The following is a 144,179-nucleotide window of genomic DNA, read 5'->3' as shown; positions in this document are numbered from 1 at the left end:
TCGAATATATGGACATAGGTGATATGACAGAAGTATATAGATATTGTTCAGCTTTAGACTTTAAGTCGGAGACTTGTAGATCGTCTAATTCGTATTGCCATCAGGAAAAAGTAGTGTTTCTTCCCAATGAAGAGGCCAATCCATAACAATTAAAAGATTTTTTGCTTAGTAAAAGTGAAATCTACATACGCGAGCGGCAGAGATCAAAGTGGCTAGCGTGTAGTATAGACCCGGGGGTTGGTGAGCGAAGCGAGCAGGGGGTGAAGCCCCCTAGTATAATGTCAATAATAAATAAAAATAATATTAAACCAAAAGAATGAAACATGAACAAAAATTACATAACAAAGGAATCTGAACCCTGGCTCAAACATTACAATCTGCAGCATGCACTAAACAGTGGCCAGATGTGTTATGGTTTAGCCAGAGTTGTAGCCCTAGCTGACCTTTATTCTTTGTTTTAATGGTTTTGTTGTTTATAAAATATTATTTGCATTTCAATATTTATGTAATTTCATGATTTTATTTGTGTTATTAATTATTCAGTATATAAATACTATGCTAGCTCTTTCATTCTATGTTTTCTGTTGGTGGAACCCCAAGAGGCGGGGCCACCCTGATGTCACTCATAAAGGACCACCATCAGTCTTTATTTCTTTAGTAGTTCCTTTAGTAGTTCTTTAACCGTTGAAGAGGGCATTTTGAGTATTGCTATTACTGGTTTATAGATTTCTGCCTTTGTTGTTTAATTTTTGATGTACAGATTTGAACAAAAGTGTCATGGGTAGCCTCTTTTGGGCAAACCTTGTTGCTTTTTTGTTTTTTGTTCTTCTTTTATTAAATTCAAATTACTTCTGTTATAAAATTCTGGTATTTGACCTTTTTCTCAAGCGAGGGGTTTTATGATTTTCCTTTCCTTTGAAAGACATTCTGGTTAAAATTTAAGGACATTTAAAGTATCTTGGAGCTTTTAAAGACCCCATTTTAGGCATGTGCCTATGGAGTTTGGGGTCAGGTTGCCTGGGGGAGAAGCCTGGTTTTGTAGGTCTTCTTTTTTGTTATCTTGTGTGCCCTTGATTAGAAGAAGAAGTGAGTTCATAGGACAAAGGCTTAATCCTGTTCTGACATAAAAGATGAAAGACTGAGCCATTAAGAAAGGATAGGCAGCAGGTCCCAGCTTATTTCTGATAGTCTCTGCCTGTATGCGTTTTATTTCATACTTTGATTAACACATTTTATAGAGATAATATGCAGTGAAGCCTCAACCTGTTACATTTTCTGTATCCAATTCCATAACAATGAAAGACCAGCAGGGATTCTACAGCCCTTTTAGAATCACAAAGTGCTACCAATATATCATCCCTGAAAACAAACAATGGAGTATTAAAGGCAAATTTTCAACTAAAATGATTCATACTACTCCTTTTGAATGTGTGTTCACTTTGATTTGTTTGTAGCACTCCTCCAGTTGAGTGTTGCCTGCTAACCCCCTTCATGTTGGACCTGGGTGTTTCTGGTGCCACATCATATCCTCTAAGAATAGTAAGGAGTCCCCCTGTTGATACTTAGGGATCCCAACAGAGCTGCATTTCCACACTCCAATTCCCAAGCATCCCTGTGGGTGTCCTGACTGGGATCCCATGTGAGGACCACTGCCACCTAATACAAGGGGGATGGAACAACTCCCAATTCCAAGCTTTTGCTGGTCCGTCCATCATTTCCTACCAACTGGACACAAAGTTATTTCTATGCTTTGTCGTCACTCTCGCCTCATGTCTGGGTAATGTATAGTTCCCCGACTCACCTGGGATTCACCAGGGATTCCCAGTCTTTTCCTACACAAATTAGGATGCAAGTTGTAATCCATATTGGTAACATGTTCCACCAAAAGTACCATGGCCTTGTCTTACTCTCCTTAAAGTTGGAAGAGGGAGATAGAAACCAGAAACAAACAGAATACACAGCCAACTGACACCAATAACAGTAATGACAAGCCCTACCAGAATGGTAGTTGGGTGCTCTAGACCAAGAACAAACAAAATGTTGTCTTCTGAGACACCTCTCGCTCGTAACTCTAGAAAAAGAAAAATCCCACATCCAGGAGGTGGCTCCCGTTATATATTTTCTGTATTAGTGTGCCGTTCCTCCTTTCTTCACCTCTCAATGTCGCCCTCTCCCCTCTCCTTTTCTGGGTTAAATCCTCTTTAGGCCAACTCTCCTGTCTTTGCTGTATCTTCTCCTCAAACACTCAGATTCCCTTTATGAGGCAAATCCACATCTACCCAATTTTCAGGCATGCATTTAAGGAGAAGCAAACTAACAAAAGGAAAATACAGCGATGCCTCGTACTTCAAACTTAATTCATTTCAGGAGCTGTTTGAACTGTGAAGCGTTCAAGTTCAAATCAATTTTCCCCATTAGAAATAGTGGAAAGTGAATTAATCCATTCCCAGACCCAAATAATACCCATTTTGATAATGTTAAACAGAAAATACACATAATTTAAGGTAAAAATAAAACACTTAATACCCAAAATAATAAATTAAAGCATTTAAACAATACATAAAATATGTAAATACTGAAGATAACAAGAGAGACAAAAAAGGTTTGGGGTTTTCCGGTTCCGTATACTGTACACTCCTCAAAACAAGGTACAAGTAGGTCCAGGGAATCATAAGACATTCAACACAAGAAAAAGAAAAATGGCAAAATGGGGGTATTTATAGAGGGGCCGGAAGTACCAGAGGGATGCTGGGAATTGTCGGTGAACTGGATGCTGGGAACCGTGATGTCATCAGAGGGAAGGACTAGGAGTAAGTGAGAAGACGTGGTCATTGACTTGATTCAGGGTGGCGACGCTTCCTTCTTTCTGGGAAAACAAAGAGAGAGGTTAGTGCTCCGCCATTCCCGTTTGGCATGAGGTTGCACGTTACGTCTTGGGTCCTTCCGCGACTCCCTAAGCACATGTGCGTGACACATGGTAAGTTAATTTTTCACCTCAATCGTCAATACTACAATTTTCCTCTTAGGGCTCGTTTATACTTCACGCTCAGAACGCGTACGCGCCTGCATCATGGCTGCCACGTGTTCCCAGCGTTCATTTGACGCGTCCCCTGAGCAGATCCTCAGAAATGAACACAACACGTATTCGAGTTGCAGTACCAGCAAAAAGTAGGGGGGCGCAGTGTGCTAAAAGTCGGAACGTGACGTCAGAGTCTCTGTTTACTATCTACATGTGACAGAAAGCCTACTGGATCGATGTGCGCGCTTCGATGTTTGATGAATGGTTCAATGTGGTGAAGCAAAATGCCGATATACAGATGCATGCGTGGTGCTTTTATATTCAAGCGTCGCATATTCCCAATCGTAATGACACGATACATTTTAAGTCTCACATACCATCTTTTGTGCCGTTTTAATTTTTTTATGCAACGTCACATCAGCCACATAACGTACAGCGCTGTATTTGAGCCACTGAGAAAAAAAATTAAGGACTCAGTGAAAACGTGTATTTTGTGATTAAAGTGGAAATTTCGGCTTTAATCTTGAAATGTCCACTTTAACCTCATAGTTTACTTTATCATTAAAGCAGACTGTTGTAAACGTCATCCAAGTTTTTAATCGCTACGGCAAGCAGTAATAGATCACCACACAGAACACATTAAATGTAGGCTATAATATTCCAACTCTCTGCAAATTTAGAATCTTTAGATTTATACTTGATATCATTTTTATGATGTAATGCATTGAGGTATGTTTGTTACATTTTACAGATAAATCGTTAATTTTGTTTAAATAATGAATACTGTTAATAATTACACACATGGGGGTGACACAGTGGCAGAGCGGTAGCACTGCTGTATCACAGGGAGTCAAGTCGCTGGTATTCCCTCCCTGGAGTTTACATGTTTTCCTGGTGGGTTTCCACAGTGTGCTCCGGTTTCCTTCCAAAGATATGCATATTTGGAAACGCTTAAATGACACTAGTGTGTGTGTGCTGGTATTCACCTTGCGATGGGATTGTTTCTGCCTCATGCCCAATGTTAGCTGGAATGGACACATCCCTGGATTGATGGATTTAATCATTAAACATCCTTTTCAGAGATATTGCGGTAAGGTGTCATCGGCACTTAATGGGTGTTCCAGGCAATTCACAACACAGCGAAGCCGAACCTGTTCTCACTATGATGATATCTCGCATTGCTACCTGGTGGATTCCTCCAGATTTACATAAAGTACGCGCGCAAGTATAAACAGTACAACGCTTGCGCAGCAGGAGCATCCGCTGCATCATGCATCGCGTGACATGAAGTATAACCCCTGCCTTAGACTTTGTTGCTTCCACACATTGCTTGGATGCCATGGTTAATAGATAGGAGTTTTATGTGTAAAACGAAACACACCAAAAATAAAGTGAAAAAAAGCACTGAAAACACACAAGCGTAACACAAGAGACGTTTTCACAGAAAAGCAAGAGAAGACTTGGGCACATAATAGACAACGTTTACGCTCGCTGAGTAAGCGGCATCTGTTGCTGTATTTTTTTCACTGTGTGCACAATTTGAAGTTAGAAGCATCATTCGAACTCTCGCTCATATTTCTCTTGAATTTAGCGTTCAATGGAATATTCGAAGTTAGAATCTTTCGAAGTGCGAGGCGCCTCTGTAGTACTTGTGGCACTCGCTACAAACATTCCCTCTGTTGAGAAGCCTGTCGTAAAGACTGTTTCTCAGACTATGTCATTTTGAGGCACTTTGCTCAGCCTACTGTTAACTTTTATACTTTGCGTTTTGGAAGGTGACTCTCAATGTGTCTCCTATGCCTTTACTCCTTCTTATGTGTCTCACACGTCCTTTTTCGTTTGCCTCACCAAAGCCAAACTGACCAATCAGATTGCTTGGTGAAACCAGACAACACACACACACACACACCCACACACACACAGACCTTAGCGTTTTATTGAATAGTAGATACTAGCACAGTGTTCAGTCATCAACCACCAAGTTCTCATGACAAATGTGCCATGAGATGAGTGCCGGAGCTAAAATAATTTACTAAGCACCAACATTTTATTCTCTATGGTAATGGAAAATAAACCTGAAATGTGCACAGCTCTCTGTAGTTCCATGCTCAAGAGTGAAATAATCAGAATTGATATTATGAACATAAGCTTTTGGGCTGGAATGTAATCTTTATATCTGTATTCATATATTTGGCCCATATCTACTGTAAATTAGCATCACAGAGCAAAGGAATAACCTCATTCAACTCCATCAAAGGCATTTCTTCTGTGTCCTGTGTCATAGTAAACCTCATTCTAATTTGACTTTCATCATTTTTGGTTGAGATGTTCCCTTGACGTTCTGTGTAATCCCATTATCTAACTGATGAAAAAGAAAAAAAAAACTTTAAACACACAACAATTTCTTGCTACTTAAGCATTATAATGAAACAAACAAATGTCCAACCTGTGGATAAATTAAACATTTTTGCTTCTTCATGGTCAGTGAGCAAATTAATGAAATGAAAGAGGGAGAGAAATTTAAGAATCTGTAACTCCACTAATGGCATTTCATTACCCGACCACCAAAATAGCTTCGAGAGCGAGGGTCAAAGGTGACGGATTACAATGAATTCACGCATATTTGCCAAAAATAAAAAAGAATATTATTACTTTACTCTGCAAATTTATACTTTTTAAATGAAAGCCATCATCTGCACCCAAAGGTGCACACATGAATCATAAATTAACAAGATTTTTTTTCTTTAACTGAGGAAAAAAATTCAGATTAAAAGGTTAGTGGAAAATAATTTACTATTTTGCTTAAACACACAAAAATTGTCAGGTCTGAAGTATCTGGACTGTGAAAGGTAAATTATATTAGATCAGTTTACATTAAAGAATAAAACAAATGAAAATGATCTCTATTTCAGCTTAATCTCACTGGAGAGAAGGATAATGATTCATTATAAGGTTCTAATTATGTCACCAATTTTAGATACATGCATTTTTAGAGCACAAAAAACAGAAACATTACTGCATAATGGAAGCCGATCTAAACAGTTTTCAGAGGGCATCAGTTTAAATTTAAGTTGTACATTACTTTGGATGTCTTATTTATTATGACATTTAAAACTGAAGTCATTAGATGAACCAACCAGGATCTGCTACAGCTTAATGACCATCTTCATTTGAACATTCGGAGAGCCCACCACTCCATGACCAGAGGTTTAAGAGCTCTAGTTTGTGGATGGGAAGAGATTGTCGATTTTTTGGGTGGATCTCCTCTCCCAACCTTCCACCATTCAGGTCGGGTGACGTTTACAGATTGCCTTGTCTTTATCCACCTAGAGTACCTTCATGATGTATTCAGACCCCTTTACTTTTTCCACATTTTGCTGTGTTGCAGCTGTTGTGAGTCCCAAACATAGCAATAAGGCAGTGAGGCTTCCTAAAATGACCATAAAGGCACCGGCGAGATTCACCCCAAATTCAGTTGTCCTCATAGCTCCTAACTGCAGGCTTCTGGCCTAGCAGACTCCAAAAATGGAAGGTGGATTAAAATAACTTAAAATAATTCCAAAATCAAACCAGAAACCTTCAACTTACATGAAAAGGTTTGGGGATCCACCCTGTATACTTGAAACTAGCAACTGCAAAAAATTCTTTACAGACCTGAGCTCAAGACAGAAGTGAATGTGGTGTCAAAATGACTGACAGCAGACAGGAAGTGATGTAATAGACAGGTGGCTTCTTGGGGACCAGAAATGACATGAGGGTAAGGTGGGATCTTGAATATCGGAAAAGGAAGTGACAGAGGATGGCTTCTGAGGACCAGAAAAGGGTTTATGAGGTGGGTCTGCAGAGGAAAAGGAGAAAGAATTAGAAGACAGTGGCCAACCCCTGGTCCAGCGGGGAAAATACAAGTATTTGAACCCGCAAACTGTCTCCTATGTGCACGTATGTGACAAGGGCAAACAAAGAATCTTTAAAAAGACAGGATTTATTATTAGAAAGAATAGAAAAATTTTAAAAAATTTTCAAAAGACCAAAAATATGTGAAAAGGGGTTGCCTAAAAGGCAATCCTACAACAAACCAAGTCCCAGTACTAAATCCAGAAATCGCAATCCTAAAACAAGTGCAAAGAAGGTCAAGAAAAACAGAAACTTCCAAATCTCTACCACAAAAACACCAGCACGATGATCTCCTGATCTGAACCACTCAGCTGGGGCCTCAGATGGCGTGATGTCAGCGTGGCTCCGCCTCTTGGGGGTTCACCCACAAAGCACAAGGTATCGCAGTCAAGGTAATGTGAAAGTACATAATAAACAAATGATAAATGTATCTAATAGAAAAACATAAAAATATGGATAAAAGCAATTTTTTTCCCTCATCAAGCAACACTCAATGTCAACGTGAAAACAGAACTTGGAAGATGACGTTCTGACACGCATGTATGACAGGCTGCACACTAAAAAGAATTTGCACCAATAAGAGAAGATACATGTTTTCCCTTTCCACGATCCTGGTGTTTCTTTATCTACCAAGCCTTTCTTTAATGTCCATACCCCCTTTATAGCAATTGCCCTGGTTCTGTATCCACCTTCAAGATGTCTTTCCTATAGTATCCTGGGGAAACCTGACTCTACCTCCCCCATGCAAGATGTTCTTCTTTTCCTTTGGTGGTGATGCCCATGCTCGAATTATTTCAGGGTTTTCACACGCTTACAAGACCTACCACCCCTCAGCCACATCCATTCTATTACACAGCAACTGGGGCATGCGTTATGAGCTTTATATCGTCCTGTCCGTGTCTCATACCACCTCCAGCTTACCCCGTAATCTCTGACCTCGGAGCCCCCTACTATAATAAGATAAATATTCACATATATATATATACTGTACAGGTGCTGGTCATAAAATTAGAATATCATGACAAAGTTGATTTATTTCAGTAATTCCATTCAAAAAGTGAAACTTGTATATTAGATTCATTCATTACACACAGACTGATGTATTTCAAATGTTTATTTCTTTTAATGTTGATGATTATAACTGACAACTAATGAAAGTCCCAAATTCAGTATCTCAGAAAATTAGAATATTGTGAAAAGGTTCAATATTGAAGACACCTGGTGCCACACTCTAATCAGCTAATTAACTCCAAACACCTGCAAAAGCCTTTAAATGGTCTCTCAGTCTAGTTCTGTAGGCTACACAATCATGGGGAAGACTGCTGACTTGACAGTTGTCCAAAAGACGACCATTGACACCTTGCACAAGGAGGGCAAGACACAAAAGGTCATTGCTAAAGAGGCTGGCTGTTCACAGAGCTCTGTGTCCAAGCACATTAATAGAGAGGCGAAGGGAAGGACAAGATGTGGTAGAAAAAAGTGTACAAGCAATAGGGATAACCGCACCCTGGAGAGGATTGTGAAACAAAACCCATTCAAAAATGTGGGGGAGATTCACAAAGAGTGGACTGCAGCTGGAGTCAGTGCTTCAAGAACCACCACACACAGACGTATGCAAGACATGGGTTTCAGCTGTCGCATTCCTTGTGTCAAACCACTCTTGAACAAGAGACAGTGTCAGAAGCGTCTCACCTTTGGACTGCTGCTGAGTGGTCCAAAGTTCTGTTCTCTGATGAAAGTAAATTTTGCATTTCCTTTGGAAATCAAGGTCCCAGAGTCTGGAGGAAGAGAGGAGAGGCAAAGAATCCACGTTGCGTGAGGTCCAGTGTAAAGTTTCCACAGTCAGTGATGGTTTGGGGTGCCATGTCATCTGCTGGTGTTGGTCCATTGTGTTTTCTGAGGTCCAAGGTCAACGCAGCCGTCTACCAGGAAGTTTTAGAGCACTTCATGCTTCCTGCTGCTGATGAACTTTATGGAGATGCAGATTTCATTTCCCAACAGGACCTGGCACCTGCACACAGTGCCAAAGTTACCAGTACCTGGTTTAAGGACCATGGTATCCCTGTTCTTGATTGGCCAGCAAACTCGCCTGACCTTAACCCCATAGAAAATCTATGGGGTATTGTGAAGAGGAAGATGCAATACGCCAGACCCAACAATTCAGAAGAGCTGAAGGCCACTATCAGAGCAACATGGGCTCTCATAACACCTGAGCAGTGCCACAGACTGATCGACTCCATGCCATGCCGCATTGCTGCAGTAATCCAGGCCAAAGGAGTCCCAACTAAATATTGAGTGCTGTACATGCTCATACTTTTCATGTTCATACCTTTCAGTTGGCCAACATTTCTAAAAATCCTTTTTATGCATTGGTCTTAATTGATATTCTAATTTTCCGAGATACTGAATTCGGGACTTTCATTAGTTGTCAGTTATAATCATCAACATTAAAAGAAATAAACATTTGAAATACATCAGTCTGTGTGTAATGAATGAATCTAATATACAAGTTTCACTTTTTGAATGGAATTACTGAAATAAATCAACTTTGTCATGATATTCTAATTTTATGACCAGCACCTATATACATATATATATATATATATATATATATATATATATATATATATATATATATATATATATATATCATTCCATTTATCTCGGACGTGGGTTTATTTATTTCTTTCTGGACAGTCAAGAAGTGACTGCTGACAGGCACCGTTAAGATGTGTTACTAGCTGGCCTCATTCCACTGCACAACGGAGATGTTGCCATGGCAATGGGGTAGCTATCGCCGCTGCATTGATAAATATCTGGCAATAGGAAGCGAGCAGAGGATTTGAATATCATTCTGAGCTTTAGAAAGTAAATAAGTAAGGGTTATGCCAGGATACATTTTGTTTTACTTTCTTGTAGGTAGTTTATCTAAACAATGACCTGCAGATAAGTCAAGTGAAGACCACCTCTGATATTGTAAAGTTCTTTAAAGTGATCAGGGAATATTTTGCAGAAATTTGCTTTGCTGAACCTTCCTTCCAGATGTTTTTGTAACTCCCATCTGGATTGTTCACGAGACGTCTACGGGACTCCTTATCCACCAGGAATCTGCTAGCAACCTGGAATTCTCACTGCCGATGGGTGGAAAAAGTGTTCCAGCGGCAGTGTGTGGTGAGTTAATTTAGCACAGTGCCTCTTCGTTTTGCGTGAGGGCCGTGCTGGGCTGGGGACTGAGGTGAGTAGCACTTGTTCAAGATAATAGAAATCTTGAGTTAAATGAAAAGGAAATCAATACACAGCTGCATTCTCATTTTCTGCAGATCAGCAGCGTGAAATGACTGCCTGCCAGAAAGAGAGTGCGTAGAGTTGGCTGAAGATCCCCATATGTTTAAATTATGAGACAGCAGAGTTGTCAAACGGGCACTGGCATTAACCCCTGCTGTGCTGCCTTGTAATAATCCAAACAAATTTAGGAGATCTTACACAAGTGGCCATCCTTTACTGCCGGCTTAGTTAAGCCTGGCCTTGTCGGTCTTCAACAGAGTTCTTCTGTTATCAAACTTCTCAAATTTCTGCAAGGAAAAGGAGGATTTGGGCAGAAATTCACTTTATTTGATCCTAATAATTGTCACATTTGTTTAAATGCAGTCTGATCAAGCCATCTTCTAAAAATAATTATATTTTAGAATCCACCACAGTCCAGTTTTAAGTAATTTTAACTCATAGTTTTAAGATTCAACTTTAACATTATTGTCATACTAGCTGCCCGCGTAGTAGTGAAACAGGAGAAAATTTAAAGATCAATTTAAAAAAAGTAATAATTTTTGTATTGAGAAGAATTTATTTTGATATCTTTCTTATCCAAGGGCCTCTAGGTAGAGTGCCTTGAACTGAGGGTGGCACATGAGTGAGGATGGTCCCGCCCCACTCCCCTCGGCCCACAGCCGGTCTCTCTCAGATTCGGTGCCACAACTGAACTATAATACTTTCCGCAATGAGAGAAGTCACAAAATCAACTGGAATATTCAAGCAAATTATAGAAAGAAACCCAATCTAAATCCGTTAAGAAGTTCACTCGTGAAAAGTGGAAATGTCAAACATTACTCTTTAACAATCTCTAGATGATAATGTCTGTTGAAAAAACAGGTATCGCTAGCTAAGTGGAGGCAAGGTACGCTCCAACACGTGGCAAGAGATACAGTGATTCAAACGGAGGCTGGCGCGTGAGTGAGGATGGCCCCTGCCCAGCTCCCTACTCCTGAGGTCTCGCCTTCCCCTCCTCTCAGCCCGCTGCATGTCTCTCAGATTTGCGCAAATAAATCAGTGCCGCAACCAAACTGTAATACTTAGTACAATGAGAGAAGTTTCAAAATCAACCGGAATGTTCAAGCAAATTCCAGAAAAAAACCTAATCTAAATCTGTTAAGAAGTTCTCTCATGAAAAGCGAAAATATCAAACATTACTATTTAACACTCTCTAGATGATAATGTCTGCTGACAAACAGATAGTGCTAGCTAAATCGAGGCAAGGTATGCTCAAACACATGGAGAGAGATAGAGCGACTCGAATTGAGGCTGGCGCATGAGTGAGGAGGGCCCTGCCCAGCTCCCTACTCCTGAGGTCTCGCCTTCCCCTCCTCTCAGTCCGCTGCATGTTTCTCAGATTTGCGCAAATAAATCGGTGCCGCAACCAAACTATAATACTTAGTATGATGAGAAAAGTTGCAAAATCAATCGGAATGTTCAAGCAAATTACAGAAAAAAACCCAATCTAAATCTGTTAAGAAGTTCTCTCATGAAAAGCGAAAATATCAAACGTTACTATTTAAAAATCTCTAGATGATAATGTCTGCTGAACAAACAGGTAGTGCTAGCTAAATCAAGGCAAGGTACACTCAAACACGTGGAGAGAGATAGAGTGACTCGAACGGAGGCTGGCGCATGAGTGAGGGGGGCGCTGCCCAGCTCCCTACTCCTGAGGTCTCGCCTCCCCCTCTCTCTCGGATTTGCACAAATAAATCGGTGCTGCAAATTAACTATAATACTTAGTGCAATGAGAGAAGTTGCAAAATCAACTGGAATGTTCAAGCAAATTATAGAAAAAAACCTGATCTAAAACCGTTAAGTAGTTCTCTCGTGAAAAGTGGACAGACATTGAATTTTATATATAGAGAGAAATACTCAGTACAATGAAAATCATATTCTATGAGTCCTCCAGCAATAAACAAGAATATACAGCAACAGACAAGAATACACAACAATAAATGAAAACACTCAGGTGTGAAAGAAATGCAAAAACAAGCAGAAGTAAAAGTGCGCGTGCAAATAAATAAATGATTCAGTGTAAGCTCTGCAGGTATTTGGTCTCAAGATGGCCTTCCATTCTCAAGACACATGCTGGCCTGCAGTGCTGACGGGAGAGGCAGCGGATGGGTTTTGTTTACAAGCCTGATGGCATAAATGAGAAAACTGCTGTGCTCTTGTGGTGTCTCCCTGATGGCAGCAGTATGAACAGTTTATGTTGTGGGTGGGTTGTGTCCTTAATAATGTTATGGGCCCTCCTAAGAATTCTGGTGTTATGGATGTCCCCTAGGGCTGGGAGGGTTGTTCCAATGATATTTTGTGTCCATTTTACCACCCACTGTAGAGCCTTGTGGCCCTGTGCTGTTCTATTCCCAAACCAGACTGGGATGGAGTAGGTGAGGATACATCTGTAGAAGTTGCTGAGGGTAGTGCTTGGCATGCCAAACTTCCTCAGCCTTCTCAGAAAATACAAACGCTGCCTGTGGTCTGTGTGACATAGCAGGTCCCAGTTAGATGTTCAGAGATGTTAATGCTAAGAAATTTAAACATGGCCACTCTCTCCACCCCAGTCTCTCCAATGTACAGTGGTGGGCTCTGACCTCTCTTCGTCCGTGTGTCAATAATCATCTCTTTCATTTTGCTGGTGTTAAGAAAGAGATTACTGTCCTGACACCACTTCACAAGGCCAGCCATCTCCCTCCTGTACGCTGGCTCGTCAGTCAAATGACGGTGGTATCATCCGCAAACATAATAATGCTGGTGTTATACTGGGAAGCGACACAGTCATGAGTGAAGAGTGTGTACAGCCAGGGCCAAGTAGAGCACTGGGGCCCCTGTTTTGGTAGGAAAACAGACATACATAGACATCAGTAAAAAGGTAGGCCCTTATGCCCAGCGTGTCCATTCGTTAAGACGGCCCTGTGTACAGCATGGGACTCATCTTTGTGGGGTCTGCCTGTTAAAAAGTCCAGGATCCAGTTGCAGAAAGTAGGTGGCACACCTAGAGTGGAGAGCTTAGCTGGCATCACAGTATTAAAAGTCGAGCAATAATCAATAAACAGCAATCAGGCATACTGTAGTAGTCCTTGTTCTACAGGTGTAAGAACTGAATGCAATGTTGTGCTAACTGTGTCCTCCATTGACCTGCTTGCTCTAAATGCAAACTGTAGGGAGTCCATTATGATGGGTATGTATGTCTGAATGTGACTCATGATGATTCCCTCAAAGCATTTCATCACTATAGGAGCAATGAGAAGTTAAGCCAGGTGACACCTTTTATTGGCTAACTGAACAGATTACAACATTCAAGCTTTCAAGGCAACTCAGGCCCCTTCTTCAGGCAGTTTGTCACTATAGGGGTCAATGCAACAGGCCTGTAGTCATTCAGACAGTTAGCTTTAGCTCTTTTTTGGCAGAGTGGAATAATAGTGGTTGTTTTGTAGCAGGTGGGGATTGTGTCTCGCATAAGAGAGACGTTAAATATGTCAGCCAGGGTTGAAGCACAAGCTTTGAGTGCCTGGCCAGCGATGTTATCAGTGCCAGTTATCCTCCTCTGAGACTTTTCCAAATCTGTATCTTTGACCACTCAGACTCTGAAACTTTTAGGCCACTCGAAAAAAATTTTAACTATCCTTGAGTGCTATTTATGACTGAATTTATAAAAATGACATTATCATTATCACCCGTTTCATATTGATTGCTGCTTTACAATAAAAGCTACCAGGAAAAGCCCCCAGCGCCATGCAACAGCTACTGAGTTTAACTGAAGGGGACTTATTTTCAAGTAGTTTGATTCCGCTTTGTATTTTCAATTTATCATTCTAACGATTAAGAAATGTAAATGTTTTACCTAAAGTCACCTTGAGTCTTGGGTGATATAAGAGTGTGTCACAAGGGCGGCAGAGTGTGGCATTGAAAATCTATTAAACCTCAGCCTTTGTCATGGTGAAATGTTTAACAACAACAACAACATTTATTCCTTTTCCACATTTTCATACAAACAATGTAGCTCAAAGTGCTTTACAAGATGAATTAAAAATGAAGATAATATAAAACATAAACAATCAAGATTAGGCAATAATATCATACAGTATGTGACAAAGAAAAATGTAAGGTCAGATAGCCAGGAGGACAGAAAAAAAAAAAGAATAATTCCAGTTAGGCTGGAGAAAAAAACAAAATCTGCAGGGGTTCCAAGGCCAAAAGACCACCCAGACCCCATTGGGCATTCTAACTAACATAGATGGTCTAATTCAGTCCTTATGGTTATCAGGGTTTACATGGAAGAAGTTCATGATGGTGATCATGTGGATATCTGGGACACCTGCCATTCAATCCATAAACACAGGGGGCAGCGTGGTGCCTTGATCAGGAGGTGGTGGCGCAGATTGCCATCACAGAAGAAGTGGAAAAGACAGCAGAGAATAGTAGAGATGAGTATGAAATTGCAGAACCCAGAGGGAAATGATAATTCAGTGCCCATATAGTCTAATAGGGGAAAAAACTAAAATGTAGCTACGAGAAAGTGATTTTAAAATAATGGTTTTTAGCAGTTTTTTAAAATTGTTTTACAGTGTTAGCCTGGCGAATTTCTATTGGTAAGGTATTCCAAATTTTAGGTGCAAAAAGCCACCTCGCCACTTCTTTTCAAGTTGGCTCCTAGAGTTATAAGCAGACACTTATTTGAAGATCTGAGGTTACGAACTGGAGTGTACAGGGACAGACATTCCAAAATATATAACAGGGTGAGATTATTTAAAGCTTTGTAAATCAAAGTTATTCTTTCTCATGGCTACTCCTAACACCTCCATGCTGATGATGCACAGATCTTAATCTCATTTCCCTCTTTTAACCCGCATGTTTCAGCCCAGCTGCCTTTCTGCCATCTCATCATGGATGAATGATCATCACTTTAAACCCAACCTTCCAATTTTAGGTATCCTATACTTGCCTCCTGATTCTTCTTCCTCAGATTTGTCTCTAAGCATTGCCCTCTAAGATGTCAACTTTTCACCATTGGTCAAAGTAAGGAATCTTGGTGAGACTCTGGACTCCTCATTTTCATTCATTAAATGTGCTCCTTGTGTTGTTTCTTTCTTCACAATATTTAGAGGAATTGACTCTTCCTCATTAATTATGCCACACAACTCTTCATTCAGGCACTGGTTCTCTCTCAGGTGATGTACTGTAACTCTGTAGCTGCTCGACTGGTGAGGCCTCATCTGGAGTACCATGTGTAGTATTGGTCTACAGGCTACAAAAAGGACATAACGGTGCTAGAAAAGGTCCAGAGAAGAGCAACTAGGCTGATTCAGGGCTACAGGGGTTGAGTTATGAGGAAAGATTAAAAGAGCTGAGCCTTTACAGTTTAAGATAAAGGAGATTAAGAGGAGACATGAGTGAAGGGAATTAGTCCAGTGGATCAAGACTGTGACTTTAAAATTAATTTATCGAGAACACAATGACACTCTTGAGAACTTGTTAAGGTAAATGTCGCACAGACATTAGGAAGTTTTTCTTTACACAGAGAATCACAAGCTCTTGGAATATGCGACCAAGAAGTGTGGCTGACAGTAAGACTTTAGGGACTTTCAAAAGGAGACTTGATGTTATTTTAGAAGAAGTAACTGGATAGGACTGACGAGCTTTGCTGGGCTGAATGGACTGATCTCATCTGGATTGTTCTAATGTTCTAATGGTGCTCTCTGTTCTTCTTTTCATTTGATAGATTAGATTAGATTAGACTAGCTATTCCCTGCAGCTCCACCCACGTAGTAGTGAAACAGGACAAACTTTAAAAATCAATTAATAAATAAAAAAAATTTAATTCTGGCCAAACGGAGGGTAGGTATGACAAAGACTGTAGGATGCTGAGTTTTGTTTTCAGTGTAGCTGCAGGCATACTACTCACTCTTCCCTGTTGCTTTTAATGCCTGCACCTTCAAATCATTCTTGTATTTAACATTATAAATTCTGTTGCACGTTACCTTGTACAAAGGCATCTTCTAAGTAAATAATAATAATAATGTAAATATTTATTAGACTGACTACTTCACATTCCTGAAGGATGTCATGGCAGTCATGGAAAATAACAAAAATGGATTTTCAAGAACATGATAGGGCCCAACATCAAACATTGGCACTGTATCTGATCGTGTTCAGCTCTGATGGGAGAGCAGCCCCCGGCGTGGGGAGAAAAGCACGTGGCCGTGATATTTCTGGCAATCAGCAGGTATCCTCTAAAACACATGTAGTTCTGATCTGTCTCTCAAAAGCATCAAACGTTACTCCATAACATTCTGTAGATAGTGTCTGCTGAACAAACAGGTATCGCTATCGATGTGGTGGCAAGGTACGCTTTAACATGTGGCGAGGGGTATAATGACTCGAATGGAGGGTGGCGCGTGAGTGAGGATGGCCCCACCCCCTTCCCCTCTGCCCGCAGCCTCTCTCTCGGATTCATGCAAATAAATTGGTACCGCAAGTGAACTATGATACTTAGTGCGATGAGAGACGTCGCCAAATCAACTCGAATGTTCAAACAAACTTATAGAAAAAAAATTGATCTAAATCCATTAAGTAGTTCTCTCGTGAAAAGCAGACAGACATACAGACAGACGGATGTTGGATTATATATTTATATATATATATCAACTCTATATATATAAAACCCCAAGCCTAAAAGTGCAACAATTTTGTGTAACGTTTTCATGTCACTTTTTTGTTACGCTTTAAATCGGGCTTATTTTAAAACCTACATATATATGTTTGGTATCATTCTTTTCAGATTTTATCAAACTTTAATGTGATGCTGTTAGATTTTCAGATCCTTATTCCATTTTTAAATTATAAACTAAAAAAACATCAAGAACTCACGTCCCATGAGACGAGACTTTGTGCCAAAAGATTTAACCATGCCCGGGGCCGGAAATAAAAGACAAAGAGTAGGACAGCTGCCATACTTGCTTTTAATTGTTCGAAGTGCTGCACAAGATACAGATCATACATCACGGCAGCAGCAGCAGCAATCCAGCAGCTGATCGAGCAAAGAGGAGGTAAATAAAAAACTTTTGTTTCCCATTGTATCACCGTTTAAGATGGGGTTTTGGCGGAGCGACCGCATCTCCTTGGGATGTGTTCAGCCCCACTCTTCACAATGCGAGTGGCAGACTGGCCGTAATTGGGTGTTGGGCGCCGAATGCGCCTGGGGGTCTTGCCCCCCAGTGTATATATATATATATATATATATATATATATATATATATATATATATATATATATATATATATATATATATATATATATATATTAGATTAGATAAAACTTTATAAATCCCATGGGTAAATTCAAATGCATACACCATCAAAAACATAAAAAACAAAAATATAGACTCACAGGACAGATATTACAGCCAATCAATCAATCAATCAATTAATCAATAAATAAATAAATTTAATAAGGATATCAGGCTGAAGCACTGAATTGCCTGATAGCAGTGGGCAGAAAAAACCCCAGAAGCGCTTCTTAGCACACCATGGTGGAATGGGCCTGTGGCTAAAAGTGCTCAAGGTGAGTGCCATCTGAAGAGGATGGATGGGATTTTTCATGATGGCATTCAATTTTCACACCATCTTCTTTTCCACTACAGCTTCCAGTGTGTCCAGGGTTCACCCTGTGATGGAGCAGGCTCTCCTGATAAGTCTTTTTAGGCATTGCACTTCTTTTGTGCTCAGGTTGCTTCCCCAGGAGACTTCAGCATAGTACACCACACTGGATACTATGGACTGGTAGAACATTTCAAGCAGCTTGCTGCATACGTCAAAAGACCTGAGTCTCCTTAGCAAGTCCCGTCTGCTGTGGTCCTTCTTATACAGTGCCATTGTGTTGTCAGACCAGTCCAGTTTGTTGTTTATGTGAACCCCCAGGTACTTCCACGTCCTCTCCCTGAGTGGTGACTGGTCTCAGTGGCTTCTCAGCATGTCAGATGTCCACCACCAGCTCTTTTGAATTGCTGCTGTTGGGTTGCAGGTTATTGTCCCTGCACCATAGTACAAAATCCTCCATGAATTTCCTGTACTTTGATGCGTCTCCATTATTAATGCAACCTGTGATGGACAAGGCGTCTGAAAATTTCCGTAGGTGGCAAGCGCTGGTATTGTGCTGGAAGTCTGTTGTGTAGAAGGTAAACAGGAAGGGAGATAGGACAGTTCCCTGAGGTGCTCCAGTGGTTCACACCTCCATTTCTGACACACAGCCATGCTGTCTTCTGGTCAGGTAGTGCATCATCTAGTTTTATTATCAGCTTTTATTGCTCAGGTTATTTAGCTGTACTCTTCAAAGACACATAATGTAAACTTGTGCTGAAACACAACTTTTACTGATATGGAACATATTTTGTAATCCAGCTGATCAAAGTGTACTATTGATGTTTTGCCTAAAGGTTCTATATGCCAGACATGTCTGTGTTATCAAAAGCATCCTGTGTCATTCACAAAATGAGATTCATTCGTTCTTGTGAATCTCCCAGCAGTTCTATCTACTTACTATCTTTAATAAAGAGGCTAAAGTAAGAGTGAAGCTCATTTCTTCTACATACGCTGGCTTCCTGTTGCTGCAAGGATCCAATTCAAAACTCTTGTCTTGACCTATAATTCTCTTAGTGGTTCTGCTTATCAATATCTCCAGTCTTTGGTCTTTCCATGCATCACTTCAAGAAGCCTCCATTCTGTCTCTGCCTGTCCGCTGACCGTTCCTCTCTGTGCCACATGTGCCAAGACTGGACAGTGCACCTCCATTCTCTGGTCTTCCTCTTTGTAGTTAAACTGCACCCTTTACTCACGTTTAGACATCTTTTAAAATGCACCTTTTCATTAAATATGCTTACTTTCTTCTCTACAGGATAGCTGCTATTGTTCTGACAAAGAGTGTAGGATGCTGAGTTTTGTTTTTAGTGTAGCTGCAGGCATACTACTCACTCTTCCCTGTTGCTTTTAATGCCTGCACCTTCAAGTCATTCTTGTATTTAACATTATAAATTCTGTTGCACGTTACCTTGTATAAAGGCATCTTCTAAATAAATAATAATAATAATGTAAATATTTATTAGACTGACTACTTGACATTCCTAAAGGATGTCATGACAGTCGTGGAAAATAACAAAAATGGATTTTCAAGAACACGATAGAGCCCAACCTCACTGATCGATGAAATTACGACATCAATATTCAACAAACGTATGGGTCGGCATCCTTAAAAGAGCTTGAAATCTGCCTATGCTTGCCTTCCAGCCCCGTCTGGCTGGATCTTTAATGTGAAAGAACCTGATTCTGCCAGATCTTTTAAAGTCAATAAACATTTGCCTCAAAGGAGCATCCAATCGCTGATTCTTTCAAAGTAATTGCATCCTTACCAAAGAACATGATCTTACAAAAAAAATAAGAGAATGCTTCAACAGGGGTCTAGTTCTGAGTAAACGGTAAAAAATAACAATATGATAGCCTAGGGGTCTGATCCTGTGAGTCTTCTGAAAATAGCAACATCCTTCCCGGTATGGCTAATCCCATCAAGTCTTTGATTACAGCAGTTTTGTTACATTAGCATCTAATTCCTTCAGAATTCTAAAAGCTGCCATAAAGAAGGCTTCTTCCTAATCGTTGAGTACCTTTGTGCTGAATTTCTTCTATTTCAATGTTTTCATTCTGTAGCCATCCCCCCCACCGCCCCCAAATCCAGGGAACTGTATTTGACGCTTTTTCCTTTTTTCTGCTGAAAATATGCTGAAAACAAAACGCAAATAAGAATGAAAATGGAATCTGGAAATTTTACAAGCAGCTGTGTGGGACTAAAATGACAGGCAGGCAGAAAATCTTCACTTTAGATGCTCAATCTTAGTTCATCCCTCTTGATGCCTCCTCCGAGCAGCCGCAATCCTTCCATGCCACTCAGGGAGAAAGTGGGCTTCTGTGATCTGAAGCACAGCTCTGACCCGGTGGGAAGAGGGGCTGAGCACTCAGAGAAATTGAGGATTAACTGGAACGCCAAGTTATTGGATTGAAGGGCTTCCCCATGGCAATGCGGAGCTGCTGTTTATGTCTTCTGTGTGCGTCCCACATCTGGTTGGAGGCCTGTGAGCCCACCAGGTAATGAGTCTGAAGCATGTCTGGATCCTCTCCGCTATGTGATATACCCATCACTCTATGGAGTTTGACAGGACTCAGACCAGACCTAAAAGCCTTTTAGTCCTATTTTATAGAGATTGTCAAATCTCTTTATTCACTTGCTGCGGTATTTTGGCAGGTCTCACATGTATACATTACTCCATAATATTATTATCAGTGTTTTCAAGACTCACACGACATTACTTCACTACACAAGTGTTTACTTTCCAGCTGGATATTGATAAATCCTGTTACATAAAACGCTTGTTTGCTATAACCTGATTTGCATTAATCCCATGTAATCCTCAGGGTTTCAGATGTTCACAGTGACAGGCCCATCCCATGCGGTATGTGTCCATTTAGTACAGATCAGGCACCATCTTTTAAAGACAGCAGACATCTGGCTTGACAAGTCAATTACTCAGCATATTTTTGGATTTTGTCAGTTGTCTGCTGCATCTTGTAATACCCAAATTCAGACGTGTAATTTAAATTTTTGTAACCCTGCATTTGATTTATGTTATTTTACAGTGAACAAATGTTTATGAATACAATGCTTATATAAAGTATTCACCCCTTGCAAGTTTTCAGATTTTAATGTTACACAATATTGAATCACAATGGATTTAATTTGGCTGATCAACAGAAAATGACTCTTTAATGTCAAGGTAAAAGTCAAACCAACATGTTTGGTAGAGAACTCCCTTACAGGCTCTGTCATATATATGCTGTATGGACACTATCCAGTGGCCAGAGATGAAGACTCGATTCCTTCAGTACTGTGTCTCTTTAGAGAACCCTTGGGTACCGCTGATTTGACTTTGTGTTGCTCATGGAGTCCCGAATGAGGCTGTGACAATGCGGGTTCTGCTCCACGCTCCCATCGGCTGTTAGGGAGCCCTTGAACCCAACACCGTCGGTAATGTCACCGATGAGCTAGACAGTGAGGCAATAACAATGAGCAAGGGGATAATGTAACAAATGTGCAAACAGTGCTTTTATTAAAATAGAACAAAACCAAAGTGCAACAGTGCAGTGTTCAAAGTTAAAGTTCTATGCAGTTCTTTCATAAACTTCATTAAATAAATAATCCATAAAAACCATTGTGAAGTGGAGGTTAAAACCAATAAAAAAACTCTTCTAAAAACCACAAGGTAAAATAAGACAGGAAGCAACATGTTAAAACCAAAAATCCCGGTGTCTTCTGTTACTCTGGTGGCTCCCCTGCTACTCCCATTTGGGCTGCTCAACAAGAGAGACACTTTCATTGCAGCTGACCTTCTGACTACTACTACTGCAACTGTCAGTCGCCTTTCCGATCCTTGGCTCCGGTCGGCTCCCCCTGACAGTGACCTGAGAAATCCTTCATACGGCCAAGGCTCTCACGTTGAGGACACTATGTTCCCAAGTCCTAATTCCCGTGGTCTTCCGTGGAGAATCATCCACCTTCCAGTCACTCCCATCCTTCATAAAACTCTGCGGGAGCGACAACAACTACTACGCCTGGGATGTCGGCCTCACACCCAGGTTGCCTATTCAGCTGCTGCGAGCTTGTTCACTCACTCACTTGAACCGGCGCGCTCGCCCTCTCTCCCTTCCATGCATGCTTCCTTCCTTCTGTAACCTTTGTCTTTCTTTCCTTCTTCGTCTCTCTTTAACTTCTTTTTCTTTTAATCTGCTCGTGCTTCTCTATATATGCGGAGAGGACATGGCAGCTGCAGCCCATTAGCCACAGGAACGATCACGGATGTGGGCAGTCTCTCACCTGTGCACTTAGGTGAGAAACGCCCACACCGCAGATCGCCCTGCGGCTCGCTACAGTCACCACGCCCCCTCGCTAAGCCGCAATGATTATTTATTTAACTGGCCTTTGCTGGGAGAGCTGTGGACCCATAACACCACAGAGGCACATGACCTGCATTGTGAGGGAGCATCAGTTACAGCATTCCGGCCATGTGGCGCGATTCCCCGAGGGTGATCTGGCTCACAGGATCCTCATTGTTGAGTACCTGAGCAGCTGGACCAGGCCAGGGAGACACCCATGTAATACCTGGCTGTGGCAGATAGAAAGATCATTTCAGGTGGGTGGTACTGGACCACGTTTTTGCCTGGGGGGTTGTCAACCAGGATCCCAAGCTGTCGTGTGGTGGGTGTGACAACGTGCTGTACCGTGCATGCTCCCCTACCTGACCTGACCTGATGTGTAACCACCAGTGGTTGCCCCTGAGCCCTAAACCACAGACACAGTAATGCCCAACATGATTTTGGGATCAAATAAAAGATGTTATTTTCCTAAGTCACCTATAAACTATCACTTGTGTTAAACTCAGTGAATTAAGCACAATACAAACAAGTTCTTCCTCCTTTCGTCCACCAGTGAGTGTTGCCTGCTGCCATTCCAACTCATCCCGAGCTTCTTTTGCAAATGCTTTCGTGGTCACACTGTGTCTTCCTGGAAGAACTTCTGGGCTATATAGAAAGTAGGGAGGTCCTCCCCTGACAGCATCCTCTACTGGCACCTTCCGGACCTCAACACCGAAGCACCCCTATGGGTGTCCCAACTGGGCTATCATACAAGAAACACTGCCACCTGCTGTATGGCGGATAGAATTGCTCCCACTCCCATCTCCTAACAACATATTAGTCCGGCCAGGCAAAAAGTTATTTCCTCATCCAGCCAGCCTGTCCAGGTAAGAAACTGCTCTAATCCTGTTCTCCTCCTACACATGAAACATTTCTCTTACTTTGTACTGGGTCTTAGGGGTATAAAAATATAAACTTGGGCGGCTTCAGACTTTTGAGCAGTACTCCATATAAGTACCTACACCATATACTTTATACTTTAAATCATGGAGTTTTTTTTTTTTTTAATTCCTTAAGGGTTTAAATGCCTACACGCTCCATCTCATAAAACCTCTACTTCAGGACGGCCTTTTGTAATTCATCCTTCATATGAATTTTTAAGTCATGACTTTCTTCACAAATTAATTCTTTCAGAGGCTGTTTCTTTTTTTTCTTCATAATTCATATTCTAATCAAAAAGGGTAACCTGCGGTGCACAGCAAGCTTCCAGTGTGTCACTTTTCTTGCTTTCTTGTGTCAAAGTCGACCAAATCAAATATTTGCATCAGAGATATCCACAAGAGACCCTCGCTCACTTCATCTTGAAGAGCTCTTTGACCCTCGGACTTTTTTGACTTTAAGCATAAAGCCAAGCAGCTGGAGAATCATTACTGCCATGTCCCTTATATGCATTATATAGGAATATTTTAATAGTGGAACACCCGAAATTCACAGTCCTAAAAGAAAATGCAAATAAAAAACAAGGTAAGGGTAAGGGAGCTATTGATGCTTTTTATGTTTTCTAGTTACTTCTTTCAGTTCTTCTACAAGCTATAATGTATACTTCTGATGGGTCATACAGAGCAAGTGGAACTTTTCTTTTTTTTTGGCAACACATTCTTTTGTTCTCAATGTTAACAAATTCAGCTTGACACTGATCACTGGAGGGCGGCACCAGAGATGCTAGACATGTTCTCCATTCTGGACAACAAAAGACCATGCTTGACGGAATCAAATGCTACATTAAGGTCTAAAAGAATGAATATGCTGGATTGCCCAGAGTCTGCTGCCATAAGCAAATCACATGAAGCAGAACAGTTTCTCAGCTGTAGTCTCTTCCTGATAATGTTTTTACTCACCAATGGTCAACTTTTAATTTTTAGTTGTCCTCATATGTCACTGCGCTCTTTCTGTTGATATCATATGGACCACCATTTCATACACTGTGTCACACACATGAGCCTTGGGGACAGCTTAAAGACTCTGCTGGAGGTAATTCCACACCCATCCACAGGGTGGCACTGTACACTAATGCCTCTTCTCTTCCTCCCTTTACAGACTGGATGATTGACAACCTCACCACCTCTGATGTCATTTCCGGTGTCTGTCCATCTGGACCCGCCTCTTCACACACGGCCCATATTTAACCGGAAGTGTCACCATATTTAATTTTGCTGAAAACCACTTCATTATTTTCTTATTTACAATATACGGGGTTGTGGTGTTACCCCAAACCTTTTACAGCTGTTACTGGGTGAGACTGCTGACCAATGAATGAGCCGGGAAGGCGGGTCTTCAATTCAAATCCTTATTTATGTCTGATCACATTCCATTCTCATTCTTGTGAGTGTTTTCCAGGAGGAGTTTATCTAACAATATTTTAGATAAAATTCATGTGTTTGGGATATTTTTAAAATACACTGCATGACTTAACACATGGACTATAAGCCCGGAGTAGCGCAAGATTTTTTTCATGGACTTTTTGATTTTTAAATTATTTTAAGTATCCACAGTATTTAACATTTCCATGTGTTTTGCACATTTTGAGCATATGACTGGATAACCAGCTTGTGGATTATGCGACACAAGTAAAGTGAGATGTTTTAATTGTTTTCCCGTGGATGATTTTCACATGTTTTGCTGTTGTACTCTATTACCGTATATACTCACGTATAAGTCGGGTCTTGAAACCCGAAAAATCGATCATAAAATCAGACCCCGACTTATACGCCTGTACAAAAATACAATACTTAAATTATTTTTTCTTACATCTTCTTGCCTCCTCCAATCTCACACCAGTTTCTCAGACACATCGAATTTTGTTGCAGCAGCGCCGTTACCAATTTCTTTCGCAACTTCAATGACTTTTATTTTAAAACCAACTTCATATTTTCTTCTGATCGAATGCTCCATCGTAGATAAGAGATGCTCTTACGATAAAGGTGTATGAGGGTGTGAGACACCAAAAAACACAAAACAGTGCAAACGTTGCTTCAGAATAGTTTGGGTATTACTGTGAGGTCACGTAGGCACAATACATAGAAAAAAAAGGCAGTGTGCTTCGTGGTTACTCTCTCAGGTGGGCGTTAACATATCAGAATCTCTTGGACCAATAGCGTTAGTTTTCTCCATTCGACTTATATGACCGACATTATAAAAAACAGAAATTATATGGTAAAATCAAACCCCGACTTATCCGTGGGAGAACTTCAACGTGAATATACAGTATATGGTATATCAAACTTTTCCACTCACCGTTCTGCACGAAAACATGAAATTAAATATTTTTCTTAGTTGTCACCACAAACTATGCAAGGTAAGTAACATACGGTATAAAAGATATGTGTTTTGTGTCAAGTATTCTTTTGAATCAAAGAAATAGGAGCTAAATAAAAGGAAATATTTAACTTGCTTTTGTAGCTAGAAATCCACAAAGGGAGAAAATGAATGACATATCTTCAAATAATCTTTAATTCCCAAGCTTTCAACACCTTTCAGGTGTCATCATCAGAGGAAAATGATTAGACTTACAGGAATCAAAGGCAAAAGATAGCAGGTAGGTGGGGGTAAGAGGGGTGGATTAGTAAGGTGGGGTATGGAGGGTCTTGGTCTTGAAGTCTTTTTTATTATTTGGATGTTCTTCTTTTTAAGCCTGCGTCGTTGCTTACACACAAGATATGAAAACAAGTGAAGAAAGTCCCCAGGATAGCACAATATCTTAAGATGCCTCTGACAGCGATGTGACCTTTCCATGGAAGCGGGAGGCACTGTCCTGGGCATGAGCAGCAGAGAAATGACATTGTCCTTCCATTGCATTGCTCGGCTGACTTCACTACGTTGGTGATAAACTGGCATCCGTTCGAGGCTTGTATTCTGCCTTTTGCCCAATTGAGTCGGCCTTCTGCGACTCTCAAATTGGATTAAGCAAATTGATTAAATGGAGTAGTAGATGGATGGCTAAAATTAAGGGAAAGTAATTCTTTCTGGTCTCTGTGGCCAGCAGGAATGTCTCTTCATTAAAAGTGAGAATCTCTGATGTGATTCTTTCTTTTTTTTTTTTGCACTGATTAGGACACGCTAAACAAAAATTGTAATACAAGTTGGGCAGTAGATCACTCAGGCAATTTAGAAAATCGTAGTGTAAAATGATTAACTGATAAATTCTTAACAAAAGCAATTTTTGTGGAAGCTTAGTGTTGTGAGTATTTCCTTTATGGGGAAGACAACTGGTGTGCCACATAGAGACAGAGGGGACACATACACACACGTAGTGGCTGAGCAGGGACTGTGCCACCCTGTTTCAACTGTGTGATGCTTCCTTTGTCTCCATCTAATTATCTTCCAGTCTTTTTATTATATAGAACATTTCACTACAATATCATCAAACAGTCAAGGCAAAAACAGAAATACAATACAATTCAAATGATTTCAAATATAACATATATTATAATTACATCTCTAAGGACACGGTGTATACTATACATTTATTGTGATGTGTATTCTGCTGCTTTCTGTGGCCCCCCTAAACTGTTTGTGACTGAAGTACAGGCAGCCAGGACTCTTCAGGAGTGACATTATAAGCAGGCAGTGGTTTATTAAAACCCTCAATGCTGTGAATGAATGAATCAATGAGTCTGGTGACTCTGTCACTGCTGAACTTCCATCGTCTTGTCTATCATATTTTCTGCCTTGGCATTTTTCTCTGTCTCTTTGCAGCAGTCGGGCAACTGCATCATTCAGGCACAGCACTGATATTTTGTGATTCTGGCAATTCCTATTTTATTAATATAAATGACGGGCACAGAGTCATCCACCTCACAGTAAATCAAAGAGGTGACCTCTCCATGCCCAGCCTTGCTTCTAATTTATTTCAACTACAGCTCATTTATCCAGATGATTACATCGAAAACATTTTATTAATGCAGCATCAACACACCGCGGGGTGCTATCACCAGTTCTTATCTCTTACCCATTGGTCCTGTGTTAAGGAAAAAAAATATACACATATATATATATATATATATATATATATATATATATATATATATATATATATATATATATATGGTTGAAATAGTTTACTGTCAAATAAATGCAAAGAGTACGCGACACGTGTTTCGCCCTCATTCTGGGCTCATCAGGCGTACACACTCCACTGCACTCCCTCTCAGGAATCGAACCTCGGACTTCAGCGCCAGAGGCGATGCCCCTAACGTTGCGCCACGGCGTGTGGTTCGTTTATTTGACAGCATGTAGATCGGGGTAATTACATTCACGCCATTCGAAGTCTGTGTCACAATCTGATTGTATGGGTGGTTACCTACCAGGTAACTCTTGTGGTTGGCCAGCAATCTGCTAACATCCGCCACGGTGCCCTCAGTTTGTGAGGAGCAGATCATAAAATGGTTGAAATAGTTTACTGTCAAATAAATGCAAAGAGTACGCGACACGTGTTTCGCCCTCATTCTGGGCTCATCAGGCGTACACACTCCACTGCACTCCGTGGCGCAACGTTAGGGGCATCGCCTCTGGCGCTGACGTCCGAGGTTCGATTCCCGAGAGGGAGTGCAGTAGAGTGTGTACGCCTGATGAGCCCAGAATGAGGGCGAAACACGTGTCGCGTACTCTTTACCTGGTAGGTAACCACCCATACAATCAGATTGTGGCACAGACTTCGAATGCCGTGAATATATATATATATATATATGAGGGGGGAGTCAAACTAGAAGTTAGAAAATGGGATTTATTAGAAAATGGACCAAACCTTAAGAAAACTGATAATGTCATTTCTCAATGGAATCTCCACCCTTCTCAATACACTTGCCTGGATTCCAGCAGAATGAAAGGAATAAAAAAGGGGGGGGGGGGTCATGCTCCTAATGAGACTACGGACGGTGTCCTGGGGAATCTCCTCCCAGATCTGGACCAGGGCATCACTGAGCTCCTGGACAGTCTGAGGCATCGGATGGACTGAAACATAATGTCCTACAGGTGTTCTATTGGATTGAGGTCAGGCGAGTGAGCGTGGGGGCCAGTCAATGGTATCAATTCCTTCATCCTCCAGGAACTGTCTGCATACTCTAGCCATGCACGAGGAGAAACCCAGGACCCACTGCACCAGCATAGAATCTTACAATGGCTCCAAGGATTTCATCCTGATACCTAATGGCAGTCAAGGTGCCATTGTCCAACCTGTAGAGGTCTGTGCGTCCCGACATGGATATGCCTCCCCAGATATACCATCACTGACCCACCGCCAAACCGGTCACGCTGAATGATGTTACAGGCAGCATAACATTCTCCATGACTTCTCCAGACTCTTTCACGTCTGTCACTTGTGGTCAGGGTGAACCTGCTCTCATCTGTGAAAAGCACAGGGCGTCATCGGTGGACTTGCCAATTCTGGTATTCTATGAAAAATGCCAATCTAGTCCCACAGTGCTGGGCAGTGAACACAGAGCCCATTAGAGGACATCAGGCCCTCAAGCCTCCCTCATGAAGTCTGTTTCTGATTGTTTGGTCAGAGATATTCACACCAGTGGCCTGCCTGCTGGAGGTCATTTTGTAGGCTCTGGCAGTGCTCATTCTGTTCCTGTTTGCCCATAGGAGCAGATCCCGGTTGGTCCTGCTGATGGGCTAAGGACCTTCTATGAGGGGCCCTGTCCAGCTCTCCTAGAGTAACTGCCCGTCTCCTGAAATCTCCTCCATGCCCTTGAGACTGTGCTGGGAGACACAGCAAACCTTCTGGCAATGGCATGCATTGATGTGCCTGCCATCCTGGAGAAGTTGGACTACCTGTGCAGCCTCTGTAGGGTTCAGGTATCACCTCATGCTACCAGTAGTGACACTGACCGTAACCAAATGCAAAACGAGTGACAAAACAGATGAGGAGGGAAAAATGTCAGTGACCCCCACCTGTTAAACTATTCATTCCTGTTTTGGGGGTCGTCTCATTGTTGCCCCTCTAGTGCACGAAAGCAGCCCCTCTGTTACTTAACTGACCAGATCAATAGCCCAGAAGTTTCATTGACTTGATGCTATACTCTGATTAAAATTAAAGGAACACTTTTTAATCAGAGTATAGATAAACATTTATAGGAGACATTTTTTTAGAACATGAGATTTGGGTTGTGACCTGTAGGTGGCACCAAACCCCCCAGACCCAATCGCATCCCAACAGTCTCAGTTCAACTACAGTGCGTTTAATTTGATCAGCACCTTCATACAGGCTTCTTTTGTTCATAAGACTGCGCAACACATTTCTCTTCTTTTCTTCCACCTCCACTCCGTCCTTCACACTTGACTCCAACTCTGAGTTGAGTGGAGGGCTCTCTTATAATTTCAGACCCCGGATGTACTTCTTGTGATGAATCTATTACCCCACATAAGGCAGGACCACCATGATCCTTGTTACATCACTATCCAAGAGCCCCCCATGGTGGTACCCAGAGAACCCAACAGGGCAGGCCCCTGGGACCACAACTCCCATGCTGCCCTATGGGCATCCATATTGGGCCTTGCCACAAGGGATGCTTCCACCCAGTGTATTGGGGGGGGGGGGGGGGGATGCTCTGCCCATAGCAGACAGCTGGCCACTGTGCTGTCCTTCCAGGTTCATGAGTTCATCTCAAGTGAAGTTCAGTGGTTGTTAAGATGTCCTTCTTGATGTAACATCCTTCTGCCTCTGAGTTCTAACATGGAAAGGAGATATCACAACCTCCCTGGCCTTTTGTTATCAAGGCCTCCTCGCCAGGTAAGGGAGTGGTGCCCATACCAACTGGGATGCCATGACAGGGTGCTACAGGATTTCATGTGATTGCCATTCCAAGCAGTATCTACCAGTACGAGAATTCTGCCATATAGTTTTGCTGAGTTGTGAAATAAATTACTGCATAAACAAACAAGCAGATTAGACACCAAAGAAACATGAATTTTTTTTTGAGCATTTTCAAAAAATGGTTTTGTTCCGCTACGCTGGATCTCGTACAAAAAAAAAAAAAATGAAATTAAAAATCTCAGCAAGAAATTGCCTTTTGTGGTTGCCTCATATTTGAAGCCATGCAGTATTCACAAGCAAATCTTTGATTGCTTTCTGTACAGTGCAAACAGCAATCAAAACAGAACAATTTTGGCGTACTCTGACATGTTTTTTTTGCTGAAGCCTCCAAGTGGAAATGCGTATGGAGAAAATGAAGCAGGGAAACTCCTATAACAGGTGAACGCAGCATTATACATGGAAGAAGATACAGCAGAGCTTTTCAAAGAAGGAGGCTCTCATAACGCATGTGTAGATTTTAGACAGTCTAATAAGACACAAGAAGACGTCAAAAAGATCTGGGGTTACCTTGGTGTAGGCATCTGTGATCTGTTACACAGAATTTTATTTACAATGAGAATCTAAATGACAGGGTGAATATGACAGGGAGACAAGATGAGTCAAGTATTACACGCCGCTTATGTGCCCTGTTTGGTAATGATCAATACTGTGAGCAATGTCACCAGAGTCACTATCAGCAATTTCAGGGCTTCCCAAATTAAAATTGCCGAACAAGCTGGCTGATGAAGTAGAGACAGATTCCTGACAAGCAACAAGCAATTGAAGCAGGTTGTTCAGGGAAAGAAGGAGTGTGCAGGGACCCAAAAGTTCACTTTCTGGTAATTGTTCTATTGTCTGTAAGTGGTGAATCAGCAGACCAGAATGTACCCATTTTTGGGACTTGCATGACTATGGGATTGGTATAAATGCTTAGACATGGCCCAGAACAGCAGAATTTACCAACAGAAGGATGGAGGCAGTCGTTCCTACCCGTGCCCAGGACACAATGCTTTCCCATGCTCTCTCTTTCTCTTTCTGGAGCCACCTACAGGCTACAACCCACATCTCATGTTGTAAAAAACAGTCTCCACCGCGTTATTCTGTCAAATTGCATTCAAGAACATAGTGGAACTACTGCACCTTGATTTTCAGCCATTCCTCTATTACAACCTCTTTTGTCTAATACAAGATTACGGAGAGGCAGAGATTATTTCAGAAGTAATCAAGTTGAAGTGATAAGATCTATAAACTCTATTGCAGTGGCACGTGTATTAACATCCATGTTTGTTCATATTGGGCCAGGTTCAGTACCTCGTTGGAAGGAGGCATGAGAGGCTTTGTCCTAACAACTGAACTGATCCCCTGTCTCAGTTTTGGACAAAAGGAGTTTTTAACACTTTTGAGCACTCACCTTACTTCCTAAAACACAGCTGCACTTTGTCAGAGTTCAGATGCTATTCTCTGACTGCTAATTCACACCAAAAGTGACACGTCAGCACTCATCCATCCAGTTCATACTGACTCCATTTTGGATTGAAATGATACAAGAGATACAAAGTAATAAACGACATTCAGAGGCTGACCTTGGTGTTAGACATCTACAAGCCAGAAGGATGTGATCAGGAGGCCAGAAACCAAAAGTGACGTCAGGGCTGTAGGAACAATCAGTTATCTATTCTTCAGAGGGAATAAAACGAAAGAAGGAATTAGGCAACAGCACCACCCCCTGCTTCCGAGTGCAATAAGAGCCCTGAGGTTGCTTCCTAGATGCACATGTGTGACAACGCACACACACATAAACTCCATAACAATCATAGTAGACAGGAATGAAATAATGAACACCTAGGAGTCAGGTTATGGCTGGAATGGTGTCACAGTGAGGAGCTTTTTCATTTGTTGCTCCTACGCTTTGGAATGACTTGCCTCTGCACATCAGGTCTTCATCCTCTATCAAGGTTTTTAAAAATCGTCTTAAGACCTGCTTGTGCTTGTTTTCTTCTGTCTTTCATTGTGTATGATGGGATTGTGGTGGATGTTATAATTGGTTGTTTTATTAATCTGCTTTTGCATTATTGTTTGTATTGTGTTTATTTGTTGTGTTACCTACAACCACACGCTCATTCAGGAAGTGGTCCCCTCAGGTAGAGCAGGCTCTGAGAGACTGGAACTATGGACTGGGATATCCTGCAGGGATCTCATAGTGAGAACATTGAAGAGGTTGTTGACTGCACTACTGACTATATCAACTTCTGCATGGACATTGTAGTTCCAGTAAGAACAGTACGCTGCTATGCTAACAACAAGCCATGGATTGATTACAAGTGACATCAAGGGCCTTTTGAACCAGAAGAAAAGGGCTTTTAAAGGCAGTGATCAGCATGAGCTCAAGCGCGTGCAGAAGGAACTCCGAGTCCAACTCAGGGCGGTGAAGGAGAAGTACAGGAGAAAGCTGGAGCAGAAGTTGCAGAATAACAGCATGAAGGAAGTGTGGGATGGGATGAAGATCATCACTGGCTGCAGCTTGAAGCGGGGTGCCACCATCGAGAGAGACGTGGAGAGAGTAAACCAGATGAACAACTTTTTCAATAGGTTTGACCACCCTAACCCACTCTCACCTCGGAGTACTGCACCCTTCATCCATCCTTCTGCTGATACCAGCATAGGTGAGAATTAACCGCAACCCACAATTACAGTAGCCCAGGTAAGCAGAGAGCTGAGGAGACTTTGTGCCAGCAAAGCAGCGGGTCTAGATGGAGTATTGTCATGACTACTGAAGGCCTGTGTGTTGGAGCTGGGGAGTCCTCTACAGCACATCTTCAACCTGAGCCTGGAACAGGAGAGAGTCCCGAGGCTTTGGAAAACATCTTGCATCACCCCAGTCCCAAAGGTATCACGTCCAGGTGAGCTGAATGACTTCCAGCCTGTCACTCTGATGTCACACGTGATGAAGACCATGGAGTGGCTGCTGCTTCACCACCTGAGGCCACAGGTCCACCACGCCCTCGACCCTCTGCAGTTTGCATACCAGGAGAAGGTGGGAGCGGAGGATGCCATCATCTATATGCTACACTGATCCCTCTCCCACTTGGGCAGAGGCAGTGGTGTTGTAAGAATTATGTTAGTGACTGGGGTCCTTTATGATTCATTTTGTCTTTCCCAAATAAGTCCTGCAGAAATGGTATCTGTGCCTCAATGATGATCTGCACTATTTTCATTACCCTCTGCAAACCATTGCAATCCTTAGCTAAACTGCAGCCATACCAGCACGTCATGCAGCTTGTCAGCACAGAATCTACAGTGCATTTAGAAAAGTTGATGAGGGCTTCTGGAGACATTCATGCTTTCCTCAGACTTCTGAGAAAGTAAAGTCGCTGATGGGCCTTTGTGGTCTATTCTGTCCACCTGAGACCACTGGTGATGGTAACCCCCAGGAATTTAAAACTCTTGACACTTTGCTGTACCTGCTGCTTTCTGAAAGCAATGATCATCTCCTCAGTCTTGCTGATATTCAGAGAGAGGTTATTGTCCTGACACCACACTAACAGGAATCTAATCTCCTATCTACAGGCTGTCACATCATTATCTGTGATCAAGTCGATGATGGGGGAATTGTCAGCAGACTCTTTGATGGTATTGGAGCTTTTTGGCCATACAGTCATAGATTAAATGAGAGTACAGCATGAGATCTGATAACATAATGAAACACTTGGTATGGTGGTGGCTAAGTGAGAGAGAAAGCTGAGTGAGCATTGTCTGTTTTGCATTGCTCCCAGTGGTGTAGCTAGGGGGGGGCAAGGGGGGACATCTGTCCCCAGGCACAGCATCCAGGGGGCGCCAAAATTGATGTTCCCTATTGCATTTTGGCAAACAGGAGGGGGTGCGAAATCTTCAGTTGTCCCCGGGCTCTGAAAACCCTAGCTATGCCTCTGATTGCTCCCAGCCTGAACAAAGAGGTATCAGAGTTCTCCTACAGCTCAAGCTGATAAAAAGCCATTGTAACCCAGTCATCATGGGTTTAAAGTTGACTGCCTGCAGTTACTACAGTGCAGCTCAGTGAACTGAGATGGCTCATGGTATGAGGAGGAGGAGAGGTTGGGAGCATGCACTGATACGACGAACCACCTCAGGATCCCAAAGTAGGACCAGAGCGGAGCCATGCAACAGGTGACCACATTAGTTCGGATACAAGGGAACAATGTGGGTTTTTTTTTTTTTTTTACAGTGGCTGGAATGTCAATCCTGCCACCAACCCCCAAGTTCTCTCTGCAAGTTGGAGGACCTGCTTGGAGGACAAAGCAATTGGCTTGGTCCAGGGCTCAACATAGTGGATTTACTTCTGACATTTACAGCAGTGGTTCCCAAAGTGTGCGCCTCACAGGGGCACCATGAAATATTACAAAATTTGCATAATTTCATTTCCATTTTCATTTCAATGTTACAGGACGCGACATCTGGTGGACCTGGTGCAAACCAGAAAGTCACTTAGTAATAACTGTTTGTGGAAGCCTCTACAGATAGTTACTAGATGGCCCTCTACAATAATTAAGTTTCTTGATTGTGTTAGTAGTTTGTCGAACTTTCACAGTACTTTGTGTTCGTCGGCTGGTTGGCTCATCCTCTTTCTTTCACCCCAATGCCACACTCTCGCTCTCCTAGCCTTTATCCTTTCCTTTTCGTCTCCTTTTTTTCCCTCTCCTTCTGTGCTGGCCCGTTCTTATATGGCTCTGTGGACACAGTGTCTGAATTGCACATCGCAGGAAGCCAATTAAGCAATTGAGAATGATCTCACCTTCACATGCAGGTGTAACTCGCCCCAATTACCCCATCAACTTCCCGCGGCTGCACGATTGCGCCAATGGAGACTGACACGGCGAATGAATTATTTAAAAGCCATCAAACTTTGTAGCCACGGACCTGCTACATCACAGTCCCACTAATTATAATTAGTTGAATTTATTCAATTACATTTTTTTGTTGATCTTAAATAGTGCTTTATTTATTTTTACTTAACCCTTTAATTAAAAAATTATTGTCTATTTCTCCAATTAGAATTTGCACCTTGGGAAAACCTGGATTCAGCAAGGGTGCCTAGAATCGAAAAAGTTTGGGAACCACTGATTTACAGAATTCGAACTGGCAATCCTCCGATTACCAGCTCAGATCCCAAACTTGAGAACCACCGCTCCACCTATGGCATGAGTCCATGGCAAAACAACGCATGTGAGTGAGTTTGCCTTGCAATCCTCTTTTGTGGTTGGTTTGTACCTTGCACTTGATGCTTCAGCAACTGTAAACTGAACAAAATTGGGACAGCAAATGGGTAGATGGAATGACAGATGGAAGGTCTTAATTGGAAGTCAGCTAAGAGACTGCTCACTTTATCAGCTACAAAAGAAAAAAAGAAAGAAAGTTAAAGAAAGAGAAAGAATAAAAATTGTTGATTCACGTGAAACTGTGTGATCCTTCAAGTGAACTATCTTGGAACTTCAAAAGGCAAGTCCTAAGTTGAAACCCCCTTAAGTCCTTTACTTGTATATGCTGCAAAGTTGCTAATCATTTATTATCTGTCAACTCAGGGCATTATCTTATTCAGTATGAAAAAATTCACCCAGATTGGAAAAAATGATAAAAACAAGCTGACATCTGTTCACTTTTGGATAAGCAAAGGCTAATTAAAGGATTCACTGCACCTCAGGCTTGCACACGTATTATTAAATAAGCTTCACATAAACTTCTACATATTGTGATTGGGACGCGGCCACCCTATATTAACCCCATCAATTTTTCAGTGGGAAACAAACTCACTCTTACCACTCCTCTTTGCTGGATCAGCTGCAGGCGTACTGGCTTGCTGTGGGGCTTTGAACATTTGAAAGACAGAGCCGTGGCCGTCCTGACATCTCACTCTGTCCTGTTTCTCTTTCCCTAGGCTCCCTCTTCTCCGGTTGCTGCTTCCGAGCCACTGTAACTGCTTGAAGAGGAAGATTATGTTTTCTTTTGACCAGGAGTCAGGGCCGAGGCATCAAGTTTGACAGCTGTTCCTTGGGTGGCCAGATCGCTTCCGAAAGAGACTTGTGTTTGTATCTGCCTGGACAGCAAAAAGGTTTCTACTCCTTGGAAAACCTGTTCTCTCCTTTGTGTTCTCTTCTTTGTGACCCCCAGCTTGACAAGTGGTACCAGCTGGGGTGTTGCACAGAGGGATCCTCAGTACGCACCTCAGATGGACCCTCAGGACATTCCCCTTCCACTGGACCCAGAGGATCTGCCACTTCTTCCCGCTGTTCACCCCAGAGAGCCTCAGTGGTTCATTAGCATTTGGAATAAGTACATATTGTCGGTGTTGACTTTCTAGAATCAGGATATTTTGTTTCTTGGGACTTGTTCACTGAGCAGTGCCTTATTCCTTTTTGCATTTCTTTGTATTTTTTGACATTTTTTGTTCTCCTTTGCTTAATATAAATTATATATATAATTATAATGATAATAATTTTGGAATTGTCATTCCTTTCCCTTGGAGGATGTTTTGTATAATTTTTCATGGAATAAATACAGTAATCCCTCCTCCATCGCGGGGGTTATATTCCAGAACCCACCGCGAAAGGGGTAAATCTGCGAAGTAGAAACCATATGTTCATATGGTTATTTTTATATATTTTAAGCCCTTATAAACTCTCCCACACTATTATAAACATTTCACACAAAATTATACAGCATAAACCCTTTGTATTCTCTTAGATATTAGGTAAGATTCGTTGAAATTATGTATGTAAACACAGTTTACATACAGTAAAACCTAAATATTATTTTAAAGATATCGAGCATCTCCGATATCACATATGTTACCGCCATTACGACAGACAGGCCACCAGCAATAAATACGTACAATGCAAGAAAAATTGTATACAGTAAAATATGTGTACAGTGACACTAAACTATGTACATGTAATAAGTACTATACGTAGATAATTAATTATGGTTACTCACCAACAATGACACGATGACTTGTCCGATAACGATGAGTTTAATTTTACTGCACAACAAAGGATAGCGTTACAGCTCTTCTAAAGGAGCCTCTTCAGGCTACTGTGTAGCACCGCCGTTGTTCTTCTTCCAGCACTCTTCAATCCAAATCCCTAAAGCAGATTCCATCCAGACTACTGCCTTATCACGTCCACTTGCAACTCGTTTTGCGCCCTGGTTAAAGGACACTGCGGCCATAGATCTTATATGCTTTTCCTCCTTTTTAAATAAAAAGAATCGTGGACTCATTGATACTGTAATGGTGTCCTGCAGCGGTGTAGCTGTTCCCTTCCTTCAACATATCCAAAACTTTTACCTTTTCTGCAATCATTTGCATCTTCTGTTGGCACTTGGACACGGCCCCTGAAGCAGTAGCAGGAGCACGTTAATGCTGAATGAGTGAGATGAGACTTCCTGGTTAATGCAGCACTCCGTCGCTGAGCCAATCAGCAGCACACAGGAACTTAACTGCGTGCTCTGATTAATAATAATAATAATAATAATTCATTACAGTTATATAGCGCTCTGAGGAAGCAAGTACCAGAAGTAAAAAGTCCCATTGTCCGCAGAAACCTGCGAAGCAGCGAAAAATCCGCATTATATATTTAGATATGCTTACATATAAAATCTGCGATAGAGTGAAGCCGCGAAAGTTGAAGCGCGATATAGTGAGGGATTAGTGTAATTTCAAAGTAAAATGTTCATTGTTATTTTTTTCAGTTTAAGATACTGTTTAAATAAAAATTTTGATTTGTCCACAAATATTTAAAAAGAAAAAAATACTTCATGGATCTTTTGACATTGAAAAACTATTTTTTTCACTAAATAAGTAAAAATGGATCTCGCTAAACTGGAAATAAAATGATATCTCACTCTTATAAAAACAGCATTCATTCTTTTTTTGTAACACATTTAAATAGCGTCTCACACAGTGATGCAGTCAGGTATGTCCCTTCACATAATGGCCACATGATGCTTCCATTGCATTTAAAAGGACAAGGTGCCAGTTCAATTCCCACTTCTGACTCACCACGCCATCCTTAATTCACTTGAACTCCAATGGCAAAAAATTCATGGAAGGGACCGTGTTCAGTTCTGCATGTCCTCTTCAGACAGCCTAATATTGAATAATAATAATAATAGGAACACAAACAAATGGGCGGGGCTGGATGCAAGCACTGAAGGGCGGAGCCAATACTCATTCCTGGCAACACATATCTTTAGATGTCATTAATTCAGTTCACGTTCGCAATAGGAAGCCCCATAACTGCTAACAGAATTTTCATTATGTAGACAAAAGTGCATTCAGACTAGAAAAAGTGAAATGCATCAACCAGCAACGGAGAGATAAAAATTTCCAAGGTACAGTAAAGTCCATTATAATGAAACAGAACAAATATTACCCAACTGTGAATTAGAAAAGAAAATGGAAACTGAGGAACTAGTTCTGGAAAGAAAGGCTTTTACAACAAAAGAAAGTCAGATTGAAAAGCAAATTGAAGTCATTTTAATAACAAAGAAAGGTTTTGAAAAAAAATCTAAAATGATGGAAAATGTTGATGGACCACAGACGATTTCTGAGACGATGCAGTCTGATGTAAAAAAATGCAAAGTACTACACGTGGGCAACAGGAATGTCAATTATTAGCACAGTACAAGATGGGAGACACTATCCTGAAAAGGATTTAAGAGTTTTTATGTTGATGCAATATTTTCTTCATCTAATCAATGCACAGAAGCAATTAAAAACGCAAATAGAATGTTAGGTTACATCATAGAATGCTGAATATAAATCAAGGGCCATTATTCTTAGACTATATAATGCACTAATGTGACCACATCTGGAGTACTGTGTGCAGTTCTGGTCACTGCAGTACAAAAAAGACATAGCAGCACATTAAGCTGTGCAAAGGAGAGCAAGCAGGTGCATCCTGAGACTTAAGGACATGTCATAGTGTGAAGAAGAATTAAATCAAACCTGTTTAGTCTTGAGCAGAGGAGACTTGTGTGAGAACCTTATCCAGGTCTTCAAAATCCTCAAAGGCATCAGTAAATTAGATCCAGCAGCACTATTTCAACTAAATGGTGAGTTATGTACTAAAGGAAACCAGAATAAATTAAGTAAGAGAGCATTTAGGACTGAAGCCAGGAGACACTTCTTTACACAAAGAGTTGTGGAAATCTGGAAAAACTACCATGACATGTAGTTGAAGAGCGGAAACTTTAACAACTTTTCAGAAGGATCCAGATGAGGTACTGGGACAGCTTAGTTATCAGCCTGATGGACTCAACAGCCTCCTCTTGTTTGTCAAATTTCTTATGTTCTTATGCCATCGCTGAAAGTAAAGATAGGAAATTAACGAGAGTAAGGGGAAAAAAGGGATCAATTTCTCACAAACTGCTTTGGGGCAGTCTTCAATGTCTAAATAGTGCTTTGGAAGCAATGTTGCAAGTGAAAGAAAGAGGGAAGCAGCTTAAACTGAGCTTTGTTTGGTTAAAGTAGGGCCATTGGGATACTCTATTCTCTTCTTTATACTCTATATTGCGTAGGCCATAACAGAAAGCCCCAAATCCCCAGCTCATACCACATTGTCAGTGTTGACTGCGTCTGTAGTTCAGAACTTCATCTTTTCTTACACATCTGTATCCCCAGGCCCTTCGATATAGTACCAGAACAAGCAGGAGGGGAAGATACAAGTCTATTCATGAATGAATTAAGTTAACATTTCTAATTATGCTCAAAATATAATTAAACAAAGAAAAATGTGTGTTGGTAAAGTCATATAGTAAGCAGTTCATCTTGCGTCCATATCTTTACTACTAGGTGGCTCTCTTGTCTTATTGCGTTGATTAGTCACTACTCCAGCATGGCCTTCGAATGGAAACAGACTGCGTGACCTGTCAGAATATGGCCACAGAGTGAGAAATATGGCGTATTATCGTGATATTTCTATCTACTTACACTTTACCGATTTTCTTCAAGGATAAATGTACACATGAGGTTTGTTACCGGGTTGGTCTACTGTCGCACCTTAAGATTAACACACACATATATGCATACACCAGGGACGTACGGTCAGGGGAGACTGTCATCATGAAAAGTAAAAAAACTAATAATGATAAAATAAAATAAATTAGTCCATTGGTCTGAGCTATAAATTTGTTTCCTATTTGATTTCAATAATTTTGATCGTTTTTATAGTCAAAATCGCTGAATTTGTGCATTTCCTGTTCAAATACAGAGGAGAAATGTGAGGTGCGGCAGCGACGAACCTCACCTCCCCTTGGACTGCGCTCTTCGTCACACACAGGGTTCATGTGTGCAATTGGCACATGCCTGTTACTGTCTCTCTGTATGTCACCAATATAATGTTTGCAGACATGTTTATTATACAACCTGACTTTCCACAGTCTAGCTAATATCTTTAATGAATGTGTGTGACATATTTGGTCTTGCTAAAAAGTGACGAAGATTTTCGTGAAGAAAGATAGGCGCATGGACTTCATTTACAAATAAAGGTAAGACCACAAACGCTTTTCAATTTTATAAAAAAATGGGATCAGACTAAGAAAAAAACAATCCAATATTTAAAAACTAAATTTTGACCTTAAATAAAATATTCTTTTGCTTATCTTGTTATCGTTTTGTTGAACAGTCTCTTCTTCTTTGAGTCTCTTTTCTCCGTGCTGCTCTTTCTTCTTCGCTTAGTCGTCGACATTTCATCTATAATGTATTGTCCTTATACGCTTTATATGCACTGACAGCCATGGATCTGTGTCTGCTAAAAGCTTTTACTAACTGAGAGTTTTACTGCCCATGGTCTTATTTGATATTGGTTGTAAGTATGGTGTGTCTTGCAAGAATCTTATTTTCTACGTTCCCGCGAGACAGTCCTGGGTCAATCTCTTGGCACAAAGTCTCATGTTTAAGGTCCCCACGAGACGCTCCATGGCCAATCTCTTTCGTCTTGTGGGTCTTTTAAGTGTCTTCTTTGAAGATCACATCTCGTCTCCCTAGTCTCTCCCTCCCAGGATTTTTTGTTATAATAGAGAGATATTATTACACCATCCTCATGATACCTTTGGAATTCATGCTTTCAAGTCACCATTACTTAACAGAACCCTTCAGAGACATGAGCCAGTAGGCGTCTTACCAACTTTGCCCATCTGGAAGCTGCAGGTTTTTCCATTCCCTCTTGGCCCAATTTCAAGTTCTTTATGGCTGTGAGTGAAGAGTAGTTTGTAAATCCTGCTTTATATTCACTGAGCAGGCCACTCCAGAAGATGAAGTTTATTTTGTTTTTAAGTGATGGTTTTTTTTGTGAGTCTATCTATAATTTTCAAGTCAATGTCTTGCTGGATATTGAATCTTCTAATTAATCTCCATTTTCTTTCAAAAAGAAGTAGGTTTTCTGTATCTGCCTTCCTCCTCAATTGACCCTTCTTCATAATCCAAGAATGCACAGTGACACAGATCCATATTATAAAGCTGCTACCATCATGCTTTCTTATGAAGATGAAGAAGGACGGGAAGAGTCAACATTTACACAAACCTATCATTCAGCCTTGAGGCCAAAAAGCTGTTTGCCAGCCAACATTTTTATAAAGCCTTTCCGTGATGGACACCAGCCCAAGAACAGACTTTTTTCATATATTTTTATAATTGACGTGACTTCCTTGGGTTCACCCCACGTGTAAGAAGAAGGGAAAGAACTGCTAATTATGGGGTTTAAAGTCCAGTGTTTTAGCCACTAGACCACTCTGCCCGCCCATTAAAACACAATACTTTTTTTCATTTTAGGCTGTTCAAATCTGAAGTGGCTTTTTTGTTAAAGCAAGAGTTTTCACTTTGCTGCTTTGAATCTCCTAAAGCAGCCAGGTAATTGTTGAAGCATGAACAGTTATTCTGGTCTCTGTCATCAAATGCTGTTATACTTTTAGTGCTGCCATAGGACTCTTGGAGGCATTCCTTATCTGCAACATCAGTATGAACATAAAAGTATTATGAATTTAAAACATAGCCGTTGTGGAAATCTAGAGCCAATCCCAGAGGCACCAGATTTAAGACAAGAAATAGCCCTGAGGTGTCAGTCCCTTTATGGACACATTCATAACAGAGCAAAACTAAAGGCACCATTCAACCCAAAGTATATTATTGTTTTGTGAGAGAAAAATTGCAAAATCCAGAGGAAACGTTTCAGAAAATGTGTGTGTGTTTTTGTAACAGATCTGACAAGAACAGACCATTTAGCCTAACAAGCTCAGCCATCCTGTTCACCTTGATTGTACATAATATCATATTTTAATTTTTTTTTAAAATTGTATTGTATTGTAAAGCCAATTTGTTAAAGTCTGTAATGAAAGTTGTGTGAAGTAAAGATGCCATGAATGATTGTCTTTCTACCAAATACGAAGCTCAGTGGGAGGCAGAAGCCAACTAGGTAACACATTAAAATAAAAGAAGCAAGCAATTAGCTAACTAGCAAAGCAGGACTGTCGTCAATTGCTCTAATCAGAGCTGCTCCCATCAGACACTGCTGATTGATTATGTGCTGCAACAGTCTTGAAGCTGAATGTTCATCTCCAGAGATTCCAAAATTGTAAGTTTGAAAATACTCTCCGGCTCTCACTGTTTGCAGGAAACCTTCCTCCACAATATTGATTACAGTAATTACACAGATGGCAATGTCTGCAGTAGTAGGCTGAGCTTGGAAGCATGGCACACTTCTTTCACTTCATTCAGTCATGGGTTGAGTATATACTGTATAAACTGCATGCATATATACTGCATATATATATATATCTGCGGTGGGTTGGCACCCTGCCCGGGATTGGTTCCTGCCTTGTGCCCTGTGTTGGCTGGGATTGGCTCCAGCAGACCCCCGTGACCCTGTGTTCGGATTCAGCGGGTTGGAAAATGGATGGATGGATGGATATATATATATATATATATATATATATATATATATATATATATATATATATATATATATATATAGTAAAGACAACAAAAGCACAAAATAAAGGGTCTGGGGCATATAAAGGCAAACCCCATCTATTGAAAAGGATGCAAAAGGCATAAAACACGTAGTACATCGCTAGATTTAAACGTCATGTAAATCAGTCCGTCTGCCCAAGATGCTGTTGTTTCCTCTTAAATTGGATTATGGGAGGAAGTGGCGGGTCCAGGTGGTTTGACCTCGGAAGTGACATCACACCTGGTAAAGTGTTAATCTTCCTTCTGCAAGGGGGTGAAGAAGAGGACAGAAGGTTATTACACAGTGCCCCTCATGTCTCGGCATTAAATTACCATCACACAAGCCTTTAGGTTGTTCCCCAAGCACAAGCGTGTGAAATATATATAAAATGAGGGACAGAAGGCGATCGTACCAGGCTGGGACACCATTGAGGTGTAAGAACAGGGTGAGGCAGCTTACACAGGGCTTTGTTTCTCCCAGGACACTAGATAACAGTGAGCCCAGGCTTGGATCCCTGCATGGGTGCCCACAAGGCATGCTGGGTATTATAGTCTTGGGGGACAGCCTTGTTGGGTACCATAGGGGCTGCCAGGGTCAGCTGTGCTATTTGGGAGTCCCTACTGTGTAGGCAGATGCAGCATCATATCAACCAAAACACTAGGTAACATTAGATAAATGGAGCAGCCTGCCTCACATCAAAAATCCAGAGTCAGGTGGAAGGTGGGCGAAGCTTGCAAGGAGTGGAGGAGGCAGTGACCAGTGACAGAGAGAAGAAGATAAAAGTGTTGTGCTGCATTGTGCCTGTTGTGGATGTGGTGGGAAACAATTGGAGAAGAGTTTCCCACAATAAAAGACTATTTGCCTTTTATGCTTGCATGCAAGTCTGCTTGTGTTGGGTGCTTGGGGAGCTGGAGTGCCCACTGGTGTCCACTATATATATATATATATATATATGTGTGTGTGTGTGTGTGTGTGTGTGTGATACATTATCTGTCTAATAATATAAAGAGTACACAACATGTGTACCCCTTATTGGGTTTCGTCAGGTGTACGCACTTTTGCACCCCCTTATGGGAAATGAACCTCAGACATCAGCGCCTGAGGCAAAGCCTCTGACACCGCGCCACGGCATGTGGTTTCGTTATTACATTTGTTATTACATTCTTTTTAAGTCTGGATCACAATCTGATTATTAGGTGGTTACCCAATAAGGTCGTAACACATGTTGTGTATTATTTGGCATATACTGTATCACATATCTATGATCTGCTTCTTGTAAACTGAGAGGACGTGATGGATGTTTGCTAACTGGCCTACCATCCACAAGTGTTACCTGGTAGGTAACCACCTAATAATCGGATTGCAATTCAGACTTAAAAAGAATATATATATATATATATATATATATATATTGTAAGAAGGAGTCTATATTGCGCCCTACCCGACAGATTCACATGGAGGCACTTGTAAAATAAATCCATCCATCCATTTTCCAACCCGCTGAATCCAAACACAGGGTCACGGGGGTCTGCTGGAGCCAATCCCAGCCAACACAGGGCACAAGGCAGGAACCAATCCCGGGCAGGGTGCCAACCCACCGCAGGACACACACAAACACACTCACACACCCAGCACACACTAGGGCCAATTTAGAATCGCCAATCCACCTAATCTGCATGTCTTTGGACTGTGGGAGGAAACCGGAGCGCCCGGAGGAAACCCACACAGACACGGGGAGAACATGCAAACTCCACACAGGGAGGGCCCGGGAAGCGAACCCGGGTCCCCAGGAATATATATATAAAATATTTTGATAAATATCTTGTCACGCACATGTGCATACAGGACAGCTGAAGGGCTGTAGCCACTGTAATTCTACCACCACTTCATGGGTCAATGCTGTGTTATTATGTCTTTCTCTCTTCCTCCTTCTGCATACTGGATGACCAACAACTATAACATCTCTGATGTCATTTCCAGTGTCCATCCATCCGGAACCCGCCTCTTCCTGCTGGAAGGACCTAGAACTGGAAGCAGCACCTTCTTTGGACGGTTTTGTTCTGAACTTGCATCTGCAAAAATGATTCTGCATATTTTGTTTATTTCTTCGAAATCAATTATATATGAGGAGACCAGTCTGGTACCCCAATTCTTCATCGTTGTCGTCTGTTTTACTTATAATATACAGAATATATATATTGTAACTGAAGAACAGAACAAAGGTTTGGGGCAAGCTTAGGCAAAACCATTTTAAAAGTTTATGAATCCCTGCAACAGATAACACAAATTAACATACCCGATGTGCTCCTGTATCTGTTTGAGCCAAAACACTAATATGTCAGCTCAAGAAAGGTAAACAAAAGCAGAGTTTCTGCCAAATACAATGTCTTAATTAGAGTTTTTGAAAAGTGAAGCAATAAACTTATTTTACTCAATCATTTTCCAAACTCTATTGAAATAAAGGATTGTGAATCATTACAATCACATCCTTTGTTAAACTTTCTGAGGGCAGATTTGCAGGCACCAGAGTCTGTCCTGGCAACACAGAGTGGAAGGCAACAACCATCACAAGACAAACAATAAAATATAATATAATAATTGTCATGGTTGAATTGGTGCTCACCCCAGCTTTTCCTTTTTTCCCATTTTATTTTTCTCTTCTTAATTCCCATTTATTTGTCAGTTCTTATCAATTGTTTCAATTAAGAATTGTGCCAAAGGGGGTGGGTCCTCCAATAGATGCTAATTCCAATTATGGCAGCCGCCCAATGTTTTATAAAAATGGCAAGCGCAAACCACACTGCTTTGCTGAGGCCTCACATGTGTTTATCCACTGTGCCAACTGTATGCCTCTTAAGTATTGTCTCGCTTATTGATTCTGGCTCGAAGGTCTTCATTCTAAAGTCTTGAACATTTTACATTAGTATCTTGGTTTTGGTTATGTTAATATTTTTGGATTACCGTTTTCGGATTAGGTTTTGCATTTGGATTTTTACAAGAGTTTGGAATTCAAATCAGATTGTTGTTGTTGCCTATCAAGGTTCCGTGTTTAGAGTTTCATTTGTTCTCTTTTGTTAGCATTTGCTTCTAACAGTTCTTTTTATTTGGACTATTTTCATAATTCTTTTTTGCATTGCACTCTCCCCACCATAACCAATCGTCTATTGGGGACGAGTGAAAGCTTTAGATTCATTAAAAATTTAGATCTCCACTTTTCGATGGATCTTGATGCTTTCGGGTCCCCTGATATTGAAAATATCGATATCTTGATGATGGGTGTGTGTCTGTCTCTGTGTGTGTCTTGAGGATGGTCGAGAGCTAAAATAGCTGGACTGAAAAATACCAAACTCAAAACTTAAGCCTGTTATGAGATGAGGTGCTGATTAGTTTTTGAGCCAAATTGTGCAAGAGAAAGAGGCACTCTAGAGGAACCCTCAAATACTGTAATTCTGACATTAATTATGAATTCTTCTCATCAATTGCTATTGTAATGACCTATTGTATGATCGGAAAGGTAAATAACTGCTGAAATGTTATAGAATAGTTTGGGTCACTTGTTTCCTAGGGTGCAAAGCCTACTGACGCTCATGTCCAATTTTTTTCAATTGCCATTATCATCTTTTACTTATTTTCTGCATTCTCAAATCTGTTTACTTCTATTAATAAAATTTGTTTCTGTATCGCTGAGCTGCTGAAGATTCACAAATAAAATGTTTGCTTTCGAAGGAACAAAATGTGCCATTGAATCAACAAGGTCTTAGTAGCAATAGAGCTGTTAACATATGGTGTAAGAAGCCCTAGCAACAATTATAGTGTGGTTAAAACAAAGAGGCTTTATTGTAGAGCCTGCAAGGGTTTGCTTCACTCCTGTGACTCTGCATTGTCAGGCATAAGTGCCTGCCTTAATTAACCAGCTCCTAAAAAGAAAACTGCACAAACAAATAGATTACAGTAAAACTGAGAGTTGGACCAAGGGAAAGGGAACTAAAACGGGCCAGGAAATCCAGAAGAGCTTCATACCGCTTTAATAAAGAGAACTTGGCCACTACTTAATTTCCGTTGCTTATCATTACTTGAAAACAGAACATCATTGATACATCACCATCTGTAACCCACTTTTTTTAATTTTAAATACATTTTTAAAACTGTTCATTGATTTTAATCTTTTATTTGATGTGTTTGTGTATAAAAGCTATTGGAAAAGCCAATTTCTGTCTGCCTGTCTGTATGTCCGTATGAAACATCTCAGCCCCATGTGTAGCAATTTTGTTGAGATCTGGCACACTTACTCCTCAAAGAAAGAATGTCAAGACCAGCGTTTCTCAACCTTTAAGTTTTTGCGACCCGAGTTTTAATAACAGTTTTAATCGCGCCCCCCCCTAACGTTTTTTTGAAAGGAGCCCACTAATACCAATTTGTTCTTTTTTAATTAATGATATATCATAGATGCATATTTTATTATACCTACTTAACTTGAATCAACATTTATCTAACTCTATATTTTTCTAGTATCAGAATGTAGTTTAAGTTAATTTGTTTTGGTTTCAATAGATGTATTTTTCATATTTTCGATTCTTGTTTTCTTTTTTTTCACATCTTCGCACCCCCCTTTTTGCTACTTCGTGCTCCCCTAGGGGGGCCCGCCCCACAGTTTGAGAACCACTGGTCAAGACAGTCACATTTTCATTCAGATATCTCGAACAGCTTTTTAAATTTGCCATTGAAAAGCTTTGGCGATTTTGCAGACTTGTACATCTTAAAGTGAAGAAACGTTCTGTGTGACTTCAACTGGGAATTACTTTACAGATTCAATTTCATGTTAAGAGTGCTTGCTTTTGTATGTTTTCTTCTTTTAATCGTCTGACAGCTGTTTGGATGCCCAATGCTAGGGAGGCATTGCATGCTGGGCAGAGAGCACAAATGGCACACACAGCAGCACCTTCTTCTGCTGCTTTAGATAAGTTAACTAATAGGTGAGAGAAAAATTCACTTCTCTGGATATAAATGGAGGGTGAAAGCGATTATGTAAGCACATACGAGGGAACTGAATGATCTGCAGGTTATTACTGTGACTTGATCATCCTGCATGTAAATGCTGGTTGAACTAATTAATAACACAGAAAAGGTGAAGCTGCCCTAACTGATATAAAGAGAGGACAAGTTTATAAATGGACAGCAGTGTCAGGAGGTGGGAGGCTGCAATGGTGCGAGCCCCTGATCCTTTAGTCCCAGACATGCACAAACAGTCTTGCCCATTGTGTAACATTCCTATTTACGTAATAGAATAAATCAGTTCCTCTTCAAGTTCTTACTTATTTATGTAATTTTAACGAATTACTGTGTTTTAACTAATAGTTATAGACAGATGGGGAACTTATTTCAGTTTCTTTTCTCCTTTCATTGGGTAATATTCATACTGATATTTTGCTGGTATTGGTAATTTTGTATTAATCAATATTTTTCAACTGTTAATTATTTGGTACTACTCTATTGGGTAAACTTTCAAAAGTGTAATGTTTAAGAAAATGAAACAACAATTAGTCATAGAGCCTCCACCATTGAATTTTCACATCACTCAAATTGCAATCTGCTGTACATGAAAGCCTCAGTGGGTAGCGCTGCTGCCTCGCAGTTGGGAGACCTGGGGACCTGGGTTCGCTTCCCGGGTCCTCCCTGCGTGGAGTTTGCATGTTCTCCCCGTGTCTGTGTGGATTTCCTCCGGGAGCTCCGGTTTCCTCCCACAGTCCAAAGACACGCAGGTTAGGTGGATTGGCGATTCTAAATTGGCCCTAGTGTGTGGGTGTGTTTGTGTGTGTCCTGCGGTGGGTTGGCACCCTGCCCGGGATTGGTTCCTGCCTTGTGCCCTGTGTTGGCTGGTATTGGCTCCAGCAGATCCCCGTGACCCTGTGTTCGGATTCAGCGGGTTGGAAAATGGATGGATGGATGTACATGAAAGCCACTGAACCCCCATCAGCTGACTTGTGCTCCGTTTTTAACACAAATGTAAAGATCTGTTTAATGGATTCGGCTAAAACATGGAATTGCATTCTAATATTGCTATGACTTTTGAATATGACCCATTGTTACAAAATTATTTAATAAACAAAAATGTAATAACCAACTCTTGGATGAAGTAAATACAGTATAAAATGTGAGATGCTCCAACTTTCATATCAGCTAACTTAGTCGGTGGATGCTCCTGAATGTTGCAATATGTGTACATTGTCTAACTTGTTGATCGGTGTCAGTCAGGATTGGCCTTGTATAAAATCTCACACTGTTCCAGTATGGTGCTGAGGTGTCACCCATTGCATGGCTGCACTCGGGTCCCAATCCAGGTGGTGGGTCGTGTGGTGATTCTGTATAAGCGCCTACTCCCAACCTATCTCATTCCTGATTATGTCTCCATCTTTGTTAACCATCTTGTGCACAGGGCACAAGGTAGGAACAAACCCTGGACAGGGTGCCATTCCATTGCAAGGGAAATGCACCCACATACACCTGTTACACACACTAGGCCCAATTTAGCATCGCCAATTCATCAGACCTGCATGTCTTTGGACAGTGGAAGGAAATCCATGCAGATATGAGTTGAACATGAAGACTCCAAGCACGAAGGACCCGGGATGTGAACCTTGGTCTCCTTACTATGAGGCAGCAGTGCACCACCGTTGATAGTTGTAAAGCTATGTTTTAAAAGTATTAGGCGGCTTTATTATAGGTGAGCTGCTTTGTGTTGGTTATTTACAGAGCCTACATACATGCTGCTGGTTTGACTTTGTGTTGCTCACGGAGTCCCGAATGAGGCACATTACCTGCATTGTGAGGCAGCGTCAGTTACACCACTACAACCATGTGGCACGATTCCCCGATGGTGATCCAGCTTGTAGGACCTCATGACTGGACCAGGCCAAGGGGACGCCCACATAACACATTGCTGCGGCAGATAGAGGGTCATTTCCAGAGGGTAGGATTGGGCCGCGTGTCTGCCTGGGGGGGTTGCCAACCGGGATCCCGAGCTGTTTTGTCGTGTGGTGAGTGCAACTACGTGCTGTACCAGTGCATGCTCCCCAACCTGACCTGACCTGACCTACATACATGTTGTCAGAAAAACGACCAAAAGACATCGAGAAGGTTTGGGGCAGCCACCCATTTAATCGATTACGGCTGCAAAAAGTATCGAAAAACATAGACATGTTCATTCAACCGAGTCCAAAACAGAGCTGATCTCCAGGTAGCAAGATGGCAGCTTTAAAGGCCAGTAGCGGAAGTGATGTCATCCCGACCGGAACCAGAAGTGACGTCAGTGGCTGCCCCAGAGCCGGGTGGGATTTCCCTAGAATGGTCTGCAAAAGATCGAGAGGGAAAATTAGTGCACTCTGCCCCCCCCCCTGGTCTGGCATGGAACTACCTGTATTTAAGCCCTTTAGCTGTCTCCTAAACACACGTGTGTGACAATGTCAAAATAAAGAAACACAATATAACTATTATATCAAGTGCAGGAAGATCATAAAACACAAGATAAATTTATTTGCACTGACATTATTCTTGTTTTCTGTGCACGTGCATCACCACAACACCCTTGTCTGATTGACCCCAACTTCGGAATTCTTTCATCCAGGCATTCAGTTCCTCACAGGCTGACTAACAGCTGCTGCTCATTCACTTCATAAATCAGTCACCTCATATCACTGCTTCTTTACTGGCTGAAATAGGAAAGCATACTGGATACTTCAACTACACAAATAGACTAAAACAAGTACATTAAAAAGTTTGTAGTAGGATTATTAGACAGATTTAGTAATGGATTATGTTATGACTGCCATCCCAATACTCTGAGAAGTCAGGCAAAATGACACCTCTTATTGGCCATCGTAAAAGATTACAATATGTTGCCTTTAGTACTAGGATGTTGTACCGTGTTAGCCATTATGAATGTAGAGAAAAGCCAAGCAAAATGACACCTTTTATTGGCTAACTAAAAAGATTACAATATGCAAGCTTTCGAGGCAACTCAGGCCCCTTCTTCAGGCAAGATGTAATACAGAGACTGGAGTTCCCTATGTTTATATACACACTCTAGGACATCTTGAATCCTGAATTCTCATTGTATCCATAATGGCTAACACGGTACAACACTCGAATATCTCAATACTCAATACTCAATAATTTTTCAAAATATTTGGTATTGCTGTGATATGGTGGACGTGTTTGTGATTAAATCTTCAAATCTGTGATCAAATTTAGACCATAGTAGTATTAATTTAACCCACAGGATTTCAAGGAGGCTTCCAAACGCTATTAAATTTAACTTAGCTTTTAGCAAAGATTACATTTATCCAGCCATCAGTCGGTGTTACTTTATCCAACAGTCAATTCTGACCCTACAGGAGGTTACCCAGTGGACTAAAGCTTCTCAGGATTTTCTATCAACGACTATGTCATTCTACGATTACAGTTTCATTTTAACATTTTTCCAAGGCAGTATCTCATTTTCTGCCCCCCTCTGAGACTTTTTACTTTTCAGTTTATTTTCAGGCGTCTGTACCCCCTGTTGCAAACTCTTTCTTCTCAAACGACTGAAATCTTTTTAGATTTTTCTTGGCCACAGATAAGTCTGGAACTAAACGGGTAGCCTGATTCTATAGGAATGGGGTCGGAGAATTGGCTTATGTGTTAATATGTGTGATCAATGTTTTTTTTATTTCCATTCTGTAAACCTCAGCTGTGGTGCCAGTGTTAGGACACACACTCGTATCTTTTACACTGCTTACACAGAACAAGAAGGAGGTCCTGCGCTGCCATTCAGATCGTATTTGCCATGTGATTAGTACACTTTAGCTAACATATTATGAGCAGCAAATCAACAATGACCAAAAAAGGCAACAGACCATCTTCAAGGTATAAACCATTAATCACAAATTCATACCTTTCGGTTCTAATCCAGTTGGCAGTTTTCTATAAGCAGAATTTTACTGCGTTTTCTTTTTTGTTACTGAAGTTCTATTAATAAATCAGTACATAAATTGATAAATAAATACTGTCACTCGCAATTTAAAGGCTGAAGAGATAATGGTTTTTATTTTTCTCCCTTTGCAGGAAGGAAGATTGACGGCTCTACAACTCCCTAATGCCACTACCGGGATCTGCCCACCTGGATCCGCCTCTTCCTCCCAGGATTCCTCAAAACCGGAAGAGCCGCCATCTTAAGTAGTCACTCTGAAAGAACTCCTCAAGTCTGAGGAAGACACGTTCTGCGTGTACAACTCTTTTTTGTTTTCAGTTTATTATCATTCAGCTATACGGGGTTTGCCCAGACACTTTGACATTGTCTTTGTCTTGTCTGACTAAACACACACACTTTGGTCTGAGCACACAGCAGAGTGGTTAACAACCAAGCAAATTAAAAAGAAAGAAACGTTCTGACTTGGCTGTCCCGGTCACAGTGAGGCATTATGCAGGCGTATTGCTGTTACTATAAAGGACCCCCAGTTGCGTTTCTTGACACACAAGTGTTGATGAGTCAGAGAGAAGAGATACAGCATTACTCATAATGGCACTCACTTTTGTTTTAATTCTCTCCTTCGCTACGACCTCCAGGGGGTCTACAGTGCGTCCCATAACTGCACCTGTCCTTTTAATTAGCTTGTTGTTACATTTGTCCTGTTGAGAGCTGCAGTGGTCACAGTTACAGTTTTGACCAAATTATATCACAATGGTTTCAAAGAAGTAATCCATTCACTTCCATTCTAGTCATCTGCAGCTGAATGACACTGTATATCTCACCCCAGTGGGCAATGCTCTGGACTCCTCCTGTTGGAAAGACTTGAGGGCACTCCCACCACATTTACAGACCACTTGAACGGGCGCCTCTAAATTTGTGGTAGCAATGTCTCTATTCAGAAGTTTTCTCCAGTCTGATACTATCTATACTGAGATGGCGTGAGAATCAAAGAATAACCAGGAAATGGTTAACAAAGATGGAGACATAATCAGGAGAGAGAGATTGGGAGCATGAACTGATTACAGCACGTTGCTGCACCCACCACACAACCCACCACCTAGATTGTGACCCGAGTGCAGTCATGCAACGGGTGACACCTCAGCACCACACTGGAACAATGTGAGGTTTCTTACGGTGCCAATCCTGCCACCAACCCCCGAGATCCCCCTGTAAGTTGGAGGACCTGCTTGCAGGGCTTGATGCAGGTTAAAGTCATACCGAGAACGAAGCAATTGCAGGTTAACAGCTTTGCTCAAGGGCCCAACGGAGTAGAGTCACTTCTGGGGTTTGCGGGATTCGAACTTGGCAAACTTCTGATTACCAGTGCAGATCCCTAACCTCAGAGGCACCACTCCAGCATATAATCAGGCAAGGCAAAAACAGAATTGGGCAACCAGGGCCTAAAGGATGAGCCATTAATCAGTAGTTAATAGCAAAATGAAGTCAATAAAGAAGCACAAACTTAATATTAGAGCCTGCTTTGAAAATAAGCCAACTACGCTATGAGAGCTTCTTCCACATTGTGTGCCCACTGAGGGATAATACATATATAGTGTCACCTTCATCGTATCATCAATGTGACAAACATAGTCAAGTCAAAAGTCAAACTTTATTTATTTTCTTCTTCTTCTTCTTCATCATCTTTTCCCACCTCTATGTGGGGTCGATGTGCTTAATCAGCCTTCCCCATACAGCTCAGTTCTTCATCTCCTTGCCAGTCAAGCCCTTTTCCTTCTTTAACTTTAACCACCTCCGCTTTGGCCTCCCTCGCTTTCTCTTACACTGTACTCCCCTTCCCATCACACTTTCACCCAGATATCCATTGTCTCTCCCCATTACATGTCCATACCACTTCAATCTACATTCCTGTACTTTGTTCGATATCTCTCCCACTTTTGTTGTACCTCTGATTGTCTCATTTCTTATTCTGTCCTCTTTTGTAACTCCACACATCCATCTCAACATTCTCATTTCTGCCATATCTAACTTCTTCTCCTGCTCTCCCTCTGCCACCCATATCTCAGCTCCATACATTGTTGTTGGTCTTATCACTGTCCTAAAAACATTACCTTCAGCCATCACCTTAATTCTTTGATTGCACAATACTCCTGATACTTTCTTCCAATTTCTCCATCCACACTACACTCTGTGGGTTATCTCTGCATCTAGTCTTCCATCTTGGGCTTCGACTGATCTTAGATATTTAGATTTATCCACTCTTTTCAATAGCTCTCTCATCATTAAACCTCATATAGTGAATTTAGTGAAATTAAAACCTGAATGGAGCAGAACTCTTTAAAATTAAATTGCAACAAAACTGAACTCCTGCAAATTGGGACTAAAATGCAACTTAATAAAATGAGCTCCTTCCCAGTCCGTCTTGGCGGTGATCTCATCAGACCTGCCTCTACTGCAAAGAATCTTAGTGTCATTTTTGATTCCTCCCTCTCTTATTCCACCCACATAAATCACATTAAGATACATTCTTACTTTCACCTCCGTAACATATCCTGTGTTCACTCCTTCTTCTCCTTTTCTGATGTTGAGAAACTTGTCCATGGTTTTATCACATCCCGCATTGATTATTGTAATTCCCTACTGGCAGGTGCTCCTTCTAATCTTATATCACAGCTCCAGCTTATTCAAAACTCAGCTGCAAGAGTCCTTACATGGACCAGCAGCAGCGAGCACATCACACCCATCCTGCTCCGTCTTCACTGGCTCCCTGTGTCTTTCAGAATCAAATATAAAATCCTACTAATAACCTACAAAGCCTTAAATAACCTTGCGCCAAACTACATCAGTGACCTTCTCCATCACTATGTGCCTGCCCGCCCACTAAGGTCCTCTGATTCTGGCAATCTTGTTGTGCCCCACACTAATGTACACTCCATGGGTGACAGCAGGGCCTTCAGCTGTATAGCGCCCAGACTCTGGAATGACCTACCGAAATTAATCAGGTCAGCTGACTCCATGAATTCTTTTAAAAAAAAACTCAAAACTCATCTGATCAGGAAGGCTTTTAGCTCTACTTGACTTTATTACCCTTCTCTCAGTTTACCTCTCTGTCAAGATGCTCATGTAACCTGTATGTGTGTGTGCGAGACCATCAATTATGTTGTCTGTTAGGCTTTTTCTCTGAATTCACTGTCGTAATCTTCTTCATTTATTTATCTGGTTTGTACAATGCTATATACTGTATACCCTGCCGTTCTTTCTTATATTCTGTAAGTGCATTGAGCATGGGAAAGGCGCTATATAAATAAAATATATTATATATCCCTATTTATTGTCAATCCTCTATCTTCCAAAGCCCATTTTTCCACCCTGGTGCTAAACAACACAATGTCATCTGCAAAACTCCAGGGTATGACTGGTCTTTAATCCCATGACTCAACATATCCATAACCAGATCAAAGAGGTAAGGATATTATGAGAAGAACTCTGGTGCAGACCTCTTCTAATTGAGATCGTATCTATTAACACAAAGGTGCTTTTAACCTGAGTCCTCACATCCCCTCATGCATATTATGAACAACTCTCACATATTTCTCTGGTCCTCCTTTCTCTCTCATGCACCTCCAGAACTCTTCATCATAAGTCTACTCCAAATCAATAAGCACCATACGCAAACCCTTCTGTTTTTCTCAATGCTTCTCTATCGGTTGTCTCAGTGCCAAGATTGCATCAGTTGCTCATCACCCTGGCGTAAAACCAAACTGCTCCTCCCCTACGGTGGTCTCTTTCCTAAGATCTCTCTCTATATCTCCTTTCCAAATTTTCCCTGTGTGTGACACCAGCTTTATCCCTCTCTAGTTTCTACAGTCCTGAGTATCACACTTTTCCTTACAAATCGGTACAATCCGACTCTTCTTCCATTCTTCTGGCATTTTCTCCTGTTCATAAATTTTCTGCATTAGTTCCTGCAACACATCTACTCCTTCTTCTGCTAAACTCTTCCACTCTTTAGCTGGAATTTCATCCGGTACTTGTTGCCTTTCCATTTTTCATTCTTTTCAGGCCTTTACTTCCTCCCTCCTTATTATACCAGATAATGAACAGTCAACAGTTTAGTGTCTCCATTTTTTCCCCCAGAGTCACGAGGTACAGCCTGAGACCACAGGTCTTCACTACAGAGTTGATTATTAATCCCTCAAACCAGCAAGCTACTGTTCAAACATAAAGCTCCTTTCAAAAAAATCCATGTTTAACACTGAGATCAGATAACAGTTTATCACACAGATGCACAACAGCAGACCATTCTTTCCAATCATCTCCCTCTCGCTGTTTCTGTCGAATTCCCCTTGACAGAAATGCAAAGCTAACCTTGTTTCTGTTGCTTAAAAGGTCAATCTGGATAGTGCATGTTGTAAAGGGACAGTAAAAGCTGCTTTCTCGTGCTTAATTATGTCTTACAGTATATGTATTTGTCATTTAAATCACTTATAGGGCAAAAAGAAGATTCTGAGAGTCCTACTGATTGGCTAATCAGTAATCCACATGGCAAAAACAAATCTTCACATTGTTTTGGCTGCCATGTATACTGCACCAGAGCCTGCTGACTTTGTTTGAAGATTAAATGCCACAATGCTGATGATAGCAACATGCCAGCACTATTGCTTTGGGAATTTTCACACCATATCTGATGTTAGAAAAACACTAGTGCTAAGGTTTGAATAAAAATGTATCAGATCGGCCTGTGCCTTAATTCCAGAAACTGAAGAACCTCTCGCTTCTCATCAAGAGACTGCATGCAGCAGGGCGCGTCCCATAATGCAACTCTTTGAAATCGTCAAGTATCCAAAATGAATTCAAAGACTCGAAAGTGTTAATATTTCTGTTCAATGAAGGGTTGACTGTGTGTGGGGCGCAAGGTTATTATAGTTAACGAAAACTAAAATCAAAACTGAAACTATTATTAAAAAAACATTTTTGTAAACTGAAATAAAATAATTAACAAAACTGAAATGAAAAACTAAAACTAAACGAAACTATTAAAGTAGCTGGAAAGACTAACTGAAATAAAATAATAATTTACAAAAATATTTTTTGTTTTAGTTTTTGAATGAATATTCTTGCCGTTATTCTTTAACCCTTGTAAGTTTTAACTCTAAAACAGAAAGTCATCCACCATGAGCCATCCCCGCACATATTCATCCAGTGTACGGTGGCTGGTGACGGAGGGCGGCTGTTCACACAGCATATGCAGAGACAGAGCAAGCTGAGTGCGGGTGTGTAAAGCGTGTGAAATAGAAAGCGATTTGCGTGCTGCCTTTCTTTGCGGTTGTTGTATATCAAGATGTAATTCAAACGGCTGAAATCAGAATGTGCTGGTCAACAAAAACTTTTCCGTATGGACAGAAAAATCACGAGTGAGTGACGTTTCAGTTTATTTCTCAGGTGACTGCTTTTTATTGACAGCAATTCACCTGCCACTTAGCACAGTTAAAATTGGTTTTCTCGAAGTATAGAGAAAGTATAGTAATCATGAAAAAATATGACCTTGATATTTTGATGAATCCAAAAATACTGTTTTTTGGAATTGTGTGTGTGTGCGCGCGCGCCTGTGTGTGTGTGTGTAAACACGATAACTCAAAAATGCAACTAGATAGATGGATGAAATTCGGTATGTCGTTGTTACACCACATTTGTAGATCTGTATTAACTTTTGGGCCAAATCCATCTCCTGGAACTGGTACTTTACCCGAACACATACGATTTTTTTAAAATTTATGCAGCTGCAAAGTCCGGTTTATTCAACATTACTTTTATAATAATTGTTCAATATATTATTAATTTGATTTGTTGCTGATAGTTCCTTAATGTACATAATATAAAAATATAATCATTGTCTTGCCATTTACTCCTCAAATATCCATTCCCATATCTGAGTATACAAGAAAGTCAAGGGGAGACCACTCCCGATTTTTGGAAATAAAATGGCACTGATCGAGAGACTGACTAGGTCATCATACAAGATCAGCATATTGTTGCTGACCAATCACTTTTGCTTTAAAAACATCGTTTAACAACGAAGCAGTACAAACAAAGGTAGAGAGTCTGACAAGTGATGAAAAACTAAACATACTAATGGGTTTTTGTATTTATTTTATATTAATTTATCATTTTTACTTAATATTCACAACTCAAATACCTTATATTGTGAAATAATCCATTAGAAGAATTATATTTTAAAATATTTGTCTCCCTTTTTTCATTGTTTTTCTCTCTCTCTCAAAATAGATAGTTGAAATATATTATTTTTGTTCTTAACATCAGCCATATCATACATATTGCATACCAGGGAGTTTTCCTGCCTTACATTCAAACCTGCTGCTGTGGGCTCCAGGTTTCCTGTGATCCTGCTCTGGATAAACAGGTTTAGATAATGTATATATTGTTCTTAATCTCAGATGCTGCCTCTGATATTTTGTGCCTGTCCGTATTCCTATTACCTGCTCTTGCCCTGCTCATTATGTGTTTAGAGTTCTTATGGTAGACTACATAAGACTCACCACCTCTAACCTTCACAGTACGTGCTTGTTGTTCTTTGTTTCCCTCAATATAACTAGGTGGGGTCTGCACACTCATTCAAGTCTAAGAGCCCTGTTCTTCCTAAGCCCTTGTGATTTTCATGAGAAAATATTTTAAAAATTATACAATTGTGTAAAATTATTCATATTCAGTATCTAGTTTTGATTATGCTTGTTTTTATCAGACAAAAAAAAAAAAACAGATAGTAAACCAGGCAGTGTAGTAAGCGTCCACTAACATTAAACTCATATCCAAATCTGTTAAGTGTATAGTTCTGTCCGATTGTGACACAAAACTAACTCCGTAGGTGGTCCATGCCATAATTGCTAAAACTAAAACTGAAACTAATGTATATAAAAATAAAATAGAAATGTCTTTGTGAAATAAAAACTAAACTAAAACTAAAAATACACGATGAAGGAAAACTAAAACTAAACTGATATAGAAATAAAATCTAATATAAAAAGGCAAAACTTTAATAACCTTGGTGGGGCGAGCAAAAGAGACCTCATTCAGTCAATAACAATGTGCAGGAAAATACATATTTACGTATCTCTACAACCCTGAACTAGATATTCAGGCTGGAAGACCCATTAATGGATGGAGAAGGTATGGTGGTGCAATGACTAGTGCTGTCACCAACTGGGTTAAGTTTGTTCATCCTCATCATGTCTGTGTGGTCTTTTCAGTAGGTGCCTTGGTTTTCCTTCCGTATTCCAATATTAGGTTGATCGACAGTTGTTATCAAAGATGGATTCGCTATGAGATCTTCCTCTGGTGAAGAAGGAAAAGAACTTAGCAAGGGTGATGCAAAGTGACATCTTAAGGTTAGTCAGTCAGTCATTCTCTAACCTGGTAATTCCTGAACAGGGTCACGGGGGTCTGCTGGAGACTACCCCAGCAAGCACAGGGCGCAAGGCAGGGAATAAACCCTGGATTGGGTGCCAGTCCATCGCAGGGTGAACACACACACACCTACCCATACCGAAGGGCGAATTAAGACTCACCAATTCACAACATCGTATGGTGAGGCACGCTACCTGCATTGTGAGGGAGCGTCAGTTACGACACTATGGCCAAGTGGCACAATTCCCCAAGAGTGATCCGGATAACAGGATCCTCACTGATGAAGACCCAAGCGGCTGGACCAGGGCAAGGGGACGCTCATTTAACACCTGGCTACAGCAGATAGATGGTCATTTATGGAGGGTGGGACTGGACTGCGTGTTTAACTGGGGGGTTACCAACCAGGATCCTGAGCTGTTTTGTCGTGTGGTCGGTGTTGCCATGTGCTGTTCCAGTGCATGCTCCCCAACCTGACCTTACCTGATAGTTTACGCATACCACATCCAGCTCAAAATTAGTTCCCAAGGACTCGAAGCTCGTAAATAGCCTGACTATGAAAAACACTCTAAAATGCTGCTTTCCCAGAATACACTTGTAGCGGGGCTACAGAGTAATAGTGTTTTCAGTGTTTGCGCTGAGTGCGTTTTGTTTCCATCGTCCCGTTTGCTGTTTATCATGTGTGCATCAGTGAATGTTGTCCCCATAAATACAGAGGGGACAGATGATGGAGAGAGACCGCAGCCCCAAGATCGAAAGCACCTGTTCACAATCAATTACATCCGGCTCTTTACTATTTAAACAATCAGGAGGGAAAAGAAAGGGAGGAAGGAGAAAGACAGAGTTTACAATTTACGACAACGAACTACCATTACCTGCTATTTTTCATATTGCGCTTTTGTATCCAGTTTGTTTTTCATTCTGCCGGATTTACCTCAGTTCAATCATCACCAGAGACCCCAGGGTTGGACGTCATTATCCACCACATGCCGAGGACTAACACGGTGAGATTGTTCCCTTTTCCAGGAGATTCAAACACATCCATTCTTTCAGTCATCCGTATTCAGGACAGTAATATACCCGGACTCAAGTTCACGATCATTGTCATTTCCATATTCATTCATTGTTATTATTCGTGTTGTTTGTTATATGTTACAGGGGCAAGGGAGGGTTAGTTATTGTGTATATATATATATATATATATATATATATATATATATATATATATATATATATATATATATATATATATATATATATATATATATATATATGGTGTTTTCACGTTGCTGTTTTGGTGGAGGGATATACATATATATTTGCTACGTGGGGAATGTGCAGTAGTGTTGTGTTGTTGTGTTCCATTTAATATATTCACTTATTTGACATACCTGCTTTTGCGTGCTTGTGTAAACCGTCGATTGAGGGGAAAATATTATGTTAGAGGTACGGCTTGATATATATATATATATAAGATTCATCTCAGTAATTTATCCAGGCCACAGGTCTTGGTAGTGTACCTGCTGGCTGGGTAAGGGGTCGGCCATTACACACTGAACCAAACGCGAGGCCTATCACCTAACATCACACTCATATACTCATAAACAGATACCTGTACCTCGCTAATCCGCCATCCAAGCTATGACATGCCAGGCCACATGGTGTCACACTCTTAGTCTTCCATGTCATCTTGTTGATCCCAAAACCCATAAAATGCTGCCCAAGCTTGCGTGAGTGACACAGTAGTTTGAGTCTGTCCTCAAAAGCACTATACAAAAATGTATTGATTCGATTATTTGGAACAGTTTGCATTATGTGACGTATTAATGGCAATCAAGATATATTTGAAATAAAAAAGATATTTATTTACAATAAAATGCATTCTAAAATAAAGAGTTATTTTGAACATAATAGACCAGCTTTGCACCATACTGTTCAGTAGGTTAGGCCCATACCTGGACTTAAACCCTATGATCTCATGCTCATCATCTTGGCCGCTGTGTGCTTTTATAGAACAAGAGCATAACTAAAAAGACGCCTTCGCTATCTGAAGTCCATTTAGTCACTCAGACTGAAAGAGTGGTTTGTAAGCCTAAGATTATTGCTTTCCATACTACATGTGAGGTGTCAACCTAAGTTTATGCCCTGGGATGTATGTTGTAAATAGTGGTACTTGAGTGAAGAGCGGCTGTTCACAAAAGCTTCTTCTCCTGCTGTATTAAAGATTTTTTACTATAGACCAGGGGTGTCCAACTGCAGGTTTTCATTCTAACCCTTTTCCTAATCAGTGACCAGTTTTCACTGCTAATTAACTCCTTTTCCCTTCATTTTAATAGCCCTGTTTTTAAGGATTCAGTCCTCTGAATTGATTTGTTTCTTCATTAAATGGCAGCCAAACAGAAACGTGACATGAAATGAGCCGACAGATGATCAGCTAAACTGGAACGTCAAACTCCAGCCAATTTCACTCCAACCAGTTTATTAATGAGAAGCCAATTCTTGCTGCTAATTAAAGCCATTATTGTGTAGCAGTGCTACCATGGGAAGAACTCCATTTCCCAGCAGCCCAAAGGGGATTACCCGCATAGGATGACTGAAATGGAAGCAGGGGCTTCTGGGGAACTGGGGTGGCCACTAAGAGGTGCTGCATGGATACCACAGACTGGCTGGACAAATCTTCAGCCCCACATGGAAGTGCAATTGGGACCAAGTGGTCAAGCACCTGGAACACTTCCAGGTGGACTATAAAAGGGCCCAGCCACCATCACTCAGTGGCCAGAGTCAGGAGGTGGAGGATGAAACTAGACGGGAGGAGGAGTGGTGGTGCCAGAAAAGTGTTTTGTGTTGGCTTAAGTGCTTGTGGGATTGTGTATTGTCTGTGGGGTTCACGGAGAAGACGTGCCCCGCAGGTGAAGAAAAATAAAAGTTTTTACATGTGTCTCAGTGTGAGTCTGTGTCGGGTTGGGCGCTATACAGCATCCTTATCACAACAGATAAATAACGGTACAGTATTACACACTAGAAACTATCCATCCATCAATTAACTGAAGCCCCTTTCTCCAATTCAGGGTCACAGAACTGGAGCCTATCATTTCAACTTTGGGCATGTGCCAGGATGGAGAAACTCATACTCAAATAATTATGAACCAGGGGAGGACTCTGGCTTCTAAACTCTGAAGACATTTTATGAACTTCTAAATTTATTAAAGATCAGCTTGGCGATAGGTACAAAAGCAGAAGAAGAAGAAGAAGAAGAAGGAGGAGGTGGTTTATACTGAATTACTTTCATGTTAACTGACAATGATGAAGTGCTTTAGCAAATGCCTGGGCATCGAGTGAGAGTGCCTGATGATGGGAGATCACTGGTGTCGGCTCTCCCATTATGCGTAATGGAAGAAAGCTGTTATTAAAGAGAATAGATGAGTAAAAGTAAAGGAGCAGCAGATGTAACAAATACAAGGAAGGATGATTAGCAATGCTGGGCCAGCACATGCGTCAACTGTTTGAGTCGCCAGTAATGGCTTGCTTGTTACAGAATGACCTTTGAGGTAAAACAAATTTATTACAATCTGCAACACGCTCTAAAATCAATATGTCTTTGTAATAAATAAGAGACACACACAAAGAAAAGTATACATGAATTGAAGTGACATGTAAATAGAATGCTGACTAAAAGAAAGGGGCACACAGCATGTCAAGGTCAGGACCTGTGAGAAGATTGAAGTAAGGGTTGTAGTGACAGAGAAATTTAAATGGAGCCCTGCATTAGTAAGGGGAAGGCCTGAAAACATTGGGCTTCTGTTGTGTCTGAAACGGCGCCAGGGTTGTGGTCAACCGCCTTCAACCAATCAGCTTTAAATCAGCCGTTGACATCATAAAGGAGGGACTTTATAGACACAATTCACCTTCATTTATTATCTTTTCCTTCATTATTTAAATTTATAACTATTGTGTTTCTATGTATAATATTATGCTCTCTCATTATATTTTGTGGGTGGTGCCCCAAGACGTGGGATCATCCTGGCAGGACCACCGCTCCAAAGTGTTTAGTCTGGCTATTGAGTCAGAGCAGAGGAAGGACAGGAGAGACACATTGCAGTTGTAAAGGAGTTTTGTAAGTATTGTTTTCTGGTTTTTATTATTTTTCTATGTTCATTAAATTATTCTTTGGTTTGTGCATAGGGATTTGCCGTTTAGATAATTCCTTTTCACCCTTTTGAGATTTTCCTTGTATTTTTCCATTTTTTGAAGTAAACCCTCATTTATAAATATTTCTTATTATAAATTTTGTGTTAATGTTTGAGGTGTGCCATCTGTTGGAATGAAAAATGCAATGCATTTTATTACTACAAATGCTTGTGATGCTCTGTCTGCATTTGTGTCTGTTATATGACATTTGGTTTGGGTTTAGTTACAACTGTTAATGTTTTTGGTGTGCCACCTGTTGGAATGAAAAATGCAATGCATTTTATTACTACAAATGCTTGTGATGCTCCATCTGCATTTGTGCCTGTCATATGACATTTGGTATGGGTTTAGTTAAAACTATTAATGTCTGTGATCTGTTGGAATGACAAATGCAATACATTTTATTATTAAAAGTATTTGTGATGTGGCATCTTTCAGACATATAGTAACCGGACAGACACACAGATGTGTATTCATTTATTAAGGACTAGCTGGGCTACCTGTCTAGAACGGGTTGAAATCTAAGTAATCAATTTAGACCTCAGTGTTAATGTTTGAAGTGCACCATGCAATGCATATGTCTCTGTTATATGTAAGAGATTCATAAATGTGGTGTTGAAGTTTGTGATGCGGCATCTGTTGAAATGAATAATACAATGCATTTTATCACAAAAAAAGGTTGCGATGCGCCTTCTGTTGGAATGAAAAATGCAATGCATTTAATTACTAATAATGCTTGTGATGCTCGATCTATTGGAATGACAGAGACGTAGCAACCAAACTGACACACGGACATTTATCTTTTAATTCAGGTGGATATGTGTAGGGCTGTAGAGTGAAGATTACAATGCAAATAAGAAATATGCACTGGGTCCCTCCAGCCATGACATGATAAAAGTGCACTCACAGAACGGATAGATAGGTTGTTGCACAGCAAATTATAAGCATAAAACCATATAGCAGAAGTTCGGCATTTGGAGGGGAGTCATCATGAGTCCCCTGACATCCGCTCCTGAGGTGAGAAAGCCAAGTGAGGAGATCACAAAATGGAGTATTGGTCCTTCAAACTGGAGGCAGGAGAACATACATGATAAAGAGGAAAAATAAGGAGATATAGAGCATTAATGTTAGTTAATCAACATTAAAGGAACACAGTCTCCTTAGAAGAGAGGGGTCTTCTCTGCCCTTTCTTATGTAGCTCCACTGTGTTATTAGACCAATCCAGCATGTCAGTGGTGTGAACACCCAAGACCTTGTAGCAGTGCACCACCTCCAAATCCACTCCATGGATAGTGACCACTCCAGCAGAGAGTTAACAGGCAGGGGTCACAGCAGTTGGTAGGAACACTTTGCCACTGGCTGCAAAGAAAAGAAGCAATGAAAGAAGATACAAAAGGTGGGTAATACCTCCTGGCCGCTAAGAAGGACACTGTCACTAAAGGGTTTGATGTTTTAAGGAAAGGAGCTGGACCTTTAAAGAGAACAAAAGGCTCAAGGGAGCTGGGACATCAGGAGCCACTCATGGGACTTCTAGCCTAAGTGTGCATGGAGCAAATGTGGAGCCCAAATCCCTGGAAGTGACACCAAGATGGGGGATTAAAGCCCTGAAAAAAGGATCATATTCATTTAGGAGGAGAGCTACTGGTGAGAATTCAACTAGCAAAAGAATGAGGGAGATGGTCAGAAAATGAGGGAAAGACAGGGCAAAGGGACTGGATGGCACAGCATGGATGGACTGGCATCCTGGATAGGATGAACCCTGTAACTTGTCTCAGTCAGGAAGCTGGTATGGCGTGACAACATGGATGGACCGGAATTCAGGAAGAGTTGGAGAGAATTACCCTTACCCAGCTGGAAGGCCAGTATAATGGTAGGACCGGGGCAGACAGCCTCTCAAAACTATATGCTCCTCTGAAAATGCTAGGTAGTGCAACATTCCTGGACTGCTGTACCCATGCACACAACCGCAGTGCATAATGGAAATTGTAGTTCTATTGGACAGGCATGTTTGGTTCCATGGGTGCTGCTAGAAGGAGCTGCATTAGGGAAGCTTCTGCCTGACCCAGAAGTTCTTCCTTAGGAAAATGTCCAAGCACTGGCAGTACGCCTTTGATAAAAGAGGCCACCTCACCTCACTCAGGGAGCCAGAGTCAGGCGAGGAGAAGGGTGACACTCACCTGGGGGGGACTGGAGGGAGGAGACGGTGAAGGAGAAGGAGAAGGTAAAGGAGAAGGAGAAGATAAATAATTGCATGTCATCGAAGAAGCTTGTGTCAAGGTGCTGTGTTTAATAAAATAAGCCCATTTGAACCCTAGGGACTTGTGTGTGGGCTTATTGTGTCTGGGGCTCCCCTAGTGGTTACAGATGGGGAAGCCATTTCACTAAATAGGCCTGGACTGAACAGCCATTAAAGCTGCTGTTTTTCTGCTTAGCTTTACGTTGCCATACCCTTCTTTGTTCATTTGTACTTTATTTTTGGTTAAAAAGGCACCATTTTTATTTACCATTTGCCTCTTTTGTGTTCTTCTGGGTGCAGAGTCAGACCCCCAGGGTGCAGGACCCTCTCCTCTCGATGCTACATTTTTAAACTAATTATTATTTAGTATTTGGCTGACACATCTATTCAAGGTGACTTACACGTGTCAACTTTTTGCATACACTGCCCATCTTTAACATTTAGAGCACAGACAGGCTGCGTGACATTGCTAAACCAGCAACTTTACATTTAATGGCTTAGCCGCTATAAAGTATTTTAAAAAAGAGGAAAGAAAAAAACAAATTTCAGTGGCAGATTCTCAACATTCCTTTTTGTATTAATATGATGAGCCTATGCTGCCATCTGCTGCCCATTTTGATATTCTTTTGCCTTCCTATTTTTGTGTAATCGCCGAGCTGAACTCGACAGATTCTTCCATGTCCCAGCGGATATCAAATGAATTTTCGTTAATCCAAGCCCCGGTAAACAACAAGCCTGGGGTTGGGAATCTCATGTCAGACTGGATCATCCCAAATTCCCATAAATCCCAAATCCGTAACTACTTGGTGTTTATTTCTGCTAAAAATAAATAACGGGGTTGGCAGTATGGCAACTTTGAAAATCCTAATCACATCACATGCTATACCATTATAGTATTTTAGATGGTTTTGACAACAGGGTTCATTATTTATGTGTGTATATGCACTGCACATTCTTTATAGATGTTGGGCAGATGAACTAAAAGCAGACTGGGAAGGCTTTAAGCTGCCAATTATGCACATTTTTAAAACTTTTTAAATCATCTCACCAGAATGGAATTAGGGGAGTGGAATTTTTTTACTTATTGCATAGCAAATGGCTGAAGAATTGGAGTTATGTGTGTCTAAATGTGTGAAGGTAAGTCAGCAAGGCGCAGGACGGGAGCAGAATGTTGACTGGAAGATAAGTTGCTCTGAGCTGTGGAAGGCCAATTCCATTCGCATTAAGTTCCTGGTAGGATCAGTGACGGACATCACCCCTAGTCTATCAAACCTTTGGGGCAAGGCCAGGAGCAGGCTGGGTCTCAAAACCGCCTTCAACAAATGAGGTGACGAGGTCGACCCACTCGGCCCATTAGTCATTTTAATGTTCTTAAAATCTGTGATGAGTACGCGACTCACACTTGCTATGAGCCTATGATATGAACTCTATCTAAACTGTTGCTAAACTTAATCTGTACACAGTTGTTTAGACACAACCTAAAATCTGATGACATGCTTAGAAATAAAATTTAATGAAATATAAAAATTTAGTAACACGGCTTACATGTTATTAGAGTACATGTCATATGTCAATGTCATGTCCAAGTGCGAGTACCCTAGTAGGCTAGTAGCTGCGCATTTACAATGGAATAAATTATAACCGAGGTTATAATGAAAACCTCACATGATTGAAATGTTCCACTAATTTAATTATAAACTATAAATGTTCCGTCCTAATATGAAAAATTCCTATCCTGTGCTTTACAACTTTGTTTCATCATACTAATAATCGCAGCTGAAAACCACTAATTATCGCTCACGCCAACGACCAGAGAACAATAAAATGCATAATACACAATCTAAACTATTAGTACCGAAGAATTTAAATACTAGATATGAAATAAAATAAATTGCAATAATTTATTTACCACTACCGAAATGCAGTCGAAACAGGAATTGGCAAAAGGCAGTTTTGACCAAATTTTTCACTGTAACTTTGTGTACTGACAACTAAAACAACTTAATGACGTAATACAGTATGTTATATAGGACTATACCGGACAGATAATGTTTAGTAGTTTAGAAAATTAATTTTAATGTCAAACAGTAACCAGTAAATAAAATGTATTTCATGAAACGGCGTGCCCATGACCAGACCAGAGTCCGCTGCCCAAATGCCCTAATGGCCAGACCGCCACTGAGCAAGGCAGAGACTCCTCTGTGCCCACTTGTGTGGTAACAGAGCAACTACGGTTTATGTTCTTACCTGCTCCTATACCACCATCAGGAGCTGAAGAAGAAGAAGAAGAAGAAGACACTACCATCTCCATTAGCATCTCCAGGCACTGATACCAGCACCAGTCAACAGAAAAAGCAGGTCTCCTTAGGAGAGCACCAGACTGGTAACTATGGTCATTTTATCAGTCTGGTAATTATGGACTGGCAACTTCACCAGTCAGATGCTCAAGGCAGAATGGTCCTGCAGTCAGAAGCAACAAGGCAAGTGCTTCCGTTACAGCTCATGATACCCTGGGAAGAACTGATTGAGAAGGCTTTTAAGAGGAAAAGAGGAATGTACTAGGTATTGGTAGAAGAATGCCACAAGAAGGGGCAGCATTGCACAGTAGGGGGTTTGCTGGTAGATCCCTCTGTAATGCATTCAGTCTACTACAAACGTGAGGAAAGAGCCATCAGAATTATTACAGAGGCAGCAGAGAGGGTCTCTAGGTGGCTATGGTGTAAGAGGAGGAAGCTGTGGACAACTGCTACTTAGATAGATAGATAGATAGATAGATAGATAGATAGATAGATAGATAGATAGATAGATAGATAGATAGATAGATAGATAGAAACCCCTACTCCTCCTCTCACTTCTTTTTAATCCAAAGTGATGCCCCCATGATAAGCCAGTTCCAGGACTCTTTCCTTATTCTTACATTTGGATCCCTGGCAGGTTAAAGCAGTTGCTCCAACACTGTGAGACTGAAATGGCTTCCACTAAGCTACACTTCCTTTATAAATCAAATATCAGTGCAGCAATACTTTATGAGAGAATATATATATATGTGGGTTGGCACCCTGCCCAGGATTGTTTCCTGCCTTGTGCCCTGTGTTGGCTGGGATTGGCTCCAGCAGACCCCCGTGACCCTGTGTTCGGATTCAGCGGGTTGGAAAATGGATGGATGGATGGATATATATATATATATATATATATATATATATATATATATATACTGTATATATACATATATAACAGCCTGACCAAGACTCCTTTCATGCTTGCTTTTTCCTCCTTTGGAGTAAGTGATTGAAAAATTATAAGGTTCTAAGAAGTCTGCAGAGACATGTTGTTTGTGTGTCCAAAGCAGGGGTTCCCAGCTTTAAAGAAGAACTATAATTAAAGGCAATAAGTAGCCTGTGATTAAGAAATTAATTGAAATAAAACCCAGAGGCCCTTCAGCAAGGCAAAGCGAGCGAATATTCTGCAGAATACTGAACCCTGCATCGAGCAAACACGTATCTGAGACCTTCTACATGGCAGCTGGCATATTGGAGATGTCATAAATGTACCACATTTGAGTGAAATAAAGCTCCAGAGACGTACGTTCCAGCAAGGTGAAATAACGGCCGACTGGTTCTAAATCTCATTTACTCGCACCCTGAAGAAAGGCAAGCTAACCTCAATTTGTGCTGTAAATGCTTTATTTACATTCTACAGTGCACATTTGGTGGCATTGTGACGCAATAACCACGGTCCTCACTAGGAAAAGTAGCATCAGAAGATGACATGAGGTGAGTTGTGGATTTACTGGGCCTGGACCCTAATTTATTTTATTTTTTTTATACATTACCATGGGATTCAAATTTTGAAGTAGTGTCAAAAGACGTGGTGTCATCCATCTATTTTTCCAGTTCAGGGTCACTGGGAGTTGGAGTCTCATTTCTAAAACTTTGTGTGGATTTGAGCGTAAAAATATGAGTTTGACAAAAAAAAATTATAAAACCGGGCTGTGATGAGATGTCCATAGTTTGGTGCAGTTTTTTAATAAATAATCGTATCCCAATTGGGTGTAGGACTGTGCGGGCGTGCTTCATTCTGGGGTTGATCGGGGTGCATGGGACAAAAGGGAATCAGAACAGAGAAAGAAATTGGAGTATCAAGAGAAGGGAATGGAGGTAGATAGATAGATAGATAGATAGATAGATAGATAGATAGATAGATAGATAGATAGATAGATAGATAGATAGATAGATAGATAGATAGATAGATAGATAGAGGGGGAAATTTGGCTTTTTACAGAAGCTCTCTAAATAAATAAATACCTAAATAGATGAATAAGTATACCGTATACACACCCACACTACAGTTTACACACACAGCAGAATGACTAAAAAGTAAGCAAATTAAAGGAAAGAAGACGTTGTGCTTTTATTAATAAATGTACAGTGAGTTCAAAATCCACCACCTCTGTCAAGACTGCAGCAAGAGTACAAGAGGGTAAATGTGAAGGGGGTCCCTGATATATTCTCAGGACAAAAAAAAAAACAAGTTTGAGGAGCAGCACTTCTGTAGAGCACTTTCATGCACACTGCTGAGACGTACACTTTTAAAGGAATCCACTAGGTGGCGTAAAGCACCTTCTTACCTCCACGAAGCCCGCACCTTTAAACTCTAAACTATGCGGAAAACAAGTTGAAACGAGTTGTTCGCATTAGCAACTTCCTACTGCTCTTCATACACACCCTTGAATCAACGTTTATGGCCAGTAGAGCTGAGGCCGTCCATTCATTTGTAACGCAGCCGGCATCAGATTTTTTCAGTTGTTATTTTTAAAATTACGATTACTGGAAAAGATGCGGCGAAGGTTGTAGTCTTCCTTCCTCTGCCGATTCGGATTATAAAAAAATCTCGGGATGATCTGATAAAGAAGCAGAATAGGAGCTGCAAGCAATACAGGTGCCCTCGAGGAAGCTGCGCTGGAACACGCCTGTCTGCTCGGCGCATTTTTTTTTTCAAGTCTGTGGACTTTTTTTTTTTTTGGTTCCCTTTTTGGTGATTTCGGTTCGGATTCTTCAGTATGACTTTAGTGAATGAGAGAGCGAGTCGGGCTTTAAAGGAGATTCTCCAGAAACCCGGGAACAACGAGTGCGCCGACTGCGGGGCTCCAGGTGAGAAGGTGCTGGGCTGTGGAAGGGCGCGTTCACGCGATCGATCGGTGAGACAGCTGCACGAGTGCGCGGGTCTGTCTGTCTGTCTGTGTCTGTGTGTGTGTGTGTCGCGATAGCGATGGGGGGCAAAAACAAAAATGGCAAAGACCGGGCACGTGATCACTGATCATCATATGCCTGTGATGAAACTGGGAAGAGAAAGCGAACGACTTAAAAATAGCACACTATGAGAATTAAAAAAAAGAAGTTATTAAAGTTTCCATAACGACGTGTTTTGTTTCCTTCTTCATTCCCTCTTTGCGAAAATGGGGAAGATGTTCTGCGCATGTTTTATACACCGTGTGAGAAGAATGTCTTTAAAAATGCATGACCTTAAAATCGTCCCAGTTAAGTACTGCTGTTAAAACTGGAGTCCTGGACAGGGCATCGGTTCATCTCGGGGCACAGCCACGCACACGCCCACGCAGGCCAAGCCTGAAGAGATCCGAATGTAGACTTTGAAAGAACATGTCAAGTTAAAACAGACCGTTACAGTCCTGGCTGCAAACCAACACGGTAAAGGGGTCATTTGAAATGCTAGGGGGAGCGGCTCTGTCCAGCGTGTCACGATAGGCTATACCCGGTAGAACAATACGAGTGTGAAGCCATCGACAGCAACAGAAATGGGGGACTTCCGCTGGTCAGCGCGTCGATCAAGTGGCAGACCTGCGCTGTTGGAGCCCTGGAGCTTGAACTGTTATGGGGTCCCCTTGGCGACCAGCAATGATTTCTGGGGAACCCCTCTGATCTTCTTCATGGGGGTTGTCCCATGACAGATCACGACAAATCTTTAAAACATTTAACTACAACATCTCAGATTTGTATTAAAATGAAGGCAAATATCCTATGCCTTATAATTTTTCAGTTATGGCTGGGGTGAAAATAAGGAAAATGTTATAAATGGTGCCCTCCATAAAGTTTGGGTTCCACGATTTCCGCCCTCTGCTCCACGGTTCAAAATTACAAATCAAACAGTTCAGATTGTGATTGAAGTGAACATTGCAGACTTTCATATAAGGGGATTTGCAGACATTTCAGTCACACCATATAGAAATGACAACACCCCCATTTCAGGGCACTGTAATGTTTGGGACACAGCAATGGCAGGTCTATTAAAGCCGTTGTCATATTTAGATCTTTGTCGCATATCCCTCACAGGCAGTGTCTGCTTGATGTCTGCCATTCATCGCTATCAGCAAGTGCTGAGGATCTTCTCTGGTGATGCTCTGTCTGGCCTCTAATGCAGCCATCTTTAGCTCCTGATTCTTGTCCCCTTACATTTTCTCTTCAGCATATGGAAGTCCTGCTCAATTGGATTTAAATCAAGTGACTGGATCGGCCATTCCAGAATTTTCCATTTTTCAGCTTTGTCAAACCCCAGTGTTGCCTCAGTAGTATGTCTGCATCATTATTTTGTTGTAGGATGAAGTGATGACCACTGAGTTTAGACGCATTTACTGTAACTTGAGCAGGGCAGGGCAGCTCAGAGGCTAATGATCTCCGCTGGCAATCGGAAAGGTTCCCGGCTCGAATCCCATAAATGGCAGAAGTGATTCCACTCTGTTGGGCCCTTAACTTGCGGTTGCTCCATCCTGGGTGTGACGTTAACCTGCAAGCAGGTCCTCCAACTTGCAGAGAGAAATTGGAAGTTGGTGGCATGATTGGCACTCCAGCCACTGTGAAAAAAAAAACCCAAAACCTCACACTGGTCTATTCCATTCAAACTAGCATGCTGCTGAGGTGTCACCCATTACAAGGCTGTTCTTGGGTCCTAATTTGGGATCCTGAGGTGGTTTGTCATGTGGTGGGTGCAGCAACAGTAGTATCAGTGCCAGCTCCCAACCTGCCTATCTCTACTGAGCACCTCAGAATTCATTGTGCCATTAGCAGTTCCATCATTAATGAAGAGAAGTGTGCCAGAACCTGTGGCAGCCATACACGCCCAAGACATAACACCCTATCCGCCATGTTTAACAGATGAGGTGGTCTGCTATGGATCTTGTTCAGGCCCTTGTCATCTCCACACTTTGCTCTCACCATCACTCTCGTACAGCAGGTTCATCTTTGTCTTGTCTGTCCACAAGACCTTTTCCAGAATTCTGCAGGCTCTTTGAAGTCCTTTTTCACAAACTCTAATATGGCCGTCCTGTTTTTGTGGTTTGCATCTTGCAGAGTGTCCTCTGTGTTTCTGTTCATGACGTCTTCTGCTGATAGTCGTCTTTGACACACACATCGGCCTCTTGAAGACTGTTTCTGGTCTGTCGGTCAGGCGTTTGGGGCTTTTTTTTATCATAGGGAGGATTCATCTGTCATCAGCAGCGGAGGTCTTCCTTGGCCTACCAGTCCCTTTGTGATTATTGAGCTCACCAGTGCATTCTTTCTTCTTCACGATACTCCAGGCAGTTGATTTTGGTCATCCTAAGATCTTACTGATGTCTGGTATGGCTTAATTCATGATTTTCAGCCTCATAATGGCTTCTTTGACTTTAATTGGCACAGCCCTTGTCCTCATGTTGAATAATGGCGGCTGCAGACTCCAGAGGGCAGAAGCAAGCCGAGGCATCTTATGAAGCAATGAAACCCACCTGAGGATTCGCAAACACCTGTGATGCCAATTGTCAAAGACATGATGGTGCCCTGAAAAGGGGGGAGGGGGGGAGGAATATGTAGAAAAAGTGCTGTGGGACCAAAATGTCTGCAAATCCCCTTAAATGCAGTACAGCCTTGTGGCGAGATTACCTGGCTCACAGGATCCTCATTGTTGAGGACCCAAGCGAATGGACCAGGCCAAGTGGACCCCCATGTAACACATGGCTGCAGCAGATAGATGGTCATTTCTGAGGGGTAGGACTGGACCGCGTGTCTGCATGGGGGGGGGTGCCAACCAGGATTCCGAGGTGTTTCGTCATGTGGTGGGTGCACTAGTGCATGCTCCCTGACCTGAGCAGAGGGGTAAATCAAGAAAAAATGTGTCTTTGTCCCAAACATTCTGGAGGGCAATGTACATGCATGGTGCATCACAGAATGATACTTTGATACTCTTATCTGAAGTTAGTTTGTGTTGAATTACACAATATTTTTAATATTAAAGACCCCCTTCTCTTACAGTAGACAGTCGATTTGCACCTTAAGACGTACAGGCTGAGTTTTGTACGAGCTACAGGTCGGTCACTTACTTTGGAAGAAGGGGATGCTGGATTTCCACAGCCCTGTTAAATTTGCTGGTGTGACATTCAAAAGCCTAATAGAATGGGCAGTGCCCACTTTGTCCTACAAACCAGTACCCGGGCTACTGCTTTGACTGATTGTCTTTCTTGCAGATGAAACCACCTTGCATAAGCAGTTGACTGCAACAACGTTTCCTTTCACCTGAGCTCTGTCCCATGCACATGGATGTCTCGTGAAAGACAGGTAACTAATATGAGATGAAACACGGCACCCCCTTTAGTTAAGTTCCCTACAAACTACTTTTCATCCATCATTGTTCACACTTGGTACAGCTTAGTGATGCTAATATGTCACCCAGAGTGACAAAGTAAAATAACCTCAGCTTTAAACATTCTGTGTGTTCTCTGTGTTAGAAATGGTTAACAAGTCAAGTGACACAATGAAACAACTTGGGATACCCAGTTTGCAACCCCCCAGACAGACACACGGTCCAGTCCCACCCTTCCAGAAATGACCCTCTATCTGCCACAGCCAGGTGTTACGTGGGCGACCCCTTGGCCTGGTCCAGCCACTCAGGTCCCCAACAATGAGGATCTTACAAGCTGGATCACCCTCTGGGAAATGCTCCACATGGCCATAGTGCCGTAACTGACGCTCCCTCACAATGCAGGTAATGTGCCTCATTCGGGACTCCATGAGCAACACAAAGTCAAACCAGTGGTACCCAAGGATTTTCCGGAGAGACACAGTACCAAAGGAGTCCAGTCTTCATCTCAGGTCACTTGATAGCATCCATGTCTCACAACCATATAGCAAGACAGGAAGCACCAGGACTCTAAAGACTTGCACCTTCTTCCTTTTGCATAGATATCGGGTTAAATGGTTAACAATCGGACGAAACTTTCAGTATAGACAGGGAGTTGTGTATGTTATTCTGTTTACAGCCTGTAAAATGCTTCATGTTATACTCACATTTTTATTATTATTACTTGGCTAGCACCCTCATCCACATTAGTTATCTGTCTTTGGTTTTTCCACTTGGTGCACAGTGAAGTGACTTGCTAGTGGTAACACATTGTGAGTAGTGAGATTTGAACCCACAACCTCAGAGGAGTTTAAATTCCAAGGTGTTAACCACAACGCCACACTGCTGCCCAAAAGAAACTCCTTTGCATAAAAATACATGAACAGCTGTCTTGGTAAATTTGGTATACCAGGGGTTCTCAAAGTCGGTCCTGAGGACCCACTCTGGCTTCAGATTTTGGTTCCAACCAAGAATTTGAATTTCCAAGAATATTCCACTTAGGGCCCTGGTTTGGCTGGGGGTGACACTAACTGTGTAAGAACAAACAACACTGATGATGATGATGATGATACAGTTGTATGTCACAGTAGAAACAGCCTGTTTGGTCAAGCTGTAACTAAGCCATAGGTGGCCTTTACCCATTTAGACTAACAGCAGTACAGTCGTGTTCATCTTCAGTTTTCATTCCGCTCTCATTTTTCTCTTCACTGACATGCTGGAGAAGATGGGTCTTCCTGCCCAGCCTGTTTGAGATTTTGTTTCCCTCTCCTCCATTGTCAGCTTGTAACAACTCCCTCAAAAGAACACAATTGAGTCGCTACACTGCTAAGCCACTGTATATTCGGACTTAGTCGATATCACACTTTATCCAGCCCCCTGTCACCTGCCAACAAGAAAGACAACTATTAACGGAATGAAGATAGAAAATTAGGAGTGTTTTTCATTAGCCAAAGAACATCAAACAAAACAAATACATACTGTATATATACATTTAAAGGAAACAGGCATTCAAATAAACAGACCATAGGAGACAATAAGCTGTGCTTCCCACCGAAACCCCACCACAAACGGGGCTGGTGCCACCATTAAGGCGAATTGTAAAACACAATACAATTTATTTTTGTATAGGCCAAAATCACACAAGGAGTGTCGCAATGGGCTTTAACAGGCCCTGCCTTTTGACAGCCCCCCAGCATTGACTTTCTAAGAAAACAAGGAAAAACTCCCCCAAAAAAACCCTTATAGGGAAAAACAAATGGAAAGGTAGTTCAAAGAGGGACCCCTTTCCAGGTAGGTAGGACGTGCAGTGGGTGTCAAAAAAAAGGGGGGGGGGGGTAAATGCAATACAATACACAGAACAGACCACAAGTAATCCACAATATAACATAATAGTGCAATAGAAATATTACAAGTACAGAGCAGAATTCAACAGTCGATGATATCACATGATAGGATTCGGATTTGTTCAGAGTCCTGGAGGCCTCAGCCATCAAGCTGCCTCCTCTTATTGGCCATTCCACAGGTGAGTCAGTGCTGGGCCAGCCAATCCGATGAAAGGACCCTTCTACCCGACAATTCCTGAGATCCTCCATCAGAGATGACTTTTCCTTAGGCAGGCAAACCAACTTGGCAGTAGGGCAGTGGCACCAAGTGCCACATTCAAGTACCAAGAACAGAAATAGAGTAGGTGAGGGTTAGTAACAAATTATAACAAATTATAATATTACTAGACATTAAACCCATTACAATAACGGGCGCTAGAACAGTAGTGCATAAACATTAGTAGGAACAGTCTATATTAAATGACAAGGGACCGTCTATTTTCTGTTACAGTAATCCTGGCTTGTATGTGGCTGTAATATGCGTCACTGTATTGTGTGCCTTTAATTTTCTCTCACAGTAATACGTCTCGCCAGCAAATACTGTGCAGTTCCCCAGCAAGTATTTTAGTCTGTGCTGGCGTGCAGCTCATTATTGTATGTGTGACGTCTCCCCAGCAACAGATTTTATGTGCGCAAAAATAATCTACTTTTAAAAGTCATCCTATTGTAATATCATGAAAATTCGTATATTTAGGAAAACCCCTTCAACGACTGACACTTTACACTTTACCGGGCCAAGTTTGTTAATCGGAAATCTGACATCCTCAGAGTGAACACTTGCACAACAACAAACACTAATCCAACCTCTTTGGGGAAGCTGGTCTCCGTGTCTCAGTACCCGATTGGATTTTTCGTGCGTTATGTTTTAGGTCTTATCTCATTTACCGAAATCCGATATTTTATAGGTCCCGCTCTCTCTGTCTTGTGTGACGCGTCAGGTGGCCTTTGAAGCGTCGCACCATGCCCCGCGCATGTGCACTTCACCAGAAGATACACACACACAGACACATGGACGCACATAGGGATTTTATTAAAGAGGATTATACTAGGGGGCTGTGCCCCCTGCTCGCTTCGCTCGCCAACCCCCGTGTGGGTCGTACGCGCTAGTCATTTCCTGGATCTGCCACTTGTGACGAATTGTGCTGTGCTTTTCAATAAACACGAACATGAACTCTGTCTTTGAAATCTCTGTCTTTCGAAACTATCATCGCTGACAATTTGTGTGTGATCTTTCGGATTCATATAGAAATCCAAGAAAACTTCTCTATCCGTGTTTTTCAGATACATTTCATGTAAAGTGCGATACTTTTGGACGTATAGATTTGTATCCATTATTGGCTGTGAAATTTTTAATACGTTTTATCGTTTTTACTCTTTCGATTCTATGTTGCATCGCTTCTCTGTGATCATAACTATAAACCTGACTGAATTGTGGTTTCTTTGAAATTAAACTTGTAGTAGCTCTGTCATATCACCTATGTCCATATATTCGATCTCTTTTCGCTGTTCCGTTATTTCACTGAGTAATAATTTCCATTTGTTAGCGCTAATGCGATCTTTACTATCGGTTTTTTGAGACTTTCGAATTTTAGTACTTTCATAATCTCTAACCTGCTCTGCATGTGTATCGCACCAACGTTTTTGAAACTCTTTATGATGTTCTACTTTGTCTTCTACTCTTTGTCTTTTCTTCTTCTACTGTTTATCTTTTATTTCCACCCCTGCTTGGACCTGTTAGATTTTCAGTTCATCTCTTGGCACAAAGTCTCGTCTCACGGGACGTGAAATTATGTCTCTGAAAATGTCGTGTCTCATTTCTCTGAAAAAGTCTTGTCTCTTCCCTGGATTTTTTATATAATAGAGAGATTACTTATGTTTTTGTGCTAATGGCTAACAACAGAGATGCAGTATGTACAGTTAATCAGCAGCTGTACCCCTAGGGCACAGATCTTTGGGGGGAAAAAACCCAGCCACACGGGTTAGCTACCCATACACTAATAAACTTGGCCTAGGGCACAAAATAACCTGGTACCGGCACTGACCACATACACACACTTTTATAAAAGAAATATATCGCAAAGTCTGTTGAAGCAAGAGAAAGACAGTCCGGCTTTAAAGAATTGAAGAGAGAAGCGAAGTTGACAATGTCGTGAAGTCGGCATAAACCTTTCCTCAGAATGCTGGGAATCTGCAGCAAGCCGTGGAAGCTCTCTCTGAAAGGATAGTTCAGGTGGCCACCTTACTGACTGCATGAGATAAAGTAAGGAGCAATGGTGAGATGGACAACGGTAAAATCCTAGGGGGTGGCGGATGGCTGAAGTCTGAACAATATTATCAGGAATGAAACGCTGATATGAAACTGGCATTGAGCGTTAGCAGATTGAACAGGCGTCCATGCCTTGTCTGGAGACGTTTTAAATCCTTATGACCGGAAAACGCATAAAAATCAACCAGAAGTTTTGTGAGCAATAAGGGAAAATAAATCCATCTCCTGTTAAAGGGCAACAACTTTTATACATACTGTAACATTCAAAGGGGACCGACCAACAACTTTATAACTGGACATAAATAAACATTTAAATTTCTGTAACAGTGCTACAAGCTCTCCATAATTCATGCTCAGTAATCCTCTCCTGGTGGTTTTCTAAGATATTTTTTTAACATGGAGAATTCACTTTCATGTTTGTTTCATCCATACAATGTATTTTTGGACTTGTTAATTTTTTACTTTTTATTTTAGAAATAACCGCAGTGCCATGTTGTTTTGCATGTGAGTTTTACCATTTTGTGACACTGTTGCTATGGTGCAGCACTGGTTGTCAGGGGGTGTGGTCCTTGGAATAAATGGGAGCTGTAGGTAACTCATCATCCAAGATTTTGGATATTCTCAGACCCTTTCTTTTAAGTCTTTCATTTGATTTCCTGGTAATGAATTATCCACTTATTGTTTTTTGCTTTGCACCTTCCCTCACCATGGGGGAGGAGCAAAAGCTTTATGTTCGTCAGAAATTTCGTTGTCCGGTTTTCTGCAGATCTCGACGTTTTAGGGCCCCCTGATATTGAAAACATCGATATCTCGATAATGGGTGTGGGTGTCTGAGTGTCACAGTTTGTTGAGGACGGTCTAGTGCTAAAACGGCTGGACGGAAAAATACCAAACTCGAAACTTAAACCTGTTATGAGATGACGATGTGCCGATTAGTTTTTGAGCTAAATTGTGCAAGAGAATTGGGCACTCTAGAGCAGGGGTGGGCAAAGTCATTCCTGGAGGGCCGCAGTGGCCGCGGGTTTTTGTTCCAACTGAGTTGCTTAATTAGAAAACAATCCTTGCCAATAATTACATCTCATGGCTTGTTTGTGCTTTAACTCTGCCATGTCAAGTCATTCTCATATCCTTGATTTTTTTTTCCATTCTAAGGATATCATCCAAATACTTTGAAGTGTAAAACGGATGGGTAATTCTCAGTCCTTTACTTTTTTCTCTTCTCTTTCCTTCCAAGTATTTAATTAAACCAAATAGTGCACGATAAATACACACAGGTGTAAAGGGTAACAAGCAAAATGGATAACTGCTGGTTTCTTTTGTCATTTGCATCTTATTGCTAATAAGGAACAATTAAAAACCGAGAATGCAACTGTTTAAGAATTAAATAAGCAATAAGAGTTCAAAATCTTAATTAGGGAGATAAGTAAAATGAAGCAGAAGATGTTTCTAGAGCAATAAGTGCTTCTTATTAAGCAGTTGGGTTGGAACAAAAACCTGCAGCCACTGTGGCCCTCCAGGAATGACTTTGCCCACCCCTGCTCTAGAGGAACCCTCAAATACCGTAATTCTTGAATTAATTATGAATTCTTGCCATCAATTGCTATCGTAATGACCTATTTTATGATCAGAAAAGATCCGCATCAGAGCGTTAAATAATTACTGAAATGTTATAGAATAGTTTGGGTAACTTGGTTCCCAGGGCATAAATCCTACTGATGCTCACGTCCAAATTTTTCAACTGAATGTAATTGCAGACCATAGTAGCTATGAAGTTAGTGATGTAATGCCTCAATATCACGAAACGCCCTCAACATCAGTCACGAAACACCTATCGCATTAGACTATGTTTAACATTAGGGCCCCGATACACTATGGTTAAGATTAGTGTTGTGGGTGGGTTATCTGACTCACAGGACGTTTCTTGACTGACGTTGTGGGCATTGCCTGTCCTATGTCATAGGTATTGCAGGCTGCAGTTAGTCAAAAAATTCAAGAAGCGTCAGATTTTTGTTTCATATATTGATATAATTCTTGATTGTAACCCTTCCTGATCCTTCCTAATCTCCTACAGTCTTCCAAACCTCTACCCGATGTAGTACTAATGCACTGTAGATGTGGATTTGTGTTCTGAATCTGATCTTGTTGCAAAGATCTGTAAAAAATATATATATTTGAATTGAAAAAATTAGAATATTTCCCTTTGGAACAAACTTTGTATAATTGTTCTCCAGCCTACACATTTTGTGTAGATAAATTTTATCATGATTCTGGTAATGCCATTTTGTTTCTTACATTTGCTATCATTTTGTATCCGTCATTGCATGAGTGTTGGCCTATTGTTTTAACAGTTGCCAGGCCCAATGCCAGTTGTGGAAGTTACATGACACATTATGCCATTTTGTCTCACTCATATAAGATGGAGGCTCACAGCTTCTTCCTTTCGAGTATTGGATTCACTGTGAAGCATGAACATCTCCATTCTTGGACAGGTAGGGGTAATTTAAACAAGTTCATTTCAGGACATTGGTGCTTCCCTTTTCGATCACAATTCCCTTCATAACTGCTGATTGAATGTACATATGTATGTGTGTATGTAGTGTGACCTCTAGGTTATGCTCATGAGCAGACCTCCAACCCAGAAATGACACTCAGTTGCCACAAAATTCCAACAAGAAAAGGGATTTATTGACAAGGGAAACATTTTTTGTGGAAGGTTATAAGGGCATAAGAATACATGCCAAGCACTAAGCAAGGGCCTCACTATACACTGTAGCTCTGTACCTGACAGACCTCATTCTTCTCCTTCTCGTCATCTTTCTCTTCCTTCTTCTCCGGTGACCCATTGCCTCTATTCCCGACTCCAGGCTTGTCAATCAATGGGATGGGAGGTCTCTAAAGGGATAACGCAGAAGTACTATCAGTGTTTGAGCCAGATGCCTGAGTAGCATTTCTGGGTGTTCCAAACCCTCTTCATAGGAGTGCAGCTCCAAGCCATGAGCACACCCACCAGATGGCCCCAGGTGCCATTGTCTCTTTGGCTGGCCCCAAGAGGAGAACCCTCCCTTGGACATTTAGACAACACCTTGTTGCTACCTTCTTCATAGCCTATCCTCCTCAGCACATTCAAGTTCCAGCCAAGGAGTGTTCCAAGTAATTGTAACACCTGAAAGATGGGACGATGAACACCTTAAATGTATCCTGATGTCTAGGATTCCTTCACAATAGATATATAGATAGATTTAGACATTTAGATACGGATCTGTCTTGCACTCTGTCTTATATGTGCACATGTTATAGGAATAGATAGATAAAAAACAAAATATGCTGTTACAGCAGGCACCCCTAATGTGAATAAGTGGTATCCGTTGAAATGTCATAAATTGTGGTTCCCTAATAGCAAAAATTATAAACCGTCTTTACATTTTCAATATCCTCTTGTCACATTTAGGTGTCATAGAGTGCCAGACCTACCTGTATATATGTGTGTGGGTGGGTTTGGCTGTAACAGCTAGTGCTGGAAGTCTGCATAGGAAAGAAAAATGTCTTTATTTACAGTATATCACATAGATAAATTTAATATGAATGCGGCTTGATTTTCAAGAATTGCTACCATAATTATGATCCTGTCAATATGTAGCAAGGCGCACAATTGTCCATATGGCATACTGAGCGAAATTAAACGCTTCTTCCCTTGCTTTACTTGCTGTATTATTTTGCTCATCAATTTCAGTCCCATGTGTCTGCATTTCACCATGGAGGGTATTTGTTTCATTATACGGCTTATCTTGTTCATTACAGAGTGGTCTATTTCTTAAAGGCACCTCATAGGCTGTGTCATATTATTAAACACAGTTAAATTTCTTGTTATCGTGTTCACTACTCTATAAATGTGTCCAGTAGCACATACCCTAGTATTCCATAGCAAATGCAAGTCTTTGTGATATGCACACCATCATTTTACATTTGCTGATACTTGAACATTTGAAGTAGTTTCTTCTTGTAGTTACTGGTAGTAACAGACCTTATGTTACAGTTGTCACACTCAGTAGTACAGACACATTTATTACCAAACTCCCAACAGAGTCCATTTGCAAGTGAAACAGTCTGAAGCCTCAGACAGATTCAACTATCTGAGACATTCTGAGGCCCATAAGCTGATGCCCATCAGTTAGACCCCGCCCACTTTCCAGTGGCCACTCCCCTGTTTCGTCGGTGTATAGACGCCTACATTACACGCCCCTCATGTCGAGTTCAGTTCCTTTTAGTTTCTGCTCTCAAACCACAGGACTCGTGTATTCAGCATTTATGAAACTTCTAAACTATCGAGGTCTCTCAGTTATGCATCCAAAGCAAAACCACAGAATGGATGTGTCTTTTGTTATTGGTTATATATATATATATATATATATATATATACACAGTGGAACCTCGTAAACCGAGTTGGTCGTGAACCAAAGCAATTTCTCCCATAGGATTGTATGTAAATACAATTAATCCGTTCCAGACCATACGAACTGTATGTGTATATATATATATATATTTAGTTTTTAAGCACAAATATAGTTAATTATACCATAGAATGCACAGCGTAATGGTAAAATAAATGTAAAAACATTGAATAACACTGAGAAAACCTTGAACAACAGAGAAAACTAACACTGCAATAGTTCGCGCTATAGTGCTAGGAACCGCTCGCTAAAAACACTTTTTTTAATGTGTTTTAACCACAGGGGAAAAAATGAACATTTGAAAAATCCGTAATTTAATAAACCACCAAGAAAAGTAACATTGCAACAATGCAAGCTATGAACCGATCGCTGTAAACAGAACTGAAAACAAAAACAAGCCTTCTCTACCTTATGCGTCCCTCGCTCGCTCGCTCTCTCTCGCGCCTGTGTGTGTGCGTGCGTCTCTCTTTTGCGAGCCTGGGGCGCCTGTGTGTGTGTCTCTCTAGCGCGCTCCTGTGTGTGTGCGCGGCTCTCTGTCTCTCTTTCGCGCTGCCTCTGTGTGTGTGTGTGTGTGTGTGTGTGTGCCACGCTCTCTCGCTGCACAGGAAATGCACAGGGAGAGACTGAACATGTAAAAACCGAAAGGGAACCTGGCTTGTTCGTATACCGAGTGTGTGGTCGTGAACCGAGGCAAAAGTTTGGCGAACTTTTTGGTCGTAAACTGAGTTGTACGTGTACCGAGACGTTCGTGAACCGAGGTTCCACTGTATATATATATATATATATATATATATATATATAATATATATATATATACTAGCAGTGTATGCTATTGAAATCATCAGAAAAAAATTGAAATGCAGAGTCGGCAGTTTCGTTTTGCATACGTGCTCATCTCCTTTGTCTATCAACGGCTAAGTTTGTATTTCCTCGGCCGCTACACTTTGTAGCCTTGTATTTCTTTCTTCTTCCTACTCGTTAACTTGGGGTCGCCTTGCTGGCTCTTTGAGCTTTAAGCTGTAGCCTCGCACTCCCGGGCCAGACAGACAGACACACATCCTATATATATATACTATATATAGTAAGAAGACGCTATATAGCTCCTGACCCGACAAGGATTGACACGGGAGGCACGTATAAAATAAAGACTTTTATTTTTCTTCAGCTGGAGGGCACATCTCCCCGTAATCCCTCCAGCCACAACACAGTCCCAAACACTAAACACTGAGTCACCACACTCCTCTCTCTTTAACCACCACTCCTCCCCAAGCTTTGTCCTCCTTCCACCAGACTCTGGCTGCTGAGTGGTGTTCGCTGGCTCCCTTTTATTGGGTACCCAGAAGTGCTCCAGGTGGTTGATTGGCGATATCCAGATGCACTTCCGGGTAAGGTGAAACCAGTGCCCAAAAGGGACCAGCCGCTCCTGCTGCAGCACCCCCTGGTGGCACCTGCGGAACCCCACAGAGCTGCACAGAACTCCAACCCCCATTAAGCCCTGGGGGAGTCCAAGGCACTGCTGCAACCCAGGGAGGCTGCCATCTAGCGTCCAGGGGGAGATACTGGGCTTCCCACTCTTGTCCCCCTGGCAGATGTGGTGAAGGGGCGTCCTGGCCAGGCATGGGCCCCAGCCATCTGTCACAATATATATACAGTAATCCCTCGCTACTTTGCGGTTCACTTTTCGCGGATTCACTACTTCGCGGGTTTTTAAATACAAGTGATTGCCCGCCTATCGCGGAAGTTATGTTCCAGACCCATCAGCAACAGGAGAAAATCCGCGATATAGAAAGACCATATAAATAAACATTTTTATAGTTTAAGCCTTAAAATACCCATCCCACATGCTTTAAACACATGTAAACTTATAAAACACACTTTGTTAACACATATGATATGTGGATGTCGGGCTAAGGATATGAGTAACATCTCACTATTATAAAACATTTTAACTTCACGCAAGACAAGACAGTGAGACAGAAAAATTGGTGATGTACAGGCTTTTAAATTATTGACACGCAGAGCGACAAGCAGCACAAAGCCAGCACAAAGTCCACTTCTCCTTAGAGTTCATTCAGCTCCCCACCCCCTTGACAATGCGAAGTGGCAGGAGCGTACTGCGCCTCTGGGGAGGGGGGTTTGAGCGAAGGTGCGTTCAGCTCTCACACACCCACACACACACACACACACACACTCCTCCTTCCGAAAGCGCAGAGCGACAAGCAGGCATTTTGGCAGAAGCAGCACAAAGTCCATTTCTGCTCTGCTCAGAGTTCAGCTGCCCCCCTTCACAAAGCGAGTGCAGACACATTGACGTCTGATCGCTGCGTGCAGGCAGTGTGCAGTGTTGGTCTGCGGTGTTTAAGAATGTAGAAAGTGTTTAAGAGCATAGGAAGTGTTTATAAGAGCGTGGGAAAGGTTAACAAGAGAGTGAGAAAGGTTTATAAGAGTGTGGGAAGGGTTTATAAAGCCTTAAAATATGTATAAATAATAAAATAAATATAGGTCGCTACTTCGCGCATTTTCACCTATCGCGGGGGGGCTCTGGAACGTAACCCCCGCGATAGGTGAGGGATTACTGTATATAAATGTGTGTGTGTGTGTACATATATATTTTCAGAGGTCAACATAACTTGTTTTGTGTAAAAAAAATAATAAATGAATGCATTTTCTAGGTAAAGCAACACATCCCATTAAAAGAGCCTACTGAATCCAGTTAATAAATTATTTAATTGTACAGTTATACAATATGTAAAAATAAATGTTGTCGTGTTTTTCACATGAATACAAAGAGGTTCTGGCCCTCATAGTGTCTGTCAGAGACCTAAACCTGTCCTGACTGCAGCTGGTTGCTTCTCACAAGCTCAGGGCCTCACTGGTACACTCAAGTATTCGTTAAGTTATTAATTTGTGTGCATTAGAATTAGAATTCATTTGATCAGCGTGCAGTTATTCACATGTTGGTTCGCGTGTATTTAGCAGCGGGTTCTGAGGCTCCCTGGTGTAATCTCTGACATGCCAGTGCACACAGGAATTTATTATCCAGTTCTCTCGCTCATTGGCACACATTCATAGTCATTCTTTAACATTCACTGGTGTGCACAGATACTGTATACTGAAGGTTATGATTATCTTTGCTTTGGCAAATTGTAAACACTGGTTTTATGCCTTTTTCATTAACTGTTAGTTTTCTTTGGTTTTTTTTTTTTTTTTTTGAGGTGCTGGTTCTAAGTTTTGCCTTCATTTTTTTCTTAGAAATTGTTAACGGTTGTTATTTTGTATCATTTTCATTGACATTTTGTTTTACCCCGTGTGGTGCAATTTTGAGAGTTACTACAGGACAAAGTCCTAGACATCATGCGGTGAGGTCATCAGAGCAATGCTATAACAATCGACCATTCAGATGCTCCACTATCTGAGTTTGTGAACATTTTAAGAACACAAACTTCATGCGTGTATTAGGAATTGCTCTTTAGGTTTCCCACTTCCTTCATTTGCTTTTGAATTCCTTATGACAATTCTTGGGTTCTGATTTTGATCATATAAGCGATAGGACTGACATTAGGTTTCAACTCTCTGCTCGTCATTCATTTCTTCTCTTAGCCATCCTCTGTAAACTTGGTAGCCACTAAACCGCTACTACACATTCACTGCTCTGCATGTTTACTGCACCAATGTTTTTGTAATCTTTTAATTTTCGCGGATACACCTCTTCATTCGGAAGAAACACTACTTTTTTTTTTCCCGATGGCAACACGAATTAGACGATCTACAAGTCTCCGACTTAAATTTTAAAGTTTAAATCCAAACAATACATTTGATCTCTTTTCGCTGTTGTTATTTCACCGAGTAATAATTTCTGTTTGTTTGTGCTAATGTGATCCTTTCACGATACTATACTTTTTTTAAGACTTTTGAATTTTCGTACTTCCATTGTCTCTAACTTGCTCTGCATGTGTACGTTTTTGAATTCTTTACGACGTTCTACTTTGTCATTTACTCTTTGTCTTTTATTTCCGGCCCCGGGCGTGGTTAAATCTCTTGGCACAAAGACTCGTCTTGCAGGACGTGTAAGTATCTCTCCGAGAATATCATATCTCGTCTCCTTCCAAGATTTTTTTTTATAATAGAGAGATTTGCTTGAACATTCCGGTTGATTTTGCAACTTCTCTCATTGCACTAAAAATCATAGTGTGCTAGAGGTACCAATTTATTTGCATGAATCTGAGAGAGATGCAGGGGGCAGAGGAGAGGGGGGACAGGGTCATCCTTACTCACACACCAGCCTCGGGGCGTATCTTACATCCATTTAGCTGGCGTACTAGAGAACTATTTAACGGATTTAGATCGGGCTTGTTTCTAGAATTTGCTTGAATATTCTGGTTGATTTTGCTCTAAGTATCATAGTTCGATTGCAGGAGCGATATATTTGCGCTAATCTGAGACAGAGGCTGCGGGCCAGGGGAATGGGGAAGCGTGACATCAGGAGTAGGGAGCTGGGCGAGGTCCTCCTCAGTGCCCTGTTTCACTAATATGCGGGCGGAGCCACGAGGCACGACTAGTATATAATATACATATGAATATCTTACAGTTTCGTTTTAGTGTAATTCTGTGCAGTTTTAGCGTGTTGGCTGATGTAACAATGACATCTGTCTGTCTGTCCATCCGTCCGTCCATCTGTCCGTCCGTCCTTCTATCATAGGGTGTCTTTCATATTATTTATCCTATACTAGACAAAGAGCCCGTTTCGACAACGTAAGATGAAATGGGCACGAGTTGAATAGTAATAAGTATAAGCACCACAAACCCGATATAGGTGTATTGAATGAATGCATAATTAGGCCTCGAGCTGTAGTTGAAATCGCCTTTCAGGCCTCTAGAACTTTAATCGAAGTCACCTTTCTCTTTGAATTTTCGCGGCCGTAAATCCGCCGCCTGCCGCGATGTTGGTATGAATGCGTAATTAGGCCTCGAGCTGTAGTCGAAATCGCCTTTCAGGCCTCTAGAGCTTTAATCGAAGTTGCCTTTCTCTTTGAATTTTCGCGGCCGTAAATCCGCCGCCTGCCGCGATGTCGGTCTTGTAAGGTTTTTCGGGCAGCTGCGCAGAAGGCGACTGCGCATTCGGCTTCGGACAGACGTGAGTGAGTGAGTGAGTGAGTGAGTGAGTGAGTGAGTGAGGAGACTGGCGAATTATGTATTGAGATATTGCCCTTTTATACTGAACTATTTCTTTTATGTAGCGCCTTTCCTATCCATCTATTGGTCTGTCCGTCTATCTGTTAAAGGGTGCCTTTCCTAATTTTCCACACATCCAGTCTATTAAAGGGGGCCTTTCATGTCTATCTATTCTGTATAGTGCCTTTCATATCTATTTCTCATTCTATTTGTCTGTCGTCTGTTTCTGTTCTCACATGCACCTACTGATTTACAAGCTTCTTAGACTCCCGAGACATTCAATTGATTGCTTGTGACTTGTCACCCACAGGCAGACAGTTTCTCTCTGTTCCCCCATACCCTGATTCCTCATTATTTACTCGACATGCTGACTCCACACATTCTTTTTACTGATAGATGCCTCAATAAAGCAAATTCAGAAAGGCACTTGATTTTTGACGCAGACATAAGACGCACAAAGAATTAGTTAGCTGCCCACCAGCACCTTTCAGGTACAGTGCAAATCCTTAAGACAGATAAGAAAAAAACGTTGATGGAAACCCAGCAAGGCCGCCAGTCTCTTAATACAGGAGACATTTTGGTGAGGACTTGTTTGTCATTTGTAGTCGGACCTCTGGTTGTGTCAGAAGTACAAACTGGACTTTTTATGGCCTAATTCTACAGAGAAAAGTCAAAAAAGAACCGACCTGTCTAAAATTGTTGTATGCAATAACGTGATTGTGTTGATACAGTAACTGATTTTTAGTTTCCACTTTCTTTTGTTGCTCTGTTTGGCCATTTTTATTGTAAAGCACTTTGAGCTACTCTCACGTATAGAAATAAATGTTGCTGTTATTCGATTATTGGTTGTAGTTGACTATTCATTCCTTAGCTCCACTTGCATTATCCATTTTGGGGTATTTGGGGGTCTGAAGCCCGTACTGGAAACATCAGACACATAGTAGGAATGAACACTAAATAAGGTGCCAGTCTTTCACATGGCACACTCCCTCAAGGCCTCTCCCATATTGACTCACGTCAGGCCTTTGTGAATCGGGTGGATGCCAGAGTTCAAACACCGAAGGGTCTCAAAATTGTGTCTCAAGGAGCTGCACCGCCCTGCCTGTTTCAAAGCTTGGAGCCCAATAATCCATTTTGAGAAGCTAACCTGCTCAGTCAGTCCAGGGTTACAAGCAGGTGGTGCCTGTCCAGGCATGGCAGGGTTCAACCCTGGAAGGTGTAACAGATGGAAAAGCCATCAACTAACATGGCCTGGTGACCTGTCCAGCGTTGATTCCCGTCATGTGGTACCAGGATGCAGTTCCCACCACAACCTTCAACTGGAAAAGCTGTCATTTTAGTAAAGGACGCACTTCTCTAACGATTGTTCTCTCAACCTCAGTGCCCGTGTTTCATGACTCTAATCCCTGCAACAATTTTCTGTTGTAATCCGAGCTCGCTGTTTGTTATGTAAATATAAAGCTCAGGTCCGTGACCCTCCCATATGATCCCGGGGTGAAAATAACAGCCTTTGAGTGCCAAACACATAGTGATCTGAAATACTTTCTGAAAGTTAATCGCTTAAAATCTTTATTTATTCAGGCCTTCTGGCTGAACCCTCCAGCAAAGGGAGGTGCTGTGGAGACAGATATTTGAAAAAGATGTCCTCTCAGAATAAAAGAATTGCTTGAGGACATCCCTTTAAAGCAAGAGTTTAGCCAGAGGGAAAAGAATAGTTAGCACTGTTCTCCTCTTTTTTTCTTCTTCAGTGTTCTTTAATTAAAAAGAAGAGATTTAAATGGAATAGGTAAAAGGTTATGAAGCTTGAAAATTTGGAGGCGTTTTGATAAAAAATCCAAAACGTTATAACAGAAGAATTTAGAGCAGAGGAACTTCTTGAAACTGCTATTTATGGAAAGTTAAAATGTGTATTTATTTGAGAACAAAGTCACTACTGAATTGGTTTAATTTTCAAGGTGAAAGTCCTTGCACGGTTCTCCCTTTATAATTTTTATAATGTGACAGAGAAGTGAAGCTCTGGTGATTTATAAGTGGACACAAGAGGAATTACCCTAACAGGAGCAGCCGAAAGAAGAAGACGACGACGACATACATTGTGGTGAACTGGCACCCATGTGTAAGACCGATTACTGCCTTGGGCTGAATGCTTCTAGATAGGTTGGGACACCTCGCGACCCTAAAACGAATTACAGTACCTATATAAAGTATTCACTCCCTTGGAAGTTTTCAGATTTCGTTGAAACACAGTGGATTTGATTTGTTTTTTGACGCAGACTGACAGAAAAAGAATGCTGAAGTGGAAACAGATCTCTGTTAAGTGGTCTGAATTAATTACAAGTATAAAACACAAAATACCTGACCACATGTGTTCGCCCCCTTCAGTTAGCAGTTAGTAAGTGCATCTTTGGCAGCCATGACAGTCTCACTGTCTGCTTTGCACATCTGGACATTCCCATTTTTTCCGCACCTCTTGCTCCGTAAGGTCTTATAAGGACTGGGATTGATGAGCCATATATTCTCAACTGAGCTGAGATCTGGACTCTGACCTGGCCACTGAAGGACGGCAACATTTTTACAGCACAGTGTCCCCATCATTGCACTGGGGGATTGCGCTCCACCCACAGACCACTGGGTAAGTGCCCCCTGCTGGCCTCACCAATATCTCTTCCAGCAGCAGCCCAAGTTTTTTCTCCCAGTCAAGTCCTGGCCAGGCCTGAACAGGCCTGCTTAGCTTCAGGTGTGTGACCTGTTTTGCCTTTCAACTCTGATCTCTCTGCACCACGACTGACTGGTACGACATCTGCGTGAACACTGATGCTGCTCCAATTAGTGATATTTTCATAACAAAAACAAGAACTAGAACTAAAAATACAGATTTTTGTTTTACAAGCTTGAGAAGTAAAATTATGACAAACAAAGAAGCAAAAACTAAATAAAAATAAAAATTTGTGATATGTGAACGAACTAAAACGAGAACGAAAACTGAGTAAAAATGGAAAAAAACAGCAATAGCATTTTCGTTCAGTCTAGTTTAAGTCCAGTTGTTTGTTGGTCGCCCTGAGTGTTCAGTTACGTTGCGCTGTTTACTATACGGTGATCTTGTACCTTCGGCCAACTCAGGGCTGGATTAAAACGAAATTGGGCCTAATGCTGCAGCGCAAAAAAGGCCTATTTTTTCTCAGCATTGGTGCATGTGCATTCGACACTCACCATACACGCGCACTCACACCGACCAAGGAACCTTAATTGCTTGCGACGCAACCAGCCAGCCTTTATTGAACATGAATAATAATAACGACATAGTATTGTAACAACTCGAGATTAACATCAAACTATGTAACATCAACATTCAATAGCAATTGTCTGAAAAGTGCACTTAAAGCAGAAAAGGCTAAACCAGATCAACTTAACCTAGTCATATTGTCACCCTAACTACTGCGCTAGTGCTGCTTACTTATATTGCTGTTTTTCGAGCCTTAGCAAGCGCAAATTCTTCGATCGTGTCAGTGAAGTCAAGGCTGCGCAGCAGCTCATGCTCAATGCTCATAAGCGCCAGCATACTTAGCCTTTCCTGCCTCATTGAGGACTCCAAATTTCATTCTAAGAATTATTTTGAGATAAATATAGCAAAGGAAAACTGTTCAGCTTCCGGAAAATTCCCGTCTGTTTTCATCAGGGCCTATTTCAGGAATGGGCCTAATGCTGCAGCATCAATAGCACCCACCTTAATCCGGCTATTGGCCTACTATAATCACATGGCACAACTTCCATAAAGGACCGTCGTTTGTTTGTTGAGCACATTTGGCTCGTCGGGTTGAAGCAGTAAGCACATTTGGTTAACGATGGTGAGTTTTGCACAGATGTTTGCGGGTAGAAAGCGAGAAAATAACGTTTGGAAATACTTTAATAAAAGCAAATGTAGCGTGCGAGAAGAAGAAAAAGAGTGGGAAGAACACCACGAATCTGAGGGCTCATTTAGCTCGACAACATCCAACGATTTTAAGTGCATTAGATGAGGAAAACAAGACTAAAGCTGAGAAGAGAAAGAGAGAAGGTAAGCATAGGTTTGGAGTTTCAGTGCAGGACCAACTGGATCAGTACTTACTTAGTGGAAGTCCAGCAATTCTCTGGCACCAGGATTGCACTTTACTTCAGTACTGGCAGCAGAAATTGTCAACATGCAGTCTGCTGGCATCAGTGGCCGAGGATCTTGTCTGTGCACCTTGTGGAATATGACCCAGACACAGACAGGCAGACATGTTTAAATTACCCCACACACATTTATTCAGGGTCTCCATAATACAAACCAATCACTACTCACACCCCAATACCCCTCAGTCCAGGCCAACACAATGCCTTCTCTCTCTTTTCTTCCAGACCACCTCCTTCTCTCCTTCAGAAACCTTGTCCACTCTTCCACCAGATTCAAGTCCATCACTGAATGGAGGCGGCCCCTTTAAATAAGCACCCAGATGTGCTCCAGGTGTGTTCCCAGCAATCTCCCACCGACACGCCCCAGTGTGGCGGAAGTGCCGGCTGTCTCCCCGGAAGCACTCCGGGTGTCCCTGTTCCTCTTCCCCCCAGCACTTCCTAGTGTGGCGGAAGTGCTGAGGTCCAGGGTGCTCCAGGTATTGGGGTCCCCCTGGCGGTGACCACAGGCCCCTACAGGGTCGAGCTTCACAGCTCTGTACTCGCGGCCCCGAGGGCGGTTGCCCCCTCGAGGTCTGGAGGAGGCACAAGCCCTCCTCCGGTCTTCTTGGGCGTCCCGGCTGGGTACCACCCCCATCTGGGTACCACAACCTTCATTACAGCCGCTTGTTAAGTGAGTACTTTTCACTGTGTGGCTATCTGTGCAATGGACGTCATTGCAAGATGAACAAATCTCTCGAAATCCGTGCTTGTTTAAAGCTTAACAGCACAGACTGGTTTTGTGGGTTGAAGCATTTGATCTTGCCAACTATACTCATTAGGCCACTTAATCTGTTTGATCATTGATAGTCAAGCTAGTCGACATTATGACCTGTGAGTGTATTTAGTTGAGTGAAACATAACTTGAATTGAAATACGTGTAGGCCAGCGTTTGCGGTCTTGCAACAGAAAAAAAAAACTAAAATGGTACTACAATTATGTAAAAAGTCCAGAGCTAAATCAAATAAAAACAAACATTTTAAACACAGAATTAAATAAAAATAAAAATTGTTGACTCCACTGAAAACTAGAACAAAATAAAAATAAAAGTTAATTTTATAAAATAAAATAAAAACTGAAACTACAACCAATATCAGAACTGAAGTTTTACTGGCTCCAATTCCCGTGTCGATCTCTCGCTTCTTCCTTCACTTGAGATACTTAAACTCCTCCTCTTTAGGTGGCCCCTCTTTCCCCACCTGAAGAGAGCCCTTTACCTTTCTCCGTCTGAGAAACAAGATGTCCGACTTGGAAGTGGTGATCCTCACCCTGACTGCTTAACACTCAAACCGCAAAGTACGAGGTGAGACACAAAGCTAACTGGATTGGTAAAAAAAAAAATATATTTATTGATGAACTGGAGGGATTTACCCCCTGCTCGCTTTGCTCGCCAACCCCCCTTGCCTGCGCTATGCTCCAGCCACTTCACATCTCTGCCGCTCGCGTTGTGAAGAGGGGGGCTGAGTGCACCCAAAGGAGATGCGGTCGCTCCTCTGACACCCCCTCTTAAACGGGGACACAATGGGAAATAAATACAGCTTTTTTTTTTTTACCTCCTCTTTGCTCGATCAGCTGCTGGATTGCTGCTTCCGTGCTGCTTGATCTGCATCTCGCGCGGCAATTCGAACATTTAGAATCCTATACAGCATCTGTCCTACTCTTTGTCTTTTATTTCCAGCCCCGAGCGTGGTTAAATATCTTGGCACAAAGTCTCGTCTCGCAGGACGTGAGTTCTTGGTATTTTAGTTTATAATTTAAAAATGGAAGAAGAATCTGAAAATCTAACAACATCAAATTAAAGTTCGATAAATTCTGAAAAGAATGATAACAAACATATATATATAGGTTTTAAAATAAGCCCGATGTGACAAAAAAAGTGACATAAAAAAATCGTTGCACAAAATCGTTGCACTTTTAGGCTTAGGATTTAATATACTGTATGTAGAGTAGATTATAGCATTCTAAACCTTGTCACCTTCTATATACTCCCCCTCCCGATCTCTACATCACTCCATGCGTATCTTCCACTGATTGAAACAGTGCTGGAGTCTTCTTGCTTGAGGCTCTTCAACAGGCTTGCCGTTTTTATCTTCACTTCATCCATTGAATAAAAATGTGTTCCCATCAGGTCACTTTTGATTTTCGCGAACAAGTAAAAATCATGGGCGAACGGGGAGGATGATCGAGGACAGGAATGTTATTGTCCGTCAAAAACTGCTTTTCCGGAAAAAGAGAAAATTCACAAGAAATTTGATGTTGAGTCGCTGTTCAAGTTTTTTTCACCCAACATTATCGCGGCAACTTGTGTACAGATTGTTGTGCAGATACTGACTGGGCTTTTCACAGGATATACCTAGCCAGTTGGCGGTTTGAGTGGGCATGTAGGAGGGGATATAGTTCTATGATTCACGTTCAGCCGACATCCAGACGGTTTTCCAGGAAAGCCCCAAGCCCAGTCCAGTTATTTTTGTGTCTCACCTCATATGTGAGGTCACCACCCACTGAAATGAACAGAACCACATCTTCTGCAAAAAGTCCAATCTAAAAACTGTTCTGGTAAATATCGGCGTATTAACCAGCCTGAAATGGGGTGCCAGTCTATCATAGATCCCACTCATCCACACCGGGCCAATTTCGAATTACCAGTTAACTTTACATGCACATTTCTCAAACCCTGGAGACAAACACACAAAGACATGGAAGAATGTGCCCAAACAATACCACAACTAGCAAACCCGAATGGCGTTCAGTGAGCCCGCACTTGTCTAGATTTTGAGGATGCTTTGTCCGGATTACGCGGAGGCATTGAAATGTTCTGCCTTACCTCATTCTAAGCAGCCGCACGCACGTGGGCTTTGGCTTATAACCCTAAAGACTTCCATCCTGCAGTGTATGTTTGTGCTTTCTCCTGTGACTAAAGTACCCCACCTTCCTTATCTTTTTTTATTGCTTTGGTCAAACACAGTTATGCAAGTGTAACATTTTTAAGTTCCTCATCCTTTTACTTCCTCTTTTTTTTCACATCTGTCCACCTCTACGAGAGGCCTAAGCATTAGAGGCAGCTGTGATTATCCCAATATATCAAATTCTGAACAAACCAGTGAAATCAGATCTGTTGTCCTAGCATCTAACTTGTCATTTCGCTAGCTATGCATGTTGTTATCAAAGTGATTTTTGTTCTAACGTAGTGGGTGTTAAATTATTGTACCTCCACCCTTTTCGGCTTTGCATTCTAATTACAGCTTTCACTCAACAATGAAAGCAATGGGGTGGGCTCTACAGTGAAGCCACATTCCTAAAAATTAGTCATTTTTACTTTGTTGTGTTTACCTGCAGAAGGTTAAAGCCTTTTCTTTGATTTTTATAGAGGTGTGTGTGTGTCTTTGCACACTCAGTTTTACTGTGTTTATTTATGTTCACAAAAGCATTAAAGCTTATTAAGCTATTCATTAATCAGGGTGACGGAGAGTGGCGGGATGCTGTCGATTAGCACATGTAGTTATGAATTTCACTAGTGACCCCATATTTTGATTTTGATTTGATGTACTTTATTAATCAGGTCAGGTTGGGGAGCCTGGACTGGTACAGCACGTTGCCGCACTCATCACACGACAAAACAGCTAGGGATCCTGGTTTTATTAAACCCCAAGGGGATGTTGTCTTTACATGTGACCTTTGGGGTGGAGTGGTGGCTCTGAGGCTAGGGATCTGTGCCGACAATCGAAAGGTTGCCACTTCAAATCCCGTAAACTCCAGAAGTGATTTCACTCCATTGGGCCCTTGAGCGAGGACCTTAACCTGCAATTACTCCATCCTGGGTATGATGTTAATCTGCATCCTGCTCTGTAAGCAGGTCCTCCAACAAACAGGGAAAACTTGGGGGATGGTGGCAGGATTGGTACTCCAACCACCGTAAAAAACCTGATACCGTTCTAGTGTGGTGCTGCACTTGGGTCCCAATCCAGGTGGTTCGTCGTGTGGTGGGTGTGGTAGCACGCTATCAGTGCAGGTTCCTAACCTCTCTCCCTCTCTCTCTCTCTCTTTGGGGGTCAGAGCACAGGGTCAGCCATTGTACAGCACCCCTGGAGCAATTTTCAGGTTAAGGGCCTTGCTCAACGGCCCAATGGAGCAGGATCCTTTCTGCCAGTAATGGGATTTGAAGTGGCAGCCTTCCAGATACCAGTGCAGATCTTTAGCCTCAGAGCCTATAATCATTTACATTTAGTCCCCAGGTTACGGACATCTGACCTACGACATACGAACCGGGCTGTAGCTGCGACGCATGCGCCTCAGTAACTGCTGCTCCATCATCTTCGGCCCGGGGATGCTGCAAGCGGTGGCTGGATGGAAGCTGGAGGGGGTCAGTTTCGCTGCTTGCGCAGTGTAGTGTCCATCGGGCAGCTCCCAGCGGCAAGCGGTTTCACTGTTCACCCACCACACATGGCTGTTCTAGGTGGGCGGCTGGTAATGCTGCAAGTGGTGACCCTGTTGTGGCTGAACGGGGAAGCGGGGGGTAGCATTGTAGTGTGCCTCGGATGGCTGCATGTTGAATGGGGGCGGTGGTGCGGCAGACACTGCAGGCAGCATACTGTAGTGGAGGTGACTGTGATGTGGGCTGGTGATGAACCGCCCCTCGCTGCCCCCATTCATTCTCAATAGCAAGCCTGCTTGTACTGTTACGCACATAGCAGGAAGTTGTCTCTTGTCAGTACAGGGTGGTCCAGATCTAATTCTGCAGATCCAGATCGTCTGGATGACTTTGATTTATGCGGGGACAATTCCAGTTCAGCGCGAAGATGATTCTTCATATCGTCAGTTCACACACTTCTCGATTGTCCGGAATGCTTCGGGTAATTTTTCTATGTAATAAACTGAATAAATTATAGCGTAATGAAAATTACATAATTAGATCTGGACCACCCTATACATCAGACGTGTTGACGACTGGTGCCTAATCTGCTATGATAGCGTGTACAGTGCTGTACAGAAGAGCTCATCTTAACCATTTGTCTTCCACCTTCAAGAATGTCTCCGAAACACAAATCTGATGCAAGTGCTGGTGATACAGTAAAGAAGAGAAAAACCATCACCATTGAAAATAAAGTAGAAATAATAAAAAGGTCAGAGAGAGGTGAAACTCCATCATTCATCAGCAGAGCACTTAGTTACAGTCGGTCAACATTAACATCTATTAAAGTAATGTACCTGTTCCGACTTACATACAAATTCAACTTAAGTACAAACCTTCAGTCCCTATCTCGTACGTAACCCGAGGACTGCCTGTATTTGTTTTATTTCTACAGAGTACATTGCCTCAAGGAACCTTACTAAACAATCAGAAAACACAATACAAAGTCATTATCAGGATCCTGAGACTTTTTGTAAATTATTGACAGGTTATTTTCTGGCTCTATAGTACTGAGATGCATACCGTTAGAGAGGTTTTCGACACCATGGAAATAATTAGTTTATCAATTTAGTGCTTTGTTTTAAAGTTAATTTTTGAGTTGGGCCACTTCCTGTCAGCATTTTTTTTTTCCCCAGTTGTTGCCAGGTTTTGCCCAATAAGAGGCGTGGCTTCAGAGGTCGTGATCCTGTCCGTCATCACTCATCAGGGTTAAAGGCTCATTCTGGGTTCACTTCCTAAGCCGACGACTTGGATTCTAAAATCCTTCTTGCGCATTCATTTCATTAATTTGTGTTTGATTTCTTACGGATTTAGAACTCTGCAATCCTTTATGTCCTTGTTCTTGTCTTGCAGTTTTTGTTCTCCCGATCAGACCCTTGCTTCATTTATATTTTTTTTCTCCATGTTATTTTTCTTCCAGCCATTCTCATTTTTGCTTGCCCCTAAGCATAATAGTAATACGTTAAAGTGTAGTACACATTATATAATGCTTGTCAAATTGCTTGGACGTATAAGTCAAGGATCCTCCAGAATTCAAGAAATTTATAGAACAACGATTCTTAACCTTTATTTGAGTCACAGTCCACTTTAAGAATCTCATGACCCCCTTCCCCAGAAATATTCACATAAACACAACTTTACATGCAATGAATATAATGTGCTTTATTTATCGAGATTTGATTGTCTTATACATATATGACATACACAAAGTATTATTACACTTTAAAGTAAACAATCTAAAAAAAACACTCCTTTTTTTTAATGCAAAAAGTATTGGCCACTCATTATAGTTATGAAATACAATCCTCTTGTGCAAATTAAAACAGATCTACTACTACTACGTTTTCTACCACCATTACTACTACTACATCTACTCTAAATCAACAGTGCCAGGATGTATAGTGAATATAAATGTTAGTTTTTATCTGACCCTCACGGACCCCCTGAAACCCATCCATGGACCCCCCAGGTTAAGAACCCCTGTTATAGAAGAAGATCGATAGTAGCATAAAATGAGTACAAAAATCTTTTAGGGAATTAAAAAACTGAGATGGTTTTGCCATGGGATTGCACTGTTATGACCTCTGATTTATAAAAATTTGCTGTGGAAGTTTTGTCACAGTTTCTTGCTAATTGGATATCAATTACACAGATTTGTCAGGCCGAGATTCCAAATTTGAGGTTTGTTTTTGAGCGTCATACACCTTAATGAAATTTAATCATTATTTACATTTTCTGTGATGCCGTTTTGACATTCTCTCTCTGGGGATCCCGTTGTTACAGTGCATCCTCTTGTTTGTTGGGAGCGTGTTCTCAGACCTTCATTAGGTCAAGGGGTTAAAGACCAGCCATGTTTTATACAACTTTCCTGGATAAATCCTTGAATTGTTTTCCAAAGACTTTTTTCTTTTTTGTATTAGTTCATGGTTACATATTCTTGCTCCTTGTTTTTGACTCATTTTTGAATTTTGGATTACGTTTTGGCTCTGATGAAAGATCAGTTTGATTCCTGGGTTTTGAATTTTGCGTCATTCTCTTTGACTTCAATTCCCAGATTTAAGTTTTTTCCTGGCTAAAAAAAATGTATTGACATCCCATTATCAAAATTGTCGAAATTTTGTCTCCAGGTCCTCTCTCATTTAAAATACTATCTCCAGAATTTTAGATAAAACACATACCTCAATGCATCCCAGTTCAGATTTTTGCACATTACGCATTCACAAACCAAGGGCCCTCAAAAGCAGCTCCCTTTACTGGTGTGAGAATTAAGAGTTCTGCTACATTTGTGCACACGGTTACCAGCGTTTGACGTTACTTGAGCTTCCTCTCACTCAGCACCACCACTACACTCCTATACAATACAATGCAACACAATTTATTTTTGCATAGCCCAAAATCACACAAGATGTGCCGCAATGGGCTTTTGACATTTTTCTCTAAGAAGACAAGGAAAAACTCAAAAAAAAAAACCCTTGTAGGGAAGAAAAATGGAAGAAACCTTGGGAAAGGCAATTCAAAGAGAGAACCCTTTCCAGGTAGGTTGGGCGTGCAGTGGGTGACAAAAAGGGTAAATACAATACAATACACAGAACAGAACACAAGTTAATACAATACAATAGTATAATATAAATATATTACTAGTACAGAGCAGAATTTGACAGTAGATGATATCCCATAATATGATTTGGATTTGCTCAGAGTCTTGGAGACCTCAACCATCTAGCTGCCTCCCCCTATTGGCCATTCCACAGCTGAGTCAGTGCTGGGCCAGCCAATCTGATGAAAGGACCCCCTCTACCTGATGATTCCTGAGATCCTCCATCAGAAATTACTTCACCTTAGGCAGGCAAAATAACTCAACAGGTGGGCCGTGGCACCAAGTGTCACATGTGAGTACCGAGAAGAGAATAAGAATAGGTGAGGGTTAGTAAAAAATTATAACTATCATATTACTTATGTTTTAGTGCTAATAACTAACAAGAGAGAAGCAGTCTGTATAGTTAATCAGCAGCTCTAGTCAGGGTGTGCTAAACTGAAGTAATGAGTCTTTGCCAGGGTTTGAAAGCTGAGACTGAAGGGGCATCTCTTATAGTAGCAGGCAGGCCATCCTCTCATCTGAAGTGCAAGTCCTTCCAAGTACGCCGTTTTGCCGTGGAGGTATGCAACGAATTATCCGAGTTTGGACATTTGCACTGACAGTGTTCAGCCGTCAACCCACAACGTCTGGTTACAAAGGCCCTTAGAAGTAGCTTCTTTTTCTACGCCATGAGCAATAGGTGCTCCTTTTCTTTTGTATGCACAGATACTGCCTCTAAGCCCTTCACATGGATGCTTCCTGTTAATGTCACCTGAGTTTTCTCTCCCTCATGACCCAAACTTTTTGCGTAGCACCACCACTGGAGTGCCCCCAAACACAGTGCAAGTCTTGCAGACTATGCAAAGTGTATTGTCATGGAATTGCACCACAGTCCATCTCAGTTTGGAGATTTGCACTGTGGTAACTGCGGCCGCGAACCCACAACGTCTGGTTATGAAGGCCAACAGAAGCAGCTCCCTTTTGTACAATAAGAACAATAGCAGACAGGCACTGCTGCTAAGCTCTAGAAGAAGAGAAGTTACTTGTGACGTCACCTGAGCTTTCTCTTGCTCAGACCTCACCTTAAGTGAATCACCACCACTACAGAGGTATAGTCATTTAAAGTATAAGAAGGAAAAATAGGGTTTGCAAGCATGATAGGGATGTGATTGCCAAAGGAACTTCATGGACAGACCCAAGGAACTACAGTACTTGAAAACATATGGAAGCAAATCTACTGAATGACAAGGGTGGACAGGTGCTCAGAGTAATTTTCTTTTATTTAGAGGTAAAGGGATGTGGGAAACATTAAGTTTTAACAAGCAGGAAGGACGTAAAATTACCAAGAGGAGCAAATCTTATCAAATGTGAAAGACAGAGTAATAGTCAAAGAAAGAAATTACATTTTATATTTCTTAAGTCGACCAAAACTAGTCAAGTATACTAAAGTGCCAAGCTACTTTTGGGAATGGCCATTCGGCCACATATCAATCACAAAGTGTGTCATTGCAATTGAGGCTCAGTGGGTCTGGTGTGGAGTGACATATCTTAACTGACGTTACGGAGCAGCACAAACCAATCTTTGCGTTTCATCAACTGCAGGCCGTGTCAATGTAAGGCAGAGTTACGCTGCCAGTAGGTCATGCATTGCCGTCAATGGCTTGCAAGTGGGTCAACACCTAAGGCAGTGTTTCTCAATCACTGGGTCATGACCCAGGTTCTCACTGGTGTGTCACAGGTTGCCATGGTTGGTTCATGAGTGGTCCTGGTGGGTCGCCTAAGCATTTAGCAGTGTTGCCTGTTATGTTTCCATGTTTCTAAGTGAGCTCATTTCACCAAGAGGGACCCCCGATCACACTTGTTTCACCAAGGGGGGTGGTTTACAATTGCTGTTAGTGGGTTGGCAATGAATTTCAAAGGGCAAATCTGGGGTTTGGGACCATAAAGTTGGAGAAATACTGGTGTAAAGATATCAGTCCAGGCCAAATACTTGAGAACTAGATATGTGGAGCAAAACTGATAAGAGCAAACCTTAAAAAGCCAAACAAGAGGCTGAAAACACTTGAGACCATGTGACATAATAATAATAATAATACCAAAAGATTTATTACTGTAGGTAGTTTTGGCAATTTCTAGAATGTTACTCTATTGTCTTCAGCCGTAATTACGAATCACCTCAAGTCGGTAATTCGGCACGTGACTGGACTTTGTTCAGAATTCTCTTTGCAAGTTTGATCAGTGGTTTGCTCTGCAGCACCATTCTGTACAAACTGGGCGTGATGACAAGGTGTGTCACATGATCAGCAATAGCCATAAACAACATAAGGTAGTTACAAAATATTGGCAATGATAAAACACAAAATGTCATTGCCAGTGTAAAAGTAATTTAAATAGTGAAACTATACATGCAAAAATACCCAAAATTAATTGAATTGAACCAGAAAAATCAAAATCTTGAGATGTTCACATCTGTCCTGATAACAAGAGCATAACACGTTTATACAGTCACAAATCTTAACCCAATTAGCTATATATAGTTAAACCTCTTCAAGGATCAGTGAGGCGATAAATATTCCCTTGGACAAAATCTTTCTTTTCTATGTGTGACCAATAATTCACCCCGTGCATGATAAGTCAATCAGTTTCTTACCTGCTTCATCCTGAACAGGGTCACAGGGGATGCCGGAGCCTATCCCAGCTAGCATAGGGCGCAAGACAGGGACAAACTCTCGATCTGGCAGCATCATAAGTCCAATCTCTTTATTAAATGTGGGTTATTTTAATAGACTTTATGGGAGCTTTGTGAGGCAGAACACATTAAATATTTCACTTAAACAGCATGTGTTAATTCATTAATATTTATTTGTTTCCTGCATTTTTCTTGACATTCTTCATACATATGCCTTCAATTTCTTTAATAAAATTTTCAAAGATTTGAGCTGTTCATTACCACAGCAGAATCCCCTCAGCACAGATAATCGGCATATTTAGTAGCTCTGAGCTCTCTGTAAAGTAAGAGGATTTGTCTGATGACAGCCTGGCTTGTTTGGGTGACTAAATGTTTTTTCTTTTTAATAGGGTCTTCAATATTTTTGAGCATCTTGCTTTCAAAACAGGATTATGAATTCACAGTTTGGTGCCGCTTAGTAAACAAATTGTGTTTGCTTGATAAAGAACAACTTGAAGTGATCATCAGCACCTACTGCTGAGAGTGTGATGACTATGAAGAAAATCTTTTACGTTTCAATTAAATATAATTTTCAATCTTGTACTTCAAAGACTACAGGAGATAAATCAAACATAGTGTCGTGCTTAATGCCTATTTTTATAAATGAAACACTAACTTCACGATTAAATTTGTGTATTCATTTGATTTTTTTTTTGCTCTTTCTTAGCTAAGCCCTCCAACCTGCAGGGAAAAACTTGGGGGCTGGTGGCAGAATTGACACTCCAGCCACCATAAAAAGCCTCACACTTTTCCACTCCATCTGAACTAGTGTGGTGCTGAGGTGTTACCTGTTGCATGGCTGCACTTGGGTCCTAATCTGGGATCCTGAGTTGGTTTGTCATGTGGTGGGTGCGGCAATGCACTGTATCAGTGCCTGCTCCTAATCTCTCTCTGTCTCTCTTAGCATTACCTGCCTTCTGTATAAATCATTTAAATCAGAGTCAGAACAGAAAGTCCTATAGAAACTAAACAATTAGCGGTCTCGTCGTTGAAAGGATATAAGGATAAATATAAAACTGTTCATTCAGTAGACCAATATGAAAATTAGTCAAAAAATACGATTGGGCATCTGTATGGAGTCTGTAAGTTCTCCCTGTGTTGCAATTGCTTTTTTTTACCAGGTACTCCAATTTGGTACCCACGTGCCCAATACACATGTTTAGTTAACTGATGATTCCAATTTGGTTGTGTTTAAGTGTTAACTGGCAGATATTGTGCCGTGTAGGGTTGGTTGCTGCCTGACGTTGAATGCTGCTGGGTAAGCTCTGACCCCTTACAACCCTAAAATTAACTACTTGGAAGTTTTCACATTATGTTGTCATACAAAAATTAATCATGCAGGATTTAATTTGACTTTTTTGCTGGTGGCCAACAGAAAAGACTTTAATGTCAAATTTAAAATTGACCTCTGCAAAGTAGTCTAAATTAATTACACATATAAAATACAAAATAATTGTTCACGTAAGTATGCACTACCTTCACATGTCAATATTTAGTAGATGCTCCTTTGTCAGCCATGACAGACTAGAGTCTATGTGCTCAGGTCCCGGTCAGCTTTGCACGTCTGGACACTCTTCTTCATAACACTGCTCAAGTTCTTTCAGGTTGCATGGAGATCGTGAGTGAACAGCCTTGTTCAAGTCCAGCCACAAAATCTTAATTGGAAGGAGATCTGGACTCTGACTTTACCACTCCAGGACATTCACTTTGCTGTTTTGAAGCCATACCTGTTTAGCTTTGGCCTTATGCTTGGAGTTGTCATCTTGCTGGAAAGCAAATCCTCTCCCAAGGTTTCATCGGGTTTTCTTCCTATTAATTTTTCCCTTATTTTGTTTCATTCATTTTATATCACAAGTACACAAGGGGATGCTGCAGACAAGCATGATCACAGCACCAAGCTTCATGGTGTGCAATGTTTAACTTCTTTCGGACATGATGTTTAGTCTGGTGGCTCTCACGGAATCCAAAGAACTGCCCCATGAGACTACAGTTCCCAGCGTGCAATGCGTGTGTCCCTGCAGAAACTGGTGCCAGGGATTCTGCCATCTAGCCTTTCAGGAGTAGCACATAGTTCCTGACAGGTTGTCTACTGCTTCCATTATACTGTCCTCCCAACTTGGTAAGGATCTTCAGTCCACTCTCCCCCGGATGCCAGCATATCCACTTCTGCATTGACATCTTCTGCAAACCTCCTATCTAAAACAGGGAATACCCTGCAACTCTCCCCGGCCAAGTAAAAAGGCCATGAACTACCCTGTCAGGATCACTACCCCATGCCAGTCATCCATAATAATAGACAGCTCATTGTTTGTGACTAGGGGACATTTGAGGTAGAGGGGAGTCAATGGTGTGTATCATCCCATAATTCACTCTTTGGCTCAAATGGTTTAGACTTTAAAGATAATCCTCATCCTAGATCTGACATGCAAACTATTTAAAGGTAAAATCCATTTTACAGAAGTGTGATAAATAAATAATAACATTATGTTATGACAAGAAAAAAAAACCCTCTTAAATACACACCTGAATGACAACAAAGAAAAAAAACTTTTCAATTGTCCAAAGATACAAAGAGCAGCCAGTCACGGTGAAACATTATAAAGGCATGTTGTCATAGGCATGAAGGAGCCCTCATACCATTTCCTGGAGTTCTGCTAAAAATATGTTGGCTGAAGGTCTTCATTTTTAGTACATGAGAGAGCTTGTGCAGCATTGTTTATAAGGGCCATCATTGGAGCCAGCAGCCATACTACATGCACAAGCTATGCCTGTTCAGGCTCAGCCAATACTTGGATGGGAGACCATCTAGGAAGGCTTGGGTTGCTGATGAAGGGGATGTTGGCGAGGCCAGCACGGGGCACTTACCCTGTGGTCTGAATATGGATCCCAATGCCCCAGTGAAGTGTTGAGGACACTGTGCTGTAAAAATGGCGCTCTCCTGCAGACGTAAAACCAAAGTCTTGGCTCTCTGCGGACATAAAAGATCTGTTTGTAAAAAGTAGGGTGTATTCCAATGTCCTAGCTAAATTGCCCTTCATGACCTAGTCATTCTGGCCCTTAATCATCTCCTGTTTCTAACTGGCTAACTATATCTCTCACCCCTTCACCAATTAATAGCTAATGTGTGCTTGGTTGTACTGGAGCAAAATGGCTGCCATCGTGTCATTCTGGTGGATGCTACACATTAGTGTTGGTTGAAGTGGCTCCCCACTCACTATGTTAAAAAACACTTTAATATTATTATTATTCATTGTATCCTCCAGCAGGTCAAGAACATGTCTGATAACTGAGCCTGTCCTCTTAATCAACTTGTTAATTCGTTGATGTTACCAGCCCAGCACGCAACAGTGCAGAAAGTCGCGTGGGCCATCACAGAGTTGTAGAAGATGTGAAAGATGTGAAACTACTCATTTCATTAAGGAAACTCCGCATACCATTGGCTGATAGTAAACTTACTTCAGTCATACTAAATATGCCATGGAGAGTTTAGTGTGCCTGTGGTTGGAGAGTGAGAAGGGAGTCAATGGTGTGTTTCAGCCCATACTTCACTCTTTGGTCCAAATGGCTTAGGCCTTAGAGGTAGTCCTCATCCTGGACCTGACATACACAATAATTAAAGGTAAAATCCATCAAGCAAACCTGCATGCTAAGTCACTCACACTGTTAATGTTTATAATCCCTTCCTTTTCTGATTATTGGGATCAGACATTTGTCACAATCTTTGTGTCTATTGAAAACTGGAGTAGAAGGGATGGTTGTTTCTAATCAGCGTGTTCAAGCAAAGTTGTAGTAATGAGCAGTGAGCAGTGTTTTGAATCACAAGAAAATTCATGATATAAATTCATGTTTCACTTGCAATGAAATTTGTTCCATTCACACAAGAAGATAAGCATTTAGTTCTTGTCTGGAGAAGTTTTCATGCACTATTTCTGCATGTGTCTGCTTCTCATTTGAATAAAGATTTCCAGAACTGTAGGTGTCCTAAATTAGGATGAGGGGGTTGCTAGGTAACAGCACTCAAACCACTCCTCCACGTTGGGCCTCTGACTCAGTGGAGGGACACTGATTGGTTAAATCTTGCTGGGCCACTTTTATCTTCATGATTCTTCAAACAAAAATTTCAATCTCTGGTTTTCGAAGGATTTTGACGTTTTACCGAAAACATCGATATTGATGATGGGTGTGTGTGTGTCTACGTGTCATAGTTTCTTGAGAACGGTCTAGAGCTAAAATGGCTGGACAGAAAAATACCAAACTTGAAACATAAGCTTGAGATGATGATGTGCTGATTTGGTATTGAGCCCAATCATGCAAGAGAAAGTGGCACTCTAGAGGAACCCTCAAATACCGTAATTCTGCAATTAATTATGAATTCTTGTCATCAATTGCTATCGTAATGACCTATTTTATGATCTGAAAAGATCAGCATCAGAGCGGTAAATGATTACTGAAATATTATAGAAAGGTTTGGGTGACTTAGTTCCTAGGGGGCAAAGCCTACTGACGGTCACGTTGTAGTGGGGCTACATAGTAGTAATAGTGTTGTCAATGTTTGTGCTGAGTGCGTTTTGTTTCCATTGTCCCGTTTGCTGTTTAACATGTGCGCGTCAGTGAATGTTGTCCCCGTAAATACAGTGGGGACGGGTAATGGAGGGAGACCGCAGCCAGAAGATGGAAAGCACCTGTTTACAATCAATCAATTACATCTGGCTCTTTACTATTTAAACAATCATGAGAGAACAGAGGGGGAGGAAAGAGAAAGACGGAGATTACATTTCACTACAACGAACTACCATCACCTGCTATTTTTCCACATCGCGCTTTGGTGTCCAGTTTGTTTTTCATTCCGCCGGACTTACTTCAATTCAATCATCGCCAGAGACCCCGGGGTTGGACTACATTATCCACCACACGCCAAGGATTCACGGTGAGGTTGTCCCATTTTTTTCCAGGAAATTCAAACACATCACTTGTCTGTTGACCAGTCATTCGTATTCAGGACAGTAATATACCCGGACTCAAGTTCACGATCATTGTCATTCCATATTCATTCATTGTTGTTATTCGTGTTGTTTGTTATATGTTACATGGGCAAGGGAGGGTTTGTTATTGTGTATACAGTTAGGTCCATAAATATTTGGACAGAGACAACTTTTTTCTAATTTTGGTTCTGTACATTACCACAGTGAATTTTGAACGAAACAACTCAGATGCAGTTGAAGTGCTGACTTTCAGCTTTAATTCAGTGGGGTGAACAAAATGATTGCATAAAAATGCAAGGCAACTAAAGCATTTTTTGAACACAATCCCTTCATTTCAGGGGCTCAAAAGTAATTGGACAATTGGCTCAAAGGCTATTTCATGGGCAGGTGTGGGCAAGTCTGTCGTTATGTCATTATCGATTAAACAGATAAAAGGCCTGGAGTTGATTTGAGGTCTGGTGCTTGCATGTGGAAGATTTTGCTGTGAACAGACAACATGCGGTCAAAGGAGCTCTCCATGCAGATGAAAAAAAGCCATCCTTAAGCTGCAAAAACAGAAAAAACCCATCTGAGAAATTGCTACAATATTACGAGTGGCAAAATCTGCAGTTTGGTACATCCTGAGAAAGAAAGCAAGCACTGGTGAACTCAGCAACGGAAAAAGACCTGGACGTCCACGGAAGACAACAGTGGTGGATGATCGCAGAATCATTTCCATGGTGAAGAGAAACCCCTTCACAACAGCCAACCAAGTGAACAACACTCTCCAGGGGTAGGCGTATCGATATCCAAGTCTACCATGAAGAGAAGACTGCATGAAAGTAAATACAGAGGGTGCACTGCAAGGAGCAAGCCACTCATAAGCCTCAAGAATAGAAAGGCTAGATTGGACTTTGCTAAACAACATCTAGAAAAGCCAGCACAGTTCTGGAAAAACATTCTTTGGACAGATGAAACCAAGATCAACCTCTACCAGAATGATGGCAAGAAAAAAGTATGGAGAAGGCATGGAACAGCTCATTATCCAAAGCATACCACATCATCTGTAAAACACGGTGGAGGGAGGCAGTGTGATGGCTTGGGCGTGCATGGCTGCCAGTGGCACTGGGACACTAGTGTTTATTGATGATGTGACACAGGACAGAAGCAGCCGAATGAATTCTGAGGTGTTCAGAGACATACTGTCTGCTCAAATCCAGCTAAATGCAGTCAAATTGATTGGGTGGCATTTCATGATACAGATGGACAATGACCCAAAACATACAGCCAAAGCAACCCAGGAGTTTATTAAAGCAAAGAAGTGGAAAATTCTTGAATGGCCAAGTCAGTCACGTGATCTTAACCCGATTGAGCAGGCATTTCACTTGTTGAAGACTAAACTTCAGACAGAAAGGCCCACAAACAAACAGCAACTGAAAGCCGCTGCAGTAAAGGCCTGGCAGAGCATTAAAAAGGAGGAAACCCAGCATCTGGTGATGTCAATGAGCTCAAGACTTCAGGCTGTCATTGCCAGCAAAGGGTTTTCAACCAAGTATTAGAAATGAACATTTTATTTCCAGTTATTTCATTTGGCCAATTACTTTTAAGCCCCTGAAATGAAGGGATTGTGTTAAAAAAAATGCTTTAGTTGCCTCACATTTTTATGCAATCGTTTTTTTCACCCCACTGAATTAAAGCTGAAAGTCTGCACTTCAACTGCATCTGAGTTGTTTCTTTAAAATTCATTGTGGTAAAGTACAGAACCAAAATTAGAAAAAAGTTATCTCTGTCCAAATATTTATGGACCTAACTGTATATATGGTGTTGTCACGTTGCTGCTTTGGTTGAGGGATATACATATATATATTTTTTTTACGTGGGGAATGTGCAGTAGTGTTTTGTTGTATTCCACTTAATATATTCACTTATTTGACATACCTGCTTTTGCGTGCTTGTGTAAACCGTCAATTGAGGGTAAAATATTATGTTAGAGGTACGGCTTGATATATAAGATTCATCTCAGTAATTTATCCAGGCCACAGGTCTTGGTAGTGTAGCTGCCGGCTGGGTAAGGGGTCGGCCGTTACAACGTCTGAATTTTTTTAAAGAACGACTGTGTCTAAAAAGAGATTAAATGGATTAGCTATGATCTCCAGTGGAAACGAACAAGCAGAAAGTTTGGATTGTGAGGAGTTAAAAGGAGGGGTCACTGTAGTGAAAGTTAGGAAAAATAAAACTCTGAAAATAATCTGCTGTGATTGTCATGATTATGATTTTATGTTGGATACTGATGTTTTAATGACTCATAATGTGCTGATAGTACATCATGATCTAATGTGTTTCATGACCCAAAAAAAATTGCTTTTCTTGATAAACAACTCATAAAAAGTGACAGTTTCTAATTATTTCTACTGCAGAAGTATACCGTGCCTTCAGAAAGTATTAAGACTCCCTGTGCTAAAATTATTTCGGTTCATTTTTTCCATCATCAAGCAACGCTCAACGCTCAAAATAGGATTTTAGACGTTTTTAAAGACTTTTTAAAAATAAAAAACTGAAATATCACACTGACACAGGTGTTCTGACCCTTTACTCAGTTCTTCATTGAAGCACCTTCAGTAGCCATTCCAGCCTGGAGACTTCTTGGGTGTGACACAGCAAACTTTGCACACACGTGGATTTGAAGATTTTATGCCGTTCTACTCTGGAGATCTTCTTAAGATCTGTTAGGTTGGTTGGAGGCCGTCAGTGGGCAGCTGTTTGCAGGTCTCTTCACAAATATTCGATTGTGTTCAAGTCCAGGCTCTAGCTGTACAACTTAATGACGCTCATACAATGGATGCTAAGGCACTTTTGTGTTGTCTTTGCTTTGTGCTTTGGCTCATTTTTTTGCTGGACCGTGAGCCACTGGGCCTAGTCTGAGGTCCTGTGTACTCTGGAGCAGGTTTTCATTAATGATATTTCAATACTTTGCTCTGTTCACCTTTCCTTTAACCCTTTCTAATCTCCCAGTGCCTGCCACTGAAAACCAACCCTACATCATGATGATGCAACCGCCATACCTGCCTGCTGGAATGGTAATGGTAGAATGGTCCATACGTGATGCTTAGAACTAAGGTCAATCTTGGGTAATCTCAAACAGTTCAATCTTGGTTTCCTCAGACCAGAGAATTCTTGTTTCTTACATTCTGTGAGTACTTTAAGTGCCTTTTTGTAAACTTCATATTGGCTTTCATGTGTTGTCTGGCCACTCTGCTATAAAGCTGAGATTGGTGAAGTGTCGCAGTCTTTGTTGTCCTTGTGGAAGTTTATCCCACCTCCTCACAGGTTCTCTGGAGCTTAGCCAGAGTGACCATCAGTTTCTTGGGCACCTCTCTTGCTAGGCCCCTCTCTCCTGATTGCCAAGTTTGGCCAGGAAGAGCCGTGGGTGTTTTGAACTTCATTCTTTTAAGAATTATGGAGGACACTGTGCTCTTGGGAACTTGAGTGCCACACAAATGTTTTTGTATCCTTCACCAGATACAATTCTGTCTCTAAACTCTTGATGATTTTTTCTTTGTTCTCATGGTTTGGTTTTTGTATGGCTCATTCACAGAGACTAGCAGAAAAATGTGTGCTGCATGCAATCCAGTAACAGAGACTTATTGGCGAAGTGTCAGGTTAGTTTTAATGCAGGTATATGCCATAGAAAAGTTAGAACAGTGTGATCAGGTGATGTATTTGCCAGCATTCATAATGCAAATCATTGGCGGCTCAGGTCAAGGCTGTGAAAAACGGATGGATGTTATTTACTTCAGAGCACATAAATGACTAAGCATATTTATAAAACACAACAAAATGATCTCAGGCTTCATGCTTGTTTTCAGATTCACAACAGCTGACTCTTAACTTGTATTTGCACAGCCTAATAACGTCGGAGCGTTTTGCCGAAGGAGAACTCCAGAAGTGTACTTGAGCATGTAAATGTAGATTTTTAAGAAACCAGATTGCTGCCTTGACCGGGTTACTCACCTCATCCTGGTTCTGTGTGTGCCAGTAAACACACTTCATGAGCGCATATCTCCATTTGAAACTGGATTGTCGATTTCCTTAGGGGCAGACCATAAGCAGTAAGAGAGAGTGAGGTTAGAAGCAGGCGCTGATATGGCACATTGCCGCACTCACCACATGACAAACCAATTTAGGATCCCAGATTAGGACTTGAGTGCAGCCATGCAACGGGGTGACACCTCAGCACCACACTAGTTCAGGTGGAATGGAACAGCGTGAGGTTTTTTATGATGGCTGGAGTGCCAATTCTCCCACCAACCCCCAGGTTATTCCCTCCAGGTTGGAGGGCCTACACGCAGGCTGGATGCAGATTAACATCATACCCAGGACGGACCATTTGCAGGTTAAGGGCCTTGTTCACTTTTGGCGTTTTACGGGATTCAGTCCGGCAACCTTCCGATTGCCAGCGCAGATCCTTAGCGTCAGAGCCACCACTCCGCCATAAGCAGTACAGTTGGGCAAAAAAAAAAAACGTAGACGTTGAACGCCAAAGGCCATCAAGGCCTGTGAAACACAACAATAACGTAGAAGTGAACTGGCAGACTGTGAGGCTGTTTCTTCTCATGATCCAGATGAACCCCCGGCAAGTCTTGGGGCTTTGCTTTATTTCTTTAATCATTCTAACAAACAATTGTAAAATTAATTTAGTTTATAAACTAAGAAGAAATGCAGGATGGTCCTGCTGCTGTATTATTTGGTAATCCATATGTAACATTATGCATTTAACTTGAAGGTGACAACATATCCAACACATCTGCATATTTAGTCAGCCTTGTTAATAGATGTGATAGAGATGTTAATAGCATTTGAAAATTGCTCGTGATCTAATGCAGTGTTTTTCATCCAGTGTGCCACAGTGCATGGAGCTACTGAGGTGGTGCTCCTGGGTCAGAACCTGAGAAGGATAAGCTCCACAGGCAGTCAAGCCCTGACAGAGGAGGACAGAGCTACTTGGAGAAGCTGACATAATAGCAGATCTGTGATCATTATGTTGCAGACATGGTACTCAGAGCACTTTGGACGCATCTCCTGGCTGCTAGAGTCCATCTGCCCTGGGTGTGTGGTCACCAGATAGCCTCCCAGCACTGGTGCATAGTGGGCATATGAGTTGCCTCTGAGGCAGAGAGGGGCAGGCAAAGGGATGAAGCTGCTGGTAGATGTTGTGGTAAAGTGAGGTCCACGGCTGATTGGAGTTTTAAATAAATAATCGTCAGACTCGCGTCTTCAGGTGGAGGTGTGGTAACGTGGTGAGAGTAGCTCCCGTGTGCGATGCCTCAGTTGTGCCACGTCCCCATTTAAAAAGTAGAAGGAAAGAGAAAAGTACAAGGAAGAGAAAACAAAAGAAAAAGAAATGAACGGAGGTTAAAGGGAGAAAGAGACAGAAGAAGGCAGGAGGCGGACAGAGCCGGTGCGAGCGAGTTAAAGGGAGCAGGCTCAAGGGAGAGAAGGCAGGCAGCTGGGAAGAGAGCCCCTGGGAAGGAGTGTGTGGCCGACACTCAGGGGTGATTCAGACAGGTCACTCCGGCTGAGCAGAGTTGAGCGGGAGTGACCAGGAATGTGAACGGCTCGCCACAGAAGGCCGAGGAGGCAGTGGGGGGTTGAGGAGGTTTGGGAGGAGTGCTCCTACGTGAGCAATATGGCCATTCGGGACTGAAATCTAGGTCTGGAGACGGAGCCTTACTATAGCCATGGGATGACAGGGACCCAGACCAGCAGAAGGTCAGCTATATCTGCTGCAAGACCTGTAAGGGATAAGCAATGGGAGCTGCTCATCTCAGTTACAGTATCAATGGTGTCAGGTTCAAGAGCCTCCCATAATAGAAGAGGGAACAAGGAGCCAACCCGCCCTGTCACAGATGTGCCCAAAGTGCTCACTAAGTACTGTGACTGTGAACGTTCATCTCACGGCAGCTTTTTTACTGGCTTCTCTGGCAGTCCCACCGCTTTGGACACTTGAGGATGTGTTTGAGACATAATGTGTTTGTGGTTAGTCGAACAATGGTGTGCTTTGGGATGGCTTTGGTTACAAAAAGTGGGCCACCACAGAAGAAAGGTTGGGAAACACCGATCTACAATGTATAGATTTCTGTGGGACAGAAAGAATAAGGTGTTCATGGGTGTCTGTGTAAAGTCTCCTGCCTAGTCTTTTATAATCAGTGTGATCCTTTACTTGACTTGACATTCTCAGTCTGTGCTCTATGAATTGTGTGTTTGTTTGTCTGTTTTTTTTAATTGAGCTCATTTTTACTTTCTACATTCCAATTGAACGAATGCAGTTAGGTTGTCTGATAAATGCTTTATTTATTTCTTTACTTCCTGTTGTTTTTCTCACCCTCTTGATCTAATTTTCCTGTGTAGCAAATCTTATTTCCCCTCTCAAAACTATGTGAGCTTTAATGATGACTATTTTTAGGAAAGTCATTGGTTGAATTTCTTCAAATATGAAAAAAAAAACATATTTTTATAAAAGCTGTTTCATGTAGAGGAAACATTTTCCTGTTAGCTTTTATCTGTGCTAAGATTGCTTGACAGTTGCCTTTTCCAATATTTATGTGATGGATACACAATGTCTATAAAGAGTATTTCTGCCTTGTAAGTTTTCACATTTTCTTGTTAAACAGCATTGAATCACAGTAAAAAAAAAAAGAAAAAGACACTTTAATATTAAAGAAAAGACAGATTTCTGCAAAACAGACTTAATTCGTTATAAGTAACATACAGTGGTGTGTTTTTATGATACAATTTAATGCTGTTAGTGCACTCAAAAAGTTGGTTGTGGATGTGACATTAATGGTTGTTGCTAGCCGGGTTTTGTGTCTTCTCAGGAAAAATAAATTTCATAATGGCTAGTGTGAGTGTCTCTGGAAGGAATGTGGTACCCTGATTGAAGACAGCGGATTAAATGCTGAAAAATTTGATGTCTCTTCTCAAGAAAATGCCATTAACACTAGAATGCCTACGAAAAAACTCGTAATCCTGGCCCACCTTAAATCCCTTTGCACCTCTCCATTAGCATCTTTTGTTTTGTAAATGCGTTGATCAGCACAAGCAGCTAGCAGCCTGCTGTCCTATCCTCTGCCTTGACGGAGCTCAGCTCAGGCAAAAAGTTCTCCCAGCTCAAGCCAAGGCTCTTTATCTGCATGTGAGGTTTCTGGAGTTGTATAGGGTAAATAATAGAGTATATCGTTATTTGGAATACATGCATTTCATGTGTGTTCGTGTAGGGAATCCATTCCCGGGAATGAAACTGCTGTAATTCCCGGGAAAATGGGAACGGCCAAGCTCGCATATATAGCATGTAAAAGTAAAAATCGATCAAGAAATAACAGAGTTATAGCTGAAAATAATTAAGGTGGCGCCATTGCTGAAGTTTGCACTTCATCAGACAACAGCTTTGAACAGCAACTTGAAATTGCAATGTGTCAGTCTGTTGCATCCGCATTATCTGTGCCAAGAAACTTGCCATCACAGAATGATGACAAGAAACTGGATGCATCAGTAAAAGCTGAAATGGTGGTGTTTCAGAGCAACGGCAAGCAAGGGTGTTGTTTAGAACAAGTGTATCAGTATCTGATGACTGTGCCGCCTACTTCAGTTGAGGCAGAGCGTGCTTTCTTAGCGGCTGGCGTACTCTGCATGAAGGACGACCACACGCTGGACACGTTGTGCTTTCTACGCTCTTATTACTGCAACTAACTAGATACATGTACTTGTATGACAGCAAGAACTGCTTGTAGATAAGGTTAGTTTTTTATTTGTGTCAACATATTGGAGTAGCTTTATTAAAAACTAGACAAAGAGCCCATTTCGACAATGTAAGATGAAACGGGCACGAGTTTGTGTCAGCAGTGTATGAAGAACAAATGATAAGTAACAAAGAAGTTGTTTTGTAATGATTGTAGTCCGCTTTACTCATTACTGTACAGGCTTGTACTGTTAGTTGATGAATTTTCCAGGCCTATAGTATAATATTGAATGATGAATGTTCCAGTACAATATGGAATAGTAACAAGTATAAGCACCACAAACCTGATATAGGTGTATTGAATGAATGCGTAATTGAATCAGAATGTGTAATTAGGCCTCAAACTGTAGTCGAAATCGCCTTTCAGGCCTCTAGAGCTTTAATCGAAGTCGCCTTTCTCTTTGAAGTTTTGCGGCCGTAATCTGGTTGATTTTGCTCTAAGTATCATAGTTCGATTGTAGGAGCGATATATTTGCGCTAATCTGAGACACAGGCTGCGGGCCAAGGGAATGGGGAAGCGTGACATCAGGAGTAGGGAGCTGGGCGAGACCCTCCTCAGTGCCCTGTTTCACTAATATGCGGGCGGAGCCACGAGGCACGACTAGTATATAATATACATATTAATATCTTACAGTTTCGTTTTAGTGTAATTCTGTGCAGTTTTAGCGTGTTGGCTGATGTAACAATGACATCTGTCTGTCTGTCTGTCTGTCCGTCCGTCCATCCGTCCGTCCATCTGTCCGTCCGTCCTTCTATCATAGGGTGTCTTTCATATTATTTATCCTATACTAGACAAAGAGCCCGTTTCGACAACGTAAGATGAAACGGGCACAAGTTGAATAGTAATAAGTATAAGCACCACAAACCTGATATAGTTGTATTGAATGAATGCATAATTAGGCCTCGAGCTGTAGTCGAAATCGCCTTTCAGGCCTCTAGAGCTTTAATCGAAGTCGCCTTTCTCTTTGAATTTTTGCGGCTGTAAATCCACCGCCTGTCACGATGTTGGGGTTGGATGTCGGTCTCATAAGGTTTTTCGGGCAGCTACGACTGCTCATTTGGCTTCGGACGGACGTGAGTGAGTGAGTGAGTGAGGAGGCAGGCGAATTATGTATTAAGATAAGTGTCGGTCATTCTAAAACCGTTCACATGTGAGATGCCCATGCACTGTATCATCCCCGGGTGCCTGGGATTCCCGAATCCCCGGGAATGGATAAACCCATCTGGGAATGGATTCCCTAGTTCAGTGTCTACAAAGATCTGGGTAAGTGTAGGATGAAAGGAAATGCGAGAAATGCAGGAAATGCTGAAGACATACCTAAAGCAGAAACCTTTCCCATGTTATACTAATAATGACTGAAGTGTATAATGTGTGAAGACTTTAGTCCAAATTTCAAAAAAACGTGCGCTTTATTTAAGAATATAACCAAAGAGAAAAAAATCATTCGATTGACATGTGGCTGTCAATGAGTTAAAAACTCAAGCTCAAATGTCAATCGACAGGGAAGTTACACGTATTCTTGAATGGTGCAGAGGTAAGAACTATTGCCTTATAAGGTCCCGGGCTCGAGACCGGGCACTCTGTATTTTGAGTGGTGAGCTGCTATTTATTATTATTATTTCTGATTTGAGTCTGTAACGCCTGGTGTAAATTTTGGCTACTTGTAAAAGTTAGCTGTTGTTTTTTATTATTCAGTTTTATTCTCTCAGTGACGTTCATGTTGTACAACGAACTTGCCTCTCTCTTTCTGAATTGATGGCGTTTATCTCCATTTTTTTCACAAGAGCAGCACTACGGGTGATGCCGGCTCAGAACTATTTGTTGTACCGGCAATCAAAGATACGGTGCCTCGTGACCGCTATCAGACTGGACAAAGGCAGGACCGTAACAACAGACAGCTTCTTCACAGTGATTTTGCCTGCTGATAAACTGCTGCACCACAATGCAATTCAGCTTGGCACCATAAATAAAATAGGACTTCCACCTGCAGCTGAAGTCACTTCAGTTCGTGAGCAATTCATCATATTAGTGTTTAGATCCGACAGCGCCGTGTTGACAGTATAAAAGTCATAAGTCTTTTTCTCTGATGAATCCCCTTTCCAATTGTTTAGGGCATCTGGAAAAAAGAAAAGGTGAGCGGCGCTACCATCAGTCCTGTGTCATGCCAACAGTAAAGCATCCTGAGACCATTCATGTGTGGAGTTGCTTCTCAGCCAAGGGAGTGGGCTTACTCACAATTTTGTCTAAGAACACAGCCATGAATAAAGAATGGGACCAAAACATCCTCCGAGAGCAACTTCTCCCAACCTTCCAAGAACAGTTTGGTGACCAACAATGAACAATCCAGCATGATGGAGCACCAGGCCATAAGGCAAAAGTGAGAACTAAGTGGCTCAGGGAACAAAACATCGAAATTTGGGGTCCATGGCCAGGAAACTCCCCAGACCTTAATCCCATTGAGAACTTGTGGTCAATCCTCAAGAGATGGCTGGACAAACAAAAACCCACCAATTCTGACAAACTCCAAGCATTGATTATGTAAGAATGGGCTGCCGTCATTCAGGATTTGGCCCAAAAGTTGACTGACAGCATGCCAGGAAGAATTGCAGAGGTCTTGAAAAAGAAAAAAAGGGCCAACACTGCAAATATGGACTCTTTGCATAAACTTCATGTCATTGTCAATAAAAGCCTTTGAAACTTCTGAACTGCTTGTAGTTATACTCCAGTATACCATAGAAACATCTGACAAAAAGATCTAAAAACACTGAAGCAGCAAACTTTGTGAAAACCAACACTTGTGCCATTCTCAAAACTTTTGCTCACAACTGTACAGTGGACTGGTGCCCCATCCATGGAGTAATGCCATGGCATTGGCTTTATTTAAAATTATTGAATAAATTGTTTTTTGTTATCCAGGTAAAATGCAAGTTATTTGTTTAGCAGATCTTCTGTCTGCACTTAGTAGAGCCCGACTCAGGAAGTCTGTCTAACAAAGACTGTAATTGACAGGCTCAGACAGAAATTAAACATTAATTTATGAGGAGGTGATGGCACAGTGCCTCCCCGTGACTGTGACCATAACCACATGTTTAAAACAATTTTAAAGTAGATGTCTGTGTGATCAGGAAGATTCTTGCCTTTTGAACTTCAAGTCCACTTTTTTTTTTCCTCCACAGATCCAGAATGGGCTTCTTCAACTTTGGGAATTTTCATCTGTCATACCTGTTCAGGCATCCATAGGAATATATCAGAAGTCAGTAAAGTAAAATCTCTGACCCTCGCCCGCTGGGAAGACGGAGAAGTTCAGGTATCAACAGCAGCTGTAAATGTTTTGTTCTTTAAAAACACCTTCTTCACTGTATTCACTCCTTTATAATTTTTGTATTTTTTTTTTTTGCAGTTTATGTCTGAAAATGGAAATCTTAGAGCCCGTGCCAAATATGAAGCTGAAGTTCCGATTTATTATTACAAGCCTTCACACAAAGATTGTCAGTAAGTTTAGTAGAGAAAGTTGGAGACTTTGGGGTGAAATGTAAGCCCCCGACAGTATTGCAGAGCACTTTCATTAAATATATAGAGTACTGTGCAAAGGTCTCAAGCCATGGTGATGTAAAACAGGAATGCTTTCAAAAGCACTGCCATGAAAAGTTTGTATTCATCGATAAGGGTGCAGTAAACAGAAAAAGCATGAATGAAATCGATATTTGGTGTGACCACCCTTTACCTTCACTTGGGTTTTTGAAGGTCCTTGTGTGGTCAGATGTTCCTTGTCTCTTTTCTACTGCAGACTTTGGTGGTCTTACTTGTAATTCCCTGACTGGCTTGATGATGTGGAGATCAGGGCTCTGTGGAGACCATGCCATCTGTTGCAGGCCCCCTTTTACTCCATTCTCTAAAGATAGTATTTTTTGTGATTTTGACTTGTGTTTGGGGTCATTGTGAGGCTGCAGAATGACGTTGAGACCAATCAAATGTCTCCATTGATATGATGGATACGAATCTGCTTGTACTTCTCAGCACCTACAGTAGTTGGCCAGCAATTTTGATCAAATCATTTGTGGAAATGGAGTCCTAAACCTGCAGGGTGGACTCCATTGTTGCCTGAAGATATTCATCCATGGCCCATTCTTCGTGGGTTTGGTAGGACAATCTGCCTTCTGTTAGCCCCCAACATTTCAAATCTCTACTATCATCCCAGAGAACCTGCCGCTAGTTTTATACACGCCAGTCATTGAACTTTTAGGTGGTTCGAATGCAGGGCCGTCTTAACGTAGGGCCACTGGAAGGGGGCCCCAGGAGCATGGGTGCCCATGATGTTTTTGATGCCCATGTATGTTTCTGTTTTGCTATCAAAATGGGGGCCCCCATTCACTACTTTGCCCAGGGGCCTATGATGCTGTTAAGACAGTCCTTGTCATATGGCTTTATTTCCATCTTGGAGGAATGGCATTTTTGGTCATAACCCTTCCATGAAGGCCACTTCTGATAAGACTTCTTCAGACTGTTGATGAGTTTACCAGGGTCCCAGTTGTTTCTGCCAGCTCTGGGGTGATACTCTTGTTGGACTTATTCTGATTTCAAAGGGAAGTAAGCTTGATGTATTTGCTGCCCGACCTCTGAATTTCCAGTCTTATCCTTACATATTTATTTAAGAACTTGGACAGCACATCTTGAAAGTTCTGCTTGAGAGAGACCTTGATGATACAGGATGGTCACTTTATGTCTTGTTGCTATTATTAATTTTGCCATGGTGTTAAACCGCCACATCATGGTTGTCCCTTGCCCAGATTTATTCCCACTACACAGTTACTTCTGTTTCATTTGGTCACTTTGGTTCAAACGACACATGACATCATTGATCATTGATACCTTAACCAAGCACTGGGCTAATGATGTAGACAGATTTGTTGGTACCCCTTTATGATAAAGAAGAACCCGCAATTGTCTCTGAAATAACCTGAAACTGACTAAAGCTATTGGCATTCATCATTGCTTATTCCGTATTCAATGAGACGTCAAGCAAAATGACACCTTTTATTGTCTAACTAAAAAGATTACAATATGCAAGCTTTCAAGGCAGCTCAGGCCCCTTTATATTGAACACAAATCAGACTTTTGCTTTAGAGTTTTGATTAAACAGAATATTTCAAATAATAACACAAATGAAAATGGCATGGACAAAAGCCAGAAGGGATCCTACTCCATTGGGCCCTTGTGCAAAGCCCTTGTCCTGAAAATTGCTCCAGGGGCACTGTACTCTGACCAACAGGTCGTTCGGCCCACTCTTCCTGAATAAACTGCTCCAGCTGTGTCAGTTTTGAAGGTAGTCTTCTACAGATAGCATGTTTAAGTTCTTTCTATAGATGTTTGATGGAATTCAAAACAGGACAGTCCAGTGTTTTGGTCTTAGCCATTCTTGGTGCTTGTAGCTGTGTGTTTTGTCTCCTTGGCCTGTTGGAAGATTCTTGACCTGCAACTGAGACAGAACTTTCTGACACTGGACAGTATGTTTCACCCCAGAATGTCTTGATAGTCTTGATATTTCATTGTTCCCTGCATACACTCAAGGCACCCCATGCCAGACACAGCAAAGCAGCTACATAACATAACCGAGCCTCCTCCATGTTTCACTGTATGGTATTCTCGGCTTTGAAAGCTTCATTTGTTCATCTGTTGACAGAGAGCTAAAATGACTTGCCAATAAGCTCCAGTTTTATCTCATCTGACCAAAGGACATTTACCCAGAAGTACTGTGGCTTGTCAATATGCATTTTAGCAAATTCCATTCTGGCATTTTTATGTTTTTCTTTCAATAGTGGAGACCTCCTTGGTCTTCTTCCAATCAGCCCACTGTCTCTCAAAAAGCGACGTGTGATCAGACACTGATGGACCTTGATCTTGGAGTTCAGCTTGTATCTCTTTGGAAGTTGTCCTTGGCTTTTTCTCTACCATTCTCACTACCCTTCTATCCATCCTGAGGTTGATGTTTCTCTTGCAGCCACATCCAGGGAGGTTGACTACAGTCTCATGGACCTTAAACATCTTAATGGTATTCGTAACTGTTGTCACTAGAACATCAAGCTGCATGGAGATGGTTTTACGGCCTTTGCCTTCAACATGCTTGTCTATGATTTTCTTTCTCTCCTTTGCTATCTCTGGTTAATGTTCAGTGTTGGACACGTGATGACACCAAACAGCAGGCTGACGACTTTTCTCCATTTAAATCAGCTGAATGACTGATTGTACGCTTGGAGACGCGAGTGATACAAATTCAAGAAAAGAGCTAGTTTGGAAAATCACTCTAATCCAATTATTTAGGATCTTTTCTAGGGGTACCAACATATATGTCCAGGCCATTTTAGAATATCCTTGTAGAATAAGCAAACCTTGATCTCCCTTCACACTCGCTTTGCTTTACTCGATGACATATCAAAGGCTTGCAGGTACACAGGGGACACTTGCCTTTCATTTCATCACTTTTCAGCAGACATTCTGCACTTTTTCAATGAGCTGTAAGGGAACCAACAAATTTGTCCATGTCTGATTCATCTATTAGTCAATTACTAAAATTAAATAGACAATGATAAACACTTAGGTTGATTTGTCTTAAAAAGACTTATACAGCACCAAAGGGCAACACTTTAGAAATGTGAATTACCCATAGTGCATCTATCTGCTGTATTTATTTATTATTTTGCATATTGGTTATTCCAATGCAATACAAGCACAGTACATCAATAAATAAATACATGTAAATACGTACAGATGCATAAATCACATTATAACCGTCAGCATAACAATACTCAGAATAAAAAATGCTAACTAACACTAAATTTTGTAGCTGGGGGACATTACACAAAATTTTGAAGGTCTCCAAGGTAGGCACAATTTTGGTACTCTATTAAAATATGGTGTATAGTCTGAGAAAAGGTGCCACAGTCTGCTCTGCTACATCAACCTCTGGCCATGCGCGACTGGAGACGTGTCTGATATGAATTCAAGCAAACAGCTAGTTTGAAAAATCAATCTAATCTAATTATTTAAGATATTTTCTAGGGGTACCAACAAATTTTTCCAGGCCATTTTAGAATATTTTTGTAGAATAAGCAAACCCTGATCTCTTATCACACTTGGTTTGCTTTACTCGATGATAACATCAGTGGCACGCAGGTACACAGGGGACATTTGCTTTTCATTTCGTCGCTTTTCAAGAAGCAGACAGCACTTTTTCAGTGAGCTGCAAGGAGACCAACAAATGTGCATGAGATAACTACGATCATCTCACGTGTTTTAACTGGAAAGCGCTCTATAAATATAGTTAATGTTTCTTTCTTTAAGAACATTCACATATCTTGTCTGATTGCATGACTTTTTTACAAAAAGGTATGTTATGAACTCTAAAATGCACCCTTTTCTATTGACACACTAATCCAGAAGACATAAAATAACTAAGACAAATATTTTTGGGAAGTGCCTAAGACTTGCATCACTGTGTATAAATTACATGTTGTGATGTGTAATTTTGCTCATCTAGATAATCATTTTGCCTTTCTAGTAATGGTAGGCATAAAAGAATACCCTTATGATATGCTAATTTCATTTTTCGCTCCTACAAACTCCATATCTCACTTTTCCACGTCATCTGACTGGCATGGCACCCGACCCTCACCCTTCACATTGCAGATTGTGAGCCCACGTGGGTCCTCCATGTAGCTTTTTCAGGCCAAGTTGAGCTGAGGTGTGTGGGTCTACCAGTCACCAGGCACTAGTCAGTGGACGCCACCAGGGCTGGCTGCAGGATTAGGCTTCTGATAGCTTTCTTATGGGTGAGGCTAGCATCCATCCATCCATTTTCCCACCACTTATCCAAAGCTTATCTTAGCAGTGAGGCCCATACGTCCCTTTCCCCAGACACACTTGCCAACTCATACTATGGGATCCCAAGGCATTCCCAGGTCTTTTGGGAAATATAATACTCCCAGTGAGCCCTGGGTCTTTCCCCAGGGTCTTCTCCCAGCTGGTCATGCATGTAAAGACTCCACAGGGAAGCATCCGTATCAAATGCCCGAACCATCTCAGTTGGCTCCTTTTGATGCAGAGGGTCAGCGGCGTTATTCTAGGCCTCTCTGATTGGAGAGAGGCCCACGTGTATCTGTGTCTCCAAGGTCCCAAAATTCACACTGCAAGTCAGGATGAAAAAACCAAGTTGTGAAGTTGAAGACCTCCGTGATCAAATTGTGGTGACACAAACTCTCCTGGATGTCGGTGCTTCTCACCCTGTCTCAATGGGAGAGTCCAGCCAGCCTGCGGAGAAAGCACATGTCAGCCATGTGTACCCATGATCTCATTCTTTTAGTCATTACCCAAAGCTCATGACCGTAGGTGAAGGTAGGGTCATAGATTGACGGGTAAATTGAGAATTTCTCCTTCTTCACCACTACCGATTGGAGTAAGGTTAGCATAAATAGATAATTCCACTCCAATTCACCCCTGTTAACACCATCTTTGACTTAAACATTTCAGTAAAGATCTCATTTTCAATTTATTTTATGACGTGTAATTAATATCTTAAGAGAAAGCCGAGTTATGAATGAGATCCAGCAACCGAGGACTATTCTGAGTTGGAGGAGGGGATGGAGGGAAAGAGATCACATCAGGTTTTGTTTCAAAGGTCCCAGATGCAGCACGACCTCATGTAACTGTCAGTTACATTTACACTTTGTGTCGTTTTTCAGGATTTTAAAAGAGCAGTGGATCCGTGCAAAATATGAAAGGAATGAGTTCACCGAGCCTGAAAAGGAGCTGCCTTATGAACAGAGTAAGTGTTTCACATTTTAATCAGTGATTAGGGGTTAATATGGACCCTTGTAACAGCCTTTAGTGGATCACTTGCGGATTGTTTGAACTGATGTTTAAGCAACAGTGTATGTCAGCTTAAGGCTACCTATAAAACAATAGCAGGACAGCAGGGGGCGCCAAAAACACACAGATGACAGGATATTGTGTTGCAGAGGTGCCGGTAACTGTCCATGTTAGAATCGGGGGGCTTAGTCTCAGTTCCTTGAGGGTTTTATTCCAAACAGTTATTTAATTAAATCCAAATACTAGCTGTTAATCCCACATGTTGTTTAAATGCAGAGCTTCTTAACACATCCTTTCTGTTCTGTCAGACATTTATGATATTACCTTGTATGCATTCAGTTTGGAATTGTTGGTATTGCACACTGTAATGAGTGCAGGCACAGTGTGCTTACAAATACACCAGTCACATGATTAAAGCAAGGCGCTACATAGTACAATTATGTATTAATACAGGACATGTTGCATGTTGATAAGCATAGTAAGAATTTCATTGTGCTCTACACAGAAGGCAATAATGACCCTAAAGACCTATAAACACACTGTAAAAAAAGTAAAATATTAATAATTAATATGAAATCATCACAATATCAAATCCTGTTAACACAATAATTGAGAAAGGACCTGCTGACAATGGAGAACACAACCTAAATACCCGTGTTTATCTTTCAAGGGTCAGGTCAGGTTGGGGAGCATGCACTGGTACAGTGCATTGCTGCACCCACCACATGACAAAACAGCTCGGGATGCTGGTTGGTGGACCCTCAGGCACACACGCGGTCTAGGCCCACCCTTCGGAAATGGCCGACTGTCTGCCACAGCCAAGTGTTACGTGGGTGTCCAGCCACTCGGGTCCTCAACAATGAGCCAGATCACCCTCGGGGAATCACGCCACATGGCCGTAGTGCCGTATCTGACGCTCCCTCACAATGTAGGTAATGTGCCTCATTCGGGACTCCGTAAGCAACTGCTCATTCAACACGAAGTCAAACCAGTGGTACCCAAGGACTCTCTGAAGAAACACAGTACTGAAGGAGTCCAGTCTTCATCTCAGGTCACTGGATACCATCCATGTCTCGCAATCATACAGCAAGACCGGAAGCACCAGGACTCTAAAGACTTGGACCTTCATTCTTTTGTATAGATACCAGGAGCACCACACACCCCTTTCCAGTGACCTCACAACCCTCCATTCTCTCTCCGTCTATCTACTGACTTCATAGGAAGAGTCACCAGAGACATGAATGTCACTGCCGAGGTAACTTAATTTACTAAAAAAAATAGATTTCAAGTTTGGTCAATTAAAATATTATTGGCTACAGTGTCAAATTGAACTGATTGGAGAGAAGCCCACGTGTACCTGTGTCTCTAAGGTCCCACAATTCACACTTCAAGTCCAGATGAAAAAACAAGCCGTGAAGTCCAAGATCAAACTGAGGTGACACAGAGATCAGGACAAGGGGATAAAACAATTTGTGAAGCTTTGAGCATTCACAGGAGCAGAGCAGCCTCTAGAATACTAAAAATGGAAGAAGTTTGGAATCACCAGGACTCTTCCTAAACTTGGCAGTCTGGTCAAGTAACTGAATAACCTGGCAAAAAAGGCCTTGGACAGGGAGGTGATTGAGAACCCAGTGGTCGCTCTAACAGAGCATCATAAGTCCTCTGCTGAGATGGGAGAACCCATCAAAAGGACAAACCTCCCAACAGCGGTTCCACCACTCAGATGTTAATGGGAGAATGGCTTGAAGTTTGCTAGAAGTCTGAGAGCATGAAGAGAAAAGATTATATGGTCTGGTGAGACAAAAATTAAACTCTTTGGGCAGAAGTCCAAATGCTATGTCTAGAGAAGACCAGGCCCTGCTCATCACCTGCCTAATACCAGTGCTAAGATTAAACATGGCAGTGGCAACGTCTTGCTATTGGGACAAGGAGCCTGAAGCTGCTATGGCACTCCACTGGATCTGAGCCTGTGTTACAGTATATCCAATGTTTGCGTAACTTTTATTCAATTTGTCAAGGGTTATTCAGGTTATTTTTTTATTATTTAATTATTTAATACCAGTAACGGCACACTTGACTTGAGCATTCCTAGTTTTCATCCTCTTTCTCTGTACGTTTACCATTCATTTGCTCAGAGGTTGATGCGCTTGCTGCTTCCTGAGCAGCTCTTCTTTTCTCCACCCTAGCTGTCCGCTTCTTCTCTTCTTTTGTTGCCATCTTTTCACGTTAAAACTGATTAGCTCAGTGTTTGTGTTGCAATTACTTAGGATGTTTTCTTTAATTTTTCACTTAAACTGGCACTTAAGTCTTCAATCTGCCTCAAGTGATTTAAGATATGAAGGGGTAGGGGAAGTGATGGCGAAGGTGGTAGGAATGAGAACGGCGCCCATACTCATGAACCGCACAGCCACCCTGCCGACCGCTGCTGAGAGTTGATTCTACAATAAAATAAAATAAAAAGAGGAATAACCTTGGAGGTCAATAATCACCCCGAAAGCGGATAGTAGACATCACGTAGTATATGTGTGCCAAAGTTCAGATCAATCGGTCAAACGGTTTGTGAGCTACTGGTGATTTAAAATCCTGGACAAGACAAACAAGCAGCCATGGTAGCATATTATAGAAGAAGATTGTTGTGGTTTTAAGTTTTCATGGGACATTTCGCTCTGCACATGGGCTGGTGAAGGCTGGCTTGAACAGTCCATACTTGATTACATTTAAGCTTCTCCATATCGCGACTTCCCGTTCGCAAGTATGTCTGTAGTTGGCTGTTAGTCAACTTTGTCTAACTTTATCATTATTTGCTGCTTTTTGTGCAGGTGTCCGAGAAGGCTTTCTCTGGAAGCGAGGCCGAGACAATGGACAGTTTTTCAGCAGGCGGTTTGTCCTCTCGGATCGAGATGGCACGCTGAAATATTTTGCCAAAAATGATGTAAGTGCTTACCGAAAAAAAAATATATATATGTTAGTGCTGGGCGGTATGACCAAAATTCTATATCACGGTATTTTTCAAAATTATATCGGTTTCACGGTATTCGATGGTATTTTTTTCCCATGCATGAGTGGATGTTAACCACATTTTCCACTTCAATTACTGCAGTAGACTGGCTAAGAATAACCTATTCCACTGTCATGAGAATTGTACATTGTACAAGAAAACATTTTAATGTGCACATAAGTATTAATACAGGTTTGTATGGCCCCATAAAGTGATAGTTTTCAAGGGGGTGGCACTAATGAAGAGAAGGAATCACATTGCATGACAGTTGCAGTCAAAATATAGAACCTTTTTTATTGAACAAATTTTGGGTCAACTTAAACTATAATTTTGACAACATATTTTCAACCATCCAAATGCTTGTCAAAAGTTGTATTGCAATGAACACGTCTTAGAAAAGGAATAAATAGTAAATATTTTTTGTAAACCAACTCCACTTTCTGTTAATGTTAACAATCTCTGTCCACTGACACGTTAGCTATATGGATTGTAATGGCGTTGGTTATCTCGATCCACCACTTGGTTTTTTTTGTCGTAGGCAGTACATCTAGCAAACGTGTCAACAAGTGACGTCTGACTCGAGTGTCCTCTCGCTGTTTCAGTTTTACCTGAGGACCCTGTGGAGGGTGCCAGTCTTAGTTGCATACATTCATGGCACTCCAAAACATGTTTGCGGCTAAGGTGGTGCAGCAAATTGCTCATGATGCCGCCTCTGGTGACAACTTTAGCTTGACAGCATTTGCAGTAAATAGCTGTTTGGTCCATGTCCAACCTTTTAAAGTCAGAGTATCTCCAAACAACAGACACGGCTCCTTTTTTCGGCAAAAGTTCTTCTGTGTCATCATGTTCAACTTTATCGTCTGCTACAGCTTCAGTTTCGGAATGGACCACACAATACCTCCACTAACATGTACTCCGTTGCATGCGTGTTTAATGGTGTAGCAGTGAAAGAGGTCCCCCCCTTAAACAGTTTCCCGCTGCGCCACGTTCCGAACGTTGTTTAGGCTATTTAAACCGGTGTTGCGGTATAAGAAAAATCCATATCATAACAAAAATAATAAACGGTTTTCGGTATGAAACGGTATACCTCCCAGCACTAATATATGTACAGGTGCTGGTCATAAAATTAGAATATCATGTGTAAATGATTAGAGGTCTCCGTGACCCCTTGAACCCTCAGATCAGATGTCAGACACCAGATAAAAGTCCAATTATTATTTATTATATAATAATAATGTGCACCAAGCACCCTCCTCTCCACAATACTCAATAATAATAACAACAATAATCAATAAACAATAATCCTCCACACTCCCAGACACTTTGCCACCCTTCCTCCCAGCTCAGCTCACTGTACTGGGCTTCCCAGAGTCCTTTTATACACCCTGACCCAGAGGTGTTCCCATTCAACAGTCCACAGTTCCTTTTCCCTTCCGGGTCAGGGTAAACAGTCCTTTTCTTCAACCCGGGAGCACATCGTTTCTTCCTGTCACGTGACCGTGACGTACTCCCGGGTTATAGGGCACATGCGAGCCTACGAGCCCCCCTACAGCGACGCCTGGTGGCCCCCAAGGTATCCAGCAGGGCTGTGTATAAAAACTACATAGTCCATGAGGCCCTGCTGGAACTCGGGGCATGTCCACGCTGCTGGGAGAGCTCCTCCTGGCGGCCTGGGGGTGAGGGCCGGAGTAGAAAGCCGGCAATCCTTCACAATACCCCCCCCCCCTTAGCGAAGCCAACTGGGGCGAAGCGACCAGCCCCGCGAGGGACGTCCTCCTCCAGGAGGACGCGTTAGCCGAACCTTGGCGACGTTGTCTAGGCTCCCCAGCGAACCTTGGGGGAACGGTGTATCTTCTGTCCCACCACTCCCCTGTCCTCTGGGGACAACTTCGCCACAAATGGCCTGGCCGACGGCAGTTGTAGCACCGACGCTGCCCTCCTGGTAGTCTCTCTTCCCGAGACCTGAAACATCTCGGGAATTCTGTCAGCTCCACCCTCTCCTCCGCTAAGGAGGGTGTTTCGGCCGCTTTGCTGCTCTCTGCCCGTTTCTTTACTTTGTCAGGAGACCCGCTTTTTATTTCAGGGATCTCTTGCTTACTCTGGGGCTTGTGCACAGCGCGAGGCTCTCTATGAAGAAGAGAGAGCCTCTTTGCTGTTTGCACACCCGTTGTCCTATGTATTATAGGAGGCGGCGTCATTAGCACCACATCGTTCCGGGTAACAGCACTTTCCAGCTGCCCTGGTCTGATTGGCACTTCCTCCGCCCCTCCAGTAACTAATGACAACTCTCTCATCACCTTATCAGGAGACTCCCGTTTCTCTAATAGGATCTCCTTTTTAATCTGGGGCTTTTCCACAGTTTGGGTCTCTCTATTAGAGAAAGAGAGCCCTTTTTCTGTCTGAACGCCCTTTGATTTTAAATTAACCCGAGGCGGCGTCTTCAGCCCCACATTGTTCCAAGAGACAGCACTTTTCAGCTGCCCTGGTTCAAGCGGCGCTTCCTCCGCCCCTTCGGTCATCACACCACAATCCCTTGTAGGGCACGCAGTGCTTTGGCACCTGGTACTTATTAAACACGGGCCCGTTTCACACTGCGTCCCTATATTATTATATACGGTACCGTCTTTACTAACCTGTACCACCAAATCATATAAGACGGGACGCTCACGTCCTAGTCGCCGTAGGTATTCATCCACCTTCTTTACCGGCGCTTCGGCCGTCGCTCCCAGGTCTCCGATGATCTTCTTTATTGCCTGTAGCATCTGTAAAATACTTCGTACGGATTCGATTAATTTTTCGAGGTCCCGCACGTCTATAAAGTTATTTACTTCGGCCGGCGGTAAGCCCACTTCCTTGTTAGTCTTACCAGCCAGTCGGGAGCCAATGAGCACGTCCGCTGTCGGCACGTGCTCTGACGGGTCTCTCGGAGGCTTCTGGGAATTGGAGTCTTTTTTGTCTGAGGGCCGGGTTGCCTTCTTTGGCGAACTGCCATCTGTCTTCATTAATTTATCGACATACGGATCAATCACTTCTCGGCCCTCCTTATCTTTTTGCGGGGTGAGCGGTGCTTCGTTCACCTCCCCCTTTCCTTTTGGAAAGTCCAAGTCCGTTTTTTTTTTTGGAGACGGAGCAAACAGCGGGACGTGCACCACCTCCTTCCCAGAAAGCGTCGGGTTGGGTCACATGTCCCTTGTCGGCTGCCGACTTGCGGAAGTCAGTCATCTCTCTCCCCGGCTCGAACGAGAGCTTGCCACCGTTTACAGGAGTCTTGTCTGCATCCTGCAGAGCTTCCGGATGATTTATTCCGAGGTAGGTGCAAGGTACAAGATGCGTTATTTTCAATTTATCTGCAATTATTTCCCCGGCACCTACCTCGTTGCAGTCTTCTTCCATAGGCTTCTCCCGCTCTGTGTGGTCGCTCCTATGCTCCTCCCGAGCGTCGGCCATTACGAAAAGAGCTTCTCCGCTGGCGCTGCTGCTCTGCTTGCCTCTTTTCTTCCTCATACGGACTTGGTGAACTTTGGGTTTTTGTGAAGTTGCTGCGTGTCTGGACGTTGTCCTCTTAGGGTTCTGTCCACAGTAAAATTTTTCTTTAAATACAGGTCCTCTGCCAAAATCGACGGCCAGAGAATCCTACCGACTACGCCACTGTAAATGATTAGAGGTCTCCGTGACCCCTTGAACCCTCAGATCAGACGTCAGACACCAGATAAAAGTCCAATTATTATTTATTATATAATAATAATGTGCACCAAGCACCCTCCTCTCCACAGTACTCAATAATAATAACAACAATAATCAATAAACAATAATCCTCCACACTCCCAGACACTTTGCCACCCTTCCTCCCAGCTCAGCTCACTGTACTGGGCTTCCCAGAGTCCTTTTATACACCCTGACCCAGAGGTGTTCCCATTCAACAGTCCACAGTTCCTTTTCCCTTCCGGGTCAGGGTAAACAGTCCTTTTCTTCAACCCGGGAGCACATCGTTTCTTCCTGTCATGTGACCGTGACGTACTCCCGGGTTATAGGGCACATGCGAGCCTACGAGCCCCCCTACAGCGACGCCTGGTGGCCCCCAAGGTATCCAGCAGGGCTGTGTATAAAAACTACATAGTCCATGAGGCCCTGCTGGAACTCGGGGCATGTCCACGCTGCTGGGAGAGCTCCTCCTGGCGGCCTGGGGGTGAGGGCCAGAGTAGAAAGCCGGCAATCCTTCACACATGACAAAGTTGATTTATTGCAGTAATTCCATTCAAAAAGTGAAACTTGTATATTAGATTCATTCATTACACACAGACTGATGTTTAATCAAATGTTTATTTCTTTTAATTTTGATGATTATAACTGACAACTAATGAAAATCCCAAATTCAGTATCTCGGAAAATTAGAATATCAATTAAGACCAATGCAAAAAAAGGATTTTTTAATCAACATTAAAAGAAATAAACATTTGAAATACATCAGTCTGTGTGTAATGAATGAATCTAATATACAAGTTTCACTTTTTGAATGGAATTACTGAAATAAATCAACTTTGTCATTATATTCTAATTTTATGACCAGCACCTGTATATATTACTGAATGTGTTGTTAAATATTCTGAGTTCCATTTTTGCAGCCGAAGATCACTATTAAAGTGGATACACTTAATGCCACCTTCCAGCCAGCAAAGATTGGCAATCCCAATGGGCTGCAGCTTACTTTTTTGAAGGACTTCAGGACACGAAACATCTTCATATACCACGAGAGTAGCAAGGTAAGTGAATGACTGATGAGAAGAAACTTTGTAACACCCTCTTGACGTTTCTCCCCCCATGTGCGAGTGTTACTCCCATCTGTTTTCCCATCTTTCCTCTGCAGGAGATCGTGGATTGGTTCAATGCCATTCGGGCCGTACAGCTCCACTACCTTCAGGTGGCTTTTCCAGGAAGCAGCAATGTGGATGTGAGTAGATGTTAAGCCTGTGAAGATGAATAAATCAAACAAAATATCTTGGAGCAATAGATTTTAAACTCTGAGTGATCTTTTTAGTTGTTCGAATTCTCAGGAAATGTTGATACAAGTAGCAAAAAGCTAATTTTTCCAACATATACCAAAACATGGCATGTGTTTATGACAGCTGTATAATTATTTCTTATACGTATCATGTCATTTTCTAACCCACTTAATCCAGACCAGGGGCGTACTTTTCTGTCTTTTTAATTTTCTCCCTTCTTAGTCATTCTGGTGTGTGTTCAGATCATACTGTGTGTGTATGCCTACTGATTTATCTGCAGTATTTATGTATTTATTTAAAGAGCTTCTCTAACAAGCCAAATTTCCACCAGGGGACAAATAAAGATCTATCTGTCTAAGAGTCCCAGGACATGCTGACATGTAGTGCCCAGCTGTGGGCTACTTTAGTGTTCATTTAGATTAGAGTACATAAACTTTATTACTCCCATGTTTGAAGATCAAATGCATGCAGCAGCAGAAGAATAAAAACAACAACAACAACATTTGCTTATACAGCATAAAACCAGGATACAGACTCACAGGACAGATAATACATAATGCATAATAATGATAATTATAGATAACACTGGTCTACAAAAAATATTTTTTGTTTGCTACTGGGAACTTCAGAGCAGCTCTTTATTAAGTTTTTTACACTGATTTCATATATGAAATCAGAATTAAGCTAGCACGTCAGGTTTTTGAAAAACACATCATTGGCGTTTTGACACTTTTGAATATCAATATAATATATCAAGACGATATCTGGAGTTTGGACTGTTCCACCAAAATTGTTTTAATGTGTTTATTCTGAAAACAAACCAGAAGACGATACCAGAGACACGTTAAAATATATTTATGTCAATTTACCTCAATATAAAAGTGAGGTCAGCATGCAAGAACCGACAGTAGTTACCCATCATGCTCAGAGTGAATTTTCCCCGATATCAGTTTTCCATCACCTTTATATCATGATAAAATCTTTCCCCATACTCATCTCTGACATCGCTTAGATTTGGTGGAAAAAAGTCGAGATGAGAATGTAAAAAATTCATCTTCAGTGACATTCTGGCTCCCGTCAGCTGATATACTTTCAGCATATTCTCCACAAGCTCAGCATAATTCTCAGCACTGTGACTGTCAAGAACATTCTGGACAACCTGCACGAATGAGGGTGCTGATTCAGTGAGCTTCAGTTTCCTTTTGAACTCATCGTCAAGCATCAGTTCACGGGCCAACAAAACCACCTTCCTTCATTTTGGCTTCACTTTTGTCAAGACCAAACGTATTTCTTAAATTCTGAAACACATCGCCTTTACTGTCCAGTCACCCTAGTTTTCCAAGACCTGAAACATCAGAACTAAAAAATGGGACGTGGTGGATGAAAACGGTTTTCAGATTTGGAGTTAGCAAGTGAAATTTGTTAAAGTACAGATGAAAGAATCCCAGTAGCAAAATGCTTGTTGACCAGTGTAATAATAGATAATCCAGCAGCATGTATTGAATTAGTGAAGCCTGTGAAAACTAACACAATGATACCTGATTTTTTGTGCAGTTTGTCAGTGATGGTTTCTCTGGGTGTTCTGCTCCACTGACACCACTAGGACTTGTGCAGCAGGTTACTTGCTCTTATTATAAGTGAACATGGAGGGTACATGGAAGTGCCCTGTGATAAACTGGCATTCCATCCTGGGTTAGCGCCTGCTTTGCCACCAGCGTTGATCAATTATTACAATCTTCCTAGTTCTAGGGTGTTGTACCGTGTTAGCCATTATGAATGTAATGAGAAGTCAAGCAAAACTTTGACAAAAAGTGACATTTGTAATGGAGTTCTATTTTTTTATTTTAGTTGATACCAAAACTGACAAGAAACTTCCTGAAAGAAGGCTACATGGAAAAGACAGGCCCAAGGGTAAAGAATTTCTCTGTTTCACAGTGTATCAGCTAACCTTCAAGGTGGAGTGGACTGAAATTGAAACGTGATGTGTTTAGACACAAAGCTGGACCATCAACCTTGTCATCTCCCTTCCATTTTATTTCACAGAAATTCATCAGTCAAACTTTATTTTGGGTCGTTTTTTTCATTTTTTAAAAGTTTGATCGTAATGATTTAATACAGGGAACTGAAATTCCATGGGATGACATTCACCGAAGTAGTAATGAAGCTGCCCAGAATAGTCAAGCCTTCATATCCACGGCACACACCTGGGCTTCTACTGCAAGCGTGAAATAAGAGAATAAAATAAGCAGACTAAACAAAGGGGTATATGGTCTAAACACTGGTCTGTTTTTAACAATACTGCACTTTATTAAACAAACATCTACAGTACAGTATATCCAAGGCAACTTACAAAAGTAAATCGTAATACTTATAAGTAGCAAGCAACAGAGAACAGAATATAAAAGTGCAGCACAGTACAAAAGTACAATGGTTGTTGCCAAGATTGTTTGAAAAACAAACTAAAAACAGTCTAAACCTACAAACTAGTAAATAAAGGGGTTTAGAGACAGTTAGAGTAATGTTTATGAATAAACTCACCACATATGTCGCCTTTTATTTTGACAGCAAACTGAAGGCTTCAAGAAAAGGTGGTTCACTTTGGATCACAGACGTCTGATGTACTTCAAGGACCCACTTGTGAGTTTCTTTTTACAAATATTCCATTAATACTTACATACACACACATATATATGTATATAAATATTTTGGACGCTAAGGGTCGCTGTTGCCCCGTGAAACCCACCAGACAGACGTCCAAGACATACTTGTAAAAAGCACCAAGAAGAATTTTAATATTTTTCTTCAAATACAGTGCACAAAGCACCACACTCGCCACAATTCTCCAATAATAATACAATAAACAATAATCACAATAAGCCTCCACTCCTCCCAGCAGCTCCGTCACTCTACCACCCAACTCCGGTTCTCTTTGCTGGGTCTTCAGCAGTCCTTTAAATAGTCCATGACCCGGAAGTGTTACTTCTCTTCTTCCGGGTCAAATGCCACATCCTCCATCCTCAAGTATCCCAGAAGTACTGTGGGCTTCCGTCCTCATAACTCCGAAGTATTCCTGGTTTTAGTAACAGTAGGAGTCCCCAGGTTCTTTGTGAGCTCCCCCCTGGCGGCACCCACGGCACCCAACAGGGCTGAGAAAATGGACTCCATGTCCCAGGATGCCCTGAGGGAATCCAGGGAACCATTGCCATCCAGGGACGCTGCCACCTAGCGTCCTGGGGGGTGGCAGTGCCCTGAAAAGGCTGCCTTCTTCCAGTCTTCTTTTTCAGGGACGTCCCGGCCGGACTGGACCGCCGGCCGTTCCTCACAATATATATACAGTATATATATATATATCCATCCATCCATCCATTTTCCCACCCGCTGAATCCAAACACAGGGTCACAGGGGTCTGCCGGAGCCAATCCCAGCCAACACAGGGCACAAGGCAGGAACCAATCCTGGGCAGGGTGCCAACCCACCGCAGGACACACACAAACACACCCACACACCAAGCACACACTAGGGCCAATTTAGAATCGCCAATCCACCTAACCTGCATGTCTTTGGACTGTGGGAGGAAACCGGAGCACCCGGAGGAAACCCACGCAGACACAGGGAGAACATGCAAACTCCACGCAGGGAGGACCTGGGAAGCGAACCCAGGTCTCCAGGTCTCCCAACTGCGAGGCAGCAGCGCTACCCACTGCACCACCGTGCTGCCCTATATATATATATATATATATATATATATGTTCATTGCATTTGTAGTCTGAGTCCCGACCTGAATTGCGTGGGTGGTTACCTACCAGGTAACGCTTATGGTTGGTCTGCCATTCGGCAAACATCCGCCACGGTGCCCTCTTTCAGTTGCAAGAAGCAGATCATGGAATGTTGCATAGTTTACTGTCAAATAATGCAAAGAGTACACAACACGTGCTTCGCCATCATTTGGGCTCATCAAGCATACACACTCTACTGCTCCCCTCTCGGGGAATCGAACCTTGGACATCAGCATCAGAGACGAAGTCCCTTTACGCTGCGCCACGGCGTGTGGTTCGTTTATATACATATACATATATACATATACATATATACAAGGTATATATATACATTTCATATACATATATATATATATATATAGAGAGAGAGAGAGAGATAGAGAGAGAGAGGTAAATATTGGGAACACCAGCCTGGTCATCCCTGCTTTAATAAAGTCATAACATAAAAAAAAAAAGGCGGGGGCACTTGTGGCCCCCTACTCATCCCTTGTCTCTAATTGGCTATCTCTCTCACCCCTCACTACCCAACAGCTAATGTATGGTGCACGTACTGGTGAAAAAAATGGCTGCCATCACACCATCCAGGTGGGTGCTACACATTAGGGGTGGCTGAAGTGGCTCCCCGCTCTCTAGGAAAAGCGCTATATAAATGTAAAGATTGTACTTTACAAGTGGCACCTGGGCAAGCCCACCTGAAGGATGGCCATGGGTGTGATGACTCTCACAGAGCAGCAAGGATGTTTTTGTTTTGCTTTGATTTGCTTTGTTTGTTCTGTCTGTATTTATTTTGTAGTTTCTTCTTTTGTTAATTTGTATATTTTTGGATCTCTTGGTATTATTGTAGATGCAGTGTGTGCCCTCTCCTGTTATATATTCAAAATGCATTTATTTCCCATTTGTTTTACAGGATGCTTTTGCCAAGGGTGAAGTGTTTATCGGCCATAAGGACCTTGGTTACAGTGTGAAGGCAGGCCTACCTCAGGGGACTCATGCCAACCATGTCTGGCACTATGGCATCACAATAACCACCCCAGACAGAAGCTTCCTTTTCACATGTGAGTCAGAAAGCGAACAGAAGGACTGGATCACCAACTTCAACCGAGTCATTCAACAGCCGATGTCTCCGCAGGAATATGCCAGTAAGTACAAATCAGGATTTATCCTCTCCCACGTACCCTGGATGGTGGTGGGGGATGAGTGCAGAAGAATCGAATCTGCACAGTATTGTGAAATAACATTTTATAAAAGTCAAGAAATAGGAGCCAAAATTAGGCGTAGTGAGTGAAATGCCACCTTTAGTCATGAGCTACACTTTATCTTTACCGTAATTAAAATGAGAAGGGTTCCACCAATCGGTGCCATTTTAAACATCAATTTATTTCAGATGAATCTTATTTACCAGACTATTTGTGTTACCCGTTTATGATGGTCTGAAGTCTAAATGATCAAATTGGACCTCAACGTTAATGCCATGCAATGCACAAGTCTCTGTTATATGCCATTTAGTACGGGATTTGTTAATGCAGTGTTAATGTTTGTGATGCTGTAACGATATCCACTCAGATACGCTGAAATGGGCCAATCGCTACCGCTTCCTAATTTTAAGGTGGGTGATAAACAGGATAGGCCAATATCGCCCCCTACAGTGCCCTGCCGTACATCCCCTTTTGAAATGTTCAGCTCAAACCAAATGAGTAAAAAAAAAAACAGCTATAAGGCAACATCTGTAAGCAAGGAGAAGTATCTCTCTATTATATAAAAAAATCCTGCGATGAGACGAAACTTTTTGAAAGATATTTTTCAAGTCCTGCGAGTCAAGACTTTGGCCATGAGATGTTTTCAAGTCAAGTCCCCCTCTCAACCATATTGAACCACACACACGGTATTCTCACCTCTCATTCGTGTGAATGCTTTTCACAGACACGGTTGTTGCTCTCTAAGCTCAGCATTTTAATGTTTTCCTCACTTTAAGTTCCCAATTAAAGAAGACTTATTACGTCCAAATCTTATTGAAGAATTTCATCATGAAGGGTTATCAACAGAAGACATGAGTACACAGAGAGCACAGAGAAACAATGAAGTCAAATGAATTAACGTGAAAATTGTCCATTGGTTACACGGCAAATTGGTTAAATATGTATCAATAGACTATGCTGAAACAGTTGGTGGTCATGGTGCGTAAGATGAAAACAAGAATATCTACAACGTTAACAACGTCTGGTCTTCCACCGCACGAATTACTGTTGAAAGAAGGATGTATCCAAGAAAAGTGATGTAGTACATCTTCAGGGGATAACATTACACAACAACAAAGGAGATCTTGATATGCCATTCGTATTAAAACGTTTACAGTCTCCTGTTAGAACAGCTTTTGCAAAGACAATTAACACATCTCAGAGTCAAACATTTGAAAAAGTCGTTTTATTTAATAGAGAGAAAGAAACGAAATTCAATCACGGGCTGTTGTGATGTGAGATTTTGCATATAAGTTGTTAAAAATTTTGTAGGTCTTTATTTGTAATTTAGGCAAAGCAATGTAATGTTAGTGTTATATTAGTGAGAAGCATTCATGTTTACCTCCATACACACACACCTTAAGGAATGGGTCTCTTTGAATTTTACGACAGAGTTGGTGGGAAGTGCCTTAAACAAGTTTGGTTAATGTTTCTCTGAAGTCTCTCAGTCAACCTCCATAGGAACGTCAGGCAGCCTAACTGCCAAGCTGCACCTTAACATATGGTTTTGGGGGGTGGCAGGTGTGAAGATGTTTTCTGTTCCCCAACTGGTCTGAAGTATGGATGTTTGGAACTGGCTTGTATCAGAAGTCTTTAAGTACTATGACGCCCTATTGGCTCTAGGGGTTGGACAGAGAATCTATAAATTTGCTCACTCCCTCACTCTCTTTCTAACAAACCAAACTGATGTATGAACTGAAAAGGACAACACAATGAAGAGCACAGCTCGGCAGCCATATTGAGACAGGCATGCGGCCTGTTCTAAAGAAAGCTGACCACCAGTGATGCCTTAACTAGAGACATTTTTAAACAAGTCTATGTGCCGCCTGAAACTACACATCACTATTTACAAGGTTGTATGGTTGCCAATATTCAAATGTACTTTGCTTATTTTTATTATTTATGAATATTATCAATAATACATTGTTTAAATTGTAACTTAATTCCTGCTTGTCTTTTACTACGCCTACTTGCCTGAGATTATTGATGTAAAAGGAAATGTGGGGAGAAGTTATATACTATAATACCTTATAAACAATCTCAAGTCTGTGAGATCTGAGGCAATCTGACAAAGGCTACATATTAATAATACAAAAGGGGAAAGTAGAGTAAAATATTACTCTACCAAGACAAAACACGGGCAGTTATACATTGTGTTGTCACGATGAAAGTCCAAACAGAGAATCAAAATTCAATGTGATATTGACGAAAATTTAATTCAAAAAAAATTTTTTTCCTTAAATTTATGGTAAAAGTGTACGTTTAAAAAGTTTTTGCGTGTTAATTTTAAGCGAAACAGAACAAAATCGTATTACGCAACGAATACCTGTATAGTAAACATAATTTTACGTTTTACTATTTTTTAATAAGGTTAATTACTTGCTCTAATGTAAAATAGTTAGTAAATTGTACAGGTGCTGGTCATAAAATTAGAATATCATGACAAAGTTGATTTATTTCAGTGATTCCATTCAAAAAGTGAAACTTGTATATTAGTTTCATTCATTACACACAGACTGATGTATTTCAAATGTTTATTTCTTTTAATGTTGATGATTATAACTGACAACTAATGAAAGTCCCAAATTCAGTATCTCGGAAAATTAGAATATTGTGAAAAGGTTCAATATTGAAGACACCTGGTGCCACACTCTAATCAGCTAATTAACTCAAAACACCTGCAAAAGCTTTAAATGGTCTCTCAGTCTAGTTCTGTAGGCTACACAATCATGGGGAAGACTGCTGACTTGACAGTTGTCCAGAAGACGACCATTGACACCTTGCACAAGGAGGGCAAGACACAAAAGGTCATTGCTAAAGAGGCTGGCTGTTCACAGAGCTCTGTGTCCAAGCACATTAATAGAGAGGCGAAGGGAAGGACAAGATGTGGTAGAAAAAAGTGTACAAGCAATAGGGATAACCGCACCCTGGAGAGGATTGTGAAACAAAACCCATTCAAAAATGTGGGGGAGATTCACAAAGAGTGGACTGCAGCTGGAGTCAGTGCTTCAAGAACCACCAGGCACAGACGTGTGCAAGACATGGGATTCAGCTGTCGCATTCCTTGTGTCAAGCCACTCTTGAACAAGAGACAGCGTCGGAAGCGTCTCGCCTTTGGACTGCTGCTGAGTGGTCCAAAGTTATGTTCTCTGATGAAAGTAAATTTTGTATTTCCTTTGGAAATCAAGGTCCCAGAGTCTGGAGGAAGAGAGGAGAGGCACAGAATCCACGTTGCGTGAGGTCCAGTGTAAAGTTTCCACAGTCAGTGATGGTTTGGGGTGCCATGTTATCTGCTGGTGTTGGTCCATTGTGTTTTCTGAGGTCCAAGGTCAACACAGCCGTCTACCAGGAAGTTTTAGAGCACTTCATGCTTCCTGCTGCTGACGAACTTTATGGAGATGCAGATTTCATTTTCCAACAGGACCTGGCACCTGCACACAGTGCCAAAGCTACCAGTACCTGGTTTAAGGACCATGGTATCCCTGTTCTTGATTGGCCAGCAAACTCGCCTGAACTTAACCCCATAGAAAATCTATGGGGTATTGCGAAGAGGAAGATGCAATACGCCAGACCCAACAATTCAGAAGAGCTGAAGGCCACTATCAGAGCAACATGGGCTCTCATAACACCTGAGCAGTGCCACAGACTGATCGACTCCATGCCACGCCGCATTGCTGCAGTAATCCAGGCCAAAGGAGCCCCAACTAAATATTGAGTGCTGTACATGCTCAGACTTTTCATGTTCATACCTTTCAGTTGGCCAACATTTCTAAAAATCCTTTTTTTGCATTGGTCTTAATTGATTTTCTAATTTTCCGAGATACTGAATTTGAAATACATCAGTCTGTGTGTAATGAATGAATCTAATATACAAGTTTCACTTTTTGAATGGAATTACTAAAATGAATCAACTTTGTCATGATATTCTAATTTTATGACCAGCACCTGTACATCTGCATTCCCATACGCAAGCTGCAGAACCGCAAAGAGGCTAGCGTGTAGTGCAGGCATGGGGGTTGGCGAGCGAAGTGGGCAGAGGGCAAAGCCCCCTAGTATTATAAAAAAAAAGAGGGTCAAGAAGATGATAAACAGTCACAATTCCTTTCCTCCTCCCTACCAACCCAAAATAACCAAAATACGTGCAAATAAAAAGAATATACAGTGGAAAAAACACCCACCTTCTGAAGGTCGCACACAAGTCCAACGTTCCAGCCAACTTTTAACAGCAGGTGAATGAAGTGTAGAATGCCGACCGACAAAGTGTAAGTAAATCCACTTAAATGAAAGTCTGCAATGTGCACTTTAATCACGTTGTCTGAATTGTTTGATTTGTAATTTTAAGCTGTGGAGCAGAGGGGTAACTCGTGTCTTTGTCCCACACATTATGGAGAGCACTGTAAGTAAGAATTAGGTTTGTGAAACTGGTTGGTTTTTATGGCGCTGAACATGAGAAGCCATGCTGTACACTAATGTCAAATCTTTCTAGGATGCTTTACATATTTATATAAATGTGTTTTGTCCTTGATGCATATTAAAGAAATAAATATTGTCTCCTCTTGTTTCTTTTGCTATAGTGGAAGCCCTCTTCAAACACAAACCCTGAGGACAAAGAAATAAAAAAAAATAAATAAAAGCATCAGCCGTTCCAGGAAATGAAACTTGATCTCTCCCAGAAATAATGAGCTTATTAACCGTTCTGTGGAGGTGCTCTGTTTCTTATTTTTATTTTTGTCCCTTCTATATGAATGCCTACTTCCCCTGTGCCACTTCATTGTCTGTGTCCCCTGTTCTTCATTTTCATTCTTTCGATTGTAGTTTACCCTTGAATGATAAAGCTTTCTGCAAGTGTCCATCTCTGCTCATCTCTTCCAATAGTTTGCTCTTTCATTATATCGTCTTCTGTCTATGACAATCCCATAGCGTGCCCCACATCTTGTTACCTTGAACTTCAGTTTATTCTTCCTTTAGATAAAGTCTGTGTATTTATTCAGCTGTTTCACTCATCCATCCTACCCCCAACTTTCAAATGCAGTTATGGCGTTGTGGGGCTTGGGGTCTATCCTGATAGCATCAGAGTTAGCCTTTCATAGCTCTTTACGTAGTGAGTAGTACAACAAGGTGCTTCATGACGTGAGAGAGATGAGCGCATACAACTGGATGGCGTGACATGAGATTTTTTTTTTCCATGGATCTTTTTAATAATATTTGCTGTTATCCAATGTTGCTCACCATAGATCCCTGTTATATCAGAAAATGTCATTTGATCTTGATTTATTATGCTTTTTATAATCCCATAGGGCAGGGTGTCCAGCTCCGGTCCTGGTAGGCCACAACAGCTGCAGGTTTTCATTCTAACCCTTTTCCTAATCAGCAAGTAGTTTTCACTGCTAATTAACCCCTTTTCCCTTCATTTTAGTAGCCCTGTTTTTAAGGATTCAGTCCTCTGAATTGATTTGTTCTTTTATTAAATGACAGCCAAACAGAAATGAGACGTGAAACGAGCCAACAGATGACCAGCTAAACTGGAACTTCAAACTCCAGTCAATTTCACTCTAAACTGTTTCTTAATGAGAAGCCAATTCTTGCTGCTAATTAAAGCTGTTATTGAATATCAGGACTTGTTGCTGCTCTCATTCTGCCACAGCAGACTGTTGAGTTTCTTTTTTTTTTTAAGACCACCGTCAAGATGTTTTGGTGACTTGAGCGACCCAACATGACCAAGACCTTCACCTTTCTTTATTTTCAGGTGAGCTGGTCTTGTTTTGTGTCTCATTATTGTTTAGCTGCTCATTGAGGAAAAAGAAAGAACTAAGGGGTCGGAGTCACGTCAATTAAAACGAAGGCAAAACAAGTTAATCAGCAGCCAAAACAGCTCACTAATTTAGAAGATTGTTAGAATGAAAACTTGCAGCCACTGCGGCCCACCAGGACCGGAGTCTGACATCCCTGCTGTAATGGAAATTGTCTTTTCGCATAACCTTTGGGGGTCAGAGGGAAAGGCTGGCCATTGTAATTCTGCATGAAAACATGAGATGATTCCAAATTTTCCTTTCCTATCACCACAAACTACACGGGTGAGTAGTATATTACAGCATACTATTTTTCGGTGGAGTGTTCCTTGAAACTTGAATTGTACAACATAAAATCTGATATACAAGTGAAGCTGTCTATGCCAAATACCCCCGGCTGCCATTTTTCACCCCCTTCTTCAGTTTCGTTCTGAGAATATGTCACCAACACTTTGCACACCAACACATATGCTGCTGTTTTATGTCATATTACAAAGTGCGCCCCTCCAGGATACGAGTTTGACAGCCTTGTGGCAGCAAGCCCATGGGGTGGTGGGCCGCCAGTTGACTTATGTCTCCAGGACTATGGTGGTATATGAATTTAATTGTTGTAACTGACGGTGGACCCCCCAGAGGTTTGGTTTTTTTTTTTTCTACAGATGCTGCGGGCTGGAGTTTTTGTTTTCCTCTCTTCTTGTCAACTGGCCAACAATTATATTCATGGACGGATATTATTAGCTTCCAATTACGTTAACTAGTTTGGCTTTCTTTAACTGTGTGTTTAAACAAATCTGTACGTTTATGCGTATGCATTATATAATGTCTCACATGTGTACACCAAAATAAACTGAATTAAACTGAAAGTTCTTTTTGGATATACTTTATTAATCCCCAATGGGAAATTGTCTTTTCGCATGATCTTTGGGGGGTCAGAGCACAGGGTCAGCCATTGTACAGCACCCCTGGAGCAATTTTAAGGTTAAACACTTTGCTTAAGAGCCCAACAGATTAGGATCCTTCTGGTAGGAATGGGATTTGAACCAACAACCTTTCAAATATGAGGGCAGATCATTAGCCTCAGTATGAACGCAACTAGCC

At 41.6% G+C, this 144,179-nt stretch overlaps 1 protein-coding gene across 1 annotated transcript; it reads left to right on the top strand.

Annotated features, from left to right (window-relative positions):
• The first annotated feature begins 70,442 nt into the window (after positions 1 to 70,442).
• zgc:92360 (uncharacterized protein LOC436988 homolog) lies at positions 70,443 to 143,944 on the top strand. Its single transcript, XM_028815233.2, has 11 exons — positions 70,443 to 70,984; positions 118,598 to 118,728; positions 118,822 to 118,913; positions 124,157 to 124,239; positions 127,103 to 127,215; positions 131,904 to 132,041; positions 132,146 to 132,229; positions 134,130 to 134,192; positions 134,847 to 134,918; positions 136,965 to 137,196; positions 141,867 to 143,944. The coding sequence occupies exons 1-11, from the start codon at positions 70,894 to 70,896 to the stop codon at positions 141,893 to 141,895; spliced, it is 1,128 nt and encodes a 375-aa protein (XP_028671066.1). The 5' UTR covers positions 70,443 to 70,893; the 3' UTR covers positions 141,896 to 143,944.
• The last annotated feature ends 235 nt before the right edge of the window (positions 143,945 to 144,179 follow it).

Source organism: Erpetoichthys calabaricus, chromosome 12 (assembly GCF_900747795.2).
Source record: "Erpetoichthys calabaricus chromosome 12, fErpCal1.3, whole genome shotgun sequence".
NCBI lineage: Eukaryota > Metazoa > Chordata > Cladistia > Polypteriformes > Polypteridae > Erpetoichthys > Erpetoichthys calabaricus.
Note: the sequence above shows the minus strand (reverse complement) of the source record. Positions and strands in the feature narration are given on the sequence as shown.

Excerpts from the sequence above, each read along its gene's own strand:
- zgc:92360 (XM_028815233.2), top strand. The coding sequence starts at position 70,894 with ATGACTTTAGTGAATGAGAGAGCGAGTCGGGCTTTAAAGGAGATTCTC. Across the intron at positions 118,729-118,821 it reads GGGAAGACGGAGAAGTTCAG|TTTATGTCTGAAAATGGAAA; the intron begins GTATCAACAGCA and ends TTTTTTTTGCAG. Across the intron at positions 127,216-131,903 it reads AATATTTTGCCAAAAATGAT|CCGAAGATCACTATTAAAGT; the intron begins GTAAGTGCTTAC and ends CCATTTTTGCAG.